At 49.2% G+C, this 119,057-nt stretch overlaps 9 protein-coding genes across 20 annotated transcripts; 5 read left to right on the top strand and 4 right to left on the bottom strand.

The window, feature by feature from the left end:
* Positions 1–14,173: 14,173 nt before the first annotated feature.
* Positions 14,174–16,868, bottom strand: Spaar (small regulatory polypeptide of amino acid response). 6 transcript variants are annotated; one of them, XM_036179229.1, is made up of 2 exons: positions 16,847–16,868; positions 14,174–15,605 (listed from the first exon to the last, which is right to left on the bottom strand). In XM_036179229.1, the coding sequence occupies exon 2, from the start codon at positions 15,237–15,239 to the stop codon at positions 15,012–15,014; it is 228 nt and encodes a 75-aa protein (XP_036035122.1). In that variant the 5' UTR covers positions 15,240–15,605; positions 16,847–16,868; the 3' UTR covers positions 14,174–15,011. The 6 variants fall into 6 exon arrangements, with proteins under 6 accessions (XP_036035122.1, XP_036035120.1, XP_036035119.1 ...); XM_036179227.1 differs by lacking the exon at positions 16,847–16,868 and adding an exon at positions 16,077–16,229; XM_036179226.1 differs by lacking the exon at positions 16,847–16,868 and adding an exon at positions 16,077–16,229 and having other exon boundaries at positions 14,174–15,514.
* A 1,286-nt stretch (positions 16,869–18,154) lies between these two features.
* On the bottom strand, positions 18,155–19,083 carry Hrct1 (histidine rich carboxyl terminus 1). The gene has a single exon (XM_036179553.1). It carries the CDS (start codon positions 18,965–18,967, stop codon positions 18,575–18,577), a length of 393 nt encoding a protein of 130 aa, XP_036035446.1. The 5' UTR covers positions 18,968–19,083; the 3' UTR covers positions 18,155–18,574.
* A 22,298-nt stretch (positions 19,084–41,381) lies between these two features.
* Positions 41,382–42,320, top strand: LOC118577037 (olfactory receptor 13J1-like). Its single transcript, XM_036177017.1, has one exon. It carries the CDS (start codon positions 41,382–41,384, stop codon positions 42,318–42,320), a length of 939 nt encoding a protein of 312 aa, XP_036032910.1.
* A 7,826-nt stretch (positions 42,321–50,146) lies between these two features.
* Positions 50,147–51,097, top strand: LOC118578536 (olfactory receptor 13C7-like). The gene has a single exon (XM_036179557.1). It carries the CDS (start codon positions 50,147–50,149, stop codon positions 51,095–51,097), a length of 951 nt encoding a protein of 316 aa, XP_036035450.1.
* Positions 51,098–56,824: 5,727 nt separating this feature from the next.
* Tmem8b (transmembrane protein 8B) lies at positions 56,825–81,390 on the bottom strand. 5 transcript variants are annotated; one of them, XM_036177481.1, is made up of 13 exons: positions 80,656–81,390; positions 76,925–77,114; positions 76,358–76,565; positions 69,064–69,197; positions 68,549–68,817; positions 67,559–67,884; positions 65,137–65,230; positions 64,897–65,020; positions 64,672–64,814; positions 64,328–64,506; positions 58,173–58,319; positions 57,946–58,062; positions 56,825–57,700 (listed from the first exon to the last, which is right to left on the bottom strand). In XM_036177481.1, exons 1-13 carry the CDS (start codon positions 81,179–81,181, stop codon positions 57,365–57,367), a joined length of 2,793 nt encoding a protein of 930 aa, XP_036033374.1. In that variant the 5' UTR covers positions 81,182–81,390; the 3' UTR covers positions 56,825–57,364. The 5 variants fall into 5 exon arrangements, with proteins under 5 accessions (XP_036033374.1, XP_036033373.1, XP_036033375.1 ...); XM_036177480.1 differs by having other exon boundaries at positions 56,825–57,696; XM_036177482.1 differs by lacking the exons at positions 76,358–76,565; positions 76,925–77,114; positions 80,656–81,390 and adding an exon at positions 71,760–72,491 and having other exon boundaries at positions 56,825–57,696.
* On the top strand, positions 78,929–92,501 carry Fam221b (family with sequence similarity 221 member B). The gene is made up of 7 exons (XM_036177486.1): positions 78,929–78,940; positions 84,480–85,152; positions 85,293–85,436; positions 89,772–89,882; positions 90,031–90,228; positions 90,354–90,473; positions 90,624–92,501. The coding sequence occupies exons 2-7, from the start codon at positions 84,480–84,482 to the stop codon at positions 90,803–90,805; spliced, it is 1,428 nt and encodes a 475-aa protein (XP_036033379.1). The 5' UTR covers positions 78,929–78,940; the 3' UTR covers positions 90,806–92,501.
* A 2,032-nt stretch (positions 92,502–94,533) lies between these two features.
* Positions 94,534–96,808, top strand: Hint2 (histidine triad nucleotide binding protein 2). Its single transcript, XM_036178830.1, has 5 exons — positions 94,534–94,669; positions 95,996–96,136; positions 96,234–96,338; positions 96,444–96,516; positions 96,624–96,808. The coding sequence occupies exons 1-5, from the start codon at positions 94,589–94,591 to the stop codon at positions 96,713–96,715; spliced, it is 492 nt and encodes a 163-aa protein (XP_036034723.1). The 5' UTR covers positions 94,534–94,588; the 3' UTR covers positions 96,716–96,808.
* Positions 96,809–97,531: 723 nt separating this feature from the next.
* Spag8 (sperm associated antigen 8) lies at positions 97,532–99,685 on the top strand. Of its 2 annotated transcripts, XM_036178012.1 has the most exons (7): positions 97,532–97,591; positions 97,679–98,396; positions 98,521–98,695; positions 98,847–98,892; positions 98,965–99,079; positions 99,203–99,265; positions 99,364–99,685. In XM_036178012.1, the coding sequence occupies exons 1-7, from the start codon at positions 97,554–97,556 to the stop codon at positions 99,556–99,558; spliced, it is 1,350 nt and encodes a 449-aa protein (XP_036033905.1). In that variant the 5' UTR covers positions 97,532–97,553; the 3' UTR covers positions 99,559–99,685. The 2 variants fall into 2 exon arrangements, with proteins under 2 accessions (XP_036033905.1, XP_036033906.1); XM_036178013.1 differs by lacking the exons at positions 99,203–99,265; positions 99,364–99,685 and having other exon boundaries at positions 98,521–98,892; positions 98,970–99,076.
* A 258-nt stretch (positions 99,686–99,943) lies between these two features.
* On the bottom strand, positions 99,944–118,848 carry Npr2 (natriuretic peptide receptor 2). Of its 2 annotated transcripts, XM_036178009.1 has the most exons (22): positions 117,375–118,848; positions 116,444–116,649; positions 110,608–110,721; positions 110,238–110,373; positions 109,936–110,030; positions 109,633–109,765; positions 109,331–109,415; positions 107,774–107,894; positions 107,538–107,612; positions 107,258–107,335; positions 106,929–107,033; positions 106,740–106,811; positions 104,479–104,638; positions 104,029–104,184; positions 103,783–103,951; positions 103,484–103,630; positions 102,910–103,033; positions 102,695–102,763; positions 100,766–100,940; positions 100,597–100,695; positions 100,236–100,327; positions 99,944–100,123 (listed from the first exon to the last, which is right to left on the bottom strand). In XM_036178009.1, exons 1-22 carry the CDS (start codon positions 118,039–118,041, stop codon positions 100,058–100,060), a joined length of 3,144 nt encoding a protein of 1,047 aa, XP_036033902.1. In that variant the 5' UTR covers positions 118,042–118,848; the 3' UTR covers positions 99,944–100,057. The 2 variants fall into 2 exon arrangements, with proteins under 2 accessions (XP_036033902.1, XP_036033903.1); XM_036178010.1 differs by lacking the exon at positions 107,538–107,612 and having other exon boundaries at positions 117,375–118,543.
* Positions 118,849–119,057: the final 209 nt, after the last annotated feature.

Raw genomic sequence — 119,057 nt, 5'->3', positions numbered from 1 at the left:
AACAACAGCAAGCCTACAAACTCATGGAAACTGAACAACTCTCTCCTGAGTTACCATGGGTCAAGGAAGAAATAGAGAAAGAAATTAAAGACTTCCTAGAATTCAGTGAAAACAAATGCACAACATACCCAACTTATGGGACACAATGAAAGCACTGCTAAGAGGGAAGTTCATAGCCCCAAGTGCCTTCATGAAGAGTTTGGAGAAATCTCATACCAGCAAATTAACAGCACACCTGAAAGCTCTAGAACAAAAAGAAATGAGCTCACCCAGGAGGAGTAGCCAGAAAATAAACTGAAGACTGAAATCAATAAAATAGAAACAAAGAGAACAATACAAAGAATCAATGAAACAAAGAATTGGTTCTTTAAGAAAACCAACAAAATAAATAATACCCAAATCAACAAACTTAGAAATGAAAAGGGGGATATAATAACAGACTCTGAGGAAATACAGAGAATCATTAGGTCCAACTTCAAAAACCTGTACTCCACAAAATTGGAAAATCAAAAAGAAGTGGACAAATTTCTTGATAGATACCACTTACCTAAGTTAAATCAAAATCAGATAAACAATTTAAATAGACTGATAACCATAAGGAAATCCCAGAGATGAAGGGGTGGTTCAACATATGAAAATCTGTCAATGTAATCCACCACATCAACAAACTGAAAGGAAAAAACCTTATGATCATCTATCTCATTAGATGCTGAAAAAGCCTTTGACAAAATCCAACACCTTTCATGATAAAAGTCTTGGAGAGATCATGGATACAAGGGACATAACGATAAACAGGAAGAATCAACACCCTTTACAATAGCCTCAAATAATATGAAATACCTTGGTGTAACTCTAATCAACCAAGTGAAAGACCTGTATGACAAGAACTTCAAGTCTTCGAATAAAGGAATTGAAGAAAATATCAGAAGATGGAAAGACCTCCCATGCTCATGGATAGATAGGATTAACATAGTAAAAATGACAATCTTACCAAAAGCAATCTGCAGGTTCAATGCAATCCCGGTCAAAATCCCAACACAATTCTTCACAGACCTTGAAAGAACAATACTCAACTTCACATGGAAAAACAAAAAACTCAGGGTAGCAAAAACCATCCTGTACAATAAAGGAACTTCTGGAGGCATCACCACTCCTGATTTCTAGCTCTACTACAGAGCTGTCATAATAAAAACCAAATGGTATTGGCATAAAAACAGACATGTGGACCAATGGAATCGAATCAAAGACCCAGATACAAATACACACATCTATGAACACCTGAATTTCATACAATGAAAAAAAGCATCTTCAACAAATGGTGCTGTCTAACTGGATGTCAGCATGTAGAAGAATACAAACTGATCCATATTCATCACCCTGCACAAAACTCAAGTCCATGTGAGTCAAAGACCTCAACATAAATCCAGACACACTGAACCTGAGAGAAGAGAAAGTGGGAAATAATCTTGAACTCATGGCACAGGAGACAACTTCCTAACAGAACACGGATAGCACAGGCACTGAGATCGACAATTAACAAATGGGACCTCATGAAAGTGAGAAGCTTCTGTAAGGCAAAGGAGACTGTGTCATTAGGACAAAACGGCAGCCTAGAGAACAGGAAAAATTCTTCACCAACCCCCGCATCCGACAGAGGGCTGACTTCCAAAATATATAAAGAACTCAAGAAACTAGATATCAACAAACCAAATAATCCAATTTAAAAATGGGGTACAGATCTAAACAGAGGAATTTCAAATGAATGAGAAACACTTAAAGAAACGTTCAACATCCAAAGATATCAGGGAAATGTAAATCAAAACGACTCTAAGATTCCATCTTACACCTGTCAGAATGGCTATGATCAAAAACACTGATGACAGCCTATGTTGGAGAGGATGTGGAGAAAGGGTAACACTCCTCCACTGCTGATGGGAGTGCAAACTTGTGCATGACCCAGCGTTACTGCTCTTGGGCATATACACAAAGGATGCTCAATCATACCACAAGGACACTTACTTGTTCAACTATGTTCACAGACACTTTATTTGTAATAGTCAGAACCTGGAAACAACCTCGATGTCCCTCAACCAAGGAATGAATGAAGAAAATGTGGTACATTTACACAATGTACTCAGGTAATTAATCAGCTGTTAAAAATAAGGACACCAGTAAATTTGCAGGCAAATGGATGGAACTAGAAAGAATCATCCTGAGTGAGGTAACCCAGAATGAAAAAAGACAAACATGGTATGTACTCACTCATAAGGAGATATTAGCTAAAATAAGGGATAACTATGCAACAATCCACAGACCTAGAGAGACTAGGTAACAAGGAGGGTTCATGGGGAGACACCCAGATCTCCCTGGGAAGGGGAAATAGAAGAGATTTTGTGAGTGGACTGAGGGAGGGTGGAGATATGAACATGAGCGATCAGGTTAGGGAGGGGGCGTGGGGGGGAAGAATGCTGAGGGGGACTGCTGGGAGGGGGGGTACATTTTGGAGTAGGGTGGAAGCCTGCCACAGGGGACTCTCCCAGGAGTCAACAGAGAGGACCCCAACTTAGACCCCTAGAGATAGCCTATAAGTAGCCTGAACTGGCCATCTCCTGTGACCAGATTGGTGCCTGGCCCAATTGTCATTAGAGAGGCACCATCTAGCAACTGATGGAGGCAGATGCAGAGACCCACAGCCAAACATTAGGCGGAGTTCAGGAATCCTGTGGAGGAGGAGGAGAAGAGGGTGTAGGAGCCCGAGGGGCCAAGGACACTTCGGGAAGACTCACACAATCAACCTGGGCTCATAGGAGCTCACAGAGACTGAACTGACAACCGGGGAGCCTTTGTGGGACTGACCTTGACACTCTACATGTATGTTACAGTTGTGTAGCTTGGTCCTCCTGTGGGACTCCTAACAGGGGGAACAGAGTCTGTATCTGACTTTTACTAGCTTTGGGGACCCTACTCCTCATACTGGGTGGCTTGTCCAGCCTTAGAACATGGGGAGGTGCTTAGTCTCACTATAACTTGATAAGCCATGTTTTGTTGATACTCATGGGAGATCTGCTCTTTCCTGGGTGGAGCAGCAGGAAAGGGGGGGGGGGCGGGGGGATGGGAATGGGGAGGAGAGACTGGGAGGGAAGGATGGGAGGAGGCTGCGGCCAGGATGTAAAATAAACAGATGGATTAAAAAGTAAAATAAAATAAAAAGATTCTAAGTAGAGGACTGGAGAGATGGCTTGGCGGCTAACAACACTGACTGGTCTTCCAAAGAACCCATATTCAATCCCTAGCACCTACATGGCAGCTCACACCTGTGTCTAATTCTAGTTCCAGGAGATCCCATGTCCTCCTCTTACCTCTGAGGACATACATGCAGGCAAAATACCCATGCACATAAATTTAAAAATCAATTAAAAATCAATTAGTGTTTTAAAAGGATTCTTGCCGAAGACACGGTTGCCATCCTTCCTCCCCCGCTCCTCCCATCTTCCTGCATCTAGACCTTACTAAGGTCCTTTACTGGTCACTCGTCATCACTAAGCTCTTGAATATACCCAGTTGAGGCCATTTTTAAAACCAAGAACTAGCAAAAGACAATACTACAACAAGCGCGCTCTCTCTCTCTCTCTCTCTCTCTCTCTCTCTCTCTCTCTCTTCAAATAGTGGGACCTGAACCTGGGACCTCTGCACACTGGGTGAGCTCTCTAGCATTAAGTTTTTAGCCCCAGCCATCTTTGCTTTTTATTTTGAGAAAAAAATTCATGAAACTGCTCATGCTGACTCTGACTCACTCTGTAGCCCAGGCCATCCTCCTGCCTCTGCCTCTTGAGTAGTTGGGATTACAGGCCAGAGTCATGAGGGCCAGCTTCTAATTGACCTTTGTAATGCCAGGATCCAGAGACAATTCTACACACTGGAGTAAGTGTTCCAGGGCTGAGCAGAGGAGATTGGCCTTGTAGATGGGGTTAAAGAAAACAGATACAGGGCCTGGAGAGATGGCTCAGTGGTTAAGAGCCCTGGCTGCTCTTCCAGAGGTCTTGAGTTCAATTCCCAGCACCCACATGGTGGCTCACAACCACCTGTAATGAGATCTGGTGCCCTCTTCTGACATAAATGCAAACATGCAGGCAGAACACTGTATACATAATAAATAAATCCTTTAAAAAAAAAAAAAAAAAAAAAAGGCAGATACAGGAGTAAAAGTCAGAACCCAAGGTTTCTAGGCCTGTTCTCATAGCCTGGTAGCTTTTAACTATGTCATTTCTAAAAATAAAGTTAATTTAGCAAGTTAATACACATAAGACACACACAAATCCTTTGAAGACTGTCAGAAAAATGAACAAAGTTTTGGAAGCAAAAAAAAAAAAAAATCTTAAATCAGCCATTTCGAACATCGACAAGTGGTTCTGTTAAGCTTGTTGGTGAATCTGAACATTGACACTGTGTGGGGACTCCCCAGCCATGATCACTGGCATTCCCCAGAGTCTGAATGTGCACTACAAGCTGCAGATCTTTGAAAAGTTACAGGCGAGACCCACACAGGCTGTGACTGGTTTTAGAACACTCCCCCACAGGCCAGAACCTGCTCTAAAATCGGTACGAGTAAGAGTTATACTGATTTCAGAAGCAAAATCAAGACCAGGGTAAGTAGACAAAAATATTTTGATCCTTTAAAGAGAAAACAAGGACCAGTGAGATGACTCAGAAGGTGAGACCGTTTGCCGCAGATCCTGGCAACCTGTGTTCAAGCCCAGGCGCCCGCAGTAGAAGCGATCCAACTCCCAAAAGTTCTCTGACCTCCACACATGTTCTGTGACACACATGCACACACCACACACACACAAGCACACACACACACACACACACACACACATACACACACACCACACACACACACACACAAGCACACACCACACACACAAACCACACACACACACACACACACACACCACACACACACACACACCACACACACACACACACCACACACAAGCACACACCACACACACAAACCACACACACACACACATACACACACACACACACACCACACACACACACACACCACACACAAGCACACACCACACACACACACACACACACACACACACACACACACACACACACACTTATTTTAAAGAAAACAAAAGCCTGGCATGGCAGTGCAGGCATATAATCCTAGCACTCAGGAAGTCAAAACAGATGAGTCAGGAGGACCAGGAATTCCAGGCCAACCTGGGCTACATAATGAAGTCCAGGCTAGCTCCAACTTCAGGGTGAGCCCCTATATCAAAGAAAGCAAAACATTAACAACAACAACAAAGCCAAGAAAAAAACAACAGGCAGTGTGTGTGTGTGTGTGTGTGTGTGTGTGTGTGTGTGTGTGTGTGTGTTGTTGCTATTGTTGTTTTGAGACAGGGTCTCATTACATAGCCATGGCTAGCCTGGAACTCAGAGATCCTCCTGCCTCCACCTTCTGAGTACTGAGATTAAAGTGCATCCACCACACTTGAATTCCTGCTCCCCCTGCCCGGTCCCCAGTGTTGGGATTGCTGGCACGCCCCACCACACCCAGCTCAGACTCTGGAAACATTCTCCTGACCACAGGCTTCCAGACTTCTATTAAAGTAGCAGATCTGTCTCCAAAACAAAGGCCCCACCTGGGAAATACCCTAGAAAAGAGGGAAGCTAGAGTTTGGCTTTTCTTTGCTTCTGATGTTGCTTTGAGACTGTATTTTCTGAGACCTTTCTTTAAGAATCGAGGGTGACAGAAATGAGCCTCCGTCTGAAAGACATAGAAAATGAAGAGATATAATTCTGACCTCATTATGGGCACATCACTTCCTGTGCTGTAGCCTGGATCTGACATGCACTCCAAAGGCTCATGTGTTACAGGCTTGCTTGCCAGCCCACGGTGCCAGAGGAAGGGGGGTGGGGGGAGCTTCACCACAGGGAGTGAGGTCATCGACATGTCTTTGAAGGGCATGTCAAGACCTTGGCCCTCTTCCCCATGTTTTGTTTCCTGACTTCCATGGAGAGAGCTATATCTTCAGCCACGTTCTCCGTCCATGATACATTGTGAGTTCAAGGCCAGTCTGGTTTACATAGAGCATTCCAGGACAGCCAGGGATATGTAGGGAAACTCTCTCTTAAAATTAATTACTAGCTGGGGCTGGAGAGATGGCTCAGAGGTTAAGGGCATTGACTGTTCTTTCAGAGGTCCTGAGTTCAATTCCCAGCACCACATGGTGGCTCACAACCATCTATGAAGAGACCTGATGCCCTCTTCTGGCCTGCTAGCATACAAGCAGACAGAACACTGTATATGTAATAAATAAAATGAATCTTTTAAAAAATTAATAACTAGTTAATTAATTTTTAAAATGGCGGCATATGATTAAAAAGCCACATATGCTCCTTCAAATAAGGTCAGACATTAAGAAGGTTACAAAGTGAAAGTAATTTTCCTCCACCCAAACCTGTCCCCTGAGGTCACCACACCCTTCCGAGTGTTTATTCCACAGTCATACAAGCTTGTAAGTGATGTGTAAATTAGGAAGTTTCTAAAAATATTTACCTTGTGTGTAAAGTGTGTGTGCCTGAGTGTATGTATATGCATCATGTGCATGCAGGGGCTGGAGGCGATCTGAAGATTGCATGCGTCCTGGAGTTACAGACATGGTGAGCTGACATTTGGGTGCTGGGAACCAAACTGGGGTCCTCTCAAGAGCTCAAGTAAGCACTCTTAAATGCTGAGCTATATTACCCTAGTCATAAATGAGAAGGTTTTGTTTTTTACTTTTATGGAGGAGGACTTTTGTTTTGAAATCTCTTTTTATGGAGGAGGACTTTTGTTTTGAAATCTCTTTTGTTGCTGTTGTTTGACTTCTTGGTTTGTGTTTGAGACTGGCCTCAAGTTCACTGATGTAGTCAGGTGATCTTGAATTCCTAATCCTCCTGCCTCAAGAGCTGGGATGACAGGCAATGCTCCCACACCTGCCTGGTGCTCCCACACCTGCCTGATGCTCCCTCACCTGCCTGGTGCTCCCTCACCTGCCTGGTGCTCCACACCTGCCTGGTGTTCCCTCACCTGCCTGGTGCTCCCTCACCTGCCTGATGCTCCCACACCTGCCTGGTGCTCCCTCACCTGCCTGGTGCTCCCTCACCTGCCTGGTGCTCCCTCACCTGCCTGGTGCCCCTACACTTGCCTGATGCTCCCTCACCTGCCTGGTGCTCCACACCTGCCTGATGCTCCCACACCTGCCTGATGTTCCCTCACCTGCCTGGTGCTCCCTCACCTGCCTGGTGTTCCCTCACCTGCCTGGTGCTCCCTCACCTGCCTGATGCTCCCTCACCTGCCTGGTGCTCCCTCATCTGGCTGATGCTCCCTCACTTGCCTGATGCTCCCTCATCTGGCTGGTGCTCCCTCACCTGCCTGATGCTCCCTCACCTGCCTGATGCTCCCTCACCTGCCTGGTGCTCCACACCTGCCTGGTACTCCACACCTGCCTGATGTTCCCACACCTGCCTGGTGCCCCTACACCTGCCTGGTGCTCTCTCACCTGCTTGATGTTCCCTCACCTGCCTGATGCTCCCTCACCTGCCTGGTGCTCCCTCATCTGGCTGGTGCTCCCTCATCTGGCTGATGCTCCCTCACTTGCCTGATGCTCCCTCATCTGGCTGGTGCTCCCTCACCTGCCTGATGCTCCCTCATCTGGCTGGTGCTCCCTCACCTGCCTGGTGCTCCCTCACCTGCCTGGTGTTCCCTTACCTGCCTGGTGTTTGTTCTTTTTGTCCTTTCTGAAGTCATTCTGTAACTTGCTGTATGTCCCCCTATATATTGTGGCCAGTGGCTCATGTTTTTATTATTTTCCTTTGTGGATATACCATACTTTGCTCATGTATTTCCCTACTGACAGACACTTGGATCTTTACAGTATTTTGTAATTAAAATAATACTCAAAGAACACCTTGGATTGACATGCTTGCACTCGTGTACCCTGTTTCCATGGACACTGTTGGGGTGGTAAGTGTGCACAGTACCCGGTGCCCAGGGCCCAAGCACCCTGCCATTGCTGCCCTTCTTCTGCTCAGGGGCGTGCATTCCTCTCTTCCTAGCTGTACATCTAGTGGAAAGCCCCCGGCCCCAAGCTCACAGCCCTCTTTAGTGCTCAGAACTTTGTTTATCAAAAGCCACACCACCTGTTTCTTGGGGGCCAAGAATAGGACTAACTTCAGGAGCTGATTCAAGGACATCTTGATTTGTGCTGCTGATTGAGCACACGATTCCACCAATAGACACATATATGAATACATCCTAGTACATACATAAGGCGGGGTAATAAGTGGTACTTTTCAACATCTTAAGCTTTGCTTAGATGGTACGTTCCTATCATCTCAGCACCAGGAGGCTAAGACAGCAGGATTGTAGTGAGATCAAAGCCAGCCTAGGCTACATAGCAAGACTCTATCCCAAATTAATAAATATAAAAATAGTTCTAAAACAAACATCATTTTAATTAAAACCTATCTTTCATGAGAAGAAAAGTCTATATTTGAAGCCATACAAACTAACAAATATTTTTTTAGAGTTCCTACCACTTGAGTTATACCAAATGAGAGGAAAACATTTGTACCAGGCACTCCCTATTTTATCTATGATTGCTTAAGTAGCTCCTGGAAAATAGTAAATACAAAAAACAAAAACTTTAAGGTTTAAAAGCAAACAAACAAAAACTTCAACAATAACAAAAGGTGTGGCACGCTGCATTCCTGGCTGGAGGCCCCAAGGGTCATGTGAGTGGTTACCTTTTCCATCAGCTTCTAGAAACGACCACACATTAACTGGCATCTGCTCACACCCTTCTCACATCTCCTTGCTCTGACCCACCTCTTCTGCCTCCCTCTTCCATACTGGAGAATATATTTTTATTGTATTGGATCCCCCTCCCACACGGCCAAGATAACCTTGTCAAGGTCAACTGATGGCCATCTGTCATCTGTGATCTGAATCCTCGTTGTGAATAAGTCATACACATAGGTTCTAGAGAGTAAGCTGCTGTGGCCGTCTCAAGAGACCGTTATTTACCAACTACAGACACCAGGAGTTAGAAGGTGGGGACAGAGGCCTCCCAGCAGCTTCTGAGGAATCCAAATCTATATATGAAGAACGTCTTTTGGCCCTGAGGCATGGAAGAGAAGGAGGGCTGACCAGCTCTTTGCAAGGATAATGACTGACAGGTAGAATAAATTGACTGATGTTGAAATAGTTGGCCTTTATCTGTGGCTGGGCTACCAAGGCGCTTGGATCTAAGAAGGACAGGGGACCTCTGAAACACCACAGCCCTAGCTTCCTAGGTGGGGTCTACGGGCAGTTGGAAAGACCTTGTGTGGACTCTCTTATGTCCTCCACAACCAGGGTACATAGGGAGCCACTCTGGCATGTTCATCAGCCTTACACACACAACTGGAGACCTGGAATTGGGATTAATGCCCTATCTCAGAAGGCCTGGGCACCAGACAGGCACAGTCAAGCCTCTCCCACAGGCTGGTGAGGTCCAGTACTTGTACTCTGCAAACTTCCCAAACTCCTCAGAGCTGGGCGTGTCATTTGTCTGTAATCCTCAGGACTCAGGGAGCTGGGGCAAAGAATCGAGTTAAAGGTCCATCCTGGGCCACAGAGTGAGTCCCAGTCTCCAAAAGAAGGCTCACAGGTTTGAAGAGTCTGGGCCTCAGAGAGTTGTCAATACTGTGGCCTTCAGGCCTTTGTTGTGTTGAGGCCTCATGTCATGGTGGAACAAAATCAGCCGTCTCACTGTTGGGAAATATAAGAGAGGATGAAGAAAAGCCCAGGTCCCACCATGCCTTGCAAATACAGGTCCCCAGTGACCCAAGAGCCTCTTAGAGGTTTTGCCATCTCCCAATAGTACTGCCCCGAGGAGCAAGCTTTTGCCACCTGGGCCTTTGGAGGCTGCTTAAGATGAAACACAGTCTCATTCACCCAGACAGTAGTTCACCAGGGCCTAGAGTTCTCCACATTTTCTATGAAGAGAAATGTATTTCTACCAAAAGTCAAGTTTTATCACACAGCTGTATGGCCCTCCAAATCACTCTACTTCTCGCTTGCTAGTACGTGATGAATGATCTCTTGTACAAATTTACCTCATTGTTTTGAAGCCTGCCTAATGTGGATCGTTATGGCCATGCTAGGATGTGCCAGTCAGCCTCTCCTGTTGGCATTTAAGGCACTTCCAACTGCAGATGTGCTGGATGGGGGCATCTGGGTGGGAGTGTGGAGAGGCTTGGCCTCTATGGCAGGCCTCTATGTCTCCAACTGTGCCTGCCTTTTCAAGTGTCATGACCTCAGGAATGGGGACCTGGCAAGACACAATGACCCTTTTCTATTCCTTGGAACAAGTGGTTTCCTCTAAGGAAGGTACTTTTCCGGAAAACATGTTATTTCAAGGCCTCTTGATTCCAGAATGCAGCAAGTCCCACAGAGAAACCCTGCCAGGTTTCAGAGCCAGGCACTGTGGAGAGAGGGCAATGGGCGTGTCCTTCCCCTGCCTCCTACAGCTGGGGGCTCAGGAGCTCTATCTTTCATCTTGCAAACAAGCTAGGCGGGCCTCTCATCTCTGCACCCCAGCGTGTTGTGGTGGAGGCCCAGGACTAGCACGCACTGGCTAGAGCGCCCAGAATTCACACAGCTCATTCATCCAGCCCTTCACCTAGGGCTGGGGCTGACAAAGAAGCCCCGTGGCAGGAGAAGTTAGACGTGGAGAGCAAGCTGAGCAGGAGCTTCAACACCCTCCCTCGTGGACTGAAGTCTGCTCTTCTGGGGTCCCAGCCCTCAGGGCAGGAGGAGGGAGGGGTGGGCGCCTCGGCTCGGGAGCTACCAGGAGAGATTGCAGGTGGCAAAGGCCCCATCTCCAAAGCAGATGTGCAGCTAGAGATGGGTATCAGTAAGTTTGGCTTAGGTAAAGCCTGAGGAGCCAGGTCCCCCAGCATCCATTCCTCCTGAAGATGCGCACTGGACTCTGCTGCGGTAACACAGACATGATAAGCAACCCAACCTTGCTCCTGCAGAGTTGCTATTGCCCCCAAAACACTCATAAAGCGGCAGCTCGGCGCCCCCATCTGAGCAATGGAGATCGTGGGGCTGCTGTGGGCAGACAAGGTGATATACGGTGAGAACATAGTGCCTGCTGCATTGTAAGAATCTGTGGAAACTGCCAGTAGCGATGGAGAGAGTGGAAAAAGAGCTGGATTTGGAACTGGGAGGGCTGGGTGCCAGAGTGGCACTGCCCCAGATTCCTAGGCTGGCCTGGAGCAGCTGCTCCCCCGGCTCGCAGCAGCTAAACATTCCCTGCTTTGCTGGTGTTCCGGTGCCGGTGCCGTTCTGCCTTGTCCTTACACAGCTACCTTTCTCTCTGGGGACCTTTGGCAGTGAGGAGGCTCCCTGCTGGCTGTTGCTGGGTCTCTCCACATCCCTCATGCACCATACAAATACCACACACACCAGGCACACAAACATACCACACCAGCCACAGTCAAACGACACACAACACACACACACACACACACACACACACACACACACACACGCATACCACATACTCCACGTGCACACATCACATACACACACACACACACACATGCATACCACATACTCCACGTGCATACATCACATACACCCTGCAAACATACCACCCCTCAACGCACACATAACATGCCACACATCACATTATCACACACATACCACAGGTGCTGGCTGGTTTTATGTCAACTTGACACAAGCTGGAGTCTGAGAGGAGGGAGCCTCAGCTGAGAAAATGCCTCCGTAAGACTGGGCTCTAGGCAAGCCTGTAGAGCATTTTTTAAATTAATGATTGGTGTAGGAGGGCCCAGCCCACCGTGGGTGATGTCATTCCCCGGCAGGTGGTCCTGGGTTCTATAAGAAAGCAGGCTGAGCAAGCCAGTCAGCAGTACTCCTCCATGGCCTCTGCAGCAGCCCCTGCCTCTGTTTGAGTTCCTGTCCTGACTTTCTTCGATGATGAACAGTGATGTGGAATCATAAGCCAAATACACCTGTTCCTCCCAAGTTGCTTTGGTCATGGTGTTTTTATCACAGCAACAGGAACCCCTAAGATACCACATATACTACACAGGCACTGTGCATGTTGCACATACCACGTATCATGAACCATACACACACACACATCAGATACATCCAACACACCATACATGTACATGCACATACACAATCCATGCGCACGTCACAGCCTAAAAAGTGGCTCTTCGCTCTGCTCACCAATACCATTGTCAACCCTTATGTTGCTCCCCTCTCTGCTCTCTTCTGACAGCCTCCTGCCATCTTTAGCCAGATCCTCGGCCTCTCAGACTCATCCTGTCCCCCTAGAGTTACCAGATAAAATGCAGGATGCCCCGAAACACTTGATCTTACATAGACAACGGACAATTTGGTGTGCCTTCTAAACATTTCATGAAACACATTTATACTAGAAATTACTTGTCATCTGCATGAATTTCCAGCTTATCTGGCAGTATTATGGCTTTATTTGTTAAATGTGGCAACCCCACTGCCTAGACGCTCTGTTCTGTGTTCTCCCCCACTTTCCTGCTCCAGCTCTTGCTGTCCTCTCAGCCCTGTCCTTGGTCAGCTTGCCCCACCCAGGGAGGACAACCATCCCTTTTCGAAGGCCTCTCCCTGCCCTCACACCCACCTCCACAGTCGTCTGAGAGCTTGGGATCCATGTCCTGCCTCAAGAGTCACCTCCCTCCCCACTGCAGCAGCAGTGGCCCTGCCTTCCTTTGTGCCTGGACCCTGAACATGCCTACTCTGGAAAAAACATGGCTGCCTCAGTGGTCTGCTTAGCATGGACTGCCTGGAAACAGGCTTCCCTTGGGAGGTGATTGGTGTCCATCCTCTTCTCCTTCGGGCCAGGCCAAGCTGCTGTCTCTCTGCCCCACAGGTTCTCTACGCCAGCACCTTCCTGGATCTGCTCACTGGTTTCTTCTACCCTCCAGTCCAGCTCAGGGACCTCCTCCTCCTCCTAAACTTCCCTGGGCTCCCCACCCCCACCCTCCAGCACCCAAAGCATGTTGTTCCTGATCTGTCAGTACAGGGAGCAGGTCTGCCTGACTGTGGGGAGCAGGTCTGCCTGACTCCCACCTTCTCTGATCACACAGAGCTCTATCTGCACTCACTGAATGGCAAGCAGGTGAATGAGTAATGGAATGAATGGGTAAAGCGCATGGGTACATGAAGAAATAAGATTCAGTATGTGACTGGGTGAGTAAATGGATATCATAGTTAGGGTATCTATTGCTGTGATAAAACACCATGACCAAGAGCCACTTGGGAAGGGGACACACACACACACACACACACACACACACACACACACACACACACACGGTCCTAAGCTCAAGCGCTTCATTGTTTTTGGGGCTCACCCACCTCCAAGCAGTCTGGGTATCCCTGGGACTCTGCAGAGTTCCTGTGGACCACCAAGGAAGGTCTTCAGAGCCTGCCTCAGGGCAGAGCTCCGCCCAGGGTGAAGCCAGACCCTTGGCGAGCAATCACTCAGAGGGAACTAAGGTAAGGGTTGACTCAGTTTGACTTCGTCCTCTGCCCTGCTTCCACATTTCCACTCACAGATGCTCATCGCCAGCAGACATCTTTCAGCCTGCAACGAGGCCCTCCACTTAGCCCCCAGCACTCCCTGCCCTCCCTTCTGGCATATCTATGAAAGCCCTAGTCAGGCACTTGGTGTCCAGGGTGATGAGGACATGTTTCCAGGAGCTTCTGTGATCTCCCCAGATTCACTCCATCTAGCAGCCTGACTCCCTTCCGGCACCTCGTCCCCGCCATCTCCACCTCCATATCCCTCCAAACCCAAGCCCACCTCTCTGGGTCCTTTCTGTGGCAGCCACGTGCCTGACACCCTCACATCCCAGAGCCCCTTTTTCCATTTTGTCCCCTTCAACAGGGCGGTCCTGAGACAGTCACCTATTCAGGGCTAGATGCAGATATCCAGGAGGCCCATGATTCTCCACTCCTCAGATCACAGTCTTTAAATACGAGATGGCATCTATTCTGTGATCATAGAGAGGGTAGATTTTCTATTAATAAGAAACAAATGTCCCTTTATTTGTGGTAAAAACAACAACTTCTTCACATGCAGCGAAATGTAACAACATTTAACTTTTTTGGAATTGTCTCTCAGTTCACAATGTTTGTATCATTCCTAAGTGACGCAAATCCCTCACATCTGCTAAGAATAGACACGGTCTGTCAGACTATAGCAATAAAGCAAGTCTTGTTCAAAACGTGCTTTAAGTCTTCTCGGTGGCTTCCTGCTGATGAAACACCTTGTGCTTTCTGCAGCACTTTTACTATTTATTCTGCTTCCTTTTGTGGTTTTTCCCAAGCAGATTTGGAAAGACCCATAAAAGGATATACGTTCACAATTATAAAATAAGTCACTTGTTCCCAGAAAACAGCTCTTTGGTTTCAGAGTTTCAGGGCTGATTAAGGAGCAAGTCTCAGGGTTGGGCAATGTGAGGCATCCAAAAATACAAACAAATAAGAAGTAGTTCCTCAAAACGTCCACTTGAGGGCACGGGCTCCTTGGGTGGCGCGGCCACCTTTATCACGGGCATCCTGCTGACAGGGTGCTAACTTCTGCGGAGGTTCCACAGCTACCCCACCATAGAATGCCACACAGTGTCTGTCCACACCTCCTCATCCTCACTGTAAGCAAGGCCCAGCTGATTTCTCAGCTAAGAGGAACCTCACATGCGATCCTAACACCTCAGGTCCCCCAGGATAGAGGGCAGAGCAAGCAGATCGGAGAGAAAAGGGAAGAAGTTTGTGGAACATGTAAAGACAGAGAGGCCTGGGAAGAGCAAAATGCCAGACAATGGTGCCTGAAAGGTAGGCAGGCCTGAACCAGTAGCAGAGCAAAGCTGAGGGACTGCCAGCCTCACACAACAGTCCAGAAGTTCTGGGCACTTGGCAATGGCCGGGATTGGAGACCAGGCCCTGTGAAGAGCGATGCTTCCTGGTGAAATGTGGCCACGGTGAAGCTGTTCCTGGGGTCCCTGTCTGGGTCTTGGGTCTTCAAGTCATAGCTGAAGTAGCAGAGGATGCAGGTGATGGCCATGGTGACAGCAAACAGCACTGCCACCATCCCGATCACTGCGGTCTCCATGGTTTCCAAGTGGCTCTTGTCACACGAAGGGGGTCTCTGAGACTTAGTGTCCCATCAAAAACAGGGGTTCTATGCTGGATGGCCGTCTCTCCTCAATCTTTTAAGACGCTGGTCTGAGGTCTTGGATTGTGCCATCCTAGGCCAGTGACCCTTCTGCTGGAATCAGATGATCCCCGGTCTAGTTTTTAACCTCAGGTCAGACGTCCAAGAGATGTGGTCAACTCCACTAGCCTCTTCTCGGAGCGCCATCAGGAGAGATGTAAGCACCTGATTCCCTGGACATGGAGGAGGCAAGTGAAAGAGAAGCAGAAGATGTTGCTGAGATGCCAGGCTGTCCATTAGCAATGCCTCAGGACTTCAAGGTGACTGATTAAAAAAAAAAAAAAAAAAAAGGCAACTATACACTCAGGAAAACAAAAGCCTCCCCTTTGGTGGACCCAGGAGGAGCCTGGCTTCTCTGGGGGAGGGACCCAGGGCCAGCCTTCCAATTGGCCTCTCTCCACTGCCCTCCCAGCCCCTGGACCTGGGCTGGGAGGCAGGTGTGGAGAAGGACATGTGCCAGCTCTGAACAAAGTGGGAGCGAACCGAGGCAGCACACACAGGTCGTTATGGATGCCAGGGGTCTCCAGGTGGAGGGGGAAAAGGGGAGAGAGGGCAGTTTGTACTTGGCCTCACTTTCTGGGCAGGGTAGGAAAGTGTGGTGTAGACAGGGAAGGACCTCCTCCAGCCCCTTCAGTGACGCGTCATAGACCCCTTTCACTCTCTATACACCCTCATAGGGCCCCCCTTTGCTGCCCCCGGGGCCCACTACTCACATTGGGTGCTGTGCAGACTTACCCCTGGACCTCAAGTGTGCCCGCTCTGACTGTACCTGATTGCCACAGGCTCCTTGTCTGGTGACCACCCCAGGCCACGAATCCCTTCCCCGAAGCCTGCAGTGATGTTTGTTGGGGCTGCCTGGAACTTGGCTTTGGGGCTGCCTGGAACTTGGCTCGGAGATGTCTGAGCAGCTGTGAGTACTTCCTGAATCCCTTCCTCCAATTGTGATGGAAGGCCTCTGACCCACAGCCACCACCTCCTCAGCTACGGCACTTAGCCCGCCCCACACGCTTGCAGGATCGTTCCTTAACTGCCCCTTGAGAGGTATCAGCGGAGGGAGCTCGGCCCAAGCCCACTCATACCGGGCACCTCCTGAGACTACACCACATCCAGAGAGAAATCGGTGTTATCAGCCTGCCCTTTACCATATTTTGAAAAACGGGCATGGGTACTGGACATAGGCAGGCTCTGGTCCCACAGCCCTGGGCAGTGACAGTACCTCCATTTCACAGGTATAGTCACAGAGCAGATACGCCTGGCCAGGACTGTTGGCAGTCAGTCATGACAAGGACAGCACCAAATGGCAGAGCAGGGGTTCCCTTCCTCTACTCCAATGCCCTCTTCACAGGGACCACACAGAGGGATCACCTGACTCTGCTGTTTGCCTGATCAGGATCCCAGGGGCCCCCAGGAGAGAGAGAGCTGGGCCCAAGGTCATGCAGCCGGGAACTTTTCCAGTCTCTCCAAAGCCCAAGAGAACTTCGGTAAGAGTATGGGTAAACACTCACTCTGGAGAAGGCGAAAACAATACGCTGGCTTATTCTAGCACAGCCTCTTTTCGCAGATGTTCCCACAATCTGGGCTCATCCTCCTCATGTCGACAGGGAGTCAAGCACTTGGCAACTTTTGTCTTAACTGGGGCGACCAGAAGTAGACAGATGCAAACGGGAAGCACACATCGGAGGCATCTGAATCCCCAGCATCGCCTGGTGGGGCTGGGAGATGAGCCTCGGAGGCTGTTGGGGGGGGGGGGGCAGGGTTATCTCGCTTCTCCTTTGCCGAGTCTGTGGCGGGGAGAATGGCCTAGCATTTTCATCAGGAATACAGAACACTTGTCCTGCCCCGTTACCTTCTACCTTGTGCAGTTTTCTACCTAAACTTTTCCCTCTCTCCCAACCTTGACTTATCTGTAACGTCCCCGTGGAGCTACAGAAGTGGTAGGGTCTGCAGCAGGCATAATTCGGGAGCTGTGAAGGGCCAGGGGCTGAGGGCTGAGGGCTGGGCTGAGCATGGAGATGAGGAGAGAGAGAGATGGGTGTGGCGGACGCTCCAGAGAGAAATCAATCCACCAGACCTCTCGTCCATTTTCCCATCACAGAAACCGAACGTGGGTGTCTTCGTCAGCGACCTCTCCCTTCCTCCCTGGCCACTCCTCCCCTGGGAAAGGGAAGGAAAAGGGACATTCTATTCCAGTGAGTCACCCTGACTGTCTGGCCAGTTCCCTCCCCCACTGAGCCTTGTCCTGCGTCTCCCTTGTTCCCAGGCATAGCTGGGACAAGATTTCCTTTCCCCATCATGGATTCGACCATTTATTCATAACGTATTTGGGACCTTGCATGCCTGTTGACTTTGGTAGAAGTCTCTACTATCCATGTCATCCTTAAGGAAGGGGAAACTGAGGTCCAAGCCAGGCAACCACCTCTAATGGCCACTCAGCACTCCAAGCAATTTAAATGACTCTGTTCCCTCCCTCAGCCACTACAGTGAATCTGCAAACAGGTTGGCTGAGATTCAGGGTCTGGATGAGTATCCCTACCCAGTCCCCAAAGAAACACTGAACCAGTACAGCCAGAGGGTGGAGCCTGCCCTGGACCATGTTCAGAGGAGCGCTGGAGACAGTGCTCAGCAACCCAGTCTAGGCGATCTGGGTGTCCAAAGCCCTGGATGTCCACACTGAATGTTTCCTTGTAGCTTAGGCAGGGACCACCTGCTTCTCCTCATTGTACAGGGAGATCCCAGGCCCAGCTTCTCATCCCAGAAGAGTCCCCAGACCTCCTCCCATTTCACACACACACAAAAATAAATGCTTTCGGATGGATTTTATTTCTTATAACCAAGCAACAGTGAACGGTCCAGGCCGCCCCATACACATTCTGCACCTGGAAGGGCATCACAGGGTCCCCCAGTCAGATGATCACTTCATATCCACCAGGGCACCGGGTCTATCGGACACTCTCGTAACTTCCGTGGTCACCAGGAACTGCAGTCACAAGGTAGGGCGTCTAGCCAGCCCTGCTCCGAGCCCAAACCCTGCAGTGTACAGGGCTACCCAAGTGGTTCTCGGGTCTCGGTTGCACAGTGGGAGAAGGGTTCATAGACAAATGAAACTGAACCAGGACTCAGGTCCCAGAACCCCCATCCACCCCAGAGACAAGTCCTTTTCTATGGGTACATCAGGGTCCACTCATTTTGGTGCTGGATGGAGGGCAGGGCCAGGTAGATACCATTCATTGGCCTCAGTGGCGGACTCCATGAGCATGATGGTGGTGGTGGTGGTGGTGGTGGTGGTGATGGTGGAGGCGATGAGGAGAATGGTGATGGTGGTGGTGGTGATGAAGACCTGCACTGGTTACCCCAGGCATGTGGCCACGATGATGGTGGTGATGGTGAAAGCCTCCCAGGAGACCCCAGCGCCGGCGCCGGCGATGGAAGAGTCGAGGCCTGAGTTGCGGGACTCCGTTTCTCTCCACATCATGCTCCTGTGATCTGTGGAAAAGACAGATGGCCAGCAGCAGCAGCAACATCAAGATAGCCAGCACAATGCCTGTGATCCAGCTCACAAGGGTCGTATGCCCCAGAAGGCTTAACATCTGGAAGCCAGAGGGTCCCCCTTCACTCGGTGGCTCCATTTAGCAGCCTCTGCTCGGCCTTCACAGTCCCTGAAGTTAAGGTTGTCTCGGCTCCTGCAGGCTGGAGAGCAGCCAGGGAATGTGGGAGAGGCCTGTTTGTTTGGACTAGCTTCTGAACCAAGAGCAAGGCCAGAAGGCTGTTTGAGAGGAGGCCATGCAGGAAGAGTGGGTGGAGACAGCGGAGCCGTGGGACTAACTTGCTTGAGGGGAGGGCCCTGAATATAGGGATAAGAGGTCAATAGCCCATCTCTTCCTGCTTCCTGGCAGAGAGACGGCCCTCCTCTGGGCTTCAGTTTCTAAGAAACCACTGTACAGAGATTAAAGGTGTACAGTTTGGACCCACACAACTCCCACGCTCTGTGACTGCAGCCTACAATGTCCATAGCTAATGGTAAGAGTCTGTCCAAGGAGTCAGCCCAAGTCCTGGGAACACCAGGGAGGAATGGCTGGACCCTGATGAGGACCACACGCTGTTCTCCATCCAAGAAGGCCCCGCTTCTCCTGCCGGGTCTAGGAAGCCAGAGGACTGGGTGTCAGTTTTGGGTCAATGGAAAGCAGAAGCCAATTGAGATCACACAGGCCAGCCCCTGGACTCTCAGATCAACAGTCTCAATGGCTGGCAGCCTCCTTGCTCTCTCATCCTCCCTGTCCCAAAGTTCAGGTCATTCCCACCTGCCTGGGGACTCGGACAGTGACCAGAATGTACACAGTCTTCAACTCTCTCATTACTGGTTCTGAATCTGCTACTCCTGGTCATTATAGATGAGGCTCATGGTCTCCCAAAGCATCCCTGTTGTTTGCAAGCTGACTGGAATCTTATATGCGGGGAAGTGGTGCTCCCCAAAGCCCCAGCTCTGTGCCCTGGACCCTCAGGGGTCCTTCAGCCCCTTCCCCTAAGCTCCTTCTGGTGAGTGCTCAGCTCCCTGCCCACAGGAGTGTTTACCTAAGCCCCAGACTGGCTCCCGAGCTCTGCAGTAATTGTACCCTGTGAAGTTGGGCAAGGCTCTTCCCATTGTTTCTTCTGGGTGTGACCTCTAGGGATACTTTTCTGACTCTAACTCCAGTCGGGACTGCTTGCTTCCTCTGATGTCTCTAGTGAAAACCTGCAGCAGCTCAAAGGGCTGAGCTTCACCTTTGGCCAAGTGGGTCTCAAGGGTGGTCGGTCTCATGACTCCAGAGGCCTCTCTAGCCCTCTGGAGAAGTCACTTGAACTTTTAATGAGGCTTGAATAAAGAACTCCTCCTGCAGACTTCTGGGACTCTGGGGCCAGCTGTCTTCCCTCGAGGCACATGGAAGAGAAAGGCTGCTGGGAGCTGGGGAAGAGGGGAGGAGGGAGAGGAAGAAGGGATGAGGAAGAGAAGGTTAGACAGAGAACTTCTCCCCGGGACTTCTCCAAGGAGACACACACTCCACACAAACCAGGGACTGCCCTGCAATGTGCAGACCTGAAGACCCTCAGTCATTCCTAAGGGCTCCTGGGAATCATCCCACTCCAGTCCACCTTAGGGAAACTGAGGCCAGAGAAGGGAAAAAACTTGCCAGTGTCTCACCTTTGTGGATTAGTGTCTACCACAAGCTATTAATAGTGCTTTAGTGCTGGTGGGAAAAGCTGTACAGGGTTGAAGACACTCCCTGAGGCTGGGACCTCCAGAAATAATGGAAAATGATGTGCGGTGAGAGCCTGAGGGGCCAGGGATGGAGAGGCACCCAGATACACACAATACGTATTCATTTTATGAGGTACACATTTTCTCTCCACTTAGATAAAAGCTAGGACCTTGATATGGCCAACTTATTAGCTGCTTTGGGTATGTAGAGTTAGCAGGCTGCAGTCTCCAGGGCTTCAGAAGTAACTCCTCATGTCCACAGTGGGACAGTTCCCCACCTTTAATCCTGTGACTGCTTCACTGACAGTTTTGAACCGCCTGACTGGACACAGGGTTTGCTAGACCGATGGCCTTAGAGGAACTGGCTATGACGATGTAGTCCCAGCCCGAGAAGAGCTGTCCTGTGCGCCTGCCATTGTGTCTCCCCTGCAGCCGACAGACAGCTCTCTTAGGCAGGGCTTTCAGAGTACCTGCCGATGCACAAGCTTTTGGAAGTCCTTGCTCTCTCACTTAATCCCGTGCTTTCCAGAGTGCCTCAACTCGACAAATGTCTTTGTATGCACAAATACACTTTAGAGCCAGTGTCAGCCTGTGGGGACTCACCAGCCCCTTCCTTGCGTGTGCACACATTCTTGCATGCATGCACTTCTTCATCCCTGTTCCACATAAGGCTGTGGGTGGTTCTTCCTTGGCCAGCAACACCAACCACATTGTTTTCACTAATTGGTGGCACCACCTAGTGGCGACAGTGAATATAAATCACTTTTGTATTCTGACCCATCAAAAATTTCTATTATTCTGGTTTTGTTTGTAGATCATAATTAACAGCGATGCACTGAACTAATTCACCATTCTGAATTATCAATAACATGGCCAAAGAATTAAACATGGGGAAATACCATTCCACAGTAGAGGTCAGCAATCACATCCTTGGGCCTGGACCTTTATGGTAAATTTCTAGGACATTCCTGGGAAGGGGTTGAAGGTATGTCCAAAAGCTATGCAAGAGACAGCCAGGTCAGAGGACTGCCCAGAGGTAGGCTTCAGCAGCAAACAGATGGTAATCTTGATAGTAGAGAGTGTCTGTCCCAGAGAATCCAGACAGGGCTCCACCCATCCTTTGGTTTGACAGAAATGCAGAGACAGAGGCCAGCAGGTTCCTAACCTGGGCACTCAGGTCAGTTAGAGAAAGGAGGCACACTGCCAGCGCACTTAGGGCTGCTGGGAAGCAGCTAGAAAATAAAAACACAGAGGAGCAGAGGGGAGGGGTCTCCAATGCCTCAAAGCAATATGTTTGTAAATGTTCCTTATAAATGTTTACAGATTCTAATCCCAAGCAAACCAAGACCAAAGTCCCTCCATTCAGTAAATAAAGAAGAATCAATAGATAAGTTCTTGTATCCTTGCCACTAGACTCCAAGAGGAAAAACAGTAAAAACTCCCTCATCTACACTCTATACAACAACTGGACTTTTTAAAATTTTGCTGGTAGTGGTGGTGGTGGTGGTGGTGGTGGTGGTGGTGGTGGTGGTGGTGTGTGTGTGTGTGTGTATGTGTGAAAGTATGTGTGTGTGTGTGTGTATGAATGTGTGTGTATGCGTGTATGTGTGAATGTGTGTGTATGTGTGAATGTATGTGTGTGTGTATGAATGTGCATGTATGTGTGAATGTGTGTGTATGTGTGAAAGTATGTGTGTGTGTGTGTGTATGAATGTGTGTGTGTGTGTGTAAATGTGTGTATGTTAAAGGATCATTTGAAGGTGTCAGTTTTCTCCCCCTACCATGTAGGTCCTGACCCACATCAGATCTTCAGGCTTGGAGTAAGAAACATTACCCAACTGAGTCATCTCGCCAGCCCAGGATGTTTATTTTTAATTAGGAACTCAACCCAGAACATTCTTTATAACTCACAAAAGGATGGCGTCAAAAGACAATGGAAGAAAGGGAAGAAAGGTCTGGGAATCAAACATGCTTTTTTTCTTTGTGGCTATTTGAGACGTCCTTTTTACATGTATTCCAGGCTGGCCTCAAACACACAACCTGGCCTAAGCTGGCTTCAGATGGCAATCCTCCTGCACCAGCCTTCCAAGTCCTGGATGACACACACCACCACGCCCAGAACTCAAATATATTTCTATAACAAATAGTGTAGAGAACGGAGCCTATGGAGAAATAAACATTAAAGAAACATACCTTGATGAATAAAGACATTTGCCACCCAATCTGGTGACCTGAGTTCAGTTCCCAGAACTCACACAGTAGAGGAAGAGAGTTGATCTCTGGAAGTCCCCCTCTGTTCCACACACAAGTGCCACAGATGTAATAATATTATTAACATATATAATATGAAAATAAATAAAATGTAATTAAAAAACTTTAAAAAAAAGAAAATCTCCTAACTTGAAGAAGTAAGTCTGCTAATCAAAAGATATGCTGAGTACTAGATCAGCTGTTTAAAGAGGCCAAGCCACATAGGAAGGACCAATGAGACCTTAATGTCACCAGAATAATAATAATAGTTTTCAAAGCAGCAAGGTATGACCACCAGAGGGAAACATTGACAGTTTTATTTAAAACTAGACACAGTCTACCAAACTATCCCACAATTTACCTAAATGAGTTGAGAAAATGTCTGCCCCAGCCCTGCATAGTATATCCTAACAGCCTTCTTCATAACTGCCAAAAACCCAGAAGCGGTCAAGACACCCTTCAGTAGGTGAGCACATAAGCAAACACTGGGGCAGTGAGACAGTGCAACGCTGTTCACTGTGGAAAAGAGATGAGCTGTCAACTCACGAGCCCATGAACATGAAGGGCACGTCTTTCGCAATGTCAAAGAAGCCAATGTGAAAAGACTACACACCATGTGGACCCAACTCTCTGACCATGGAAAACTCCAGAGAGAGCAAAACAAAGGATGAGTGTGGTCAGGAGGCAAGGGGACAGAAGGAAAGTGGGACACAGAGACATGTAAGGTAGGTGACGCTATAATGGTGGCTACATGACATCATATAGTTCTTAAAATCTGAAGTATACGCCACCACAAGTGAGCCCTAATGTAACCAGGACTTGGAGTGACAAGGTGTCAATGCAGGCCGCAGTGCGGGGTGTTGATGGTGGGGAAGGCTGGGGAGGGGAAGAGGAACCTCTGCTTCTCCCACTTCGTTTTTCTGTAACCCACACACCACCTCAGTAAGGAGAGACTTGGGAGAGGGATAAAGAATGCCACGCAAGCAGCAGGAAGCACTAAACGGTTTAAATACAGAGAAAGAGGTATTCGTGATTCATGAGTCTCTTGTTTTCCTATAGTCTTGGCTAGCCTCAAATTTGTGGCAATCTTCCTGCTTCAGGCTTCCAGGTTCTGGGGGTACAAGCCCGGAGCCACCATCCATTTTTTTTTAACATATATTATTTACTTTCTGAATCCACCAAGCCCTGACCCCAGCTGACAGTACCATCACACAGCACTGTAGACAAGCCACACGGCCCTAACTATCAAACGTATTTCTATCTCTAGCAGAATCCTGCCGGATGAATATCCACGAACAAGTAACGGGTATTCTAGGAAGGCGAGGGTGGTTTGATATATTTTTTTAATCTACTGGTGTAATTAATTCTGTAAGTGGGATAAAAAAGTGAGACCACATCATCATTTCAACAGATGGTCCCCAAAAAGCATTTGGTAAAATTAGCTCTGCATTTCTGATAAGTATTACAAATGAACAAGCAAAGGAAGGCTATGTTCTTAAGACAATTAAAAGAAAAAAATCTTAAGTCAAATAGCACACATCATTATTCATAGTTTATAAACACAAACATTCCTTGAAAAGAAATGACAAACTGTTGACCCCCACCATTCTTACTCAGTTTAGAACTACTAAATTCGGGAAATCGGAAAAGGCAGGGCTGTGATGCACAGCTAGGAAACTCAGAAGACTTTTCTGAAAAGCTGTTAATCCTAATATGAACTAAGATTTTGCTCATTTATTTATTTATTTATTTATTTATTTAGGGTCAGCATCTTTGTATCCCATGCTGGCCTTGAACTCAATGTGTAGTTGAAGATGGCTTAGAAATTCTAATCCTCCTGCCTCCACTTCCTGAGTAGTGGGATTACAGGCATGTATCATCAATCATGGCTTATGCGCTGCTAGGGATCAAGCCCAGGGACTCCTGCATGGAGTCTGTGGACACTCTACCAATCAGATTACTATAGTCCCAGCTCAGAATTAGATCATTTAAAATTAAAAAATGTCAACATCAGTTATTTTCTTGCATAGCAGTAATAACTAATTCAAAAATATAGTAAAATGAAGACCTCACTAACATTGGTGACCAAAAAAGTAAAATTACTAATAAACTTAACCAGAAGTGTGAAATGAGGCCGGTATGGAAGCAGACACCTGTAATCCCAGCGACCAGGAGGCAGAATTAGGTAGGGTATCCAGGAATTCAGGGTCAGCCTCAAGTTTAGAATGAATTTGAGACCAGCCTGGGCTGCAAGAGACCTGGTGTCCTGAAAATAAATGAGTAAATATGAAATTTAAAACCACAAAAGAGTGTGTGTGGTATCCAACACTTTGTCAAAAGCCGAGGAAATGCTGGCAGCTGAAACGACCCACCTTGAGTTTCAATGGGAAGAGCTCATGGCCTAAACCCAGGATTCACTGCAGCGCACACTGATCCTGTGAGACCAGCTGACAGCTGCAGGATCTGCTGCATGGACACAGGCAATGGTTTGTACGTTTTGTTTTGTGTCTCTAGATACATGAGATTTCTCCCAGGTAGCCCAGGGCAGCCATCCTGAGAGAGAGCTGAATTGTGCAGAATGTAGGAATTGGCCTTGACCTTCCAAACCTGACTTCTAAGTCAAGCCACTGTCCTGGGGAGTGTCTACATTCTGGTGTCTCTCCGTTTCAGCACATGGAATTAGAGAACCAAGCTGAGGACCCACATGATGTAGAAAGTCTTCCCAAGGTAGATAGATGGAAGCCGTGATCTATTTCTGGCCCCGAGGGATGATGGGAAGGGAGAGAAGAAGGAAATAGAAAGTGTGTGCAGAGGTGCTCTGTACTCTAAAGATAAATGGAGAGCTGCAGGCAGATGGTGCGGAGAGAATCAGCCAGAGTGTAGATGTACTTGGAAAGGGGATGTGGCTTACAAAACACACAAAACCTGGATACTCGTGAAACTGTGACCTCATTTTTACATAAACGCTGCTCATTAGCTGGGAATGCTTGAGTTCCAAAAATAAACAGGCAGAGATAAACATTTAGAAAGCGACTCAAGCAACATTAACAGTGATTTGTATGTGCATGTTTGTGTGTGCGCCAGTGTGCATGTGTGTGGATGCACAGTGTGTGCATGTATGTGTACATGTGTTTGTGTGTGTACACGCATGTGTGTATGAAGACAGAGGACATCCACTTTTTTTTTGAGATAGGGTCTCTGATTGCCCTGGAACTTGCCAAGTAGACTAGGCTGGCTGGCCAGCAAGCTCCAGGGTGGGTCCCCATGTCCCAGTCCCACAATGGGGTTACAAGTCCTTGCCATCATGTCTTTTTTTTCAGCATGGATTCTGGATTCTGGGGACTCACACTGAGATTCCTTAAGCTCACATGGCAAGCTCAGCTCTTTTCTCAGGCCTCCTTAGCTCCAGGGTTTTTTTTGTTGTCATTGTTTGGCTTGGGTTTGTTTTTTTGAGACATTTGCATGTAGCCTTAAGCCTGGTCTCTGAAGTGCAATGTAGCATGTGTGTGGGGGTGGGGCACAGAGGCTGATATGGAGGGTCTTCCTCAATCGCTCTCCACTATTATTTATTTATCTGAGACAGGGTCTTGGACTTCACTGAGTTTCCTACTCTGGCTGGTCAACAAGCCCCAGGATCCTCTTGTCTCCATCTCCCCCAAGCTGGGATTGCAGGCACAGGCTCCCACAATCTGACTCTTTGTGTGGGTGCTGGGAATCCAAAGTCATGTCCTCATGCTTGCACACAGCATCTACCATCTCCCCAGGCCCCGCAGAAGTCCCCTAAAAAAATAAATAAATAAATATTGTGAGCGGGTGGACGTTGGATAAGTACGTGGTGAGACAAACTTATTAAATGGCTAACATCTGTGAAGTCTAGGTGTGGAGTGGATGGCCATTGTACATGAAATGTCCCCACAGGCTCAAGTGCTTAATTCCTGCTTCCCCAGCTGGTGGTACCATGTGCAGGGTTGCGTTGTCTTTAGAGCCTAGTTGGAGGAAGTAGATCATTGGAGATGTGTCTTGGGAATTGGCCTTTCCTGTATTCCTTCCCTCTGCTTTCTGGCCACTATGTCATAAAGAAGTTCCTCAGCCACTTGACCCAGCAGTTGTGATTTTCTGTCCAAGGGCACAGGACTAAGCAAGTGTGAACAGATGTTCCTAGAAGGAAACCATGCCTGCACTGGGCCTCCAGCAAGGCTGATTAATGGACTAGACCTTCAGTGATGGTGGAGAGGTTGGGATGATGCAGATCCAGAGCATAATTACAGTTTACCTTGGATTACCTGTAGCCCCCTTAATAGCCATTTGTTTTAGTGTTCTATTTTGTGAATAGACACCAGGACCATGGCAACTCTTATAAAAGAAAACATTTAATTGGGGCTGGCTTACAGTTTCAGAGGTTCAGTCCATTATCATCATGGCAGGGAGCATGGCGGCATGCAGGCAGACATGGTGCTGGAGAGGTAGCTGAGAGTTCTATATCCAGATCTGCAGACAGCAGGAAGAGAGGAGAGACACTGGGCTTGGCTTGGGCTCTTAAACCTCAAGGCCCACCCCTAGTGACACACTTCCCCTAACAAGGCCACACCCCCTCCAACAAGGCCACACCTCCTAATCCCCCCAAGCAGTGTTACTGTCTGATGACCAAGTATTCAAATATATGAGCCTATGGAGACATTCTCACTCATAATACCATGTCATTCTTTGCCCACCTTTGTGTCTGACTTCACACCCTTGCAATAACAGATAAAACCTTTTGGAACATACTCACTAACCAACCCTCATTTCCACCAACTCAAAGGTCTGTAGCAGAGGTCTTCACCCTTCGCTCTAACCCACATACCCAAAGTTTCACCAAAGTATTTTAAAATGTCTTGATATATGTTCTTCTTTATTATTTCTATAAAAACTTCATCAAACTGTTGCCTTGCTGGAACACGGAATTTGGGGAAGTCTGTACCTGGGCCATTGGTCATTGGTATTAGTCTCTAGAATAAACCATCTCTTGTCCTCTTCATGGTGGGAGTTGTGTTTCTGCATTGACATGACTCTTGACTGCACCCTCTGAGACTCTGCTCTCTTTTGTCCTTGAGTGGTCTCGTGAGTGTCTTTGTCACAGATACTGGAAACTAACCAATACAGCTATTTAGCATAGATTTATCTCAAGTTTTTTATATATTTGAGAATTTTCACACCAACACACAAGAGAGAGAGAGAGAGAGAGAGAGAGAGAGAGAGAGAGAGAGAGAGAAGACAAAAATTGAAAGAAAACTGGGCAACTGTTGTGGGTTGGGTAGGTAAGCAGAACCTTCTGGTGTTGCCCAGTATGGCAGCCACTAACTACCTGGTCAGTGAGGAGACAGGACTAGACTGAACTGAGATGCTGTGTGAGTCCTGTACACCCTCTGTACTCCAAGTGTAAATACATCACCAATAACTATTCTGACATGTTTACACCCTGGTTTATATATATATTTCTTCTCTCTGCCTCTCTGGTATGGCTGTCAAACAATTTGAAATGGATATTTATTGCACATCTACATGACCCAGTTTGCCTTCTCTTGTTGTGATAAAACACCGTGTCCAGAACAGCTTGGGGAGGAAGGGGTTTATTTGACCTACATGTCCCTGTCACAGACCTTCTTTGAGGAAGTCAGGACAGGAACTGAAGCAGAGACTGTGGAGGAATGCTGCTTGCTGACTTGTTCCTAATGGCTTGTTTCCCTGCCCAGGCCAAGGGGTGGGGGTATCATAACCCACAGTGGTCTGGGTGCTCCCACATAAATCACTAACCAATAAAATGTCCCCTGTGGCCAAATCTGACGGAGACATGTTCTGTGTTGAGATTCACTCTTCCCAGATGACCCTAATTTACATCACACAGACAAAAAGTTAAATGGCACCCTGGGCAGAGCTACACCTCCCACAGCTGTGTCCTGTTCTGAGGAAAGCAAAGATGGATCCACACAGTCACTGAAGTCAGAGAGCTGAAAATCCAGGACCAAGTCAAGGTGAACCTGAAAACAGCAGGTGACTTTTGCTGCTGGGAATCTCGGTGACTGGCTTGCTGAGGACATCCTCTTGATGTCCTTCAGATCAGACCTGGGCATAGCCACTTCCCTAGACAGCACTTGGAAACATAAAGTACATTTGAACTTGTCAGGATGATGGAATCCACACTTAGCATGCAGGGGCCAGAGATAGCTAAGTATCCTCCAATGATGCGACCACACAGCAGAAGGTAGACCGGCCCTCTCCAAAGGACCACTGGTGCACCTTCTCAGAAACCCAAGGGGAGAGGAAGGCCAATGCACTTTTTCCTCCTCCCACTTAAGAGCTCTGCAGCCTGTTCTCCAAGCTGTACCAAGCACCAGTTTTTATTTACTTATGGTAAGAACAGGGAACTCCCCGGGATGGAGTCACATAATTCTCCCTGAGGGTATGAGAAACACCCAGGGTGGTCTGAACACTGGAGAGCTTGGTTCCCAGCAGGACATCTGTGTGATTATGGAGATCACCAAAAGCAATGTTCAATTAGCCCTGTCTAATTGACCCTTTGGGAAGTTGTCCCTGGAGCTCAGCATGAAATGCCACAGCAACAGACACTTCCAGGGACATCACCCAGGGGAAATGACTTATCCTGGCTGAATCTCAGGGGCTGGAGCTGTGGGAGCTGGGGAGTATGAGCAGATGACCCTTAGAACTTGGGGTTATGTACTTGGAGGTCCCCAAACTCATCAGATCTTAGACAGCCTTGGCTGAAGCATAGGTAAGGTTGTGAGCACTGAGGGATGCCAGCCTGCAGAAGGATCCGGAGTGTCTTCCCAGAACACAGGAAGAAGGACCTGGGAACTCACATCAAGGCACTGATGGGAAGAAAAAGCGGGGGGGGGGGGGGGGGGAGTCTAAAATCTATAGTGACGTGGAATTAGCTGAATCATTTGATTTGGAAAACTGAGGAGGAGCCTGTATGTCTGTATGGACCTGCCATGGACTATTCTACAACCTCCAGGAAGAAGATTGGAGTAGCAACTAATGATTAAAAAAAACAGAAAAATAGTGGAGAAAAGCAACAAAGCCACAATATGATTCTTTTGAAATGAGCAACCAAATTGCAAATTTTTAGGGAGAAAAAAAAGACTCAAGTTGCTAGAATCAGAAAAGTGTTGGCGCCCACTGGGTTTCCTAGTGGCTGTACCCAGCAGGACTGCATAAGAGGTTGATTGGACCAAGGGCATGGGTACCAGGTGACTGTAACTAGTCGGGGGGTGGAAGTGGGGGGTCTTTTGCTCCACCCCTTGGCATTGTTATAAACAGACCTTTGGAATAAAGTTCGGGGCCCATTTGGATAAGGATCCAGGCCCATCCGAGTCTATTCTGTGTTTTCTTTTCTCTCTATTTTCTTTCCCCTCTTTATTTCTAACTAAGTATCTTGTCCCTCATTCCTCAAGAGTTCCTGGGGTAAATAAATGTGGGGGCTGATCCCCTATAGAAAAGAAAGGGGGAGAGATCACTACTAACTTTACAGATAATAAGGCTCATAAAGGAATACTGTAACAGCTGTAGGCTTAACTACAAAGGATGAAAGCCTGCAATTTGTAACAGTGTATTTGAGCCTAAAGATACCATGTTAAGTGAAATATGCCGGGCATGAAGAGACAAATCTCACATGAGTTCACTTGTATGTTGTGTCTAAAGAGTTCTCCTAGAAGTAGGGAGTATAATGGTTACCAGAAGCTTGGGAAAGGTTATTGGGAAGGTGGCTTAGAAGGAATACATTTTAAAAGAGCAAGATGGCCAGAATTAATGTATTTGGGGAAATGTAGGGCTGGAGAGGTGGCTCCACGGTGCAGAGAACTGTTTGCTCTAGCAGGAAACTTAGGTTCAATTCCCAGCACGGGCATGGAAGCTCACCACGGTCTGTATGTAATTCTGGTCTCAGGGAATCCAACACCCTCTTCTGGCCTCCAAAGGTACCAGGCACACACGTGGTGCCCAGAAATATTTTTAGGCAAAACACCCATACACATAAAATAAATTAGTTAAAAAATAAAAATGTAAAAAGAGTGACTATGATGTGTTATTACCCCAAATATGTGAAGTAAGAAGTTTGTTAATTAGCTTAATTTAATATCTTACAATATAGATTTGTTCATTGTATATATTTCATGCCATCACATCATGTAAGATTAAAACACGTTGCTATCTGTCAATTAACTAAGTTGTTTAAGTTGTATGCCAAAAAATTAGACAGCTTAGACAAAATGGACAGCTTTCTAAAAACAACAACAAAAATTCTCAAAGCTGGGCCTCATAGCACAAGTGTGTGATATAAGCTGCTTTGGGAGGCAGGAGGATTCTAAGTTAAAGCCTGTCTGGGCTGCCGAGTGAGTTTAAGGCCAACTTGAGCTAATCAGTTAAAGCCTGTCTCAAAACCAGAAGTGTTGAGGGGGGCTGGCGTGTAGATCAGTAGGCGAGCACTTGCCTTGTGAGGATGAGCCCTCAGGTTCAGTCCTCACTCCAGGAAAGAAAGCGGAGACAGTCTGGGGAGGGCTCAAAGGGTGAAAAGCACTTGCCAAGTAGATTGAGGTCTGTAAGTTGGAGTTCCCAAAACCCACAAACAAATGGGAGGCCTGAGTGGAGTTCTAATGTCAGTAACGCCAGCATCCCTATCACAGAGAGACAAGAGGTGGACACAGGATCCTGGGAGCTGGTCAGCCTGCTGGCCTGGTACAAAGAAGAGCAACCAAGAAGACCATCTCAAACAAGGTGGAAAGTAAAAACCAACCAGGCTGTCCTGACCTCCACGTGTGTGATGATGCACACACATCAGCATTCAGCATTCACACATACACGCCCATACACACATGCACACACACCCATACACACAGACACACACTCACACATACACACATACATACACATACACTCACGCACATACATACACATATACACACACATACACTGACACATACACACACATATATACACACATACACTCGCACATACACACACACACACACACACACACACACACAGAGCACGCTTATGCACGTGCACTCATGTTGCACACACCCAAACTCACCCAAAAAGAAACAGACATTCTGAATAGACTTTTGTCCATCAACTTGACACAAGCCAGAGTCGTCTGGGAAGAGGAACCTCGGTTGAGAAACACCTCGATCAGACTGACTGTAAACAAGTCTGTAGGAATCTAATGATTCCTATGGGAGGGCTCAGCCGGTGGTGGGTGGTTCCATCCCTGGGCCCTGGGTTCTGTAAGAAAGCAGGCTGCAGAAGCCTGAGGAGCAAGCCAGTAAGCAGCGCCCTCCATGGCCCTGTGGCAGCTCCTGCCTCCAGGAAGAAGCCCTTTCTTCCCCATGCAGCTTTTGGTCATGGTGTTTCCTCACAGCAGTGGAAAGCAGACCAGGCTAACTTATACTCAGTAAAGAGCTTGAACTGGTAATAAGAGAAAGCAGAAGCCCAGGGGCTTTTCTGGTCAGTTTACCAAACATTTAAAGAAACAATACCAATTCCTCACAAATTGGTCAAAATGTTAGGGAGAAGGGGGCTGAGGGACAGAGACACATTCAAAGTGAAAAGACAATTCAAGGGTGGAGGAAGGTGTCTGCAAAGAATCCATCTGACACGGGACTCGAACTCACAGAGAAATAGGTCACACAACCTTAACACAAAGTTCGAAGAACAGTTTCCTCAAAGACAAAACTCCTCATCAATAAGCACACAGAAAGCTGTCCAGTGTCCTTACTCAGGGGGGTGGAAAGCAGAGGCAGGGGTTCCATTTCTCTACTTCATCCTCTATTTTAGCATCGCCACAGTAAAAAAATCAAATAAAATAATAACAATAAGGTCAGATAGTACCAAGAAGAATTCCAAGGAACCAGAAGCCTCATGCACAGCTGCTAAAGTGCAAAATTAGTAGTTCCTCCATACACGAACCAGAGTTACTGTGTGACTCCACGGGTGTTCTTCTAGACAGAAGCCCAAGAAACAGGGCCATGTCTCCACACATCGAGCACGACGTTGATGGCAACGTTGTTTATAAAGGCCAGAAGACAGGCACAGTCCAAACTAATGAACAGCCAGCCAAACAGCATATCCTGACATTCTTTCCTGTGATCTAGCCAAGCAGCAGACAGCATCACAGGTGTGGAGGTCGGAGCACAATCTCTGGGAGTCTGCCCTCTGTCCACCATGTGGGTCCCAGCAGTGGACATCAGCACTTGCCAGCAAGTGCCTTGCCAGCTGAGCCATCGCCTCTCCCTGTCTCTCTCCTCCTCCCCCCTCCTTCCCTCCTCCTCCCCTCCCTCCATCACTCCACCTTTCTCATTGTTTTATGTGGCTAAGGTTCACCTCAGTATGTGCTGAGATCCCAGGCCTAGTCATTTGCGAGTATTCCTCAACCTGCATTCTAACTTCATTTTGGTTGTTTCTTTTATCTTTATTTTAACAACCAACAGAAAGGGGTTTTGTTTGTTTGTTTGTTTGTTTGTTTGTTTGTTTTTTGAGACTGGGTCTCTCTATGTAGATCAGGCTGACCTCAAACTCAGAGGTACCTCCTGAAGGCGTGTGCGTGCCCACACCCTGGCTCAGATTCTTTCCCTGGCTTTTCTTTCATGCTGATTTATTAGTGTTCTGTGGATTAAAAAAAAAAAAAAATCTATTCTTATCCCTGCGATGTGTCAATCCCACATGCTTCAAAGTCTCCTGTTTGCTTTGTCTCCTCCGATGCTAATTCTTCCTTGGGTCTGGTTTTCCTCCTCTGTGGTGCTGACTGTCCTGGGTGTGTCTTCCTGTGTCCTTATCTGTGATTTGCATGTGTTGAGGGAGGGTTATCATCTGCTCTCTCCACTCCTCCAGAGATTCTCAAAAGCACCGACCAGTTAGTTACCTGCTGCTGCAGCTGAGACCCTTCCCGCCCCTGCTGTCCGGGGAAGAGAAGGCCCAGAACCACCCTCCTTCCCCTTGTGGTTTCTCCCAACAATCCCAGCTCATCTGGTTGCCATTTCCCAGGAATTCCTCTGTATTTCCAGCTGGCTGGTGACGCTTTCTCTTGTTTTTCAGTCTCGTTAAGAATCTCTCCTAGTTTAAGCATGTCCGAGATCTACCTTTTATAGCTTTTCAGGAAGGTTTCCAAACAGCCTGGGGCCAGCAGACCTGTGCTGGCGACACAGAACTTATTTTCTGAACCCGAAGTTGGGACATAGTTTTCTAATTTGTGAGTTTATTGCTAGGAAAAGCCATCCTGGTTCATAAAAGTGAAATTATATCTGAGGGTTTATCTTATTGAAAACGACGTCGGCCACAGCTGGCTGTTTAACTCAGCGGTGGAGCACTTGCCTAGCATGCATGACAGCCTGGATTCAAGCATCAGCTAAGGAAAAAGAGAAGGATGTGAAACCCTAAAGCTTAGAGAACAGGATCTGCTGTGAATGGGCTGCTTGGCTTCGGGAAATCTAGGTATTTTTGCCTTTCACTTGTTCTATGACAATTTCATACGTGTATACAATGTATCTTGATCACACACCCCTTCTCCCCCTTTATGCCTGCTCTGCCTCCCCCCTTCCTCCCCCCTTCCTCCCTCCCCATCACCCACTCTGCTGAAATGCTGACTGATCTAGTTGGCTTGATCTTGCTCAGGTCTTGAGCAGGTAACAACCCAGCGAATTCATGAGTGCAACAGCCTTGGCACTTCTAGAAGACAGCGTTTTCCATCCTCGAGCTCTTTCTGGAAGACTGGGTTCTTACTGCAGATGTCCTTCTTCAGGGTTTCCTAGCATTGAGAAACTAGTAGAGCCCGAGAGGCAATGTAGACAATCATCCAACAGGAATACCGAAATTTTATGTCTATCACATTCCTAGATCCGTGATTCCTGCTGCTGTAGAGTCTGGGATTTTTACAGGAATTCCAACCCCCGCCGTCAAAGGTCATGAGCATTGGCTGGGTGGCCACCAGGGGGAGCCTGGGAGCTGGTCAGCTCCCCTCCTCTCCCTTCAAACTGAGGGAGCACTCAGGATAAGAATGAACTACAACAGGAGGAAATACAAAGAATTCAGCACCACAGACATATATATTGATGTAAATCACTTTGTTGACATATCAGAAGAACAGTCGTGCGGTCACAACCAAGCCAAAGGCAACATTCTTGCTTGCGAGAACTTGATTCTGTAAAGATATCAAGGCCTGTCCCAAATCAGCCAATCAGCCACAGGCAAGGTCCCAGAAGACATTTCATGAAATATGACAAGATGATTGCAAAACTTGTGTGGAAAGGAAATCTGTAAGAATAGCCAAAGAATTGCTGAAAGGGGCTGACAGGGATTTGGCCTGATTCACTGCAGCTTAAAGCCGTTCGTTTAAGGTGACCGACCACAGCGTTAAAACAGGACGACATGGGGACAGTTGCAGGCATTTCCTTAGGACGGGCCAGCATGGCCAAAAAGTACCTGTGAAACTAGGATATGGCAAAGGAATCTTCGCAAAAAAGCAAAACGAAACAAAAAGACATGGTCTTGCTGTGTTTCTCAGAAGTAGCATTTTAAGGTCTGTGATAAGACAGTCTTTACAATAAATCTGTTATGGGAAGTAAATACGCTTACCTAACTTTACTCAGTACAGAGAAGATGCGTTCTAATAAGAGTCAAAGGTGAAAACAAGTTGAAAAGCTGAGGAATGAAAAAGGCCACGAGCTTCAGGCTAGCCCGGGCTACAAAGTGAGACTTCAGGCTAGCCTGGGCTACAAAGTGAGACTTTGTCTCAAAAGAACAACAAAAAAAATTTTTTTAAGTTATCAGGGAAAATACTTTTAAAATGTATTTATAACTTGGGAACATGATGAGACAAAAAATGGAGAGAGAAAGAGAGAGAGAGCTCCAAATAATTGAGCATCCACATAATAAAATATAGCAGTAAAAAGTTTTTTTTTTTTAATTAAGCTGGAGAGATGCCTCAGTGATTAAGAGCATTGGCTGTTCTTCCATAGACCCAGATTAGATTCCCAGAACCCACACGATGACTTTCACTGTCTAGTTCCAGGGGAATGGATGACTTCTTCTGGCCAATTTGAGCACCAAGCAGCACACGTGACACTCACATGCATGCAAACACCCACATATAATTGAAAAGAAAAAGTAGAAAAGGTAGGTTACATAAAACGTCTGTTCCAAAAGCCAGACATTGTGGTGCACGTCTGTAACCTCAGCATGTGGGAACTGGGGCGGGAATATCAGGAACTGAAGTTCAGTCTCAGCTTCATGGCAAGTTCGAGGCCAGGTGAGTCACACAGACCCTGTTCTAAAAAGCAGAAGTTGCCACATGGGGCAGGAGGGTAAGTATAACTTTTATGCTATATAATTGTATATTTTTTGAAATTTTTATTGGGTTTATTCACTCATTATTTACTTATTTTGCATTGCTAGAGAATTGAACCTGGAGCTTTGGGTACAATAGGCAAGAGTTCCACATTTTGAGTTAAAACCCTAGCTTCCTTTTTCCTTTGGTTAGTTTGAGACAATATCTCATTAAATCACCCAGGCTGGACTTGAACTCTGTAGTCGAGGTAATCCTTGAACTTTTGATCTTTCTGAATAGCCCATGTCACCAGAGTCCTTAAAAGTTAACAAGAATGTTTTCTATATTACTTTATAAGTAAGCTAGTAAAATTACTACTATTTTTTTTTTTTCTTTTTGAGACAAGGTCTCATGTCTCAGGTTTATTTCAAACTCATTATGTAGCAGAGGATGGCCTTGGATTTCTGATCCCCCTGCCTCCACCTCCAAAGTGCCAGGGGTGTGTGCCACCCTGCCCATTGTATATAGTGCTAGGGATGGAACCCAGGGCTTTATGCATGGCTAGGCAAGCACTGCACTGAACGGGGGACGTGCCTAGCTCTTGCAGTTTTAAAATGCTTAAATAAAAATGCAACAACAGGGCTGGTGAGGTGGCTCAGAGGTTAAAAGCAGTGGCTGCTCTTCTAGAGGTCCTGAGTTCAATTCCCAGTAACCACATGGTGGCTCTCAACCATCTGTAATGAGATCTGGTGCCCTCTTCTGGCCTGCAGGCAACATGCAGAAGGAATATTGTATACATAATAAATTAGTAAATCTTTAAAAAAATGCAATAACAACAACAACAACAAAAAAAAACAAAACAAAAAAACAAATCCTGGTTCTAAAATAAAATATACTATGACTTCTTTCTTTCTTTCTTCCTTTCTTCCTTCCTTCCTTCCTTCCTTCCTTCCTTCCTTCCTTCCTTCCTTTTTTTCTTTTTTTCTGAGGCTGGGAATCAAGCCCCAGACCCTGTGTAAAGGAGAGGAGTGTTATGCCTTGACTACACCCCCCACTTATGACGCTCTTTAAAGAGACCCTTAAGTCGTCAGGGGTATGGACTCTGGAAACTGGAAGAGACTTCAGGGAAGAAGTACCTCTTGCATGCTGTGAGTACAGGGAAGAGGGGGAAGGTGGAGGCAGAGGAGAGTGGTCACGAGCTACCTGGGCAGACCACGCACTGACTGAGGAGACTTGAGTAGCCCGGGGGACCATGGTCATGCTTCTGCACCTGATGACACTGAGCTGACTCCGGACTTCTCACAGCATCTCTTGCCCACACAGTGGGTCTTGGTCAAGACGGTCTTCAAGCACTGGCTTGTCAGCTAACTTAGAATTCTTGTCTCTTTATCCGGTCCCTCTCCTGTTACACTCCAGATTTTGTAACTCTGTAAACTCTTGATGATAACTGAGCCAAGACTCCCCACTCTCCACCTGGAAGGCACCACCACCTCTGACTTGTTCGCTTGTTCTTTGTTTATTTGTAAACTGGTTCAAAGTGCTGGTGGATTCATCCCATTAATTAATCACCCATTCCTTTATTGATTTATTCATAAATGTTCCTGGACCAATTCTGGCTGGGGACAGACCTGCAAGCGTGGATCTCTGAGCCCTGAGCCACTTTCTCCAACTTTCCGATGCTAATTAAGCTCTCTAACTAAACTGTGTAATTGGGTCTTTGGGACATCCTCCCTGAAGCATCCCAAAGTGTGTAAGCTAGGTACATTTCCTTTCCTCACACTAGGTTGCCTTGGGGATTTGCAATCCCTTGGCACATGGGGCACTTTGAATGGTGCCACCTTCATTTGGACCAGCTGCTCCCTAGGAGGCTGTTGGTCAAGATGGCACTGAGATCTGCCCAGAATGGGGAGCCGCTCCTGCCCACAGAAAACCAATGAGGTTCCATTCAGTCTTGAGCCACCAGAATGTTCTAGTTCCGCCTACTTCAGAGAATCCTGCTGAGTTCTGAGCCCTTACGACAATTCTGCCAAATTTTAAACATTCCACTTGATTTTATCAAGTTGAAAACTTTTCATGAATTCCACAAAAACCTAGGCATGTTTCCACGGTTTAGAGAGGCAGGCGGGAGTGAAACTTTTGCCAGCGAGCCAGAGCACAAATCAGGAGGAGGCTGAAGGTAGGTGAGATGTGGGGTGTGCAGACAGAAGGAAGGGTGGGGAGCCCTGAGGAATCACCGGGCTGTGGCTTCCCACTCTAATTCACTGTGCTGCTTCCATCTCTGGGACTCAGTTTCCCCAAGTGTAAGGATCCAGCTGAAGTGTAAGCCCCTTCCCAGTTCTGCAAGAGTGTCCCCCTAGGCTGCAAGCAGTCCATAACTGGCCAGTTGCCCATTCCATTTTCCTTGGTCCTAGGGAGTTGCGGGAAGACAGCAAGAAGTTGCTTAGAGCCACACCATGGCCTTCAGAACCTAAGAGAGGAGGGGAGGAGGTGACATCGCATCGCTGTGGGCTGGCAGGGATGGCAGCTGGCAAGAAGCGAAGACATGGCTGTCACCCTGAGCTACAGCACAAGGGACCACATGGGACATGAAGGGGGAAACTCAGTCGGCTCGGGAGGTAAGGGAGGCTGACTTTGTGAACTGGAATTTAGGGAGCAGCAGTCAGGAGAGAGTGGGAGACAGAAAGGACACTGGGCTCTCTCCTTTCTCCCCGCTGTGGGAGAAAAGTCAAAGCCACAGAGACTCATCTTTGACACACAGGGTAGGAAGCAGACAGGACACACAGTCAGTTTTGTCAACTTGTCCCAGGCTCCTTTGTAACTCCCCCCTCAGGGATGCTCCCTCCTTATGACTCCCCTCAACCCCTGTCAAGCTGTTGCCTCTCTTGCCTAGCTCAGTAAAGCACTTTGGCCATAGGTCCAAGAGTCTTCCAGTCCTGGTGTGTGTGTGTGTGTGTGTGTGTGTGTGTGTGTGTGTGTGTGTGTGAGTGAGAGAGAGAGAGAGAGACAGACAGACAGACAGACAGAGACAGAGACAGAGACAGACAGACAGACAGAGACCTATGCAATACACTCAGGTGAATATGTGAATGGCCACACGTGCACAAATGAGCCTCACAGAAGTATAAGTACCAGTGTGTAAGACAGATATTTGTGTGCCCACCTGAATGTGTACACAGGAGGTGACCCCATGTGGGTATATGTGTACTCCTGCACAGAGCCATGGCCTCAGGTGCCCATGTTTCCTAGTGACTGAAGTGGTGAATTGCTGTGTGTACAACCATACAAGAAGGAGGCCGTGGCTTACTCCAGGCACCAGAGCGTCAAGGAAAAGACAGGACCGTCTCTGTGCCTTGTCCCAGTGCTTGTCTCTGGTGATGTTCTGCTAGAAGAGATGGCTGCACCAAACATGCCGCCTCAGAGAATCCTTACCGAGCTTTGGTGGGGAGCTGACTGCTCACACCGCTCCTGATACTGTGGTGATATGGACACAGTCAGGATGAGACCAGAGCTCGACCTGAGGCCCTAGGGTTAGATCAGAGCTCTCCTTGCAGCAAAGTGGCCCTTGATTCCCAGAGGGGGGGTTCATTGTAAGACTAAGCGCTGAGTTCTATGTTAGTACTGAATAGGAAGAAGGAATAGTCACTGGGGCCACCTAGCCTTGACCTGAGGTGTGGCAGAGGCCCAGGGAGACTTTTCAAGTGCCCCATTATTACAAAGAAGTGTGTGTGCCTCTTAGGGCATGCAGAGAGAGGAGAGAGAGCCAGCATGGGAGAGTGGAGAACTCCGCCTGGGAAGCCTTTGGAGTCGGTGCCCAGCCTATGTCCTCACTTGTTCCCCTGATGCCTAGCACAGTGTTTGGTGTGGAGCGGGTCCCATGTCACTTCTTGATTCAGGAAAGAATAAATAAGGAGCAAGTAAAAGGAGGGGACAGTCACCAGGAGCAGCGTCAGAGAGGAGGTGGCTTTTGGCACCGTGTTCCATGTTATGGTGGCATCATTCCAGGTACTCCGAGACACCATGGAGGGCTTAAAATCTGCTTTTTTTTTTTTTTCTAGTAAGAGAATTATGGGGAGGAAGCAGGAAGATGTCCATCTAGGACAGCAGGTGTTTGGGGCTTGTTGGAGGCAAATGTCTGCTCCATATGGTGAGGTGTTTCAGTGCCAAGAAGACTATACTGGAGACTCACCTCCCTAGCAGCCATTGCTTGGGCTCAGTTTCCCCACCTGCTGTAAGAGAGCTCCCCGGTGAACTTGCCAGGGCACTTCCTATGCTAATAACCTTGGTGGTTTTGAAACCGAAACATCCTTGGTTCTGGCTGGGAGAAAATAAGGCTGGGAACTGGCTTTCAAGGTCCCTTGACTTTTCACCGGAGAGCTCACAAAGAGGCAACTTCTAAAGCTTCAGCCTACGCAAAGCTGCTGACAGAGCATCCCTGGCGGGGAGCACTCAAGGCTTAGAGGCCAGCAGCAGCCCCTCCCCCTCCCTCTGCGGGCGCTCCTCCTGCCCCCCCCCCCACATACACACACAGGACATCCACCCAAGACAGAGCATAGAGTGCAGGGAGACCAGAGCTGGTCTGAAGAGACAAATGAGACTACTTGAGCTGAGGGATAAATGAGGACATTCCAGATAGTGGGAAGAGTGTAAGCCACGGCTCAGAGGCTGCGGCAAAGCCAGGAGGACAATCCTGCCTGGGTCATCAGAGCAGCAGCAGCAGCAGCACACAGATCCCCTAAGCCAGAAACTCTGGGAGGAAAACGAGCTGTGTTTTGACAGCCTTCGAAGAAAGTCCAGTGAGTGCTCAAGTTTGAGAACCTCCGATCCAGCTCCTCAGCTCCCGAACTCAGTTCGTAGATCATTTGTCCGTGATAGGCTAAGGGGTGGGAAAGGGGAGCTAGGGTCAGGTAAGTTTGGGAGCACATAATCGACATTGCTTTTGGTAAACACCAGCCGATTAAAGGCTTTGGTGAGTCCTTCAGTAAAGACCTTCATTTCTCACTCAGCACTGGCTCACAGTGATTCTTCAGACTGCCCCTTCACACCTCCAGGAACACCCTCTTACTTAGGAAAACGCTGTTCTAAACCATCCTCGCTTCTCACATGGATGTACTGAAGCCTACAGAGGGTGAGGAGACGGCCCCAGAGTCCCAGAAAGTGTGTCCCAGCTGGAAAAGACCTTAGCTACCCCTGAGGTCCCACTGCCCTGCACCTTCCGCCCCACTGTGTGGAAGCTAAACTTTGCAGCATGGATACCAGCAATAAAACAGCAGCCTCTGAGTTCATCTTGAAGGGGTTTTCTGGCTACCCAGCCCTCGAGCACCTACTCTTTCCTCTGTGCTCAGCTATGTACCTGGTGACCCTGCTGGGGAACGCTGCCATTGTGGCCGTGAGCATCTTGGATGCCCGCCTACACACGCCCATGTACTTTTTTCTGGGTAATCTTTCCATTTTGGACATCTGCTACACATCTACTTTTGTGCCCTTGATGCTGGTCCACCTCCTATCATCCCGGAAGACCATCTCCTTTACTGGCTGTGCTATCCAGATGTGTTTGAGCCTTTCCACGGGCTCCACAGAGTGCCTGCTGCTTGCCATCATGGCCTATGACCGCTACCTGGCCATTTGCCAACCACTCAGGTACCCTGTGCTCATGAGCCACAGGCTCTGCTTGATGCTGGCAGGAGCCTCCTGGGTACTCTGCCTCTTCAAGTCGGTGACAGAAACAGTCATTGCCATGAGGCTACCCTTCTGCGGCCACCATGTGATCAGACACTTCACCTGCGAGATCCTGGCTGTGCTGAAGCTGGCCTGTGGGGACACGGCTGTCAGCGATGCCTTCCTGCTGGTGGGTGCCATCCTCCTCCTGCCTGTACCCTTGACCCTCATATGCCTGTCCTACATGCTAATCCTGGCCACCATCCTGAGGGTGCCCTCAGCCACTGGACGCCGTAAAGCCTTCTCCACCTGCTCCGCACACCTGGCTGTGGTCCTTCTCTTCTATAGCACCATCATCTTCATGTACATGAAACCCAAGAGCAAGGAGGCCCGTATCTCTGACCAGGTCTTCACAGTCCTCTACGCTGTGGTCACACCCATGTTGAACCCCATCATCTACAGCCTGAGGAACAAGGAGGTGAAGGAGGCCGCCAGGAAAGTGTGGGGCAGTAGATGGGCCTGTAGGTGAGGGAAGGCAGGGCTTTGCATGGGTAGGGGATCTTGGCTTGTGTGGGTCATCATATGTCAATACCACTGCAAGGCAGAGCATAGAACTATGAGGCCCTCCACTCCAAAGACACAGCACCAAGTCCCACTAATCCTGACACAGAACTACTCACCTTCTGCTCCTGCCCTGTCCTAGTACCCAGCATCTGCCTCTGGGCCTCTGGGATGATCTCACAAGACTTTGGCTGGGTGCTATGGCTCACACCTATAATACCAGCATTTGTGAGGCTGAGGCAGGAGAATGGTAAATCTGATGTCAGCCTGTGCTACATAGTGAGACCCAGTCTCAAATAAATAAATAGATATTAGTCATTAGAACTGACTTCTTGAGTCTCTCTTCAGTGGGGCATCGGGAGGGACATTTTAAGAACCACTTAAGAGTGTATCACTTTCCTGACTGACATCCATAAATGGCTCTTCACGGCTCCCAAGATGAAGCAGATGCTCTTCAGCTGGTTCTCACAGCTGCCTACCTGACTGCCTAGCTCCCAGCCCTCTCCTCACACTCTCCCGCCTCATAGCCCCACACACCAGCCTCACCCTTCCCCACACCGCCACCCCCAAGCTCTTCTGGTGGCCTTCCTGTGAGGCAGTTCTTCCCGGCACACACCCCATGTGCATGTGGGCTCCCTGTCCCTTGAGGCCCACACACATTCGCTCCTGTCATCATGTCCCTTCTGTGTCCTTGGTTTCCAATATTCTACCAAGAGCAGCCAACATCACATCCTACATCTGTATGAAGTGCGTACGTGAACATGAAAATGTAGAGACACTCATGGTAACATAGGATCCTTCCCAAATCTGAACAGAGCTGAGATGAAGTCCATAGAGGTTAGGCAAGGCCTAGTGCTCTGGGAGACGGCGGGAGAGGCTCCAGAAATACAGGAGCCCAGGACACCACCCACCCAGAGCAACCTTAAGCTGAGGTTCCTCTTCAACCCCACCCAACAGCAGCTGCAGCTTCCGGTATTCCTGCCTCATCTGGGGTACCCTCATCACCCCATCCCTGTCCCTGCTGGCTGCTCAGCCTGGCCAGTTTCCCTTTCTGAGAGCTTACGAGCATACGAAGGAGACACACATCCACTCACTCCCCACTCACCCCGGCCTCTGTGACAGGCATCATCTAGACCATAGTGAGCTAGGCCTGACCTCCAAGCAGCGGTCAGGCCCTCCTGCTAGCTGGCTGCAGGCCACCACAGCCCCATGCAAGCCCTCTGTTCCCCTACTGGGGCTGCCTCCTTCCCCTGGGACTCTCAGCGAGCCAGGCTAGAAAGAGGAAGGAAATTAAAGAGCAGGGCAAGAGACAGAAGCCACTCCCCTTGGGATCTAGTTTGCATGTCTGGCTGGCCAAGAGTCAGAAACTTCAACATAACTGATAAAACCCAGACTGCCTGCAGAGGCGGTACTCATTTTCCTAAAGACATCTCAAACAGGATGTTCAAAACAATCAAGAACTCAAGCTGGGCAGTGGTGGCACACACCTTTAATTCTGGCATTCGGGAGGCTCTCTGTGAGTTCGAGGCTAGCCTGGTCTACAAAGCAAGTTCCAGGATAGCCAAGAGAGAGAGGTTACATAGAGAAACCCTGCCTCAAAAAAAAAAAAAAAAAGCTAACCTCGGAACGATCAAGAAGAACTCTACTTACTTAGGGCCAAAATGTCTGTGCCTTGAGCTTAACTGTGTTAGCATTCCCATCTCATCTCTACATCTAAATAGTAGACCTTACACTTCATTTACAAAGGAAATACTTGAGGATGAGAAATAAGAACTAGAAGGATGGCTCAGCAGTTAAGAGCATTTATTGTTCCTGCAGAGGACGCACACACATTGCCACTCACAACTGGCTGTAACATCAGGTCCAGGGGATGCGATGCCCTCTTCTGGCCTCCATGGATACTGCACACACCTGGTGCACATACAGACAAGCAGGCTAACATTCATACACATAAAACAAAAATAAATATTGTTTTAATCATATACTTTTACTTTCAAATTTTGCTTAATCCTTAAGTTTTATAAATTACATTATTTGTTTTTATTCTTTTTTTTTTTTTTTTTTTTTTGACAAGGTCTCTTGGCCTGGAACTCACTATACAGATCAGACTGGCCTCAAATTCATAGTGATCTGCCTACTTCTGCCTCCTGGGTGCTGGGGTTAGAGGTTCACAGCACTACACCCAGCTATAAATTACATCCTTTAAGCAATGTGACAAAAATTTATGTATCCATTGTAAAGACAGCTAAGTATACCCACTTCATTGTACATCCTTTCTCCCTCCGTGTCTTTGACTTTTGCTGATTTTTTTTCTGTGGTGTAGCCAACGATTCAATTTTACCCAAGTGGAGGTTCCTCAAGCCGCTGTTTGCAATGCTGGGTGGGCTTCATCTCCCCACCACAGCTGACATGAGCAGAGGCCCAAGGGGAAGGTACCACTGCTCTTGGATACCTACTGAGCATGCATGAGTGGGGCTGGCAGCAATCAGGCCAGACTACTTTTCACTCAGTCACCGACAGGATGCCATCTTCCCTTACACACCTAGTGAATCGGCTTCTCCTCATCTTGCGCCTATTGTTAAATAAAGAGCGGTAATAAATCAGTATGAACTTCTTGTACAGTAAGTGGGAAGATGAACCAGGGACCTTAAAAACTTGCAGATCTTTTAACACTGTCATTTCTGGAAATCTAGTTTAAGGGAATAAATGAAGGGCAAACACAGGGCATGGTGGTGCATGCCTGTGATCTTAGCACTTAGGAGACAGAGACAGAAAGATCAGAGGTTAAAGGTACTCCTCAACCATATAGGGAGTTTGAGATCAGCCTGGGCTACATGAGATGCCTTCACACACACACACACACACACACACACACACACACACACACACACACTAGGACACAGTTAAAGATTTATATATAAGAATACTAATTATAGCACAAAACACATTAATACATAGTACAAAAAAATATTGCAATCTTGATGTCCAATTAAAAAAGAATTAAATAAATCTGGGTGGAGTTCAATGGTGGGATGCAACACAGACACAGGAAACATTTTTGAGAAATACTGGATGACAGGAAATTATCACAATGTAATTAACAGGAGCGGGGAAAGGCAGACCAGGAAGCATCGCATTCAAGGCCTCCCTAATCTTACTCTTTAACTTCGTCTCATGGGTATATGACTAAGTCTGTAGAAAATTCCGGAAAACTGCAATGAGATGTTCATAACAATTGCTTCCTTTCTAGGCAATGGGTTACAGGTAACTACTGTTCTCCTGGCTTTTTCAATATTGTTCAATATTTCTAAATAAATAGGACCTTGGACCTGAGAAATGACGGTATTCTTTTTAGGAGGTGGAAGGTCATCTTGCTCCAGAGTCAATGGGCTCCCGTGGGGCAGAAGGGAGGAGGCTGGTGATGCAGCCTCAGCCATGTGAGCTGAGAGAGGAGGGTGGGACAGAAATGCTGTTAGGGACAGGCCTGAGCAGGATGTCCAGGAGGAGGAGATGTGCGGGATGATAGATGTGATTTACCTGTGCTATTCGGCATCGCAGAAGTGGGTGAGGGAGAGGGAAGACCATGGGCTTCAGGGGATTTCTCAGGTGGATAGAGATGCTACCACCATCTACTGTGGTGCAGAAGACAAGAGCAGCAGGCGGGGCTGAGGAGACACCAATCCTGGGTCTCAGACCTGTTGGGTTCAAGTATCTCCCAGGCAGCAAACAGACCTGGACCGTTCCAGAGGCAGATAGAAAATCAGAGCTAATCATTGCTTTGACTTGTATTCCTGGTAAAATCCCAGAAGATACATCATGGCATAGCATGAGAAATTATAGATTCTACTGTCTTTTTTTATAGCTGTATTTTAGTATCTAAATTGTAGATAGCATCTTTGTTGTAAAAGGCCAGGAAAAGAAGGGAGAAATCTATAAAAATTCACGTGCCTGAGGTGAGCATTTAAAAAACCCTTACATGCATTTGGGGGGTCTCATACCTCCCCCAGTAAGTAGCCTTCCTCAAAGCTGGATGGATGGATGGATGGATGGATGGATGGATGGATGGATGGATGGATCCAAGACCATACAGCAATCACAGAAGAGATAACAATTTTCCAATGCAGGTGCCCAGGCCTAGTAAAGGACCGCCCCACCCTAGAGCCTGTGGCATGCAAGAGTAAGACTACAACAAGGCACAACCTTCTCTGTCCACCTCACATTAGCAGGGACCTCTTGGGACAGGGCGAGGAATCTGGAGTCCCAGGAGCCTGAGTCCCTCAGCAGGCAAAGCCGAAAGTTTGTGAGCTTGTAGAGCTGAACTTTAAATTGGGCAGGGACCATGTGGTCCCTAGAAAGGGAGCAGGCGGGCTGTGTGGCAGGGGATCAGGACGCTGATCCTTGGGGCCCCTCAGCCTGACCCACCGTCACACATCGCACCTGCTAGTTAGGAACTCAGGACTACTACCCAACCAGTTCCCGCAAGCTTCAGGTCAGCTAGCATGACTCCAGACCCCCACCTATTCTTACACCACTGCATCAGTCTGCCCATGGTAAGGAATTCATCTGCATGCTATTTACAGTAACCCTTCTTCAAGACCTTTAAAAGCTAAAGTACCTATTACATGACAGTAATAATATCCACACTCACTGAATATTTACCACAAGTCAGAATCTGAACTAACAGCTTTACTGCACCTCATGCATTCCGAAACTATCACCATTTGCAAGGAAGCACTACTTTATGACAGGTAAGGAAACCGAGGCTCAAAAAACAGTTAGCAAACAGAACATGGTGGTGCACATTTGCAATCCAAGATTGGGAGACAGGGGCAGGAGGATTGTCTTGAATTTAAGGCTAACCTGGTCAATACAGCAAGTTCCAGGCCAGTCAATAGCCCCGTCTCAAACAAATAAGCGCGCGCGCACACACACACACACACACACACACACACACACACACACACACACGAAGGTGCACATGCACACATACACACACCAAGAAACCAAACAACCACAACAACAAAAACCTGTGGGGGCAGGAGAGGACATGCTAGCAATTGGCAAAGCTGAGTGTGAGCCCAGGACAGCCTGATTCCAAGGCCCCTCTCACTACCCTCTCACATGGCAGTGGTGGAAATGGCAAAGCAGAAATCCCAAATCCAGACATTTTACAGAATGGGCCTTTTTATTTATTATGTCCCTTTATTTCTATGAAAATAATTTTTGAAGCCCGCATTTTTAAGAATTAAGTGATGACCATTAGATTCACCAGCAGTGAAACTTATGTGATATTTGCCTTGCAAAGTAACACTAGTCTGCCAGATCACAGGGTTAGAAGTTTCTGGAACAAAGTGAGGGGCTGTTTGGGAGGTTACAGAGTACCAGAGATCACCTAGTTGAATGGCTTCATTTCTGAGTTGGAGGAACTTGGTTCAGGTCCCACAGCAGAATGGGAACAAAAGCCAGAGATCGAACCCAGGTCTCTTCCCTTCCATTCCAGGACCTAGGCATGCTTTTTCTGTGTCCACGCGTTGTTAGACAGAATGAAAGTAGAGGTTCGATCCTCAGCTCAAAAAAAAATGTGCCATGAGATGCCAAGGTGCCCAGATGTAGTACTGATGTGCAATAACCTCACTGGTTCTCTCCCTTCTGAGCATGTGTTGGGACTACACAGGCCCAGTGGTTTGTGGGTAGATGTACACAGTGTGTCATACTTCTTGGTCTGCGCATTTAACTGCTGGTGGAGATGGTTCCAGTGTGTCCTTTCCCAGCCATAACTGGTGATGTCCCAAGTGGCAGAGGTCCCCATGAGCCAGCCTCTAAAGAAAGCCCTCTGAAATCTACCTTGTATATGTATTAAGAAGACATGCCTGTCATGTTAAGCTAGCTAAAGTTATGAGGTTGTGTGTTACTGCAGCATAATCCGGCACATCCTGACTGATGCTCCTGGTGACCCATCATGTGCCCAGTTCTAGGTCAAAGCCAAAATACCTGGCACCATGGTATTTTCTCCACTTAGATTGGATTAGTTCTCATAGCCCTGAGATGTCATGAGCAGCCCCTTACACTGTGATGAAGCCCACCATGTTCCTGATGTGCACCCCCCCCCCCCCGAGAAAAAGTAGCTGTTCCCTAGGTAGGAGACTGCCACTCCCCAACAGACTCTTCTAGCAAATCTCAATGGCTACATCTTTGGGGGGTGGGGAGGAGTGTTCATATCAGAGAACAGTATACAGGGCACAGTGAGAGCAGCCATCTCTACACATAGTTCAGTTGGGATGGCAATCACTGGTCGTCTTGGGAACAGGACACTGGAGGGTGACAGTGACAAATTGGATATATCCCTTTCACTTCAATAGCTCACTATTCAATAGTCTAGTCAGAAGGGGAGAGTAAGGGGGGGGGGTGTACAATTCAGAGTGAAACACACCTGCTAACAGGCAAGTAAGTATCCTGTTATCAGGGTGGCCAGACTCCTGTGAGGCAGCCACGCAGAGGTGTGCAAACTGAGGCTAGAAGAGTGGATGAGAAAGGCCAGTGCAGCCCAAAGGCCTCTCACAGGAAGAGGGATGAGCCTGGATGGTGGAGACGTCATCTAAGGATGGAAATGCTCTGACCAGACTGAAGCATGCGGCTCACATGAGGCAGGCGAGCAGAGCAGAGTCTGCTCACAAGAGCCTCAAATGCCTCAGCCATTCCCACTTGGTCTCTCTTCGAGGCAGTGATGAAGAGCAGAGGGTGAGTTAGCACCTTTCACCTGTCAGGAGTTGAGCTGCACAAGATCTTGTAACCACACATCCAAGACGACGAAGCTAGCAAGTCTCTTCAGAGTTCAGATTGATCTCTTTATGTCTTAGCCTCGAGAAACTCTCAAGGCTCTGAAGCTCCGAGAGAGGAAGGGCTGTGTTCAAGGTCACTGAGAGCAAGTGGGTGAGTGGTTTTAAACTTCAGGGGAGCAGAAGCCACAGCAACCTGCCGCTTCCTGCAGCACTTAGCACAGGTGCACAAGCGCACAAGTGCACAGGCTTGCAGAACCAGGTTAAACCCCGGGACCAGCAGCATCTCTACTGGGGTGTGCATGCTCTTGCATTTCCCTTTGAAAATCAAGAGACTGTCCTGCAACTCCCTGGAGAGAGGTGACCAGCAATCAGACTTACACAGCCTAGGAAGCCAAATATTCCATGCTAGGTGACAGTACCTGTCAAGCAGCTACCTTGTCTCAGTCAAGGGAGCTGGGCAGTAACTATGACAGCTGGAATTTTTTCCCTGACTCTTTTTCTTTCTGTTGGGGCCCCAGCATGTAAAACAATACCTAGCACAGAGCAGGCACACAAAATAATACCCAGGGAGTGAATGCAGCTGAGATGCTCTGGGCACGATTGTTATAGGAAATAATCTAAAGCAGAGCTTCTGTTGAACAGTCAAGGACACTTGACAAGCTGGGTGTGGTGGCACTTGCCTGTGGTACTAGCACTCAGGAGATGGAGGGCTGGAGGCCAGCCTGGGGTACATGGGGAGACCCTATCTCAAAAAAAATTGCTTTGGATTCCAAAAGAAGACATCAAATGTGAGTCTTCTGTCTCCTCTGAGCACTGCTTGTGGAGGACAGAGTTTAGGGGACCAGAGTAAGTAGCATGTGCTGAGAAGACCAGCTGCAGATCTAAAGTCTGACTCTCTCATTCTACAGATGGTGCAGCTAGACCCCAGAGAGAGGCTGACCTGCTGCTGGTCACATCTTGCTCATTTCCCAGCCAGCCAGAGCTGTGTGGTCCATGTGGCAAAAGGAGGAACGGGATGGATTGGGCAAACCACACAGCTGTGACAGGGTATGTCCTGCTGGGACTCCAGGAGCACCACAGCCTAGAGATAGTCCTGTTCGTGCTTTGTCTGGGTGTCTACTGCACCACTCTACTAGGAAACTCCCTCCTGGTGGGGCTGATTGTGCTGGACCCCCACCTGCACAGCCCCATGTACTTCTTTCTCAGTAACCTCTCTCTCATAGACATCTGTGGTACCTCTTCCTTCATACCTCTGATGCTACTCAACTTCCTGGATGTCCAAAGGACCATCTCCTTCCCCAGCTGTGCCCTGCAGATGTACATGACCCTGGCACTAGGTGCTACAGAGTGCCTGCTTCTGGCTGTGATGGCATACGACCGGTATGTGGCTATCTGTCAGCCACTTCGGTACTCGGAGCTCATGAATGGGCAGCTCTGCATGCAGATGGCAGGAATGAGCTGGGGGACAGGCTTTGCCAACTCGCTGCTGCATTCCATCCTCGTCTGGCGCCTCCCCTTCTGTGGCCATAATGTCATCAACCATTTCTTCTGTGAGATCTTGGCAGTGCTGAAGCTGGCCTGTGGGGACATCTCCCTCAACGCACTGATATTAATGATGGCCACAGCTGTCCTGACAATGACTCCACTCCTGCTCATATGCCTCTCTTACATTTTCATCCTGGCTGCCATCTTTAGGATCCCCTCTACCGCAGGCCGGGCCAAAGCCTTCTCCACCTGCTCTGCCCACCTCACAGTGGTGGTGATTTTTTATGGGACCATATCCTTCATGTACCTCAAGCCCAAAGCCAAAGACCCCAGTGTGGATAAGATCATCACGCTGTTCTATGGGATTGTGGCACCCTCACTAAATCCCTTTATCTACAGTCTGAGGAACATGGAAGTGAAAGCCGCCATCACAGCCCTGCTGCGGGGAGGTCTGCTCACCAGGAAAATGTCCCACTTTTAACTCATTCTCTATCTTTCTCAGTCAGCAGAGGCTAAGTTCTATTGGGGCTTCAAGTTTTCAGTGGCTGAAAGACCACTAAGGTCTGTTTCTCACTCATGTCTCAGGTCTATTAGACCTATGCTTGGCTGGGGTTCTGCCTGGCATCACTTTTCTGGGACTCAGGATCACAAAGCAGTTACAACCCAGAATGCTGCTGATTACCATGACCAAGGGAAAAGAGATGTAAACCAGCCTGCAAGGGCTCTCACAGCTTCCACTTAGATGGGGCACAATCCAACACATGGCCACATCTAATGTACAGGGGAGAAACCCAGCCTGGCACATGCCTGCCTGGAACAAAAAAGACACTGGCCAGCACACAAAACTGGAGAGTCAGCCCAAGAGGAAGTAAGACTTGGTTTCCTTTGCCCTGATCTCTCCTTCACAGACCCATACTGGGTTCATCATCCCAACAAAGTTCCAGTTAGCTTACTCACGGCAGCTTTACACCAGCACAAAGTAGGCTAGCAACATGCTTTCCAGAATGTCCTTTTTGTTTGGGTTTGGTTAGAGTTGTCCATGGGACATATGTGTACAGAAACTCGGAAGCAGAAGTGAGCAACATCCATTCCTGAAGGAGCACTCACATCACTGATATGCTGAATCCCATTGTTAATGGACCATCCCCTCCCTGAGCTGTTCTCAGGCTGGGCCAAGTGCAGTTATGTGCCCAAAGATGCCCGCTTCTCCTGCGGGCTGTGTGATCATTAAGCTTGACGACAGTGAGAGCTGGACACAGTCTTCCCAGCTCTAATGCACCCTTGCTCTCCTCTCCTCATGCCCCTGTCTTGACTGACCACCAGCCCAACAGCCTGTAAAAGCTCAGGTCCAGTGCCAAATGCAGAGACCCGGTCTCCTTAACTACTGCCATGATTGTGGAAGTCTGATTTTATACTGATTTTATGAAAATATCTCATGCCCCAAGACTAAACTTTTGGCAGGCCTCCAGTAAATAAAGTAATACCCCTTGAGACTATTTAAGACTGTGTACTTAACCTGCAGTCCTACTCAGCTTGTTGAAGGTTTAACCTGCCTTTAAGAGAACAATGTAAACCAGTCTTACTAGGCCTTGGTTTCCTCATGCGATCCACTTCTCAACCTAAGATAATGCATAGCTTTACTCTTGTTATATATTGGTCCATACCCTTAACCCAGAATAATGTGTATGTTGTGATAATCAGTTTCTGCAAACAGCTAACAGGTTGGGAGCAACTTTAAAACAAATGCCCACCATAAATGTTAAAAGCAACATGTGGATGTCGGTTGTTAATGTTTGTGTGGTTTTGTTTACTATCCTGGGTCAGTTGGGAGCCGTAAAACTACTTCCTTTTTAAAACTCTGTTCAAGATTTTGGTAAGAATTTCTCATTTTTGCCCTATGCCATACTGTCTGTGCTGTTCTATAAAATATAGTGCAAAGACAGTTTTTAAGAGATAGACATAAGACAGGAAGAGATCAGACAGACACAGGGACAGGCATACAATCAGACATAGAACAGATAGGAAACAAGGACATCACACTCACACACACACACAGATACACACACACACACACACACACACACACACACACACACACACACACACACGATATACAGACTATAGCTAGACCAGTAACTATAAACTACAGACAGAAGATACGAGAAGACAAGAGAAGATTTCAAATTTTGGCTCATTGTTGGTCAAATTAATCCAAGAGAGTGGAGTATGGTGGTATATTCCTTTAATACCAGCACTGGGGAAGAAGAGGCAGGCAGATCTCCATGGGTTTGAGGTCATCCTGGTCTACATAGTGAGTTCCAGGACAGCCAGGGCTCCACAGAGAGACCCTGTCTCAAAACATAAAAAATTATTAAATCAAGAGAAAGTGCGTGGTTTCCATTCCTTACTGCAACATTGACACATTTTAGCGTTCTCTGGGGTTATGTTTAATGTATTAGCAACCCATGATCCCGACAATAAACTTCTTGCGTCAACTCCTTGCATCCTTTCATGTCCTCAAACAATCACAGTATTAAGTCTAAAGTTCTTTGGCTGAATTCTCCAGGCCCTTAGCAGTCCCGCCCACACTCAGCATGACTTGCTCTTCTCCACATGGGTCAGCCTCTCATTACACCATCTGTACTGCTCCCATCCTCAGGCCACTTAGGAATCACACCAAGGCCAAACTTTCAAGCCACTTTAGACACTATCTCCTTCACATGTGCTTTCTTGGTATATTTGGAGACTGTCATCTTCATATCCTACAGTACTTTATTGGGACCCTTCATTGGGCTTGATCCCATCCTTATCAACACGAGAGCTCCTTTGGGGCAAGGTGCCACCAACTCTGACTCATCCCCATGGCTCTAACGGGGCCTTCCTTACATGACTGTAGAACTGAACTGTCACCACCTGGCAACACTGAGCCCATGTTACTAGGCATGCTCCAAGCAGTGGTAGGTGGACAGGGAACTTGGTGTGGCTGCATTTACAGATACATGCAAGGAAGCAGTAATAACTGCTGGCCACAGCTATGTGTCTGAGACAGGCCAGGCTTGCTGCATCTTAGTTTCTCCCGATGACCCAAGTCAGTCGACAACTCAGGGTTCCAGGCCTGGCAGAGATGCTCTGTAGTCATATCTTATTGTTGGCTCCCCCAGGACTCTGACAAACACCTCAAATCCAAATGTCCCAAACTGTACTCATCCCCAATCACAACTGTGTCACCTTATCAGGGGATGGCAACATCGCCCAAGTCAAAAGATAGAGGTCATCTGGGCTTTCATAACCCACCACACCACAAGCCACCAGGCACTACGCACTCTGAAGTCTGCCTCCTGGAGCTCCTAAACCATCCTCCTCCTTCCACTGGTACCATGGAAGAAACCATGTTTCCCTTTCAGTTAGTGTGGTAGCTCTGCCACTGCACCCACACACACCCTTCACACCAGCCCTCAAAACAGTTTGTTCATGCTACTCTCCTGCTCAGATGTTTCCAGTAGTTCCTCATTCCCATTTTCCTAGGGTAAAACCACACTATCTATCTGTCCAAAGCATCATTAGCTGCTTTCCTTCATCACACACACACACACACACACACACACACACACACACACGCACACGCACACGCACACGCACACGCACATGCACACACACTCTTCACAGCTTCCTATTCATCAGTCTCTCCTGCCTTTGTCATTCCCCATCACTGTAACCCTTTCCAAACGTGCCATAACCTTTGTCTATGTGCAACAGGCTGGGCACTATCTTAAGTGTCCTACGTGCTGTGGAACGTCATTCTGTATGCTGTGAATGTGCTGCTCTGACTGGTTGATAAATAAAATGCTGATTGGCCAGTAGCCAGGCAGGACAAGCAGAGGAGGAGAATTCTGGGAAGAGGAAGGCTGAGTCAGGAGTCGCCAGACAGACACAGAGGAAACAAGATGGACAAGGCAGAACAGAGAAAAGGTACCAAGCCATGTGGCCAAACATAAATAAGAATTATGGGTTAATTTAAGCGTAAGAGCTAGTCAGTAATGAGCCTGGGCTAATGGCTGAACAGTTACAATTAATATAAGTTTCTAAGTGATTATTCTGTAAGTGGGCCACAGGACTGTGGGACCTGAGAAAGCTTCGGACTACATGTAAGTACTTCAGTGACTAGGGACCAGGTAGAATGAGTCTCCGGAAAGGAATAAAAGATGGGTACTCATAACCACAGAGCAGCTTCCCACATCTTGGCATCCCCTGCCCTCTTCACTGCCTTCCATACTCTTGTGGGGCCAGTCCTGAGCTCTGGTTATTTGGGTCAACCGTCCTCATGGCCTGATTCTCCCCATCCCAGGGTGGGAATGGCTTGTCTCCCATCCAAGCACTAACCAGCCCAGCCCTGCTTAGCTTCCTTTATCACCCAAGTTCAGGTGTGTTCAGGTAAAGTCACAGATAAGGTAAGAAATAGTATCTCTTTCTTTTTTAAAAAATTTAGGGGTTGGGGATTTAGCTCAGTGGTAGAGTGCTTGCCTAGCAAGTGCAAGGTCCTGAGTTCGGTCCTCAGCTCCATTTAAAAAAAAAAAAAAGTTAGGAAGGAAGGGAGGGAGGGAGGAAGGAAGGAAGGAAGGAAGGGAGGAAGGAAGATTGATTATTATTTTTAATCATGTGTATGTGTGTTTGTGTATGTAGAAATGTGTACCACTTGTGTGGAGAGGTATCCTTGGAATCCAGAGGTGATGTATTCCCTGGAGCTGTAGTTACAGGCATCTTATCCTGTAACTGGGTACAGGGAATTGAACTAGGGTCCCAGGAAGAGCAATGTATGCTCTTAAACACTGAGCCACCTCTCCAATCATTTTATTTTATTTAAGAGAGGGTCTGTATAAACTGGGCTGGCTTGAACTCCTGTTAATTCACAGGCTCTACCCCTAGAACGCTGGGATTAAAGGCGTGCACCAGCAGACCTGGACTAAGAACAGCACTTCTGATACAGGAACAGACATCCAGCCCATATGCCTTCCCTCCTTGCCACTCAGTCAGCCACTTCATTCTCTGACTGCAGAGAGTAAAGTGGCGTTTTCTAGGCTTTCAGCCTCGAAGGCCTAGGCTATGAAGAGAAGAGAAAGGACCTAAGGCACAGAGAAAGGATTTGGTAGAAAGGTGAGGTCATCTCCGTCTCCAGATTGACAGATGGGAGGGGTGAAGGAGGGAAGAAGTGTGAGCCTGTCCAGATTCCCGAGAGAAGCCAAGGCTGAGTCCCTGGCTTCCTCTACAGGGTTTAAAAGCAAAGACAACTTATCTGTGCCCCATCAAGTAAAACCCAGCACAGGACCCCAGAAGAGTGTTGGCCTCGTGCTGTGTCTGGGTAGCCCAGTACCTCAACACCTCAGGTGACATAGAACCTGGGGGCAGAAACTCGGGCTATGCAGACACAACAGAAAACAGCTCAGCTTTTAGCAGCCTGTCTGACTGCTGACTGAGAACCAGCTGGGATGACAGAGTTCCCAGAAGACAGGAGAAGCATGGACATCGGGGACCAGAGAGAATTCTAGTATCTCAGCATAAGACAAGATCTTCAAAACTCAGCTATGAACCCATGGGGAAAAAGGAGTCCAGGTGCCAGGCATGGTGTCCATGTCTATAATTCCAGGACCCAAAGGATCATGATCTCCAGGACAGACCAAACTACATGCACAGTCACACACACACACACACACACACACACACACACACACACACACACACACAAAGAAAAGAAATCTCAGTTCATACAAGATTATTTCTGGCATGCAAGAAAAAATGAAAGCTTAAAATAGTAGTTCCTTTCTTACAATGCTTTGTGCATCTGAAATTTGTACCTGTTACTCCAGTTTCTTGGCACCTCAGCTTCCTTCTCAGTGGGTGTGGGCGTCATGGGGAAGCCTCTCTTACTAACTCATCTCTATACACACAGCAAGCACACGCACACACGCATACACACACCCCTCTCCACTACCACAGACTAGGATTCATAGCAGTTGGGAAATGGACATCAGGGAGTTTTGGTATTCAACACTGAGACCAGATGAGCGGGATGCAAGCATGCAAACCATAGGGCAGAAGCCAGACGGTAGTTCCAGCTTCTTCTTCAGGAAGGTCCTGCCACCTCACGCTTTCCCCCATGTCCCCTCCTCCATTTCCCCCGCACCCTGGCCCCAGGAAGAAATAAAAGGCAGCACACAGTCAGTACATACTTCATTGGAGACATCCCGGACTCCACCTGCATCAAATCGGGAGGGGCCCCAGCTGCCGAGCCCAGCCCTCTGCCCAGCACAGCACACCCCAAATGAGGTTAGTGTTGCTGAGCCTCTGAGAAAATCTGATAACATGTTTCTCCAAGACCAGACTCCTTTTCTTCTGCATTGATGATTCATTCCTGATGAAAATCTGTCTCCTTAGGAAGTATCTCTTGTCTGTAGGAGGGTTCCCTATCCCTGGGAAGGGCTCCACACCCCAGGTACTCCTTGGTCCTGAGGGGCTCTGTGTCCTGCATAGCTCATCCTTAGGAAGGACTCCACGAGTACAGGAGGGCTCTAGGCTCTCAGGAAATTCTCCATGTCTTGGGAAAGCCTCCTGGTCCCTGAAAACAGTCATCCTTGAGAAAGATTGTGTGTCTTTAAGAAACACAACTGGTCCCTTGTTTCTAGAAGGGCTCCACAGCCCCAGGAGGAACCCTAGGCAGGTTCACAACCCCCAGGAGCCTGGCCCAAAGCCCCTCTCAGCTGGCACAGATGCTGCTGACAGTAGTCCCTCCTGGGCCCACAAGGCCCAGCTCTTCCTGTTCATTGATGCACAGCTGGTAACCACAGCCCCGGGCCCGAGCGCCAGATGGGACCCGGCGGTCACTCTTGGCACGAGGAGGCAGTAAGAAGCCCACGCTGCCAGCAATGAGCATATGCCAAATGCTATGAATGTAGAAGTAGTTGTCCCGGGTCTCCACGAAAGCATACAGAAGGACGGCACTGCCTGCGATAAGGCTGCCCGGGCACAGGTAGAAGAGCCAGCGGCGCCATGTTGGTGGGTAACAGTGCCGGCGCCGGACGCTGCGAACTGTCTGGGGGAAGCAGAGAAGTGGGATTCAGGAATATGAGGCCCTAGAATCCAAGCCAGAGCCAGTTCAGACATCCCCTCAGCCCTACATGTGACCTAAAAGGCACCTGCCAAGACCCGAGTGGCCACTGTGAACAGCAGGTGATGATAACAGAATGCAAGGCTACCTTAAATCGGGGACCAGGTAGCCAGCGCCCTGTGTCCACTCTGGCCCCCTCCTTTGCCGTTCACAGGCCTCTCCACTCTTACCCAGGCTGTGGCCAAGATCCCAAGCGCGAAGAGACTGGGTCCAAGCAGGTTCCAGAGTCCATGGCGGTCGAGCTGCAGAGCCATGGACAGCAGCATAGCCCCCAGCAAATACAACACCTACAGAGACAGGACTCCAGGGTTGGGCCAGGATGTGGGGGCGACGGAAGAGCCCCAAGCATGAGTGGATTTTAGCTATGGCTGTCTCCTGGGACCCACTCTAGACTGACCTGCTTGATCACAGGCTGCAAACGAGCCATAGCAATGACGGTGACCCAAACCGACATTAAGGAACCCAGGAAGTCACAGAACTGAAGCACATCGTAGTCCATGATGCAGAAGACCACAATGCCGGGCTGGTCACAGGCATGATAGAACTGCAAGAAACAACAGGTGTTAAAAGGCTTTGAGGCCACAAGCCCAGGGCTAGGAAACCAAAGAAAGACCCTATGGGGTTACTCCTCTGTCAGAGAAGCAGAGATCAGACAGAGGTCACAGGGGAGCAATGCTAGGAACTGCCTGACTCCTTCATTCTTTTTCTTTTTTAAGATTTATTTGTATGTGCATGGGTGTTGTACTTGCATGTATGTCTGTGCACCACATGCACACAGTGCCCATAAAGGCACAAGAGGGCATAAAATCCACTGGAACTGGAGTTACAGACAGTTGTGAGCCACTATGTGGGTACTGGGAATTGACTCCAGGTCCTCTACAAGAGTAGCCAGTGCTCTTAACCACCGAGCCATCTCTTCAGCCCTGATTCACTCATTCTTGAGAAAAATATGGCCGTGAGGTCTGGTCTGCTTTACAGCCAGATGTATCCGGCAGCTCAGACACTGGTGCTCACTAACCTCTCTCTGCTTCTGGGATATGCTATGAAGAAGACCCAGCCAGGGAACCAGATATCTCCAGCTGAAGCCAGTCCCTACCCTTACCCTAGCAGGCTTACTCAGTCTCATCAGCAACCCCCATCGCAAAGCCTGCATGGCATCTGTCTCTGCTCTCTTAGGCAACCTAGACCCCAGACCTACCCCAGCTTCCCAGTTTCCTCAATAGCTCAGGCTCTGAGCTAGTTTCTCTCTCCTAACTTACCTCAACTGACCCACTTTAACTGCCCCGTGCCAAGAGGGCAGGAAGCTCAGCAAGTCAAAACACAGTACGGGTGGCCATGGAAAGCAGCATGGTATGGCCATGAAGAGTGCCATGGTATGATCATGAAGAGTGCCATGGTATGATCATGAAGAGTGCCATGGTATGGTCATGAAGAGTGCCATGGTATGGTCATGAAGAGAGCCATGGTATGGTCATGGAAAGCAGCATGGTATGATCATGAAGAGTGCCATGGTATGGTCATGAAGAGTGTCATGGTATGGTCATGGAAAGCAGCATGGTATGGTTATAAAGAGTGTCATGGTATGGTCATGAAGAGTGTCATGGTATGGTCATAGAAAGCAGCATGGTATGGTTATAAAGAGTGTCATGGTATGGCTATGAAGAGTGTCATGGTATGGCCATGAAGAGTGTCATGGTATGGTCATGAAGAGTGCCATGGTATGGTCATGGAAAGCAGCATGGTATGGCTATGAAGAGTGTCATGGTATGGTCATGGAAAACAGCATTGTATGGCCATGAAGAGTGTCATAGTATGGTCATGAAGAGTGTCATGGTATGGTCATGGAAAGCAGCATGGTATGGCCATGAAGAACGCCATGGTATGGCTATGAAGAGTGACATTATGGCCATGGAGAACAGCATGGCACTCACACTAGGATACCATATGGCAAAGGAACATGGCTCTCCTCTCCTAAACCATAAATTAACCATTCAAATTAACATTTGAATATGGATTCATTAGACACTGATTCCCACATATCTCTTCCCAGACCCATCCTGGACAGGGTCTGACTGTTGCTCAGGCTGGCCTAGAACCTACCGTGCAGCTCAGGCTGACCTCATCCTGAGTGCTGGGATTACTGTGGCTATCTGGCTGTCCTCCTCTTTCAAAGTCAGATGCAAAAATACCAGCCACTAAATAACCTAGCAGACATCTGTTTCTGACTTGGGTTTACTTCTCAAGATTAATTTTATATTCCAGACTTAAGCAACATCTTGCACCTGCCTCTGAGCACATAAAAAGGAGGGGCCTGTGATGAATCCTTCACCTCACACAAAGGAGACACAGATCAGCAGGACAGAAGCAGAGATGGGTTACAAGATTCTAAAGACATGTCTAAGGGGAGACACTGGTCTTTCTCCTAACAGCTTCTCTGCGGGGGAGGGGGGGGTAAGAAAAATTAAAAGCACAACCTTGCTCTGCTAATATCATTCTACTCTGTACTTGTGGAGACCAGCTCCCACTTTTTCCCCAAGGTACTCTTGAGGAGAGAGGGATAAGAGCTTTAGATGGAAATAGAGAGGTGGGAGAGAGAGAGAGAAACACAGGACAGCCTGGGGGGGGGGGGGGGGGGGGCTGGATCCTTATCCACCGGCCCTTTGTCTCTTCTAAAGAGCGTTTTATAGGAATGCCAAGGGGTGGAGCAGAGACCTCCCCCAGCACAGCCAAGTGCAAGCCCTTCCAATCACCTGGTAACCACACGTGGTCAAGCAATCCTCTAATGCAGTTCTGCTGGGTAAAGCAAGCTCAGATCTCACTAGGAAACCTTTGTGGGCCTCCACATGATCACTTCCTTATTCTGGATGCTACATATAAGGTAATCTGGAAAAGTTAACTAAATTGTAGAATTTTACCTTTTTACACTATAACTATATAGTTTATCCAGTGCTTCAAAATAGGGTATCCAGGTATCCATCTAGAAATGCAAACATCCTTAATGCAGACCAGGTCATATTGTGCTCAGGGTGTGATGAGACTTAGTCGCTCACCTACTTTTCTGTTTCCTAAATCAATTTTGTCCTAAGAACAGTCATTGCATTTTACCAAGAGCCGCTGAGGATCACTCATGATGGTCTGAGGAACGGAAGAGGTAATAAGAAAGCCACGTGAAGCCAGGGCGGCCACAGTTACCAAGGAAGGCTGGACACCGCTCCAAGGTGTGGGCTCTACCTGGGCTTTCGGGGTCTGATCACAGGACTTGTGGAGGGAAGAAGGGTATGTGGCCTCAACTACACAGCTCAAGTTCTGAAATGTTTGTTTGTTTATTAAATTGGTTAGACTGGCTTTTATCTCTTACGAGTTTCGAGAAGTTCAAGCTATGGCTCAGTGGAAGAGTGCAGATTCACTCTCGGAGGAAGAAAAGGAAGAGAGGAAAGAGGGAGGGAAGGAGAAAATAATAGGGACTGTTGGAAGAACCTGGCCAGAGTGCTGCACCTAAGTCCTGTATTTCTCTACACTCTCCAGGAGTTCTGAGAAACTCAACTCGGAGAAGTATGTGAACACATGATCAGTGCCCTGAGACATGGGGAGGGATGTGGGGCCAGGCTGAGTGAGAATCAAGGTTCTGCCATTCATTTTCCCCTTGGGGCAATGCATCCAGCTTCATCTACAGAACACAAGAGTTAAAATGCCCACCTATTATTTCAGTGCAACCATGAGAATTAATTAGCAATGCTACACAACACATATTCCATAGCTGTCAGCTTCTGTTCTCATTCTCTGGAATGCTTGGCTACATACAGAATCAAGTGCCAGGTGTTTGGCCTGTTTTTTAAGAACATATTTTATATCTATAAACTCCTGAATTGTAGGCTTTCTGACTGCTCCTATACCCCAGATAAGTGCCACCACGCCACTTCCAGAGGTGAACTGTCCTAGATGTTAAGACAAGGAAGAGGATACTCGGGGGCTGGAGAGATGGCTCAGAGGTTAAGAGCGCTGGCTGCTCTTCCAGAGGTCCTGAGTTCAATTCCCAGCAACCACAAGGTGGCTCACAACCATCTGTAGTGAGATCTGGTGCCCTCTTCTTATATACATAATAAATAAACAAATTTTAAAAAAGAGGATACTCATCTACTCAACAAGTCTGTAAACAGGTGTGTCTGTGAATGAAGTAAGTCTAAACTAAGAATGAAAAAGACAATAGGGACCCCGGGCCCAGGACACTGGATGACATAGTTCTATGTTTTGACCACGTGGAAAAGAACAGAGTTAGAGCAGGACTTTCAGTCACAGCCCTAAAGCCAGCAGCTTGCTCTCAGTCCCACCGCCTTTTTTTTAGACAAGAGGGGGTTGGAGCTGGACAAAGAGTTTGGCAGTTAAGAGCACAGGATGCTCTTGCATAAGACCCCAGTTCACTTCCCAGTAGCCACACTGTGGCTCACAGCCTCCTGCAACTCCAGCGCTAGAAGACCCAATGCCCTCTCCCAGCCTCTGTGGGCGCTGCACACATGGGGCGCACAGAATTCCTGTGCATCAAGTAGAAAGAATAAATCTTTTAAAAGGAAGTAGGGGTTCTTCGTGTGGTGTGAGGGAGCGAGGTTCCTCTGGTTCCTGCCTGGAGAAAGGTCTCTTTTCTTGTTGATTTGCCACTGTATCTAGACACCGAAGAGGCATCTGGCCTAGACTACTCCAGGACAAGATGCTTGTGTAAAGCACAAGGGATGAACATGTTCTCTTACAGCCCCTGCTATAGTAAGGTGTTCTCACTAATTCTGGGTCACTGCAGGTCTATCTCCATGAGGCCAGGAGTGGGCTGGAAGAGCAGCTTCTGGGGGAGGATTCTGTGAGCAGCAGCAGACAGGGCACCTGGTGATGAGAGACTCCAGTATCAAAGTAGAAAGAGACTCCATCAGGCCAGGCCTGAAAGGGAGCCAGCTAAACTGGGGTGCACTGTTCCTATCTGGTAACGTGGCTACAGCCTCCTCTGTAACTGAGTACCCAGGAGATCCCTACAACCCTCACTTGGACATATATGCCCCCATTTTCTCCTAGGCTACTAGTACGATTTCTGTGATGTGGACCCAGGGAAGTACATGCTGACTTCTGTGATGTTCAGCTTTTTAATCACATTTTATAGTGTGTGTGTGCGCATGTGTGTGTGTGTGTGTGTGTGTGCGCGCGTGTGTGCACTTCCGTCACAGCACGCATGTGCATGTCAGGACAAGCTGGGGCAGTCATTCTCTCCTTCCTCTATGTAGGTAACGGGTTGAGTTTGGATTGTCAGCCTTAGTAGCAAGCGCTTTCGCTGAGTTATCCCACTGCGTGTCACAGTTTGCCAAGAGCCTGCAAATGAGATGACAGATCCACAGACACCAGATCTTGGCAGGGAGCAAACCTACTTGGGAGCCTAGTCACATGAGGAGATGCACTTTGACCTTTCCTGTCAGAGGCTGGCTTGTAATATGAACCTTTCTGGCTATAGAGAAGTTGGAAATCTTGGAGAAGGACTGTGAAGACTTCATAATGGGAACAGGGAGACTTAAAAATTATAAATCTAGTTGGGTGTGGTGGTACACACCTTTAATATCAGCTCTTGGAGGCACAGGCAAGTGGATCTCTGTGAGTTTGAGGCCAACCTGGTCTACACTGGAAGTTCCAGGCTAGCCAGAGCTACATAGTGAGACTGTGTTTCAAAACAAACAAAAGCCCTATACATCTACATCAGAATGCATTTCTTTGAGCTGGGATCTTATATCACATTGCCATTTCCTATGATGCCACAAGACAAAGGTTCTCAAGACTCCAAAACAGACTTTTGATAAACTGTCCACTATAGATTCCCCTGCCTTCCAAAAGCTCTCATGGAAATCAAGAAGGCCATGGAGATGGAATGGGGGGTCTTGCTTTCATGTCATCAAAATGAACATGCTACAGACAGAAATCACGGAACATGTCTGTAGTCCTCGCTCGGAGGGCTTTAGGCAGGAGGACTGAGAATTCAATGCCAGCCTGGGCTACATGGGAAGTTTTAGGCCAACCTTGTCTACAGATCAGAACTCTATTTCAAAAAAGATGAGAGAGAGTGAGGTGGCTGGGAAGAGAACAATGGAGACCACTGAGCAGAGGGGCCTCCCACAAAGTGAAGACTCCATGCAGACAGACAGACAGACAGACAGACTGACAGACACACACACACACACACACACACACACACACACACACACACACACGTTTAGACTCTGTGCTGACTTACAGAGAAAAGGCAAGGGTGAAAACCCAATCCCACATTTCACTCAGTGTGTTCAGCCAGTATCTCTTCTACCCTCCGTGTGGGCAGTGTGGGGATGTGAAGCCCCACACTGGTTAACTTGGAAGCAGACAAGCTGCCTTACAAAACAGTCACAGTTATTAGCAGGACACAGCCTGCTCTAGAGGACACAGTGAAGTTACCATCATCCTCAGATGGGGGGGGGGGGGCTGAGGCAGAACTGCGGACCCTCTCCCCACCCTGTGGTAAAAACTCGGCGAAGCAGAGGTAGCACTGCATACCGTGGAGAAGAACATGGTGAAGGTGTAGACAGCAGCTTCTAGCACATAGCGGCTCCGAATGGCCAAGACCACCGGTGGCAAAAACATGAGGTTGCTCAGGCAGAGGAGGAGTGTGGAGAGCAGCTGGAACCCATAGGTGAGTGCATCGGCGCTGTCTGTGCAACCCCAGCCCCGCCAGCCTGTGGGTGGGGAAGGTACAGGGTGGGGGAGGAGAGCAGAAGGCACCCGTGGGTCAACAATTGTGCTCACCCTGTCCCCATACCCAGCTCCTCAGGGAACCCCTGCGGGCCATCCCAATGCCCAAGAAGCGGGGTTTGGCCTGCTCCCCACTGCAGCCCGCTCACCAGCCTTGCACTCGCAGGCCGCGTACAGGTAGTTGTGGGTGCGCAGCAGCTTGCACTGGCCATAGGGCCCGCAGTCATCCACACATGGAGACAGGAAGGTGCGCAGCCGCACTTCAGCCGTTGCATTGCGGCACCGCACAAACCTGTGAACACACACTCCTGGTTATTTGAGGCCAGGGCCACCCCAACCCAGCTCCAACTATGCCCCACGTAGTTCTTGCTCACCGAGGTCCTACCCCACAAAGAGAGCGGAGGGTCAGGAACCAGGTCCCCGTCTGCGGGAACGGAATTCGAAGCCTGGCCACTCTGGACGTGACACTGACTGAGATGGGGAAACCTGCCAGGGACTCTGAACGGAAGGGCCAGAGAGAAGTGGTCATCACAGAGGCAGAGCCCACTTCTGGGAGCCCCGGGGCTGACCCCTGTTGTGAGGGCACCCAGTCTCCCTACCCCTATGTTCCCCACCTTTGGAACAGGTCACAGCAGCATCCCCCAGGCTCAAGGGCACCTCATGAGTCAGGCATCCGAACACTGTTACATTTTCTTGGCGCAGAGAGCTCTGAGTAGGGTGAATATGCAAATGAGTCTTGAGACCCTCGGGATGGGCCACTCCTCCCATTCCCTACGGCCAGGCAACCCCACTCTCTTGCAGGGCGGCTCACTCCTCCAGGGATCAACCCATCAAAGCTGTGCTCTTACTTAGTAGGAGTCTGAGCCCCATCAGGTCTTACAGCCAGACTCTCAGAGCCTAACGACAGAGCAAGCCCTGGCTCTGACTCTTCCCTTTGGAAGAGCAGGCACCTCGGTTCCTCCTATCTGCTGTATGGGAGGAACTGGGCACCCAATGCCAGATGGAGAAACCAGCCATGGATAAAGGTAATTTAAGGTTCTCTGTCACCTAGCCCTGAGGCTGAAGATAAGAGGCTTGTTAAGAAAATGCACTCCTCAGGTGAAGTGACCCAGGTACAAATGGAGGTACCTGAAGCCAGAGATTAAATGTAGCGATCTGACTGGGATTAAAAGAACACAGATTCCCCAGGTCTGGATAGACAGACGTAAGGGGCTGTCTGTGAGGGAGAAGCACGATGCCATAAACTCATCCCATCAAGATTGAGGCAGCTTGATACATTCAATCAGGATAAAAATAAACGCCTATGAGACCACTTTAAACCAGGATAGGAAAGTAAGTCTGTCCCTAGACTTGACCAAAGTGAAGAAGGGACTGTGTGAGTTTCCTCATTTCTGAGCACATCTCAGTTCACTAGGGCCTCCAGGGCAGCAGCATCCAGGGGGTGGACTTCAGCTGACTTCTTACTGTTATTTTTGATATTTCTGAGATAGCATTTCATGTAACCCAGGCTGGCCTGAAATTCACTATGTAGCCAAGGATGACCTTAAGGCTTGGACCCTGCCTCCTTGTGCTGGGATTATGTGTGTATCATCACACATGCCCTTCTTCAGCTGGGTTCTCAGCAAACAATGTTGTGTACGTGCACCCTGCCCTCAACCACATGAGTGAGTCTCATGTAGCTGGCTTATCACTTCCTTCAGTGGAAGGCCAGGGAGAGCAATATGCAGAAGTATTACTCAGTAAAAGTTATTGGAACAGCCAAAGACAGTCTCCAGGTAGACAGTTCTTGATTGAAGGGGAAAAACAAAATACTTGGAAGAAAGAAAAGACCCAGGGTTCTTAGTCCAACGAAGTGCCCAGGTGAGCTCAGTGTCAGGCAACAACTTAAAGACGAGCTTGTTCTCAAAATGGCTAACTCAAGGTGTGGCTGGGTGTGGTACACACCTTTAACCCAATGCTCTGGAGGCAAAAGCAGGCAGAGGCCAGCCTGGTCTACATAACAAGTTCCAGGCCACCAGGGCTACTCTGCCTGAAAACTAAATAAATAAATGGATGAATAGCTTGCCTGTCACACTGGCCACACAGCTCAGATCATCAATTTCAGAGACATGATGGCCAAGCAAAGTAATCAAAGTATAATCAGAGGAATGAGTGTCGGGTGGAGAGAGTCTAAACACCAGGGCCCCCAGACACTGACGTGGTCTGAGCTGTTGGGAGAGCTATGGAACTATCTGAAGGGGTGTTAAAATAGTATAGTATTGTAACCAATGCACAGCACTAAGGTACTATGTAGTAATGAGGAGAGTTTGTACTGTGTGCGTGTGCATGTGTGTGGGTACATATATGTGTATGTGGAGGCCAGAGGTCAATGTTATGTATCATTCTTCAAATGCTATCCACCTTGTCTTTGAAACATGGCCTCTCCTTTGGCCGGGAACCCACTAATTAGGCCAGGCTGGCCCAGGGACTACCTGGTCTCCATCTTCTCAGTGCTGAGATTACAGATGTGTGCCAAAGCCAGGTCCTTGTCCTTGGAGGGAAAACACTTTATCCACTGAATCTAGCTTCCCAGACCCAAGCAGTTACCTACTGATCATTGTCTTCTATAAATCTTAAACTGCTCTAGAAGACTCTATTAGAAACAAGGCAATGAATGGATTTGCTAGTTACAGCTTCTAGACAAAACGAAGATCAGTGAGTGCGTGAAGGTCACGAAAGCAGCCCTGATGGGCTGTCAGGAACGCCACCAGCTGCAGGAGCTGTCTCAACACAGGCCTCTCGTTACAGACATGAACTGCATTGGGATCAGCCCTCTGACAGGAGGCCAGATTACAACTAGAAACGCTGGGCCACCTGAGTCCTGGCTGGCGTGGTTCTCACAGTGCAGCGAGTGCCCAGAACAAGCCTGTGCTGAGAATTGGTGCCATGCATAAAGAACCTGGAGAGACTTCCTGAAGGAGACAAGGGCCCTACCACTTCCACAACTTTCCCTCTGAGACTCCCCAACAGGGAAAACCCCCCCTTCCCAGGAAGTACCACATTGAGCTGGAGCTCCAGACTAAGGACACCTCCACTGTCCAGCACCGGCAGCAGCCTCAGGGCAAACACGGCTGGGCGCTCTGGTGGAAGGGCCACGCTGGGACCAAAGAAGATGTAGAAGTGGACAGAGAAGGTATCCAGCTCATTGCGCAGAGTTGGACGCACTGGCCAGCAGTGCTCAGGTGGCAATATGGCTCCAGGCCCTTCTCCAGGAGTTCCCAGGGATGGTGGCTCTGGGGGCAGTGGCTGGTTGCCCAGTGACTGGGGCATATTCATGGCAGCCCCAGGGACCAAGGCACGGGACAGGCTGGGTTGTGGACACTCTGAAACAGAAGAAAGTAGACATGAAACATGTGGTCCGTACAGCCCCACAGCTCCACCACAAACCAGAACTGAGCCCGATGGGAGTCAGCAAAGGGGAGGGAGGAATGTAAACTAAAACAGGATTGGCCAGGAGAAAGGAGGCATCTGAGATCAGAGCATAGGGACCAGATGGTTCCTAACTGTCACAGCTTTTCAACTGACACGATGTGGAGTATAAAGGTCATCTGTTCCTCCCTGGGGTCACAATAGAAGGAATTGAGATCACATGTCCCTCCTCAAAGCAGTGAAAACACTGTGCAATATACTAATGTGATACATTGTCCTAATGACTTTTGAGTGTTGTGGCAAGGGCAGTTCCTGCAGTCCTTGCTGCTCTTGACCACCTCAGGAACCAAAAATGAGATTAAGCCAAAGAGAGAGAGAAAGAGAGAGGGGGGGGGGGACCTTTACTTGTCCCAAGTCAGGAACAAAGACACACTATGAAGGCAGCCCAACGACCTGAAGGTCCAGGGGACGGGACCTCAAGAGTGTGAAGAAACCTGGGTGGGGTAGGGGAAACTGTAGGGACGTGGATGAGGGTCTCAGAACACTGCCATCCAGATTACCCCCAGCCATGGATTGCTGCAGAGATCGGGGAGTTGAGGCAGATGAAGGGGTTCTGACCTTGTAACCGTACACACAGCTGGAAGCGGATGATCCTGCCAGGGCCACGGGATGGTGTCTCCACACGCACATAGACCCAGTGCCCCCAGGGGGGCAGGGCCAACTCCAGCTGGCATACTGAGGCACCTCCACAGGCCACAGAGCTTGAGTTGTGTAGAGGTGGGGCCTTGGGACGCAGGCGCAGTGTCAGGGGGCAGGCAGATGCCCCTCGGCCCCCTACACACATCAGTTGTGCAGAAACCCTGTAAGTAAAGCTGGGCACAAAGACCCTGGACAGAGGACAGGTGGAGAGCAAGAAAAGACAGAGAAGTAAGAGACACATGAGGAGGAAACGAGAGGAAAGAAGAAATGCATGGGGAAAAAGATAGGGGAACGGGCGGCCTGGTCAGGTCTTCCTCTGTACGAGAGGGGAGAGGAGACTGGGGTGAGACCCACCCTGAGCACTCACAGTTACTTTGGCAAGAGAGAAAGCAAGACTTCCCCTGTGTAAGACCAGGTTTGGAGTGTTTACTTACTTATACAAGGCTGAACGATTGTGGGGGGAGAGGGTTTGCTCTGAGGGACGGCCAGGAACCAGTACAGCCACATCCAGCAAACGTCGGACAATCAGCTGCGGCTGAAGGAGGTACTGACACTCATCCTGGAGACCCTGGAACAAAATGGGTGGCAGGGGAGACAGTGGGGTTGCTACCAAACCAAGGCTAACACAACCTGCTGGAGGGGTCTTGAAGAAACCCCTTTATCCTCCAGCTCCCAGGGTTCCCTCTCTGGTCTCTAAGCTCTGAACTTTTCCTACCCGAGTAATCATTTTACGAAGGACTTTGTTGTATTAAAAATATTTTAGAATAGGCTTAACTGCAAGGACAAGGGGCAAAAAGAAAAAGCCCTGAAGGAAGACATACCCAAGTATGGGTACAGGCTCTTCAAGGGAGAACTGCCTTTGTATTTGGTGTGTTCATGTACTTGAGTGCAGCCACGCGCCAGAGGGGAACCTCGGACGTCAGCCTCCACTTTCCACTTTGCCTGAAGCAGGTCTCTTCTTGTTAGCAGCTGTAGAAGCAAGGCCAGCTGCAGGAGCTTGGCCCAGGAGCTTCTGGAGAGCCTCCTGTCCCCACCCCCATCTTGCCATAGAGGCACTGGGATTCCAGATGTGTGCTACTTGGCCAACTTTATGTGGGTTCTGGGGATCTGAACTCATGTTCTCATGCTTGTAAAACAAGTGCTTTCCCCACTAAGCCATCCCCTCAGCTCTTGGGGCAGTCATTTCTGATCACCTTTGTCCTATCTCGGTCTTCAAGGTCTCAACATGAAGTTCAGGGACTCCAGTTCAGACCCAACTGATAATGTGGCTCTGTTTGTACCTTATTCCAACCCAACCCCTGTGCTTGGGACATTCCTAGACAAGACATTCCCCCACACCACTGTAAAAGCAATCTCTCCCATCCCACACCTGAACACTGGCTCTGCTAGGGGGTTGGGAAGCTCCTTCTAGGCCCCTAGTCCAGCCCTTCTGTCACCACTAGTAGTCTGAACCTTTAAGTCTTCCTGTTCCCCACGGTGCCCTTCTGATGTGTGACCTCTGCTCCATCAGGCCAGTGAAGACTACTTATGACCTCCCAAGCCACCTCCAGACTATTTGGAACTTGAGAACAGGACTTGGCCCTCCCGACGAATGTGGTGTGTACAGCTTGCCATGAATGTTGGCCAAACACATGAATCAGCCCAGCTGCAGACAGCACTAACCTTTATGAAGCCAAAGCCTGTCCCTCACAGCTGCTCTGACCTGACCCGTCTGTGCCTCAGACTGTTTCTTTGGACATTGAAGGACAGCCACCATACTTCCCAGGGCTTCCTTGGACTGGACAAACTCCCAAACCCTTCTGTCCCACTCTGCTGAGACCACTGTCCCAACAGCCTCATCACTTAACAGCTCTCTTTCCACAGAAGCTACATCTTCTACGCCCCACAAACCCATCCGTTAAGGGGCGTGAGGGTCTCTGAATGAGGCTTCTCTAGCCTTCTAGATAAAGCCTTTTGTTGGCCTGATAAACTAGAGGCTACGGCTCGTTTTGGTGGTTACTCTGATAAGATGTGCCCCCAAAGCCTTGTTCTCGGGGAAAGTTGCAGGCCCTGACACTCCACCATGTTTGATGCCATAGAACAAGTCAGCCAAGTCTGGCTTTGGGCTAAGTCCACAGTGCTGTGGGGAGCCTGGCCCTGTGTCAGGTCGGAGCAGGCAGGTGCCCTGTGCTTGTGCCAGCTGTACCACCTCACCGCTGCATCTCAACGCTCAGCAGACCACCTGGCTCATCCGAGGTGCTGGAAACCAAACAGCAGTCAGGCTGAAGGATGGGTGTCAAGAGAGAGTCCCTAAGTGACATAACTGTCCAGAACTTTCCATCTCTGACACCCAAAGCTGATGTCCCTCACTTCTGATGTAAAAACCCTGTGGATCAGAAATACTCTGCCTGCCCCCCAGCAGAGGGATCCATGGCAATCTCATGCTCAGGATGCACCCCATTTCCCTGCCTCACAGTCTAGGGGAACAAGCACTGCTCCCATTTTTGCTGTTGGTTTTGGAGAGGATCAGCACACATGGGTGCTCTGGCTGTGTTCCTTCAATATCCAGTCTCTTCCTCAACCTGAAGCGCAGACCAGGAAAGGCAGAGGCCTGGCAGAAAGACTGGACCATGGAAAACTCCTCCTAGTTTGTAGAGCACAGGGAAATGTCTTTGCTTTTTTGTTCTTTAGAGAGGGTAGAGAAGGTGTCCTCTCTGTTATTCTGTCTGTAGTCCAGGCTAGCCTGGAACTCACCTTGTAGTCCAGGCTGGTTATAACTCATGCCAATCCTCCTACCTCAGCCTCTCGGGTACAGAATTACAGATGTGAGTCACCATGCCCAATTGATAAAATGCCCCCACCAGACTGGCCTGTAGACAAGTCTGTGGTACATTTTCTTGATTGATGATTAATGTGAGAGGGCCTAGTTCTCTATGGCTGCGGCCACCCCTGGGCTCTGATCCTGGGTTCTATAAGAAGGCAGGCTGAGCAAGCCAGGGGAAGTAAGCCAGTAAGCAGCACCCCTCCATGGCCTCTGCATCAGCTCCTGCACCTCCAGGTTCCTGCCCTGTTTGAGTTCCTGCCCTGGCTTCCCTCAGTAATGGAATGTGACCTGAGAGCTGTAAGATGAAAGAAACCCTTCTCTCCTCACATTGCTTCTGGTCACGGTGTTCTCCCGCAGCAACAGAAATCCTAACAAAGACAGGCTTGCAAACTGAAGATACTCAAGGACGCGCGGTTCCCTCTGTTCCCAGCACAGCTTTCTTGTCCTCGGCCAGTCAACACCAACCCACGTGGAAGTGAATAAAGGCAGGACGGGCTGCAGGGCCGGAAGAGGAGGCAGATGGACATTTAGGAGTTGCTGTGCTGGCAGAGAGGCTTCTGTGGAGTGCATTAAAAGCTGAGGAACAAGACTTCATGAACTGGTCGTGGGAAGTAAGAGAAAAGTAAGACTCAAGAGTGACGGTACACTCGAGGCTTGAACAACTGGTGGCAGCAGTACTACTTGCTGGGAAGAAGGCAAGGAGAAGGAAGAAGCCTGAAAATGAAGTAGGAACAGAGTTTGGGACTTTGCTTTGTACACAGTAAGCTTGAGTTCTTAGAAGCAGTTGAAGGTGTCAAGAAAGCTGGTAGATAGAAAGTCTGAGATGATAGAATATAGGGCTGGCTACCTACTCTTAGGAGCATCAACTAAACCTAGATGGCATTTAAAACAACTGTGCCATAGATACCACACAAGAGAATGAAAAACAAAAGGATTCTCCTGGGACCAAGCCTCAGGTCACAACACACAGAGATCAAGCAGAAATGTCAGGGAAAAACGTGTTGTGGAGGAGTATTTTAACTGGGCAAAGACGTGTTACATTTGTTTATGCTGCATTTGTTTAACGATGTAAGGATGACTGTTTAGTTATGTGAAGATGTGTTGCGTTTGTTTCACCTAAGGCACCTGATTGGTCTAGTACAGAGCTGAATGGCCAATAGCCAGGCAGGAGAGGGATGGGGGCCTGGTGGGCAGAGAGAATCAATAGGAGGAAATCAAGAGAGAAAAAAGACAAGAAAGAGAAGGAGGAGGAGAGAAGGGAGATGTCCCAAGGTGAGAAGCCAGGCAGCTGCCAGCCAGGCACTGAGAAGCAGTGGAAGTCAATATACAGAAGTAACAGAGGTAACAAGCCCCGAGGCAAAGGTTATTAAGGGGAAACAGGTTAACTTAAAAGAGCTAGCCAGAAATGAGCCTAAGCTAGACCCAGCATTCAAAACCAATAAATCTCTGTATCGTGATTTGGGAGCTGGTTGGTGGCCCAAGAGGAAAAGCCTGGTACAAAACAGCAGGTGGACAGTGGTCAGGAGAAGCAGGAGGATGACAGAAGTCCTAACTGCCATGACGACAATGATCAAGAAGGAAATAACAGACGGAAGCAGTTGGAATCTGGATACTAGTTACCTATAGGGAGAGAAACTCAAAACTAACAGAAGGGAAGAAAGACTTACTTCTCACTGTGGGCATTTCATGTCTTTCAAAGGCTGTACCAGGCCATATGTCACCTATATGAAATATAAATAAATAACTCAGAGGGGAGAGAGCAGAGGAGGCACTGATAACGACCCCACCTCCTGTGGCTCAGACGTAGAGATGCTCATCCTCACCGGTGGCCTGCCTTCTAAGCTGTCTGCTCTTTCCCATCTAGTCTTCATTATTTGACCTGATTTTATTTACACACAAATCCTAGACTGGAAAGAGAAAGTCTTCAAGACCTATACCCCACTACTTTAGAGAACTTTCTCGTTATGAGCTATTAGGTGCTATGGGTATCCACAACCCCAAAGCCATCCCAGGCAGGCTGGTAAATGGGAGCCTTAGGATGAGCACTTGCTAAGACACGGAAAAGAAGATGAGCGTCTAGGACAAGGAGACGAGGAGGGCTGACAGGAAGACGCTAACACAGAGGATCATGAGCTCAGCTTAGGACAGCAGGAGTTTGAGAAAGCAAAAGAAAGCATCAAACACTTGCCAGGCCCCACCACATGCCAGCTCAGTGCTGGAACACATGGTTCAGGAGAGGGTCTGGACTAGAGAAGGGCAGGCAGCCTTTCCAGGCTCCCTGTCACTCTCAGGAAACAGTTCAAACTTCTAGGCCCTCTTTGGTTTGACTTCTGCCCACACTTCTACCTCCTTCAGTCCTCCTCCGGAGCTCTGGTGCATGCTCCTCCCACCAGCTGGTGCATGCTCCTCCCACCAGCTGGTGCATGCTCCTCCCACCAGCTGGTGCATGCTCCTCCCACCAGCTGGTGCATGCTCCTCCTACCAGCTGGTGCATGCTCCTCCCAGCAGCTGGTGCATGCTCCTCCCAGCAGCTGGTGCATGCGCCTCCCACCAGCTGACATACTTCCCCATCTCTTCCCACTGAGGCCTCACTGCTCAGTCTCTGAATACGACCTCCACCATATTACCAAACTGAGTTGGCCATCTCCTCTTTGTCTTTTTTAAGCATTTTCACATCTCACCAACACAGGTTATCTTTACCTCAGTGTCCCCAGCTCCCAACCCAAGGGTTAGAGCAAGGCAGCTGAAGGACAAAGGGTCACAGAAAGATCTAAGCTCATCCCCAAAGTCCAGGAGGACCCTAGAAACAATACCACCTTATCTCCTTGGGATCCTTTCTGCCCCCACCAGGTTATCCTAAGCCATACTAAGTCCCGTGCTTGCCACACCTTACAGAAGAACCATGGTACAGGAGGATACAAGTTGGGAATGCAGAAGGTTCTAGACAGGACGCCCCTAGGTTTAAGTCTGGGAAACTAGCCAGGATCAGGGAGCTTAAGAATCCTTAGAGGCCCTTGTAAGACTCCAGAAGGTAATCAACACTGCAGAAGAACCATACCCAAGATCCTCGTCTAGCCAACCTCTAGGACAGGCATGTCCAAAGAGCTGCACTTCACAGTCCTCAGACCTGCAGCCTCCAGTGGATTCACCCTTCTCCCCGGTCTCCCCACACTGCTGTGCATGGCTGTCTAGGCCTCTGGTTATAATACCAAGTCTCCCTGGTCTCCCCACACTGCTGTGCATGGCTGTCTAGGCCTCTGGTTATAGTACCAACTCTCCCCGGTCTCACCACACTGCTGTGCATGGCTGTCTAGGCCTCTGGTTATAATACCAAGTCTCCCTGGTCTCCCCACACTGCTGTGCATGGCTGTCTAGGCCTCTGGTTATAGTACCAAGTCTTCCCAGGACAGAAAACTCCCTCTAGACAGAAACACGTATGCAGGCCTGGTTGTTTTCTCACTCCCCAGTGGTCTAGACACTTTGAATCATGCAGTAGGTTCTGAGGAGCCTTGCTCTGTACTGCTATCCCCAAGCACTCCTGTCCAGACCTCAGCCCAGTGGTTCTCACCTGTGAGTTTCGACCCCCACAGGGGTCACATAACAAATATCCTGCATATCAGATATTTATAACAGTAGCAAAATTATATTATGAAGTAACAATGAAATAATTTTATGTTTAGGAGTCACTACAACACGAGGAACTGTGTTAAAGGGTCTCAGCATTAGGAAGGTTGAGACCCAGTGGGCTAGAGGATTCTTCCATCAGTTCTTACAAAGTGAGGCACAGTCATGGATCACGGCTGAGTTAAGAGGCAGGCTCTTTAAGATTTGGCCAAAGATCAATGAAGACATTCTTCCTAGTAGAAAAGTCCTTAGTTCAACATGAATCAAGAGCCCAGAGACTTTCCAGGTGAGCTCCCAGCGTGCCCTCATCTAGAGGACTCCCAGGCCCTCTTGGAATTCACAAAACTCAGCCTAGACACTTTGCCAATTTAGAGGCAATTTTCACCTGGTTGGGAATTCCTGTCCCTCTTAATTCTCAATGGCCAAGCACCACTAGCTCTCTTACTTACTCTATAGTTCTCTGTAAACCCTGTCTGTTCATGTCCTTCACTCTTACCAAAGCCTCACACACACGGCCACCAGACTAACAGCTCATCACAGCTTCCCTCTCTTGCAATGGGCAGAGTAGGAAACCGATGCACTTCCTCACTCCCAGGAATAATCCCAACTTGTCTAACATACCAGAGTGGCAGGAAAACACTGTGGTATTTTCTTTCACTCCAAACTAAAGAAGCATCCTGACCTCTGAACCTGCCCTTCAGACTGACAATCTCTGCTGTGTTAAAGTCAGTCCTGATATCAGAGGAAAGGAAGGTAACAGTTGGGAAAGACATCAGCTATCCAAAAGCCTCCAGTACTAGGAAAACCTTCTCTTACGGCTTCTCAGAGAGCAAAGGAAGACCTGAAACCATGATGCATTGGGATAAAGACAAAAATGTGGCCTGAGAGAAATTTCAAGGGTATTATCAGCCAAAGTCTAAATAAATACATACATACATACATACATACATACATACATACATACATACATACATACCAGGGCTGTGCTTGTACAGCAGATTCCATCAGCCCAGATAGCTTATGACCACTTTCACTAACCTTGGTGCCCTCTGATAGGAAAGGATACACTGCCCAGTTCCAGGGCTTTATTCCAGACTCCGCAGTTTCTCTCTGACCTACCTGGAATCAGTTTCCTACTCCAGGCCATCCCACAAGTTAACCTGCTGGCCTATAATAACAGCTCTACCCCAGCCATCCGGTGCTGCTGCTCTTTCTGGTAACAAGGCTATGATGCCAGTGAGCACCCAGCATGGACAGGAGGGAAGAGATGACCCCTCCTGACACAGGCAGCGTCAACCCACCTTGACAGAGATGTGGCCATGGGCTTGGGGAAGGTGGGCAGCCAAGAACCAGTCCCCAGGTAAGGGGCTGCTGACGTTAAAGATGCCCGAGGTTCTGTTGGGCAGTGTCCAGCTGAGGGTGAGTGAGAAAACCCCAGGCACAGCCGTGTCTGATGGAAAGTGTGTATGCAGGGGATTGATGACAGGGGGTGCTCCAGAGCGGAAATACCTGGAGGATGAGAATTAGGAAGAGAGAAAAGCAGGCAGTGGGGTAGCAATTAGGAAATGGGGGTTAAAAAAAGAACTGCTATTCATCACTAGTAAACAGATGGATTCCCTATACTGACATATACCACAAAATGGTTCCAGGTCAAGGGTCAAGTTCATAATGGGCAATAGTTCAGCTCAGGCACTCATAGTAGTTACAAATGGCCAGGTGACAGAGGTCATGGCCCCGGCTCACACTTCAACCTGGATAAGTGTCAGGGTCAGGTCAGGAGGCATGTTTAGACCTCAAAAAGTCATACTAGAGTTTGGAAAGTAAGTAGGGCTGGAAATTGGTTACGGAAGGGTAGATCAAACACTCACACAGTTACACTTTGATCTGGGCAGTGGTCCCCAAAAGTTCCTCCCTGCTCCTTGAAGATAATGAGGTTCCAAACAGCCAGGAACGTGTCCTCAGGAACATGGAAGTGGAAGAGCTCAGTGCTGGCAAAGGAGCGGAATGGGCTGAGCTTTCGGGGTGAGCAGGTGGAGTAATCCGTCAGGAAGAGGCCTCCTGGGAAGCAGAAGGCAGTCAGCAGAAGGCAGGGACAGAGGCATCTCTCTCCAGGAGTTAGCAGGCAAGCCCATTTCTCTCACTGACAGCCCCAAGTCAACAAGCAGTCCCCAGCAGCCAGGAGCTGGGGCTTGTGCTACCCTCGCCAGTATCCGCTTTGTTCCTCACAAAACCTTGTTCTTAAGAAATTCCTATGGCAAAAAAATGGAAAACTGAGAACTTAAACCCAGGATCCTTCATACAGCTTCATGCTCACTCACTTTGGGGGTATTGTTCTCCTCTCACCAAGACTAACAAAACAGTGTGCAAGTGTGTGTGTGTGTGTGTGTGTGTGTGTGTGTGTGTGTGTGTGTGTGTTGGCATAGGCTCTTAAGCCACTGGGCAAGCTAGAACTCCACCTGTGGGGCTTGGGAGTCAGCACAGAACTGTGTAACGTGCTTGTTTTCTGCCCTTCTCTATTCCCCAGCGGTTAGGAGCAGGAAAAATTCTCAGAAGCTTCACAAGAGCTGTCTGTATTCTAGCTCAGGGCAGAAGAGGGGAGGGGAAGGTGTGGTACGCCTGCAAGGGAGCTGCTTGGGTGGCAGAGTCAAGAACAGGAGCTGGCAGGCCACCACGGCAGTGCCCAAGAGAGGAGAGCGATCAGAACCTTGAGGGTCAAAATTAGCAGCCAGGGTGTTCTCCCAGGAGGAGGTCCTGGAAGGCAGTCAGTCACTCGGTGACTCAGTGGCACCCTAAGTCACTTGGGAATATTTGGAGCAGACCAGGTTGGGGGGGGGCGACACTCTAGCTGAAATGCTCAGATCCCTGATCACAGCTGTCAGGAGCAGAGCCAGGGTGGGCAGGAGAGTCACAGGCCCTAGCCAGACAAGCACATGAGGACAGGAGAGTCACAGCAGTGAAGGTGATTCACAGCTCAGATGATAGGATAAGGTGGTCCCAAGACACAGGCAGTGTCCCCACAGAAAGCTCTCATGGCCCGTTATCCCTCCCTCCTCCCTGCCTCTCAAAACAGTTCCAAAGAAGCCCAGGAATACAGCCCTGGACAGGTGGAAAGCTGGGGTAACTCAAGCGTCTTCAAGACACAGTAGAGGTTGGAGGGAGGGTTCTGGAAACTTCAGCTACACAGGAAATACCCATAGGGCTTACCTAATCTGATGATCTCTACCTCTGGGGACGGGAGTCATGACCCCAAAAATAAGGTATTTAAAGTAGCAGAGACATGGGGCATCAGGGAAAAGGCGGCTGCTGAAGGAGGGTAGGTGGGCCACACTACAATGGGGCATACTAAAGAGGTACCTTATACGAGTAGAAGCCACTGGCCAGTATGGCTCAAAGGCCATGACAGCACCAAAAGATCAGACTCTGCTGTGCCAACCAGATGATCAATTTCAATAAGAAAAACTGCCTACTTGCAAGCTGAGCACTGCCCAGCGTCCTAGAGAGGCTCAGAACTGCACTCAGACAGTAGTGGGGAGGTATCCAAGGCAGATGAAGTGCATGGGGACTAACCAATGGAGAAGACAGCTTCCTGGGAGCTCTGCCTCCAGGAGGCCCCAAACTCAACAAACAGCCTTCAATCCCATTGTTATCGGAAAGAAGAGCTCTGGAGTGCCCTCTGCTGGGGTTAGGGAAGGGCTGCTCCTTCTAAAGCTAAGCACTAGAGGAACACAAAGAGCTTGTTTGGCCTGGAGAATCATGCAACTGCCTGAGCCAAGCCCAAGAAAACCAGTGGCCATGGGGGTGGTGGGGTGCCACCGGATGTGCCTGCAAGAAAAGGAGTATGTAGCAGCTTGGAGCTTTGGGAGGAACTCAGAAGGAGTTTGGAGGTGAGGTAGAACCTTGGGAAACAGTCCTATTCACCTCACCCTTTGATTTGGGATTTGACCAGGGCCTACCATGTCCCAGAGGAAGCAGGAGCAAGGCCCCATCCAAGTCTAAATGCACTTGTCCTTATGTCCCTTCTGTGATAACATGTAGGTGCTTTTCCATCACCTAACCCATAGGAGTGTGTGCAAACTCCCCGCATCAAAACCAAAAACCTGACTGCCAGCAGCTTCTGCAAGTGCCCAACCTGCACTGCCATCAGCAATGAAAGTCTATTCCCCCACCCTGGGTCCTTCCTTCCAAAAGCAGCACTTCAGTGGTATGTTCATAAGAGGAGCGAGCCAAGCTAAGGAGTGTGTGGGCTATACCACATCTCCCCGCACCCTCACACAATGACATATGCACTCCAAAGACACATCAGCTCATGTACACTCAGATAAAATACATGTCACCAACATGCAAGCATGGACACATGCTGCACACACACCATTCCCACAGATCCCTGTTATACACACAGGTACATAGAGCCCACACATCTCTGCAGGACTGTGACCTGGGGAATGCACCGATCTCAAGCTGTACATGGAAGCTGGCCCACTGAGATCAATGAAACCCACCTGCACCCACAACTGTTATTGCCAAGGACTGTTGAGCACATCTCCATCCTCTCAGCAAAGGTGGCTTGGGGCTGAGGCCATGAACACTAGCCATTTCACAACAGGGCCATCTCTGCTCTTAGGCTAGGGCTCCCTGTGTCATGTCCACCCTCTCCCCCCCCTGCCCCCCACCCGCCCGCCTTCCCCCAGCCCCGCTTCCTCATTCCAGCCATTAAGAAGCTGGACCACTCCTCCCAACCAAGTGACTTACTTCCTAGGCTACATGATGGATATGGGTTGACACCTGACAAGTGAGAACGAGTTTATGAATTAAGCTTCCTTGCAGACAGACTAGGGAGGAAAGAGATTATGCTTTGGGCCAATGGAGGAGTACTTCAACCGGGAATGTAGTCAGAGGGAGGGAGGGGAGGGGGGGAGTCGACCAGATGTCATAGGAGTTAGGAAATCTTTTTCTAGCCCCACTATTGCTATTTATACATACTACAACTTTGATCAAATTACTCCCTCACTGAGCCTCAGTTTCCCCATCTGTAGAGTACTGCTGAGGGTCAGCCATGCTCTAAAAGTATCAAGAATTATCTGTAGTCCAGTGGCATTCACTTGGGGAAAGACCCAGCACAAGAAAGCTCATCATAACGGCAGCTAACCCACATCCATCTATGCAATGCAACACACTGTCTTCAAAGTTGTTTTTAAAACCCTTTTCGAATGTGTGTTTGGTATCTCCAAAGTTTAGGCCATGGTCTGGGGGCTAGAATGGAAGCTTCTATTCTGCAGGACTATGTCATCTCCACAAAACTTTGCAGAAGGGGTAAAGGCCCCAAGACTTCCCATGGAAAGCCAGACCCAAGGGGACACCAAGAACTGAGATTTCCCAGAGCTTTTTAGGGACTGTTAGCCACCTGCTGAACTAGCTGATCAACACCACTCTTGAAATCTGCCAATCCATCTCTTGCGAAGGCCTTTCTCTCCCTTATCCCCCCCCCCACACTTCTTCCCCAGTGCCCTAGCTCCCCAAGTCCCATCTCCCCTGACTCTTTCCCAGCCACCCCTCCCTGGAACCCCATCCTTGTCTTCATCTTTCCTGTTTCTGCACTCACCAGCCCCTGGACCAAGGACAGAAAACAGCAACATCAGCAACAGGGCTGGCGGCAGCTGGAGCCCAGACCTGAGTCGAGGCTGGGAGAGGGGCAGAGTATGAGAGAGGCGGGGAGCCAGTGGAAGAGACTTGGGCAAACACAGAGATGGGGGCAGAGGCTGAGATACTGGGTTGCGCTGGACTGAGCACTGGGGCTCAAACAAGGGCAGAAGATGTGGTGGGAAGAGTGGGTGTGATGGGGACCGGAGCAAGGGCTGGGGCTGGGCCAGGGGCTTGAGCAAACGCTGGGGATAGGACAGGGTCAGATGCCGGGCTGGGAATGGTGACAAGGGGTGGAACAAGGGCCGAGGCGGGGATAGCGGCCAAGCCAGAGGCAGGGAACGGGGTTGGAGCGGGGACCTGGACCTGGGCATTCGCTGGGACGTCGGCCGAGGCCGGGGCAGGTTTGGGAAGTGGGGCGAGGGCGTGGCCGCAGGCCAAGGCTGAGATTGGGATAGGATGAGGGGCCGGGACAAGGGCTGGGCCATGGCCCGGGGCGGGGGCGGGGCCGGCCAGGCCAGCACGGGACGCTCGCAGAGCTGACCCGCGGCTCCGCTCCCCACCCCCGGGGGGTGGCCTCCGGCGTCCTCGCGGGCCCGGGGTCGGGACCGGGACCTGGGGAGGAGTTCAGGCCTGGGCGACTCCGGGCTGCGCTGAACCGGCGATAAGCAGGCCCCGCGGCGTCCTCGGCGTGACGCTCGCCGGGCGCTCCGCCCCGCGCCCCATCCCATTGGTCCCTCTCAGCAAAGCCCGCCCCTCCCCAATTCTATTGGCCTCTACCTTAAGCCTGCTGGGCTACCTACCTGAGAGCCTGGGTCTCACCCTAACCACTGAGCCCGGCTGACCTCTCAAGTCCTCGCAGCTTCTAAGGAGCGCCAGACTGGTACAGGAACTCACAAAACCAGGCTCCTCTCAGACCAGGTTCCTCCCACTCCTGTGTTTGCACAGCCTACACAGAGACTCGCTCAGCTCCGGGTCCCAACTAGAGCCAAAGCTGCCCCCTCAGGAAACCTCACCCACGCACATGACCAGACTACTGTTGCCATGGAGACTCCTGGGCATTCGGGTTGCCCCGGAGCTCGATGCCCGCTCTCCTCCCGGCCTGGGTTCCAGAGGCTTCGGTCAAGTACATCCGTCATCGGCCCTGGACCTCTCTTGCCCCTTCCCTTTACTACGCTTCCTCATATCGGGCCAGGGTCCCTTTGTGAAGGTCTGCAGATGCCCAAGTCTCCCCCAACAAACTTAGAACGAGACCTCTCACTTAGCAACTACAACCTGGCTCATCTAAAGCAAAGCCGTTCATTCCCTCGGTCAGGATCAATACTTCCCCCTCCAACCCAGGTAAAGATCCTGACCTAAGGACTTGCAACCATCAAGCCTAAGCCCGCAGGTATGTAGTTTCTCCACCACCCTCCACGCCAACCCTTTACTCCATTTTTTTCTCCTAATACCTACTCGTTCTCTACGTTTCATCATTATCCCACCTCTGCCTCTTCCCTTTAGAAAGACTCCAGTGAGCTTAATTACTTTGTTTTTTTACCTTTAGTTTTATTTTATGTATATGGGTGTTTGGCTTGCATGTATGTCTGTACACTACGTGTGTACAGTGCCTGTGGAGGCCAGAAGAGAGGGTTAGATCCCTTGGGACTGGAATTACAGGCAATTGTGAACTGCCCTATGGGTGCTGGGAATTGAACTCAGGTCCTCTGCTGAGCCATCTCACTAATGAGCTGAAGGTGTAACATCTTCAGCTAGCTACCATCTGACTCCTGGGAAATCGAGGGAGCAGTGAGACACAAGAGTTCTCAGGTAACACTTGAAGATGACGGCGGACTTACAGATGATGACAGAGTCTGTTTTGGAAGGTCAAGTGGTGGCACTGGCCTGTAATCCCAGTATTTGGGAAGCAGAAGCAAGAGAATTGCTGCCAGTTCAAAGCCAACTTGGTCTACACATGAAATTCTAGGCCATCCAGGGCTATATAGTGAGACCCTTTCTGAAAAACCAAGGGTTGGGGGTGTGGCTCAGTGATAGAGCACTTGCTAACATACAAAGGCCACCATTCAGCCCTTAGCACCCAAAGGAGGTCAGTCATGGTGGTAACAGACCTTGAGTGTCAGGACCAAGAAACTTGGATGCAATCCTTTAGGCTCAGTCAGAATGTGTTCAAAAGATCTTGCTAGCAAGCGCAAGGCCCTGGGTTCGATCCTCAGCTCAAAAAACAAAAAACAAAAAACAAAAACAAAGATCTTGCTGAAAGGGGAAAGAGAGCTTCTCTCTTGGATCTTTCTAGGGTAAATTAGGCATCCTCCCTTTTCACAGCATCCTGGAGATAGGCCGTTCATATTGTCAACTGTGGGTTACGTTGTCTCTTTCCCAAGCTCACCTGGTCTCGATGCTGAGCGTGGTGCCTGAGTAAAGTGTTGGTTTTGGCTATTTGTAAAATGTAAGTTTCATAAACGAAAGACTTAAGTGGAAAATACACCGGGGATGGGAGTGGAGAGGCAATGTTATTATACAATCAGAAGGAAGATCGTGAGAACATGAGCAAATTGGAGGGAATAGAGAGGGAGGATACATTTGGGGAGCATTTGGAAGATTGAAAGTAGTTCTGGTTGCAGATGGGTGCTAGGGAAGAAGACTGGGGTGTTTTGTGTATTCCCAAAGTCAGTTCTGAAGCCTGTGGAACATCCGGGTGGAAATACCTCGCAGGAAGCATCTGAAGCATGGACATGAAGAAGTCTGAGTTAGAGATGTGGAGTTAGAAGTCAGAGGTAGCCAGGCATGGAGCGACACCTTTATAATAGCATCCTCAAGAGTCCAAGGCAGGAGACCTGTGAGGAGTTCAGGCCAACCTGGGCTACATAGAAACCTAGCCTGAGCTATATAATAATACTTTGTCTTGAGAAGGAAAAAAAGAGGAGGGAGAGAGAACACACACACACACACACACACACACACACACACACACACAGCATGTAGTTGAAGCCTTGAATATGAATGAGCCCAAGGAAGGAGGTGTGGTCCCTGGACAAAAGCAGAGGACAGACAGAGTCCTGCTAGGCATGCTGCAACATTCTCCTGGACTCTTGGAGACCAACCCCAACTCGGGCTTCATCTTCAGGTTCGGGAACTCCATGGCTATAATTCCAGGTCCTTAAGACATGCTCCAGACTCTACCCTTGAATTGGCCAAGTAGCTTGTTGGGACTCCCTCCTGGAGCATGGTCCTCTGCTCCCAGCTACTGATGGAATTCTGACTGCTCTGTCTTTCCTCCTCCTCCTCCTCTTCCTCCTCTTCCTCCTCTTCCTCCTCCTCCTCCTTTTGGTTTTTTGTTTGCTTGTTTGAGACAGGTTGTTTTTGTTGTTGTTGTTGTTGTTTTTTGTTTTTTTGGGTTTTTTTGTTTGTTTGTTTGTTTGTTTTTTTGGTGCATGTCCTGGATCTTGCTCTGTAAACCAGACTGGCCTCGAACTCACAGAGATCCACCTGGTTCTGCCTCCTGAGTGCTGGGATTAAAGGTGTGTGTCACCACTGCCCTGCTCTGTCTTTCCATCTTTAAATTCCAGCTTCATACCAACCTACAGTAGTGTGCCGAGGGAGGCACATAAGTGAGCCTCCTGGCACTGCACCCTGAGACCCAGAATTCTTCTTTCTTCCTTCTGATGTCTTAGGTGCACTAATAATTTTGTCCTCATCCAGTGACATCTGTGAACCCTGGGGCTCTGCCCTGACTTGCAGACCCTCCAGCTTCAACCTAATGAAGCTTGTACCTTATTCTACCACTAGATGGAAGCAAATGAGACCACAGAAGACCCTCAGGCCACCCCGGGTGCAAGTGAAAGCTCTTCTTCGAAGAAGCCCTCCGCTGAAGACTTGCAGGAGCCCACTAGTCCTAACAGTCCCTTGGAGCTTTCCAGCTCACAGACATCTTTACAGCCTCCTGCCACCGACACCCTTTTTGTGACATCTCCTTTGCCGAATCCTGAGACTGAGGCCTCTGAGGACCTCCAGGAACCCTCTGGCTCTGGAAGTACTTTGAAGTCCCACACCACCAAGCTTCCTCCTGAATCACCCCAGGGTTCCTCTGAAAGCTTTTTAAACTCTCCCCAGTCCGTGACCTCTCTAGAAAAAGCCATCACCGAGATCCCTTTGGAGGACACTGCAAATGAGATTCATATCTCTAAGGTCCGAAACAATGCTCTTCAGCTCTCACGAAAGAAGGATGTCCCTGCGACTTCCCATAGGCTTTATTCTGATGCAGGTCCAGGGACCCAGCTCCCTGAATCCGAGCACTCTCCAAAGTACTCCTTTGCAGGACCTTCCACCCAGGCCAACGTGGACACGTCTTCAAAGTGGGAGGAAACAGAGGAAGATGAGCTGATAGTGGGTACTAGTTACAACACTGCTCAAGCAGCCAAGCCTGAGCCTCATGCGAGCAAGAAGAAGGAGAAAAGAGTTGGTAGTAGTTGTTCCTGCCTCCCCACTGCCCCTGAGACTCTGTCCTTGACTTATCCAGGAGTGGGTCACTCTTACCTATGGCTCCTCTGAGTTTTAAGGTCCTTTCTCTGCCCCCTGGTTACTCAGCCCCTGTCTTCCCAGGTTATGCAAGCCACCCAGTGGTCCCTGCTAAGCGGGCAGAGCTGATAAATGTGCCTAAGCCAATGCACAGAGAACAATTTGGTGCCCGGGTGAAAAATCTTTTCCAGTGGGAAAAGGATTCAGCCCTGAAGGCCATCCAGACAGGTGAGCCCTAGGTGGCCTTACAGAGCCCTGTAACAGGCCCAGGGACAGCTTCCAATCCAACAGATTTGGGAACCTGCCCCTTCATTGTGAAAATGTCCATGCCTCCTGTCTGGAATCTGGAAGGGGAGCAGGTGGGCTGGCCTGAAAAAAAATGGAGATTTCATATGAAGTCTAAGTAGCAAGAGATAGATGTATTAAAGTAACTGACTGTTATCAACAGAAGAATTGATGGCCAACCCCAGGTCCAGCACCCAAATAGTCTATACCAGAACAACCCTAAGGCAGAGATGGCTCCAGGATCTTAGGCAGTCTCTAGGAGCCTTATTCTCATGTGGATATGGCAAAAGATTTTAGTCCCTCAACTTCCGGCCCCCTGCTTCTACTTCCTGAGTGCTGTGTGTGCCACAGCTGCTTGTGCATGGTGCTGGGGCTTGTGTAAGCTAGACAAGCACACTACCCACTGAGCTACACTCTTGGGATTCCTGTGAGGGGAATGGGTGTGCAGATGAGCTGTGTAAACACATGGCACACTGCACGTAGGCATGTCTACCTGTGTTGTTAGGTTTCACCATCTGTAAGGATTATTAATCTCAGTAGGAAGGCCACTCTGATCATCTGTGATTCTGAACTGTCCAGTGAATTAAATAGAAAGTATTACATACGCTCAAGCCTTTTGTACTTCTGTGCTGCTTATGATGGAACTACATCAACAGGACCAAGATCGGAAGCCAATAGAAAATCCTATATTCTTCTCCTTTGTGCGATTTGCTCACCCCACCTCCATGTAGGGACCCTCTCCCCTTTGTCTCTATTTGCTTTTAGTCTCGTTCGTTTCTAAGTTTCCACTGATAGTGAAATCTCTGTGTAGTTGTGGTTTTTGTTGTTGTGTTGTTGTTGTTGTTGTTGATTTTTCAGGACAGGGTTTCTCTGTGTAACATACCTGGCTGACCTGGAACTCGCTTTGTAGACTAGGCTGGCCTCGAACTCACAGAGGTCCACCTGCCTCTGCCTGCCAATTGCTGGGACTAAAGGCGTGCGCCACCACCGCCCGGCTCTAGTTATGTTAACATCTATTACTGTTGGTTTTTTCTTGCAAATGCAGGTTCTGTCCAGTCTCCTCTTTACTCTTTTAGATCCTCCTGCCCACTCCTTACTCTTCAAGACCTCTGTATCTCTTCTTTGTTTTAAATGTCTGCATTTTCCTGCTTAAACAAGTGGTTTGTGTACTCAACCCTACACAAAAATATTTGGGGTCTGTCCCTTCCGATGTTGAACATCTTGAGTCAAGACTCCCTAAGAATATATGTGATGTGCAGAGAAATTTGAAGTGTGAGATTTTCCAAAAATTCTTTTAACAAACAGTTATTATGCACCAACTATATGCCAAGCATTTTTTTAGTTGTGTAAGCAGTGGAGCAAGGAAGGTCTCAAGGATAAAGCTTGTCCTTCAGTTGCACAGAGAGACCTGCCTCAAATAAATAAATAAATAAATAAATAAATAAATAAATAAATAAATAAATAACAAATATCCCTCAGACAACATGCTCTCTGATAAGCAATGCCATTAAGTAAAACGATCATTTTAATTTAGGCAACAAATTGCTGTGCCCAGTCGTGCAGAGACAGAGGAAAGAGGCACCCAGTTGGGAGCTCTAGACTAATAGTAAGCATTGGAAGGAAAGATTGCTGAAGCTACTATCTGTAAGAGGGTGAGAAGAGATAGTCAAGCTGGGTGTGATGCTGCACGCCTATGACCCCAGCACTTGGAAGGCTAAGGTGGGAGTATCACAGGTTTGAGGCTATCACAGTCTACATGGTGAGTTCCAGGCCAGCCTGGGCTGCATAACAAAAAGAGCCTATCAAAATAAAATGTTAAGTAAAATGAAAGAGATATAACAAGACAAGGAATCTTAGGAAATTGTAGTGTTTTTCCTTGTGCAAGAAAGTTGGTGGGGGATGCTAGCTCAGCTCTAGAACTAGAGAATTGTGCAGGTATTTTTGTGCCAATGTGGAGTCATAGTTCTATCCCAAGGGCACCTGAGAATCACCAAGATGATTTAAAAATAGGACAGCAGCTAACAGATTTGTGCTTTTAAATGATCACTCTGGCAGTAGAGTAGAGGGAGAAGGCAAGATTGGACACAGGAAGATGCCACTGAAACACTGGTAATAATCAAGGAAGAATGGATGATGGAGAGACAGATGGAGAGGTCCAGGAACACTGACAAGGCAAAGCTGACTGTTGGATCGCTGGGTATGTGGAATAAGTTAAGAAATGTTAAATACCTGGAGTGACACCTAGGTTCTTGGCTTGTCTGAATGAAGTGAGAGCAGACATACAAACCTGGTAAACAGAGGACAAAGGTTGAGAGGTTTTGAGGTGAAAACTGTAAGTGTTTAATGGAACGTGCTGGTGAGAATGTAATCGAAAGATGGCCCTGTGAATCTGAAGAGTGGTCTGAGATGGAGAGGCATCCTTCATATAAAGACAGCTGTATGCAGTATGGAAACCTTCTAGAAATCAAAAGTTGATATGCAAGCATGGCTATGCAGCTGTACCAAGTCAGAATGGCACCCAAGATAATGTCTTCTCTGCCTGCCTAGTCCACTTCTAACAGGAAGAGAGTTTGAAATCAGAAAGTAGAATCCAGAGCCAGCTGCCGGTTTCACCACTTTAAGGGTACAGAATAGGTTAGGCTAGGCTGGCTAGGCTAGAATAGAATAGAATAATAGAATCTGAGGTATTCTTTCCGGTCTCTATTCAAACTCTTCATCTGAATGCTACACACTGATTCCCGCGTCCATGCTCAGACTGGCCAAGCTTTGATTGATCTCCAGGTAGACTCAGGTTCATATCTGCACATCACTTGCTCCGCCACTGCGTCCAGCTTTTGTAGAGTGCAGAACCCCTCTCATGGAGCCCTGGCTCCCACACACCCATTGTGACTTTGCTTCTTCCAGTGCTCTCAACCAAACATTCCGGGAACAGCAGGGTCCCGGCACTGGAGGCAGCCAAGCCAAAAGCCACACCTGAACGAGTTTTAGAACCTTAGGAACTATGGGTAAGATAAGGACACCTGGCCTGAGACACAGAATTGTGGATTATGCCACTAAAGGAACGTGTTTGTTTTTCAGTCAGGCAGTCTGTCTTCTCTGGCATCTCTTTTATGACAGCATTCGAGATATGGAGGAAAATATAGGCCCTACTCTGTGGGAAGCCAGGGACAACTTTTAGAAGGGGTGACATTTCTGTTGAGACCTCTAACAGGCATAAGAGTCCTACAGCTGCAGTCCCCTTGAACCCACAGATATCCATCTGCCTCTACCTCCCTAATGCTGGGATTAAAGGTGTGTGCCACCACTGCCTGGCCTCTTTGGCTACCTAGTGGCTGGCTTTGCCCTCTGATCTTCAGGCAAGCTTTAGCTGTTAGATCATACACAAAATATCACCACAATGCTGTCCGGTTCGCCTGTCACTTCTGCCTAGCCCTGCCCTTGACTCGTGATGGGACTGGCCACGAAACTGGATTCTTTCAGACCCCACTGCTAAAGCCAGGATCTTGTAGCCACCTGCTAGTGCTTGCGTTCGAGAATACTAGCCTCCCTTTCCTTCCCATATTCCCTTTCCATTCCTTGAAACTTAGATTTCTTTGCTCTTCCAGCTATGACTTCTGGCCTGGCCCTTTCTCCTGATCTCTGGGGAACCGTCAGCCATCAGCTACCCTTCTCGGGATCACAGAGGGTGTTAGTTACACAACAGTGGGGCACAGAAGGGTTGACAGAGGTGTCAACCTGCAGAGTAAGGGGGCAAGCTTCCTCCCACCTCCTGGCACCAAGACTGCCCAAATTCCACCTTTCCTGCAGGGTCCTTCACTAACAATTCTCAACAGGAGCCAATCCCCATCACCTACTGTCCACCTGGTCAGTTAGCTTCTCTCTTGCCCGCCATAAACACTTGAGAAGGGTTGGACTCTAGCATGGAGAGGGGAGGAGGTAAGACTCTTCGACAGTCACCAGAGCCTCATGTTCATCTTCAGGGTCCTCTGGAGTCTCCCTGCTCTGAAACTGGAGACTACCTTCGCTTATCTCAGTCAGGCTGACAGACATGGGGTGAATCCTGGGATAGGGAGGGAACTGACGATACTTCAGAATAACAAAACTTGAATAAAAAAAGTCTAAGGGCCAGAAGTGAAGGCTCCCTAGCAGAGACAGGTACAGCAGGCTACGGGGGTGAGTTCTCCACCCCCACTCCAGGGGATCCATCAGAACACTTGTAGGGAGCTTAGGATTTTTTTTTTCCTTTTCACTTTTCCCTATTAATCCCTCCATATGTAGGTCTCTATATTGGCTGGCGCTGCCCCCATTACTTATGGGACTGTTTCCGGATTGGAGATGAGTCCAAATGCTTTTGTGGACATTTGTTGAAAGAACACCAGATCATCTCAGGTAGGAAAGAAGTCGCCGTACTTGTCAGGTACGAAGGAGCTACTACTGTACTCTTTCCTCTCTTGGAGGGGGAGACAAAGGTGAACATGGATGGGAGGCCAGGTCCTTGCAGGGGCTGGTCTAACCTCCACCATCCCCACTGTCCCAGATCTGTCGGTGCCCTGCAGCGTGAGTCAGTGCAGGTGCCTCATGTTTTGTTTCATCCCGTCACGCCCAGAGGAGGTAGGTGAGTTCTGGCTTAAGAGACGGGCCACCTTTGATCCCAAAGCGTGGAGAGCCCAGTGTCGCTGTAAACACACGCACCAAGAGCACGCAGCCACCGGAGCGCATCCCTGCAGGCACCGCGGTAACTTCTCCGGCAAAGGGGGGTTTGGGTGGGGAGAAGTGAACACAGGATGAAGACCGGATGAGTGTCAGCTCACAGGGGTGCGGCCCATTCCTTATGTTCTCCTGGGTGCACTTTTGCCCTAGGCTGTTGCTGTAGCCGTTTTGAGTCGAATTTCCTCTGTGCGGCCTGTGACCGGCGCTGGGAGGAACACGAGACTTTCTTCGAGAATGAAGAGACCAGGCGAAGAGGCGGGAGACCTTACGGTGAGGGAAGAACGCGGGGGCCGGGCCGTGCCAGCGTCTGTAATCAGAAGGCCAGGCAGAAAGGCACTCCTACCCTTTGCCCCTCCCTCTCCAGGCCTCCCGCCCTCAGCCCGCCCCACAGCCCACGCCTGCACTGCTTTCCACCCCCAGGAGCAGACTATGTGCCTTTTGCAGAGATGCCTGCCCTCCGAGATGCCATCCTCACCAACTCTGACCTCGAGGCCCTCCAGATGCAGGGTGTCTCTGGCCTCCCCAGCTCTCACCCTAGATCCCTTGCACCCCCTGGTCCAAGTAACCTCCAGCCTGGCCCTAAACCTGACTCCCATCCCTGACCCTTTCACCTCTGCTCTTCCCTCCTCCAGGGACAAACACTGTCAACAGCTGGCGCAGGCCTTTCTGAGCCTGGCCAAGAGCAACAATAAAGTGGAAGCCAATTGAATCGGACCTGGCTCTCTATGGGACAGGTAGCGTCAAGACTCAATTTAGAGTCAGCTCTAACTACAGGCAACAGACAGCACCAAGCAGAGTGGAGGCTGCCTCCAACCATCTTCCTCTGTCATGGCCGCATCCAAGCCACCGGCCCTGACACTAGGAGACTAGCTTCTAGAGAGCCAAGGAAGGGGAGTTTTCAAGAATAGAATAGGCAGGGATTTCAGATGTAGCTGGGGTTCCATAAGGCAAAGACATTGCAATTAGTAAGTCGTTGGAGACTTTGGATGGTGTGGTTTCACACGGGCATGGTGGTAAACACCAAATAGCCATGAATTTGAAGGAGTCTCTTCAAGGAGCTTGGGTAAGAAGTAGAAGAAAGAAAGCAGACAGTACCCAGGCTGTAGATCAAGGAAGCAACTTTTTAAGAAGGAAAGGAGGAAGAGGCCCATATACAAACAGATCCTGAAGGATGCAGAAGGGAGGAGAGATGCTTGATGGGACAAGATCCCAGACATGGAGGAAAGAGAGAATGAGGTCAAGGCCGAGGTGAAGGTATTTGCTCTGATGAAGAGAAACTTCATTTCGTAAGACATTTCAAAGAAGGGAGTGTGAGCTGCAGGAAGTGGGACCTCCCAGAAGTTCCCCCTCTGGTGACATCTATATTCTCTGTGAAGCAAGGAAGGGGTTAGTGGGGAGTAAGAGACTGGGAGAGAAAGGTGAGCGTTGGGGAAGGCTTGTGGGGAATCAGAGAAAATCATGATGAGAGCAAAGTTTAGGATTTAGTGTGGTTGGAAGTGAGAATCCACTTAGAGAAGAGAGGCAAAACTATTTAGACTAATGGGCACTGATGGGATGGTGCCAGAACAGTGAGGGAAAGAAGGAAAAGAAACGGCTGTAAGAAGTGAAGGGATGCTGTGCCACACGAGGAGCAGTGACGCCAGGGAATGAGAGCTATCAGAGGAATAAGAAGTCTCTAGCAGGCTCAGGAGCAGCTGCACTGGCGTGGACTGCAGCTCAGGAGACAGTGGTTGGGGTCTGCAGAGTATGCAGTGTTCAGGGAGTAGCTGCAGGTGATGGCCAGTGTTTGGAAGAAAGCGGCTGCCGTCAGTGTGAAATTGTGAATGCCAGACATTGTGAATGTCACAGAACCCCCTAGGTGATTTTGTGACCATGGGACGGATTGACGCTGGTGGGCTTGTGATGCTGGGTTCCCTCTTGCGGCCTCAGTTGCTAGATCTATGAGACAGGAATAACCTGTGTTGCCTACACTCTATGAAAACCCCAAGAAATGTCCAGCTTCAAAGCTTGGTGCTTCCTAGATTTCTACCCTCTTCTCATCCCAGCTCTACTGATCTCTTGCTCTTCTCTGGAGCGTCTCACATCTCGGGCTCAGGGGCAAGGTGATCCCACATTTCCTGATATTTAGAAAGGCCATCTGCCTTTGCAAAGGAAGGAATGCAGCCTAGATTTCTAGGACCCCAGGGCAAAATCATATGATCACATATAAACCCTGGGAAGAATTGAAAGGGCTTTCTGATAATATATCTGTGTAAAAGAGAGTGTGCTAATTCCAGAAGTTTCTCAACATTGATTGTATGTGCTGTGATAATCATAGAAAAATAATTCAATTAATAAAAGAGTTCCTGTGATCAGGTCACTGGGGACACAGTATGTAGTCATTGCACAGTATGTAAACTACACCAATTTGAAAAAGATAAGAGAATAATAAACATGCCATTTATTACTATATACAAGAAAGTGGCACAGTGAAACACCAAATACTCAGCAGTTATTGGGCATTTATATACCAGGCCGTGTGCAAAACCAAAACAGGTGCTAAAGATATAAGGGAACTGTAGTTTGAGTTTTCCTTCCTGACCCTGTCAGGACAAATCTCTCTTACCCGCCAGTCCCACAGTCGCTCAGACCCAACCAAGAAAGCACACAAAAACTTATATTGCTTACAAACTGTATGGCCGTGGCAGGGTGCTTGTTATCTACCTTTTCTATCTTAAATTAACCCATTTCTATTAGTCTATACTTTGCCACATGGCTTGTGGCTTACCGGTGTCTTTACATGTTGCTTTTCATGGCGGCGGCTGGCGGTGTCTCTCTCCAACCTTCTACTTCCCAGAATTCTCTTCTCTCTTGTCCCGCCTATACTTCCTGCCTGGCCACTGGCCAATCAGAACTTTATTTACACAGAGCGATATCCACAGCAGGGAACTTACACTATTGTGCCAGACTATAACTCATCAGGTGATGAATAGTGGGGGTACTGATGTATTTTGAGACTGTGTCTTGCTATGTAGACCAGGCTGGCCTGGAACTCATGAGTGATTCTTCTGCATCTGCCTCTGCCTCTCAAATGGAATACCCTGTTTCTTATTTCAAAATATAAAGAAATGAAGAGATGATTTAGTGCTTAAGAGTGTTTGCCGCTGTTATAAAGTACTGAAATTTGGTTCCCATCTGGTAGCCCACAACCACCTGTATGTAACTCCAGTTCTAAGGAATCTCTGACACCCTCTTGCACCCATGCAGACTTACACATACACCCACACATATACATCAATCTTTAGGCGTTGAAGAGATGGCTAAGCAGTTAAGGGCACATACTGTTCTTGGAGAGCACTGGAACTCAGCTACCAGCACTCACATCAGGTGCTTCCCAACAGCCATAACTCCAGCTCCAGTTCATCCTATGCCTTCTTATACCCATGGACACTTGCACTCACATGCCCATAATCCACAGTCAGAAACACATATACAATAAAAAACATTGTATGTATGAAAAGAAAATCTGCTTCACTGCCTCACAGAGCTAATGGCACTACACACCATTTATGAAGTGAAAAGGAAAATAGTACAGTATGCACAGGATGCTCCTATCCTTACCTGTTTAAGGGGGGAAAATGCCCTGAAAACTGTTGCATAATATCGATGTAAGTGATAAAACAAATTGACAGAAACTTTAAAAAAAAAAAAAAAACTTTCATACAATATGTTTTAAATCTTTGAAGTGGTCAAAGGCCACTTCAATTGATAAGAAATGGTTAGGTTGGAGGGAGGAGAGGGCTATGGTTGGTATGTAAAGGGAATAGAAAATCTAATAATAATAAATAATAATAATTATTATTATTATTATTATTATTATTTATTATTATTATAAACTAGGTACCTATCCTATAGATTAAAAAAGCCCGGCTCGCAGTTCCCTTTTAGCCCCGCCTATATGGTTTCTGGAGCCAATAAGCGCCGAATGCCCTCAGAGCCCCGCCCTTTTGGCCAATGCGGAGAAGAGTCTGCGCTACATTTAGCCTTTTGTGCAGCAGGTGGCGAGCCCCCGCCCTCTTCCCCCACCAGTGCCAGAGCTAAAAGGGACCGGCCGAGGACGATCAAGTCCCACCCACTCAGACACCTCCACCAATGCTCGGTCAAGGTGGTGAACCTGAGCCCCCTTAGGAAAAAAATCCCACCCCCAGATTTAGTTCTTCCAATGGAGTGGGGATGAATCTCAGAGCAAAACTAAGTAGGGATCCAATGGAAAAAGAATTTTCACGCTACTAGACAAAAACTGGCCCTGCTTTGGCAGAGGCAGCCAATGGGCTGCGCGGCGGGACCCGCCCCCAGCCGGACGCGGCCAATGGGGCTGCGCCTGCAAGGCGGCCGGCTCCGGGAAGATGGCTGCTGCCGTGCTGCTGGCAGTGGGTTTGCGCACCGCGCGCAGAACCCTGGCGGCCGCGGGGCCCCGGGGGGCGCAGGTGAGAAGCAGCCGGAGGGACGAGGGGGCTTGCAGGCACTGGCGCGTCCCGGGACCGGCACGCGCGTCGCGCATCATTGCGGAGCCACTGCCTCTCCCGAGGATCAGTTTCAGGGACTCTGCGGTCGAACCCGCGAGAGAAGCGATCTAGCGGCGACCGCTTCCCGGAACAGCCAGGGCATCCCGGTTGGGACCGAGCTGGTGGTGCTGGCCCAGAGCGTGCTCCAGCCTGCCTCAGCCGTGCCCCCTCCAGAAAGTGAGCTCTCCCTCAGGGAGCTAGCTGGCAGTTCTCAGATCTCTAGCCGTGTAATGCGCGCCAGCATTGCTCTTTCGTCTTCCACATTTTCCAACAGTGATTTGATTTAGCCCACAGTTTCGCTTCAGTGTAAAAGTACTGACTCTGGCCTTCTCTGAACCGGTGGGAAACTGGGGTAGTCCTACCTCTTATCTGTCCCCTCTGGTAGAGCCGAGTTCACTTAGCTGAACTCTTACATAACTCCGCTGATTCTAGTCACTGGAATTACAATCCAATGTAAGAAGCCGAGCATGGTGGCACATGCCTATAATCCCGGCATTTGGGAGACGGGAGCAGCAGAATTACCAGGGCTTCAGCAGCCGGGCCTGCATAGCAACAACAGGAAAGGTGCAAAATAAGAAATCCAGTGTGACACCCAAACAAAAGAGCAGCCAGTGTCAGATAGGACAAATATATTAAAAACATAAATAAGGTAGCAAGGCTTAAAGATCAGAAAACGCACAGTAGAAATAAATGGAAACACAGTAAAGAGCTTCCAGCTCTTAGGACAGGATTCAAACCAGTCTTTGACACTCCCAGGGATCCGTCTGATGCATTCCATGGCAGTATAGGAACTGAGACCTCAGTGTTGTTTTGTTGGCTTTTGAGGACAGTGTCTTATGTCTCCCACACTAGCCTGGAGTTTCCTGTGTAGCTAAGAATAACGAGTTATTGATCCTCCTGCCTCCCCATCCCAGCTGCTGGAGTTACATACAGATTTCTAGGTCCTTTTACCTGTACCGCGCTAGATTTCCTTATTTCTTTAATCACATCTTCAGGAATCAAATGCACTCCTAAATCCTACATAGTAATTACTGCCTGTTCTGTAACCAGGCCAACCATCATCTGGCCTACCCTTTGCTGCTCAGGCTCTGAAATTCAGGGACTTGCCCTAGCGTGGAACCACCAATAGGTTCTTAGAAGAATGAAGTTGGAGTCACCCTTGGAGCCCAGCTTCTTCCAGTCCCAGCTAAGTGCATGGGAAAAATGACTGCTAGCTCTCTCCCTTGGGTTCACCCAACCCAACTTCAGGTCCGGGGAAATGCAGGTATGAGTGACGGAAGTGAAGTGGCCAAGGCTCAGAATGCAGCTCCTGGAGGAGCAACGCCAACCATCTTCTCCCGGATTCTGGATCGCAGCCTCCCGGCTGACATTCTGTATGAAGATCAGCAGGTAAAGATCTCCCTAGGGCCCAACCCTCTTGAGAATTTCATAGGTGCCCTTGGGCCTGATGAAGTAACAGTGACCTCTCACCTGTCCCTGCTCCCAGTGTCTAGTGTTCCGTGATGTGGCTCCTCAGGCTCCTGTGCATTTTCTCGTCATTCCGAAGAAGCCCATTCCTCGAATTAGCCAGGCTGAAGAAGAAGACCAGCAGGTGGGGAGGACAGGGCCAGGGGCCTGTCTGGGAGGAGGCCTGGATCAAGCCAGGGGTTTGACTCCTATGAAGGAGGCCACCTCTGTCCCTCTCCTCTCCCTGTAGCTTCTAGGACACCTACTCCTTGTGGCCAAGAAGACAGCAAAGGCCGAGGGTCTGAGAGATGGGTATCGACTTGGTGAGTGAAGTCTGTCTTTTGGCCTCCTCACCTATGCATCCCCATTTCTCAGTGTGCTCTTTAGCCCTTGACCTCTCCTGTGACCCCGATCCCTGACCTCATTTCAGTGGTCAATGACGGGAAGATGGGCGCGCAGTCCGTGTATCACCTGCATATCCACGTTCTTGGAGGCCGACAGCTGCAGTGGCCGCCTGGCTAAACCTGCCAGCTGACCCAGGACCACAGACTTGGATGCGTGGGTGGAAAGAGGGAAAAGAAATCTTGTGGCATGAATAAACTTATTCTCCTTCAATTTTGCATTCCTGTCTTAAATATGTAACGGACTTATACCACAAAGGTGAAAAGAAATTGATTCGGGGCTATAATCGCTCTTGGCCATGGTCAGAATAAAAGATCCTTCGACCCAGTCTAGTGGTTAAAGGGGTAAGTGCATAGTGCAGATCTGCCGGTTTCCAATGGTCCGTTCTAGATCAAGCCTCTAGAAAAAGAAATAGCAGTAGAAATTTGCCTGGATGACTATCTATTGTCCCATATTCCCTTCCATTCTGCTGTTATCTCTATGTGTGCTGAGGATGGAACCCAGGACCTTGGGCATACTGAACAAGCACTCCTACCACTGAGCTGCATTCTCAGGCCCTACTTCATAGATTTTCATCCTTAAACTGTTAAAAAAATAAATTAAAAAAAAAAAAAAAAAAGACGTTTTTCTCCCAACTTAGGGAATGAACCAGGCAAGCAAGAGTTCATATTGATGCCCATCTGTACTTGTCTCCGTGCATCCCCATAAGTCACCTTAGTCACAACGAGTCAACTTGGCCGTGGAGGCAAGGGTTCAGACTAGTGAGACCTTAAAAGCCCAGGTGAGGCCCAATGGAGCTGGGGTTGCTGCTGAGTACCTAGTCTGAGACTTCCGCCCCGAGAGCGTTTGTGTATCTTCTCTCCTACCCGCCACCTCGGGTCCGCCCAGCTCTAGCTCTGCGCAGTCTCCTGGAGTTGTTGGCCGTCTCTATGGCAACCCGGTAGCTGGAGTTTGAAAAATGGAGACGACCGAGTCTACGGAGGAATCTCGGTCGCGGTAAGAGCCATGGATTTGAGAACAAGGAGGGTCAACGGACTAATTTCGCAGCGTTTTTGACCACCTTGACGTATTTGTTTCTTTCAGATCTTTAGAAGTACACCCCAGCTCCGAAGGACCCGAGACCACTTCAGAACCTATTCCTTCTTCCGGTGGCAGTCCTAGGTCCACCCTCGAGGCCGTCACTGTTCCAGCCACCTTGTGTAAAGAGGCTCATGGGCCGTATTCTATTCTCACAGAGCCCTCTTCTGACAGTCTTCTGGAAGCTGCCTGCCCTAGACCCCATCACATAGGCCATGGGAGGTTTGGCTATCAGCCCCTCTGTGTTTCTTATGTACCTCGGAATCCCTGTGCCTCAGATCCCAGCTCAAGCCCTGTTCCTACCTCTTCTCATCCTGGCCATAGCTCTGGCCACAGCTCTGGTCCGGGCTCGGGCTCAGGCTCTGGTCTTGGCCAGAGCTCTGATACTGGTCAGGGCTCCAAAGGTCCTGCCACTGGGCCTGCTCTTGCCCATGGGCCTGGTCTTGCCTCTGGACCTGGGCCTGCTGACTCTGAACCTGGTCATAAGTTCAGCTCCAGTGTTCCTCAAGGGTTTGGAAACCCGCCACCAGACCTGCTCCCTCATACTAGCACATGGGATCAGTACTGCTACTGTGTGCCATGCCACCAACCCTGGGAACCTCTGCAAGTCTCAGAACCCGGAGTCCGAGGGCCATGGAAACCCCCAGAGGTTGAGAGGAAATCTGAGTTTCTCTGTAAAACACGGCCCCGTGGCCAGTGTCTCCTTTACAACTGGGATGAAGAGGTATGAAGGTTTGGCCTGCTCCCTTTTCCCGAAGGCCAACCCCACTTTCCTAGGGGAGCCAATAGTTTGTGATGAGGGTCAGTATGAGAAGTGAGCTCATAGTTACTTACCATGGGGTCCACAGAGAGCCACCAACCACTTGGATCAAATCCCGAGGTCGCAAGATGGCTCTGAGAGTTACTTCTTCCGACATGGACACCAGGGATTGCTCAGCATACAACCTCAGTCACCTATGCCTTCTAGCACCACCCAGACAGACTCATACCAGCCCCCAAGAAACGTCTGTCAGCCACTTCGAGGTGTGAAGCATGAGAGACCAGTAGGCAGACAAAAAGAGACAGGACCTTCTGGTGGGATTGTGGATTGTTTGGTGGTTCCAAGGGCAAACCCCGAGATCCCCCCTCCTCTCAACTCTGTTCCTGATCAGACTCCTCCTCTGCCCTCCTGCAGGGAAGCGGGAAGCTATGCTGGAGGTGGTCCTGCACCACCAGATCTGGTGAGAGCCTGGGAAGGGGGAGGGGAGAGGGGAAAACTGGGACTGGCCTTGACCTCTCCCCGGGCTCCATAGTAAAGAGGTACAGGCTGAGCAAGAACCTCCAAGGAAGCTCTTTGAGGCTGAGTCAGTAACACACCATGACTACAGAGCAAAGCTGGTCCAAACAGGGCCTCCGGCCCCTACAAAGGTGAGAACCCAGCCCACCTTACTTGAACCGATGGGCTCTGCCGGGCAGTGGGAAAGCAGCTAACCCAGAAGCTGAGGGAGAGCGCCAAAGACCAGGAGTTATTCGATGTCTCTTCCCTCACAGCCTCACGATTACCGCCAAGAACAGCCTGAAACGTTCTGGATACAGAGAGCATCACAGCTACCGGTGTGTGGGGGTGACTAGGCGTTGGGTGGGGGAAGATAGGCTCTTGTGCTCTGGCTTGGGGAAGGATGGCATCAGTCCTCATCCTCACACTCCTCCAGGGTGTCAGTAACATCAGGACCCTGGACACACCATTCCGGAAGAACTGCAGCTTCTCAACACCAGTGCCCCTGTCTCTAGGGCAGCCTTTGCCTTACGAACTTGAGAATTTCCCCCACCAAATGGGGGTGATGTCTTCCCTTTCCTGTCAGGGAGGGGGGCAGGGCTGTGGAGGGCCAAGGACAACTCCAGCCTAAGAGTTGACGAGGAGAGTGGACCAGGAATTTGGAATTTATTTCTGTCTATACTACAGAGGTAGGTGTGGGTGGAATTAATTCTCTGTACTTGATGAGGGGGTTTCACATAAAGCACTCTCCTCCTGAAGCTGCTAACTCCTTGAATCTGTGAGTAACCGTGTCCACACCCCGTATTCTTCCCTTGAGATGGCCTGGACCCCAGACAATGACACCATGATTTGTTGTTGTTATTTTATACTTGGACAAAATATTCTGGTCTAGATACAGATATTTACAAGAAGCCAGGGAGGGCAGGTATATGTACAAGGCTAGGCTGCAGAGGGCTATGACTTGCATATAAGGCAGGGTGTGTGTGTGTGTGTGTGTGTGTGTGTGTGTGTGTGTGTGTGTGTGTGCATGTTTTCCATCTCATATGTCACTGTCTGGTTTTTGTTGTGTGGAGAGACGGTGGTCATTGCCCATCAAAGAACCAACAGCAGGAGATTGTCCGGCTTGGGGTTTACAGGAGTCCCGGAGGTCCTTTCCGCTCTCCTAAGAGCCAGTAAGTTCGCATTTTTCCTTTTCCCTGGAGGCAGGGGAGTGAGCATAGTTCAGATTCTTCTGTATTAGTGCCTTCATCTCCCTCTCTTCCCCCACTTTTATCTCCCATGATCCACTCCCCCGGGTCCTGCCATCACCTTCATCTCCACGTCCCCACGGAGCTCTAGCTGGAAGCATCCTAGCTCATCCAGGGCATCCTTGGTAGTCGAGGAGACATGGATCTTTAGAGCTGGGGTAGTGTAGACCAGAAGCAGAGGGAGGAAGACAAGTCAAAAAAAGGCAAGAGGGAAAAATAACGCTGCTGGAGAGTGCTATACCCCAGCAGCCACCCCTGAGAAAGCCCCCAGCCCTCCCAATGCACATTTATACGAATCAATACATGCCCAAGGTCAAGGCACTTAAGAACTCCCCAACTCAGAGACATGGAGGAACTCTGGAAAGAAGAAAAGAGCAAGACAGATCTAGGTCAAGGTTGGAGTTAAAGGCTGATGTCCTCACCTTGACCATTAGACTCCATTCGAGAAGCAGTGTTTACTGTGTCTCCAAAAAGACAATACCGGGGCATCTTCAGACCAACAACGCCAGCACAGACTGGCCCTATAAAAACAAGATGGTTGGGAGAGATCCAGACAAGTAGACCCTAGGGCTGGGTGAGAATCAGCCTTACCAGTATGGACGCCTATACGTAACCTCAGCTGGTCATGGGGTCGATGGCGGATGCGGAAGGAAGAAACTGCATCTAATAATGCGAGGGCCATGCGGGCAATTTCCGGTGCATGGCGCTGACCGTTTCGGCCTGGAAGGCCAGAGACCACCATGTAGGCATCTCCAATGGTTTCCACCTGATTTAAATGGAAGATTAAAAGACCATCTGTGGGTTCAGTTAGTTAGGACACTGGCTGCTCTTCCAGAGGACCTGAGTTCAGTTCCCAGCACCCACATGGCGGCTCAAACTCCCATAACTCCACTTGGCACTCTCTTCTGGCCTCCATGGGCAACTGCATGCATGTGGCATACATTCACAAAGATATATGAACATAAATAAAATAATAAAACTAGTGGTTGGGGATTTAGCTCAGTGGTAGAGCACTTGCCTAACAAGCGCAAGGTCCTGGGTTCAGTCCTCAGCTCCCCCCCCAAAAAAAATATTAATAAAACTACTTTGAAGAGGTCATTTCTAGCTATATCAGTGGAAGTGAGAACGGGAGACAAAATGGGCACTCCTGGGAGTCATCCTGACAGCCTGGGAGGCCATGATTGGCCAGATTGACTAGGAACTACATGCCATGGTCCTGAGAACTTGGATATGAGGAAGTCAGACAAGGAAGTAGTTAACTCCTCCTCCTACCCCAGCATCTGGTGAATAGTTAGTGGACAGAAGTGGGATCCTAATCAAAGAACCCAAAGGCCCGAAGAAGGTAAAGCAGGCGCAATAACATGGACCAGGCAGCCTGACTGTCGGAGGGAAGAAGCAACCACTTGACTTTGATGACTACCAAACCTATGATGCACAGTGAAATGTGTAGGGGAGCCCACACTAAGTATTTAGGGATAAAGGGGGGAGTGTACTGTGTCTAAAACTACCTCTCAAATGGTCCCAAAATAATTACATGAGCTTTTAAAAATAAAATAGAACTGGAATGTTGTCAGACAGCAGAACAGATTAGCATGGAGAAAGCTGTGGTTTGATTCACAAACACTCCAGAGAAGGGGGAAGACATCTAAAATAAATAGGAGGAAATAAAAGCAACTGATGAACCTGGGTAAAGGGTTTCTGGGCATTTTGTTAGGGAAACATCGGAGAGGGTAGAGTAAGCTTTAAAAGGTCCTTATTTATGTTTAGATATCGTCTGGATCTGAAGCCAAGGCCAACGGTAAACTCATGATCCATCTGCCCAGCCTCCCACATACTGGGAGGACAGGCAGATATCACCCTGCCCAGCATAATTATTTGCCATATGCCACACTCAATGTTAGGCACTTTTAAGAAATACTTCTCACATTTATTCGTGTGCACGTATGCACACACAAGTCGGAGGACAACCTGTGGGAGTGGTTCTCAGATAGATTCCAGGGATCGAACCCAAGTCATCAGGCCTGGCGCCTTTACCCACTGAGCCATCTCACCAGCCCATAGGCTATCGTATACCTACTCTATTACTGCAACAACTGAGGCTCAGAGAAACCCTGTTACTTGTATAAGGCCACATAACTATCTATAAAATCAGTATTTTTACTCCCAAGGACAATTAAGCCAACTAAACGACTTTAACAAAGAACTTTATAACAAGTAATCGTGTCTTGCCCCTCACCCCACAGTCAGTCTGTGCCCACATCCTCTGTTAGTCCTCTGGAAGGTGTCTATATTAATACCCCAGAGAGAGAGAGGAACTAAAGTGATGGCCAAGATTAGGGAGCCCTACGCATCACAGGTTTCGGACCAGAGTGTCCACATTTATTGGAATCACATCCAATGAAGAGCACTAGAATGCTGGAGAAACTTGGGGAGCAGTGACTGCAGAGTGGTATGGTATGTGGGGGTTCAGAAAACCATGTTTCAAATGGGTCTTAGAAGGAGGGCAGCTCCAGCTCTCACCTTGTAGACATCAAAGTTGTCGATTATGGCATCAAAGCAGGTATAAAGGTCATTAAGAAGTGTCACCACCTAACAGGATGGGAAAGCAGAGGCTCTGAAATTCGTGCCCACGTTCCTAAAAATTCTCAAACCGAAAGACAGGAGAACTCCAGAGCAAACTAGTCTACTGAGGCTCCCAGAACCCAGTGCCGCCCGCGCCTGCTCACACCTCTCACCTGCATGGGGGTGCTCTCCGCTGACAGCGCTGTGAAGCCCACGATGTCACTGAAGTAGATGGTGACACTGTCAAAGGCCTCTGCCTGGACAGTCTCTCCCCGTTTTAACTGCTCGGCCACAGAACTAGGAAGCAAGGGGACACCATCAGCCCAACTCCAGGGAAGTGTGGGGGTGGTTGAGGAGGACAGGGTGTGTGGCTGCAGCACAGCCAAGCTGTGGCATGAAAACTGGCTTTGGTGGAAGAAGAGGCAAGTGGTTGAGAAGATGTCACCTAGTGCACAGTGGGGTGCCCGAGTGGTGGGGAGCTGTGAGGGGACCCACGTGGGGCTAAGCAGTTCCTGTTGAAATTGTTCCGCATACACTTGCCAGACAGAGGTGAGGAAGAACAGTGCCCTGAGAAGGAGGGCTGGGAAGCTCACTTGAAGACACCGTGAGACCATTTAGCCTGTAGCCAGGAGGGCTCACTGTGGCAAGAATTAGCATTGTAGGGTTCCCTGGGTTGCAAAAGAGTTCTCAGATGTTGGATGAGGCAGAACCCAAGGACGTCTTGGAAAAGGTGGACAAAGGTCTTACTGGGGTAGAATTTGGTACAGCAGTGCCTCAGCTTTGCGTTTCTCCTCTAGATAGGCCTGTGTGCGCTCCTCCACCAGCTTTTCCAGGTTATTGGCATACTGTTCCATGCGCAGCAAGAGGTTGTCCAATATGCTCGTACCACCCTCCCTGCAGGGAGGCCAGGATATGACACCTGCTCCAAGGTCCTCAGGACTAACAGGAGATCCCGTCCAACCCACCCTTGGGGTCCACCAGCCTCATCCACTAAGAATGATAAAGTTTCTATCCCTGGGAGCCTCTGAGCCTCAGTGCCCTCTCACTTGTTAAACCGGCGAATGAAGCCCTTGATTTGGCCAAAGTCTGGACGTTCCGCTGGGTCCTGGGCCCAACATCTCTCCATCAGCAAAACCAGCTCTTCATTCAGTTGTGTCCTGTCAATGCTCGGCCGGAAATATGGCCGCTGACCATTCCGAACCTTCTGGACAATCTCTGAGGGTGACAGAAAATTTGGATGAAGAACAAGGTTCCCCTAGCAGAAGAGGCTGTGAATAGCACCTGACTCTCACCTTTGGGACTGAGATCCAGGCCTTCCAAGTAGAAAGGGCCACTTCGGAGCGCTATTTCCTGAAGGATGATCGCAAAGCTGTAGACATCTGCCTTCTGCATGCCTGTGGTTGGCAAGGAGTTCCCACTCAGCAGTTCTGGGGCTGTCCACAGCTTCTCTGCAAAGAGTGAACAGGCTGGCTAGGTTGCCTAAATAGGACATCCTGGGTTCCACCTGGGCTCATCCCATGTCATGCTACTGCTCTACCTCTTCCAGCCTCCCTTGGGGGCTCCCCCCATCACTGCTACTGGTCTACCTCTCACAGTCAACCCTGAGGACTCCCCTGTGTTACTACTGGTCTACCTCTCATATTCTCTCTGGGAGGGAATGGTCAAGGCCTGAAGAGCAGTACAAAAGGGAGGTGGCAGGGGAGGGAGGCTGGGGGAGGGGCTGACACAGGAAGTAGTCTCACTGGCATAGAGGGCATGGCTGTCGTCAGGTTCTGCAGTTGATCGGAAGCTAGCCAGACCATAATCTGTTATTTTGAGCACGAAACGACTATCCACCACACAGTTGGAGGACTTGAGACTTCCGTGAGATGAAATAATGCTGTTGTGGAGAAAGGCCATACCCTGCAGGATACAGAGGAAGTGTCTGGATCATATGTGGCTTAGGCCACCCCAGACTACTCACCAAAACTCATTAGAAATTGAAGGCTCTTGAGACGGCAAAAACAAGCTGAGCTGAGCTGATGTCCCTTGTAGAGCTTCTACTCAAGGAAGCAGGCAGAACAGGAGAGCCATCTCTCCTAGTACAACGAATAGTATCTAGGTACTCAGGCTCAGGGATGGGGGAAATGCTTATAAACGGGGATAACGGCAGTCTTCTGAATAGTGGCAGGACAGCCAAAACTAATATGGCACCTGAAGTGGCTTCACACCTAGCAACAAATTAGGAAGACTCAGCTGAAGACTCTGGCCTACCGTCCAGAAGCACCACAGTGTGAAGTCTAGTGTGTAGCACTGTGTAGGAAGCAGGTTGTGGTGGGGCGAATGTGGTCTGTTGGAGGAATGCCAGACCAGACAGAAGTGAAGAACACGGTAAATCGGCAAAGAGTGAAAAACAGGTGAGAAATAACCACCCAGCCAACGCAGAAGCATGGCTTCCTGGAGGAGGCAGGGAGGGCAGAGGAGGACGAGGCTGTGCTTCCCCAAACAGAAACCCTAGTCAGAGCAGACCGGTCAGAAAAAGGATAGAGGGTTCTGCATGGTAGGTAACCAGAATCCACGGTGTAAACGGTAAGCCCTGGCCTTGAACCACTCACGGTCTCTGAGTATCAAGAGACCTTCAGGAAGCCTCGGCTGGTGAACTCACTGCTGTGGAAACTGAAAAGAAGCGCTGTTTTTCATGTTTATCATCACATCTCCTGATGAGAAATGCATGGCCTTTACCTAGTATTTTTCTCTCTCACTTATGGCGAAATTATATGCGTAAATTAATTTAAAAAACTTTCTAGAATTTAGCAGAAAATCAGAGCCAGAGTCAGGTACAGTTAGGTGATCTCTTGAGTGGGCTTATTGGCTCTGAGACCTGCTTCTGTACACCTGTCTAACCATGCATGATTCACCTGTGTCCCCGTCATTTGTGGGCCTCTGGGTCATTTGAAAATAACTGACCATGGGAATGAATATATATATTCACATACACACATGTTTGGTTTTTTAAATTTCAGTCTCTAACCAGGTGTGGTGGTACACACCTATAGTTTAGCATTTGGGAGATGGAGACAGTAGAGTCAGGAGTTCAAAGCAATTTCTGGTTATATAGTAAGTGTAAGGCCAGTCTGGGTAACATGAAACCCTGTCTCAAAAAGAAATCAAAAGCCAGGAGTGTCACATGCCTTTAATCCCAGCATACAGGAGTCAGAGGCAGGCAGATCTCTAGGTTCAAGGTCAACCTGGTCTACAGATCGAGTTCCAGGTCAGCCAGGATTACAGAGTGACACCCCGTCTCCAAAAAAATCAGTTAGATTTAGATGCACTAGTTAAAGACTAGCATGTCTTCAGCAGCTAGTGAAAACACAGACATACCATTGGTCAAAGTCTAAAATAAGAGGAAGTGTTTGGAGACCTCATGTGTCTGTCTGCTGCTCAAGGGATTTGGTTCTGTTTGTCTTGTTTTAAGACAGATTCGTACTATGATGCTCAGGCTGCTCCCAATCGTCCTGTCTCAGTAAGTGCTGGGATTATGGTGTATACTGCCAGCACCCAGCTAAGGCATGTCTTTTCATTGTTTTTGTTTGCTTAATATTCTTTTTCTGGATAGGATCTTACTCTGCAGTCCAAACTGGCCTGAAACTCACTATGGAGTGTTGGCTGGGCTCAAAATCATAGCATACCTCCTGCCTCAGTTTCCCATATGATGACATGCCCAGCTATAGCTAAGAGATTTTAATATCCTTCCCCATCCCCTGCTTTGAGGTAAAAGAGACACTAGAGAAACATTTATGATATCTGGGACAGGAAGACAAGAACCCTTCTGATACGGTAGATCAAAGCCCCCCACACACACAGTGATAACCCAGAACCCATGTTTACCCATTATCCCCAAGCACTGGAGCAGGGGGCCTAGAGAAAGCATGACTGGTTGAGATCTAGGAGAGAAACTGTAGCAAAGACTGAACACCGAAGGCATTTTTAGTGGACGAAGTCAGGAGGGTTGGAGAAGACTCACCTTCACAAGATCATTAATGAGTGAATAGCGAAACATCCAGTCCAAATTGATGCTGTCATTTTCAAGAATGTCCTGGCAAGCGACGTGGAAGAGATCAGTATCCATCCTAAGTCTCACTGGCTATCACTTGGCACAGTGTGACTTTAGGACCTCCCCTGCACACCACACTCTCCTACACCTGTCCCTCACTTGTAAGCTCCCACGAGGACAATACTCAGTGACGATGCAGATGTTGGGAGGGTCTATGCAGGCTCCAATGAAGCGAGTAAGATGGTTGAACTGAACATCTCTCATCTAGCAGAAAAACAAGAGAACATGAGAATTGGCAGCGCTAAATTTTAGATACAGAAACACACCACTGTGAGAAATGACCTTCCTCCCACTTACGCCTATGATGGGGGATCAGTGATAAATAAATAAGGCCCTTACCCTCTTAGCCAGTTGGCCATTCCATGGTTTCCTCATTTCTTCTTCCCTATCTACCCTCACCTCCCACTCATACCCAAGAAAGTACGTACATGTTTGAGTTCAAACAGAACTTGCCGGGTCAGCTCAATGCGCTTCTTATTCACGTGTTTGATGGCAACAACATTTCCCTAAGGTGCAGGTGGAAAGAGAAAAAGAAATGGAGCATCAGAAGGCGTGTCGGAGAAATCCTGGAGAACTGAGAGCATCCAGGAGCTTAGCTGGATGCAGAGAGGGGACTATGAGGGGCAAGAGGTTCAGGGGCAGAGGTGGTAGATGGGCATGAGACACAATGAGATGGTTGGGAACCAGAACAAGCAGACGACTCTTCACCTTGAAGTGACCGGTGTTGGCAAAGATCTGGTATTTCCCATGGGCTGTCATGAGCGAGCCGTAACTGGATCCCCGCTGGGGCCAAGGGCAACATGGAGGCGGAAGGATGAGAGGAACATTAGATGGTGGTGGTAGTGCAAGGGGCGATCATTACAAGCCAATGTGCCGGGAAAGGTCCAGGATAAGACAGAACAGGGAACAGGAACTCAGAGGAAGGTGGAGAGCCAAGGACTCACCAGCGACAGTGTTAGGCGACTGCCTGCACCTTTATGATAACGATCCGAGTTGCCGAACTGCAGTTCTTCCCAGCGAATGCGCCACAGCATGCTAGCCAGCTCCTTCTCCAGCATCAGTTTTCTGTAAGGACTGCACAGCTCAGCTGCTTGCCAACCCCTGTCCTGCCACCCACTAAGCTGCAAGGGAGCTACAACCGTTACCACAGAGTCAGGACTGGGACCTAAGGAAACATGTACCACATTCTGGTGAGTGCCTGTGTGCACTCAGTGTTAGAGGCAAAGTGGATTGGGTTAGTTTTGAGAAGGGGTCCAGGTAGACCTCAAACTCATGATGATCGTCCTGCTTCAGCCTTCCAAATGCTGGGATTATAGATGTGGACCACCACACAGCTGTAGCGCTCTCTCGCTCTCTCTCTCTCTCTCTCTCTCTCTCTCTCTCTCTTTCCTCTCCCCTTTTGTCCCTTACCTCTCCTCTCTCTTCAGGAGGAAGGCTTCCTTCCTCCAGGCTAGGAGTCAAACCTTGAACACGCTAGGCAAGAGTTCTACCATCAAGTAGCTCCATCCCCAATCTATAGATAAATCAGGGCATCCAGTTTCCCACCATGTGAAGACACAGTGAAACACTACTTTCTGCAAATCAGAAAGTGCACCCTCACTACACATAGAATTTGTTGGTGACTTGATCTTGGATTTCCCAAATATCCAGAACTGTGAAATTTTTTGTTGCATATTAGCGGGAGTGGGGTGGGGGAAGGGAGCCAGGGACAACCAGTGCATAGAAATTTACCTTTAATCCTAACTCTACTCAAAATCAGTACTCAAGGGATGGAGAGATGGCTAAGTGGTTAGAAGCACCTATTATTCTTCCAGACGACCCAAGTGCAATTCCAAGCACCCATCCTGAGTGGCTCATAACCACCTGTAACTCAGAGTCCTGGAGTTCTGATGGCCTCTCTGGCCTCTACAGGCATCTACACCTGCATGTGGTATACATTCACATAGACACACAGGAGATACATAAATAAAAAATAATTTTAAAAAGTCAGTATTCATAGTTGGGCATGGTGGAGGATGTCTTTAATCCTAGCACTTGAAAGACAAAGGTAGGCAAATCTCAGAGGATTTCAGGGCCAGCCTGGTCTACATAGCTAGTTCCAGACCAGCCAGAGCTCTACAATGAGAACCTATCTCAAACAAACAAACAAACAAACATCAGTAGTCAAACAAGACACTATGGCACACATCTGTAATCCCAGCACTCAGGAGGCTAAGGGTGTAAGATCTTGAGTTCAAAGCCAGCCTGGACTATATAGCAAGACTTTGTCTCAAAACAAAAACAGAAACAAAATCACTAGTCTATCCAGGTTGCAGACAAAGGCAAAATGAACATCTAGGATGCAGGGCAACCAAATTAAAAGGCTAGAGAGGAAGGTGCTAGTCCCAGAGACCCACACCAGGCAGATTTGTCACCCCCGCCCCACATAACAGGGACCCCTGGCCTCAGCCAGGGGCCGTATGGCAGGAGGGAGGTAAGGAACAGGAAAACTTAGAACTCACCGGAAAATTAAGAAACTGGAAACACCAAACATGATGAAGGTGATTCCTGTGCCCAGGGCCACAATCGCCAGAGTGGAAAGTGGAGCTGAAGAAGGAGAGAGAGAGGCCCTGAGAAGGACTGGAGAGGGCTGAGGGGGAGGAGACAGGGGTGGCAGGGGTGCGCAGCTTTCTTGAGGGAAAGAAGTAAGGAGAGAGCTGCAGATAAAGATAGAACGTAGCTAGGAGCAGGAGAGGGTGTCAGAGGCAGAGTGCAGGGGTCAGGTAAAAGGGGAGGACTGCTCCCAGTCCCTGCACACACCCACTTTTATCACAGGATGGGTCGTCCAAGTCAAAGGCACAGGGGGGATTGTCCAAAGGTGGGACCCCCTTCACCCAGGGAATAGGCCGGCCTGTCCACCAGATCTGCTTCTCGGCTCCTGAGTAGTGGGCTGCGGGCTGTGAGGAAGCAGAGCACTGGGCCCACAGGCCTGCCCCCCAGCCTCCTCCCTGAGACTCCCACCATGACACAGGTCCAGCACCAGGAGCAAGCACCTGCCCCAGGACCACTGATTCTGTCCCCACTGGACTCTAGGGCCACTCTCTCTTCCCTGTCCTCTCCCCGTCACCTGGAAATCCCCAGAATCCAAGTCTCCCATGGCCCACAGGACAAAATCAGTCTCGCGGTCATTGTTCTTGTCCATAACAACTAGTCCAGTTACACCTAAGATAAAAAAAAAAAAAGTATCCCTCACTTTGAGAGCTTCCTTGGGCCCCCTCCTCCTGTTGCCCTAATTTGGCTGAGTCTGACCCCACTCTGCCTGTTCCTGACCTCCCCCCCTCTCCCTGTGGTCCTTGGAGTGTCTCTTCTGCTGGCTCCACTGCTGAGCCCGCTGTCAGCCCTCAGGCCTCCCTTCATCCCTCTCATTACCATGGTATCTTCGTCCCTGCATCTTCTCCACAATTCGAAGTCCGTCTTCCCGGGTGCCTCCTTCCTGTATCGTCTCATTCAGGACTTGGGCGTAGAGCAGGATGCCATCATAGAAACAGCCAGCGATGAGGTTCATCTGGGGACAGTAACCTCAGCAGCACTCTCCAAATGTCCTATGGGGCCCCTTTCCCACCCCTGCAGTGCACTTCTGCCTCTCCCCTTCCCCATCTTCCTCCTCTCCTTCTCTTACCCCTATGGTGCCATCTTTATTCACCTGGTCCCAGGGGAGAAAAGGCAATATCCTGGATGGAAGTGATGCCCAAAGCGTGGCTTGCTCATAGCCTGTTCTGGCTTTCTGAGATCTACTCACCAGGGATGGGGCCAGCTCCACACCAAAGTCTTCCCGGGCTCTGACCAGCAAGCGATTCTGGAATTCCTGATACTCAGGATTTGGGGGTTCTCGGTAGGTGATCACCAGTACAGTCTGCATCATGGTACATGGGGAAGAGTGAACAGGATTCTAACTGAGCATGAGAGAAAGAAACCACTGTAGGAAAACTTGGTAAAACACACACAGTATAAAACATGCACAGGGGAGTCTGACGGCTGAAATGTACTAAACCCCAGGAGAGCACGCGGTATTGAAGGGTGGTGGTATCCCTGTATGAAAGACGGATAGGGCTGGTCTTGGAAAGGGCAGCAGGAAGAAATCAGCTCCATCTATGACTCAGCCCATCACCTTCCTTGCCTCCCACCAGCCTATCACACTCATGGGAGCTCCTCTGTCCCTACTTCCTGGGTACCCCTTCAATGCCAGTACTCGGGAGACAGAGGTGGGCAGATTTCTGTAAGTTCCAGGCCAACCAGGGCTACAGTTCTGCCCATCTGGGTTAAATGCTGATAATGTTATCCACTGAAAGTTGACTTTTTCACAGTGGGTCACTGGTACACAGTGAGTGAATTAGATTTCAATTCCTGAGAGAAATACTTTGAGACAGTGATTCCATCTGTGAAAACTATGATTTAATTTACTGTGCCTGTAGGAAACACCTACCATAAACAGCATGCTCATTAAGAATCAGATGTATGCCATGTAAGTCACATGCCCACACACATTGCACAGATAAGCAAATGATGCATATGGCCTCAGCCAGGCACACATTTTACTGACATGAATCAACACATCTCTGTCCCTCGCCAAACTGATATCTAGCTTTTCTGAGCCTCATATATCCACCTTCCCTAGCTGCAGGACTGCTCAGCCTTGGACCACACAACTAAATAAGACATCTCAGACAGGAAATTGGTCTCACAGCAGAGAAAGATGCCAGTTCAGTGTATTTTGTGAACTATGACCATGTGAAGCGATAGATAAACATCTAGCCATTTCAAGCTAGGTATGGTGGCTCACATCTGTAATCCCAGCACTCAAGAGGCCGAGGCAGGAAGAAAACCATAAGATCAAGGCCAGCCTTGTCTACTTAGTGAGTTCCAGGCCAACTGGGGCTACATAGTGAGACCCCATTTCATAAAACAACAGCAAAATCAGAACAAAAATCTGGCCATTTTCTACCAGTCTTGTTTATTCTCATCGCAGAAAGTACAAGTGGAGCACACAGACATACTGGATATGTCACATGTGACCTACAGCTATCAATTTGTTCTGGGTAGGAAATAATGAAGTCAGTTTCTAATATGCATTTGTTATATTAGACTAGCATTTTCTTACTGGGGAACTTATATGCTGATTGTATAGTTTTAACACATTCCCTCTCAGGCAGGAGTGAGAGAAGGAAAGGACGAGGGAGAAAGAGGAGAAGGGAGGCTCCGGAGGGAAGGGGAGGACAGGAAGTGATCCTCGGGGACAGCCTAGAGGGTTCTCTCACTGACACCTGTTCCAAAAATAGAGAGGTATGGTGGCACTGACAACTGACAGTCGGAAAGAGTTGGAAACCATCAGAGTAGCACAATTTAGGCTTCAACAAAGGCTGGTAATAGGTTTCTAACACTTTCTGGACCCTGGGACTCTCCAGGTTGGAGATTTCCCCTAGACTGGCAGTAATCAAATTTTTTGCCCTCGGTGGTAACACACCTCTATAATCCCAGCACTCTGGAAGCTAAGGCAGAAGAATGGAAAGTTCAAAGTCAATTTGGATTACACAGCAGACCCTATCTAAAACAAGAACTTTTTAAAAAAATCTCTGAGTCCCCTTTCACTTGCATGTGTGTGCACCTCAGGGCACTGAGTACTCCTGGAGCTGGAGTGGCAGGCGGTTGTGAGCCACCTGATGTGGGAACTGAACCCGGGTCCTCTGGAAGAGCAGTGGATGCTCTTGCCCACTGAGCCCCTCTCCAGCCCTGGTCTTGCTCTCTTTGGTGCCTGCCTCAGGCCCAGAGCGCCGGGATTACAAGCCTGCTGCTAGTCAGTTCTCTTCTGAAAACTGATTGAGGACCCCACAGACACTTTATATCTATCAATAGTTACCAAGTTAGAAGTTAAAACTAAAACTGAGCCTGATAAACCATGAAAACACAAGAATGCATGAGCTGTCAGAGAGGTGACGTCGCCCCACATTGCGATACCTCTAGAAAACCCCACAGCAAAATCACAGGAGAACAGTCACAAGGGTGAATAACGTCTTGACAGTATTTTTAAAAAACTTTTTCACTTCCCAGCCCCCCTGAAAGGATTTCTGGGGGCCCCAGGATCCCAAGGCCACACTTAGAAAATGGCTATTCAAGAATGTTTTGCTGTGGTCACTAACTAGCTACTAAAAAAAAAAGAAAACAAACCCCAAACAAAAACAACTCCCAACACTTTATGTACTTACTCAGAGACTGAAGAGAAGGCAAAGGTAGCTAACTGAGTCCCACTAACTCAGAGTGGTCCCCAAGTGGAAAACCAAACAAGCCCCACTGCCAAAAATAAGGAGTTCAATGGGGGGCGAGCCAAGAGGGCACCACCCACCTTGAGTCCTGCTCTGCGCCCAGCAGAGAGTCCTGCCAGCCATGGCTGGAGGAGCCATGACTAGGCTCCAGGAAGGGGAACTGCCCTCCCTAGCCTTGGCCTGCATGCTCTCTCCCATTCTGGTAGTTGTTTTGTCGCGATAGGATCTCACCAGGTAGCCCAGGCTGGCCTCAAAAGCTCAGCAGCCTCCCTGTCTTAATGCCAAGTGCTGAGGTTACCGATAAGGGCTGCCACACACAGCCCCTTTGCTCCATGGTGGGCCTGCAGGGGTTAGGATTTCTAGCCCTGTATCCTCAGTTTCTCAGTGCAAACCTGAACCCTCCCAACTTGACTGCTTGCTTAGTAAGTTCTACTCTATTGACTTTTCTTACCTGTCCTGGTTAATTATCTTGGTTTATGGTGCCTGGAAGGTCTACTTCTCTCTAAAATAACACCCCCCCCCACACACACACATTAATTTGACTCAATATCTATGTCTTGAATATCTGCTATATGCTAGGCACAGGGGATGTAAAGATGAACACAGCCCCTGCCCTAGGACTGCAATGACTGAATGGGAAAGAAGAATCCCATCAATATACTTAAGCTCAGCTCTTTCTCTCTCCTCAGTGGCTGATACCCAGACTGCGCCGGGTGTTCCAGCAGCTTAGAAAGGCTCTGGACATCTACAGCCAAGGGCTCCTGCCTTGCCTACAACCAAGGGCTCCTGACTTATCTACCATCTTTTCAGGGTTGACCTGGTCTGAGACCCAAGCGGACCAGCATCTCTGGAGGAAGGGCTCACTGCTCTTTGTTCTTGGCCAGAGCTGCCCACTGGCCTCCATGCTGCCCTCCCCTCTGTCAGTCCTGGCAATGAAGCTTTTCCTGAAAACGCCTCACTCCCATACACGTCAAGCCTGGATCTCCCTGTGTTCATTCTTCACTGCCTATTTCGTAACTTAGGTCAGAACAAAAATCATCCTTTTTTCCATCTGAACGAGGCCTGCAGTGAAGGGAGGAAGCAAGAATGGACTACCTGATAGAGCTGTTGGCTGACCAGACCTCTCCTCCCCCCACTCTAAGGACTGGGGTCTCTTGACTGCTGGTAATTCTCATACAAGGAAGAGGTTTGTCTTTCGCACAAAGTCTACAACCCAGGGATGAGGGTGTAGAGGTGGTAGGGCACTTTCCTAGCATACACAAGACCCTCAGTTGAACCCTGGAACCTAAAGAAAAAACAAGACAAAAATTCCTACCCAGAGGACTGTAGAGTCCTATGGTCCAGGAAAGGTGTCGACCTGCCTTGCCTGAACTAGCCAGGGTCCAGTGCCCTTTCTTCTCACGCCACTCAGCTGTTTTTCTTCCTCTTCTGGTAACCCTTATCACCAATGAGGAAGCTTGCTTCTTGTCTGCCTTGACTACCAACTGTAAACTCCAAAAAGACAGAGTGTTTCTAGCATGTTCTGTATTGCATCCCAGTACTGAGTAAGGTGACATTCAGTGAATACTAACCATGAGTTGGTCTAAGGGACTCAAACATGAACCAAATAATGTGCTCTATAGTTGGCAGAGTAAGAGACTCAGCTCAACCCGGGATTTAGGAATTGTTCCTTAGAAGGTAAAGTACTGCTCTGAGTCTTCCAGAACGCGGAATCGTTACATAGACACAGGTGAGACAGTTGTTTTCGGGAAAAGTTACCACATAAACAAAACCTGTCCTATCACTGCTCGTGTTCACGGATGACAGTCACAGACTCATAGGCAAGCATGCAAACAGATTTGTCATTCACAGACAGACACGCTCACCAGTCATAACCAAATATATAATAATCACAGCCGCATAAGACCTTACTCACTGCAGAAGAATGGCCATCCGGGCCCAGCCCTTGTACACTCTCCTTAGAACCAAAGAATCTCAGAGTGGAAAGGATCCTAAGGTCATTCTGTAAGCCACCTCAAATACCCTTTGAGGGCTATGGATAAATAAGTAGGAAACTCTTATATACACGGATCAGTAAGAACTTGGGAGGGAATAGAGACTCGTGGGGATGATCTCAGGAGGGAGTTTAGAACGGGGGGTGGGGTGGGGTGAAAAATAACATGCAAACAAAAGGAGCCAAGTGCACCTGAGGCAGGCAGTCCGGGGCCTGGGCTGGCAAGGCTCAGTCAGCCAGACTTCTCGGCATGAGGGCATCAAAATACAACTGAAACTACAGGCAGAGAGCTAACCGCCTAGTCTTGACCGTCATGGGAAGGAGTTGGGATTTTATTCTGTAGGGAGCAGGCTGTTGAGAGTTTGGGGCAGAGATGAGAAATGTACAGTAACACTGACTTTCTCTGCAAATTCGTTTGTAAATGTCTTTCTTTCTATTCTTCCTAGTACAGCCTTCGTCCAAGTCATATTGCTGCAGTCCTTGACAACCTACAGTCCGTCCCCTCTTCTAACGCAGCCTGAATTATGTTACACTTTACCATCATGCAAAACCTCACATCCTGGTCCTTAATGTCCCACATCCTTTCAATCTACGTCTTTGTCACTTGACTTCCCAGAGGTGATTCAAGGGAACGCTGTTTAAATCTCGTGCCTGTGATCCCAGTACTTGGAAGGCTCAGGCTACCAGTTCAAGGCATGAGCGGGACCCTGTCTCAAAACTAACTCTCTCTCTCTCTCTCTCTCTCTCTCTCTCTCTCTCTCTCTCTCTCTCTCTTGTTTTTTTGTTTTTTAAGTGAACCCTCCTTTCTTACCAGGCCAAACGTGAACTCCTATCTTTCCCTTACAGGGGCTTGAATCCCTGCCCTGCCACTCTGGGAATGTGGCATCTGCCATGGACATTACAATGGTCTAATTGCCTTCACAAAAGCCTTTCCTCATCCCAGCCCATATCCACCCTTTGTCCCTTAACCCCTGACTCTTGAGATCTGCTTCATGCGCAGATTCCTCTCCTTCTGTCACTGTGTTATAATTTCACCTCGCCTCTCCCATAAGGATGGCAACCCTTTCTGGGGCAAGGCTCAGATCTTTTGCTTCCTGCCTTCTGGCTCACTGCTGGCACTCGGGAAAGCCCCCTAAGAGCTGGCGGTGGCCAAAGTCAGGCTTGGCAAGCACACTAAGTCACAGTCCCGAAAGAGTGACTCTCTGGTCACTTCCCTTAGGTCGCTCACAAGTCCTGCCCCGTTCCCGGGCCTTCTGTGGGGTCTTGTGAGAAACAGACCCTCCGACCAGTGCCTCTACCCATCTCCAGTGTGGTTCCGAAGATACCTGAAAGGCCTCTCTGAGGGCCTGGGCCTGCTCCTGGGTTCGATTGTCCTGCCATGGCCGGCCTGTTGCACGTGTGGGGCCTGCCCGGAGACTCTCCCCAAAGACATCAAGGTAAAGGAAGACATAGTCCCCATTGGTCAGGTTCTCCCTCTGGGCCTGAAGCAGGATCTCATGCAGCATCTCCAGAGGCCCGCAGATATACACAACTGGGAGTGCACATGACAGAAGGGTGCCCTGAGACAGCATCCAGCCCCAGCAGCCCCCTCTCTGAATCATCCCGTTAGAGTGAGTGCCCTACCTATCGACCACCCAACAGATGTTCCCATCCCCCACCTTGGAGCTCATGTCATAAGTGCCCTTGGGCCACATGGACCATCTGGCAAAAGTCGGAGCCCGACTCCAGACCCCAGAGAAAGGGGGCGATGATCCCTTCCCCCAGAGCTGTGTTTGCTACACCTCACAGCCCCCCTTGTTCCTCTCCCACCTGCCTCTCCCTAGGCTCACAGGCACCTGTGCTCACAACTTCTGTGTGAGCTTTACCTGCTTTCCCAACCACGTCTGCTGAGTCCCAAACCCACAGAGTCATCTCTGTGCTACCTTGGAGATCCAGTCTAGGGAGTCTCTGCTCACAGGCAGGTGCACATTTCAGAATAGACATCACCCATACCCACTACTCAAGGCACCCACATTGCTTCCCCAAACTCTTCACTCCCGAGTCCCAGCTTCAGCCTTGCCCACCTGTGCCTGTGATATTAAGACTCTGTCCTAACCCAGGCCCTCTCCCAGGTACTCTGTTCTCATCAGCTCCTCCGTCCCAACCATTACACGTGACTTCTCCACGCCTCTCTCTCTCTCTACATTTCCGTGCTGTGCTCCAGGAACACAGTGGCCCTCCTCCCCTGTTCCTAAGACAGCCCAGGGCTACACTTACTGCGCCCGTTGGCTCTGATGAAGTGGGTGGCTTGCTCAGGGCCACCTGGCTCTCGGGCATACACCTGGTGCTGCACACTGAGGTTGCTGCCCTGCAGGGCCTCAAAGACGCCCTCGATGGTGAAGTAGTGGGGCCGGTCATCTGTGCGAGCGTCCAGATACAGCAAGGCAGCCCGAGCAGTCCAATTGAAGTGCCCGTGTAATGTCACTACAAACTCACCCAGCTTGGGAGCCGAGGGGCCAGTACGAACCAGGGTACGATAATGCTCATTCTTAGCTGCAAAACCAGAGGCCACTGCACCGGCAGTCAGGAGGGGAAGGTGCCAGTGTGAGGCAAAGCGAGCCACAGAGGCAGCAGGGTACACACAACCAGGGCCCAAGAGAAGGTCGGGGTCATGGTACAGCTTGAGGTCCACAGCGCGCAGTGGTGCCAGGTACTCAGAGCAGGCGCCGTCTAGTTCGGAGCTGACAAACCGCAGGTCCACGGGCAGTGCCCGGCCCAGTGCCTCCACAGCCAGTGCCACAGCAGGACCCACCCGTGGCCAGGCCCAGGCATAGCTCAGGTTGTGTTCTGGCAGCACCACCGCCAGAGTCAGGTTCCGCGCCCCCGGAGGACGCACCCCACCTGCCAGGGCTGCCACCAGCAGCAGCAGAGATGGCAGTGCCATGGGATTAGCGCCGCTGACCCACGGCCCCCCGAAGCAGGGGCCGCTCTGGCCTACTGGGCAGGCACAAGCACCACCCAGCCTGGAGCCTGGGGAAGAGGGCCAGGAAGAGAAGTGGGGCAAGCTTAGTCGGCCCGGATACAGAAAGTACTGGGGACCACGCAAGAAGGGGATGGGGGGAAGCCTGGGTCGGGAAGGAGTGGGCTACCAGCCTACAGCAAGGACCAAGGACTGAGGACAGGGTGGCAGGAGGAGGAAGGGACCAAGGGGGCCTGCGACCGGGATGAGGACAGTGAGGCGTGAAGTGGCCTGACAATCCCAAGCCGGGCAGGGGGGGATCTAAGCCTGGGATGGGGTGGGGACTTGGGGGAGGCTGGTACAAAGAAACGGCCTGGGGGCACCTCACAGCTGACCGGGCCGGGAGGGCAAAGAGCTGCGAGAAGCCGGCGCCCCGGGCCGAGGTGGGAGGGCGCCCGCCGCGGAAGGACTGGGACATGGGCGGGCAGGGAGCGAAGCGAGGCCTGGGCCGGAGGGGAGGGCAAGGCAGGGGTGACTCTCCCAGGGACGGCTTCTCCCGAAGCTCCTGCCTGGACTCCCGGGCCCGGGCGCTGGTCCCATCCGGAGCTGCGGCGGCCCCGCCCGTGTCCCCTGCTCCTCTCCGCTCCGCTTCTCCCGGGCCCCGCGGCCCGCGCTGCCCGGCGCTGCCTCCCGCCCCCCGCCTGGGCCCCCGCGCGCGCCGCTCGTCCAGGTCAGGTCGCCTCGGCCCGGCGCGTCTCCGCTCGCTGCGCCCGCGGCGGTGGCCGAGTGTGACTTCCCCGGCAGGCCGCCCGACCCCGCCCCCCCCCCTCCCCTCCCCTCCCCTCCCCGCCCGGCCCCACCCTCCGGCTGCTGCTGCCTCCCCCCCTCCCACCCCTGCCCGGCGCCCAGGGACCTCCCCGTCCCCAAACCACCCGGCGAGCGCCCCCCTCCTCCCCGGGGGTGGGGGGGAGAGCTTCGCACCCGGGCCTCTAGGCCACCGA

The sequence above is a fragment of the Onychomys torridus genome, chromosome 2, assembly GCF_903995425.1.
Source record: "Onychomys torridus chromosome 2, mOncTor1.1, whole genome shotgun sequence".
NCBI lineage: Eukaryota > Metazoa > Chordata > Mammalia > Rodentia > Cricetidae > Onychomys > Onychomys torridus.
The sequence above is the reverse complement of the archived record's forward strand: the minus strand, read 5'-3'. Positions and strand labels throughout refer to the sequence as shown.

What these genes read in the sequence shown, in the direction of transcription:
- Spaar (XM_036179229.1), bottom strand. Translation starts at nt 15,239, where the DNA reads ATGGAGACCGCAGTGATCGGGATGGTGGCAGTGCTGTTTGCTGTCACC.
- Hrct1 (XM_036179553.1), bottom strand. Translation starts at nt 18,967, where the DNA reads ATGGAGCCACCGAGTGAAGGGGGACCCTCTGGCTTCCAGATGTTAAGC.
- LOC118577037 (XM_036177017.1), top strand. Translation starts at nt 41,382, where the DNA reads ATGGATACCAGCAATAAAACAGCAGCCTCTGAGTTCATCTTGAAGGGG.
- LOC118578536 (XM_036179557.1), top strand. Translation starts at nt 50,147, where the DNA reads ATGGATTGGGCAAACCACACAGCTGTGACAGGGTATGTCCTGCTGGGA.
- Tmem8b (XM_036177480.1), bottom strand. Translation starts at nt 81,181, where the DNA reads ATGGCCCAGCCCTTGTCCCGGCCCCTCATCCTATCCCAATCTCAGCCT. An exon ending in ATGGCCACATCTCTGTCAAG is followed by an intron (nt 69,198 to 76,357) that starts GTGGGTTGACGC and finishes ATTTTGTTCCAG; the next exon opens with GGTCTCCAGGATGAGTGTCA. An exon ending in TGCAGCCTGTGATCAAGCAG is followed by an intron (nt 58,063 to 58,172) that starts GTCAGTCTAGAG and finishes CTGTCTCTGTAG; the next exon opens with GTGTTGTATTTGCTGGGGGC.
- Fam221b (XM_036177486.1), top strand. Translation starts at nt 84,480, where the DNA reads ATGGAAGCAAATGAGACCACAGAAGACCCTCAGGCCACCCCGGGTGCA. An exon ending in AGAACACCAGATCATCTCAG is followed by an intron (nt 89,883 to 90,030) that starts GTAGGAAAGAAG and finishes CCACTGTCCCAG; the next exon opens with ATCTGTCGGTGCCCTGCAGC. An exon ending in GCATCCCTGCAGGCACCGCG is followed by an intron (nt 90,229 to 90,353) that starts GTAACTTCTCCG and finishes CTTTTGCCCTAG; the next exon opens with GCTGTTGCTGTAGCCGTTTT.
- Hint2 (XM_036178830.1), top strand. Translation starts at nt 94,589, where the DNA reads ATGGCTGCTGCCGTGCTGCTGGCAGTGGGTTTGCGCACCGCGCGCAGA. An exon ending in TTCTGTATGAAGATCAGCAG is followed by an intron (nt 96,137 to 96,233) that starts GTAAAGATCTCC and finishes CCCTGCTCCCAG; the next exon opens with TGTCTAGTGTTCCGTGATGT. An exon ending in CTGAAGAAGAAGACCAGCAG is followed by an intron (nt 96,339 to 96,443) that starts GTGGGGAGGACA and finishes CTCTCCCTGTAG; the next exon opens with CTTCTAGGACACCTACTCCT.
- Spag8 (XM_036178012.1), top strand. Translation starts at nt 97,554, where the DNA reads ATGGAGACGACCGAGTCTACGGAGGAATCTCGGTCGCG. An exon ending in ACGGAGGAATCTCGGTCGCG is followed by an intron (nt 97,592 to 97,678) that starts GTAAGAGCCATG and finishes TGTTTCTTTCAG; the next exon opens with ATCTTTAGAAGTACACCCCA. An exon ending in CGTCTGTCAGCCACTTCGAG is followed by an intron (nt 98,696 to 98,846) that starts GTGTGAAGCATG and finishes GCCCTCCTGCAG; the next exon opens with GGAAGCGGGAAGCTATGCTG.
- Npr2 (XM_036178009.1), bottom strand. Translation starts at nt 118,041, where the DNA reads ATGGCACTGCCATCTCTGCTGCTGCTGGTGGCAGCCCTGGCAGGTGGG. An exon ending in CCAACACCGGTCACTTCAAG is followed by an intron (nt 107,336 to 107,537) that starts GTGAAGAGTCGT and finishes CCTGCACCTTAG; the next exon opens with GGAAATGTTGTTGCCATCAA. An exon ending in CTGTACCAAATTCTACCCCA is followed by an intron (nt 103,034 to 103,483) that starts GTAAGACCTTTG and finishes CTTGCTTCCTAG; the next exon opens with TTCTGTGGCCGAGCAGTTAA.